Here is a 111,006-nt window from a genome sequence, read left to right on the forward strand (position 1 = left end):
GCTTCTTCTCAGACTGTACACTTGCACTCAGATATATTGCTGCTTACAGACTTCCTGTGTTCCAGTTTAAAACCTTCTCCTCGCACTCAGGCTGTTTCTGTGCGCTCATGAAATTTCTGCTCTCAGATTTATTCCCTTCCCTAACCCTTTCATTAGGCTAAACTAACCTGTAGCTGCTCCGTCCACACTCACAACAACGTCATACAGACATAAATAAAGCAGCGACTGTATTCGCCATGACATAGACAGTCTGTGGTTTGTACATGTTTAACTGTTGTCCAGTTTCTGAACAGATATGAGGAGCTGTGAGCTCTGTGTGTGTGCTAACGGGCCGATGAAGGCGTGGGCGACGTCCGAAGCTGTAGCCGAGGCGAGGGAATAGGCCAGACAGGGTCCCGAAGCGCGCCACCCATGGGCTGATGAAAGCATGAGCGACGTCCGAAACTGTCAAGGCGAGACGGGGTTCAGAAGTGCGCCAACCAGGCGCCGATGAAAACATCGGTGACGTCAGAAACCGCCATCGAGGTGGTGAAAAAGCGAGAGTGTCCACACAAGGTCGACCGTCTGATCGAACCTCCTCTCAGGCACCGGAAAAAGCTCAAAAGGGTCGTCTTGTCCACGATCAAAAACAGGTGGGCGAGATTATGAGAGGATCCACACGAGGTCAACCAGGCTTGGTCGAACCTCCTCTCCGGCACCACGAAAAAGGGTTAACAGTCAGATGTTAACATATGGAAGCAGTCAGCCGTTAACTGCTAGCCGTCAGTCGTCGTTAGCTGCTAGCCGTTAGCTGTCGTCGTTAGCCGTTAGCTGTTAGTCGTCGGTAGCTGCTAGCCGTTAGCTGTTGTCGTTAGTAGCTGCTAGCCGTTAGCTGTCGTCATTAGCTGTTAGCCGCTGTTAGCCGGTAGCTGTCGCTGTTAGCCGTTAGCTGTTATTGTTAGCCATTGATAACCGAAGTCTCTGCTAGGCGGCGTGCCTCTACCAGGGAAGGTGCCGCTGCGTGTAGGGGCCAGCGCCTCAGAGGTAAATCGCCGGGCGGCCAGGAAGAACCGGTCAGCTTCTTCGGCTAAAGCGCGGGGCTCCACACTAGCCATGTTTGCGAGCGCAGCCGCATGTCCCGACGAAACAGTTCCATGAAAAAGAAGTCGGGCTCTTCCGTACCTAGCAGGCCGTGTATCGTCTCCATGGAGTCGGAAAGCTTGCTGTCTCCCAGTGCCAAAACGATGCGGGAATGGCGAGCGACGTCCCTGGCCATTCCATGGAGGGCGCACCGAGCCTCAGTCCGTGTGCACGAGGCAGCCACGGACGTCTCCAAAAATCTCCGGCAGCTTGAGAAAAACGCTGTTTCTAGCCATGTTTGGTCCAGTCTCGGAAACTTCTGCGAGACTTATGTCAGGGTCACCAGTGTAGTGCCGAGAGAAGGGAGTCGGAGGCGGTGCATCGAAGGTGCAAAGTTGGTTTTATTGAGCAGCAAAAAACCACATGTTGCTGGCTTGAAGCCCGGGAAGCAAACAGGAAGAAGCAAGGAGGGCACACAATAAGTACAGTCAACAACATATATGTCCGTGCGGAAACAATACCCCCAACCTGTAGTTCCATGAGTGAATTAGTTAATTTGTGATCACTACTACACTATAACATTTAATTTCACTCATTGCGGCCATGCAGCGTGCCGCTTAATCATTTAAATAATATTTAAGCTTCTTATACGTGAACATGTTTAAGAGAGAATGGTTTAGAAAAAGTTTTTTTACTATAGGAAATATGCATTACAAAGTTGCCGACAATGATATGCAGGCATTCATTTTAATTGTATTTTTGTTAACGAGAAACATTTGAACAGGCCCCAGCCGAAATTACATTGGCCCACCCACAATTGAAATCCTGGCGCCGCAGCACATTAAAGCTTTATTTGAGTTCCTAAAAAATACTGGGTTGGTGAAGATAATTTTTATTTAATTTTGATTGCTTTTTTACGACGGAGTATTAGGGCCACACTTAGAAAAAGAAAACAGAGAGATTTCGAGAATAAAGTCGTAATAATACGAGAATAAAGTCATAGTTACGAGAATAAAGTCGTAATGTTACGAGAATAAAGTCATAATTACGTAATAAGTATTATAACTTTGAATAGGTTGGGCAATAAACTATGTCTATTATTTTCGAAGAAAGAACCAAACGGACTTGGAGGAGATTGTCTCCTTTCTGCAGGAGGAAATAGCTGGTTCTGGCCGACTACAAGGCTATCGTATGTTGGTTACATCTACGAGCTGTTCAAAGGGGATGTGTTGTTTCACAAGAAACGATGAGACTTGTAATCAAGGCTTTGGATCCAGAAGGAGTCGAACGATAGTGGAATCGGAATTAGCTCCCCATTGAAATCAGGACAGCAGAAAGCTACACATCTTCCGGCGCATACTGAAACCTGAAGGATGTAGGATTCTGTTTTCTTCAAGTTTGTATCTTGTTGGTCGAATACACTTATTGTAAGTCGCTTTGGATAAAAGCGTCAGCTAAATGCAATGTAATGTAGTCTGCCAGAACCAGCCATTTCCTCCTGCAGAAAGGAGACAATCTCCTCCAAGTCCGCTTCTCAAGTCACTTGTCAAGAAACTACGACTTTAATCTCGTAATTATGACTTTATTCTCGTAATTATGACTTTATTCTCGTAACTATGACTTTATTCTCGTATTATTACGACTTTATTCTCGAAATCTCTCTGTTTTTTTTCTTCTAAGTGGCCCTAATACTCCGTCGTACTTTTTGATTATTTAATGTACGAAAATACCCTCCCCTTCTTCCTTGTAGCTCGCTGGTTTCCCATGATTTGTGGGCCACACTGCAGCATAATAAGTGGCGGTAATGCACCTTAAACGTTAGGTGCCACCCGCCATTAAATAAAAAGAAGAAGAAGTTGCATTGTCGCACTCCAGCCAGCTGGGAGCAGTAGAGCACCACACATGTGTTCACAGACCGAGTAGCGCAGAGGGAAACAAGCGTGCGGAGCTGAGCTCATTCCTCCTTATCGTAGGCTTCAAGACACGCACTGTGTGTAAGGTGGAAGTAACTTTTATCCCCAGAGAAGAGTTATAAACAACCCGAAATATATATCTGGTTAAAAAGTCTCACGGCAAACGATAACCATGTCGGCCTCAACGGCGAAAGTCAACAGAAAGGAGAATTCAAATCACGACGGCGCGGAGGAGACCTCTGGTAACGTTAAGGAATGGCGGTTATCCTGTTCAACGCCATTTTCATTTGTTTATCGTCATTTTGTTATTTTCTGTGTTATGTTGTTTCGAATAATGCTTGTTTACAGAGAAAGAGCTTAACGTACCTTCTGTTGCATTTAACCTTACTCATTGGGGGCTAAATAGTGGCGTGCAGTAATGTAGCATGATAGCACACGCTAACTATTTAGCCAGCATGAGAGGTTAGCTAGCCATTAGCTTACATGGGCTACTTGTTCACACGAAGATGGTCCGTATTTGCATAGCTTTAAGCGTAATGTGCAGTAATTGTTAATATAGCTAGACTGTGTGCAGGTTTGTTGTAAGGAGATGACGTAACTGATGTAATCGTGTGCATCTGCGCGGCTCCTCTTAACGTTAAAGTTGTGATGCACGAGTGTTTCCCCACACTATTAGCAACTTCAACAATCTCCATACCGTTCCGTTATCACGTTTCCACTGGTCAAGAAAGGCCGAACACTGCCAGCGTTATGAGCTGTTCAGTTAACAGACCATGCTTGTGAGTCTGGCTTTGTGTGCACGAGTAGCTGTGCAAAATGTAAACAAGTGCGACGTTTTCCTTCACAAAGCTCAAACCTCTTTCTCTGTGGTCGAGACCCATCCTAACACGTGGAGAACTGTAGTAAATAAGTTTAGTGGACACTGCAGAATGATAACATCGGAGACATGAAGATAGCATTTTGCATCGAGACGTCGCTAAGCCGCTCATTCAAACCGGGCCGCCTTTAGAAGCAACAGGAAGCCACACACGCACACAACACGCCTGGCGTAATTCGGGCTCATTGAGTTACTAAAATCAACGAAATATACTTCGAAATGATATTCAGATATATTCTACGTAACACCGTAGAAATAACAAGTTATGCTTATCGTTGAGAAAAATGAAACGATAATGTCCAACATTCATTAATCAGAATGTTGGAAATTATAGTTTCATTTTTTTTTCATAATGGTTTTTAGCAGGATTGGATGTAGTTGTGTATGATGTGACACTACACATTTGAATCTTGTCGTCAGTTCTGGGCAACATTTTCTGTAAAATTAGGCTATTATAAAGTCGTGATTTCAATTAACCAGATTAAATAGCTAATGATTTGTGCTATGTGGGCAAGATGGTGAAGTATCTAATCCTTTTTTATTGAACAGACTAGTTTTTTATTTATCCCAAATAGGGACCATTTTTGTGTCCTTTTGTTTGCCAGAAAAGCGCATATCCAGAGTCGACCTAGATATTTGACGGTTGTAAAATCTGATATTGTTCCATTTTAACCTGTTCAACTTAACCTAAGTTTGTGACCAAGATATTTGCTGAGCAGGATATATTAAAATGTAAAATATTACTTTTATACAGTGTTATACCACAATGCGCTTGTTAATGATTTACTTAACCAAGGTGCACATTCATAATAACATTCTAAATGTATATATAGCTTTTCACAGTGCTCAGATGCTTGAAATGAACCTTTTCGTCAAAGTGGCCCTATCAAAGTCAAGTTCTAATTTTACCAGCCTTTTATTACCATTGGTTTTTCTTTTTGCAGTTTGTCATCTGCATATTTGCCGGGTAAATTGTGCTAATTTTAGAAGACATTCCTCACACTTGAAGTTTCAAATAATTTTTCTTTTCTTTTCAGAAAAAGAGCAACAGGAAGCAATTGAACACATTGACGAAGTACAGAATGAAATTGACAGGTGAGTTATACTTTAGTTTATTTGGAGGAAAGAAATATTGTTGCATGGAAAAGGATTTCTCACCGTTTTCTGTCTTTTTCTCAGACTGAATGAACAGGCAAGCGAAGACATATTAAAAGTCGAGCAGAAGTACAACAAATTACGCCAGCCGTTCTTTCAGAAGCGATCAGAACTCATAGCCAAAATCCCCAACTTCTGGGTCACAACATTCGTCAACCATCCACAAGGTAAACCATTTCTATTTGTCGTACATATTATTCTGTATGCGTGTATATGGTGTCTCTAACCTGAAGAGCTCATCATCAGTTTATCAAGTGGCCACTTGCTGTTAAATGTGTTTGTGATTAGCACACAAAGTGTTGTGGTCAGCAGCTCAGTGTCTGGTCTGTAGTTTCAGCTCTTCTGGGGGAAGAGGACGAGGAAGCGCTTCATTACTTGTCGAGGGTGGAGGTCACTGAGTTCGAGGATATCAAGTCTGGATATAGAATAGATTTTGTAAGTTTTCACCTCAACTTTTTGTTAGTGCATTTTAATTGTCATGCATCTCATGCTGATGGTAATGTTTTCTTTCCTGCAGTATTTTGATGAAAACCCATACTTTGAGAACAAAGCCCTCTCCAAAGAGTTTAATGTCAACGAGAGCGGGGATCCTGTTTCCAAATCAACGGAAATCAAATGGAAAGCTGGAAAGGTGGGTTTGCATTTTTCTTGAGATTGTATGTGATGTGAAAAATAATACAATGATCTGTCATCAACACTTATGGCGCATTTCCACTACACGGCCTCGCTCTGTATGGCTAGGCCTCGTTAGGCCTGGCTCACTTTATGGCGCACAGTTTAGGAACTGGGGCAGTATCTATAGTAACGCAGTGTAGGCGGAGCCGTGACGTCATCTTCGATGAGAACCCCAGAAAAACCACACAGCCGTTAGCGGTTAGCACTCAAGCTCACAGCTCCTCATATCTGTTCAGAAACTAAACAAAAATTAAACAAGTACAAACCACAGACTGCCTGTGTCATGGCGAATACAGTCGCTGGTTTATTTATGTCTGTATAGGCCGTTGTGAGTGTGGACGGTCGGAGCATATAACGTTAGCTTAGCCAAGCTCCATTTAGAAAACACGCATTTTAAAAGGTGTTTCTCTGCCGTCTGTCTGCAGACTTGTCAAAGCATTAATTCATGGTTTTTACTAACCGGTATCAGTATGTTGTTACTTCGGCATCATTTAGAAACGTGTATTACAATGAAATCACGGTCAAATATGTTCATCTTGTTGTAGTTGTAGCCCCCTTTCCAGCGATTCTCTCTAGTTTAGCATACTCAGCCCGACTCAGCCTGGTTGTTCCTGGCCCTAGAACCACGATTTTATGGGGCCAGAAAAACTGAATTAGGACCCGCTAGCCGGTACTAGGCCAAGTGGAAACGCAACCAAACACGGGCTCGGCTTGCTTAAAGCGAGCTCCGCGCTGCAGTGGAAACGCGCCATAATATCACTAACCAAGAAGGTGCAACTTTTAGTTAATTAGTGCTACACTTTACTATTCACCTTTATCTAGTCCTCCCAATGTTGGGCTTGCTTAATGTTTTTGGGTCTTTCACGTGTAACAATAGCTGCAATTATTATTCTTTCATGTAACCCTCTTGTCCAAACACGCTTCTTCCTCAGGACCTGACGAAGCGAAGCGGGCAGACGCCGAACAAAGCGGGGAAGAAGCGGCAGCACGAGGAGCCTGAGAGCTTCTTCACCTGGTTCACAGACCACTCAGACGCTGGTGCCGACGAGCTGGGAGAGGTGATCAAAGACGACATCTGGCCCAACCCGCTGCAGTACTACCTGGTAGGCTCACTCTCAGCTGCTGCTCCTGAGAAACTGTAGACGGGAAACAGCCCTGTGGTAGAAGAAGATTGGGGTCCAGATCTATAAACGTGAACGTCAGACGCCAAAAGGCTGTAGTGTTTATTTAATCTGAGTTGGTCAAAACTATTTAATCTCGTTTTGCTATGAATGAGATAAAAAGTAGAAATGCAATATTTATTTTACAGAATATATACCATTGGTTCTGTGCCATATTGAACTGTATGAAGTACTTGGGTTGGCTTCATTTGAGATCAATATTAGCCTGTTCAAAGATCAGAACTCATGTTCCATCTACAGTACATTTAAGTTGAGTATCTTTAAATGCTAGTGTTGGTTATTTTTAATTTATTTATTTGAGCGCCTGATTAACGTGATGTTACCGGCTCACAGATATATTTCTATACGGAAATTCTCCATTGACATCGTTTTTCCACCAGAGAGCACGGACATGTTTATTTTCCGACTGAAATGTCCTGCTTCACATTTTAAATACTGCTGGTAAAACGTTAGGTAACAATTAGAGCGCACTGTTTGTACTGGTCTGCAGAGTCAGTGAGGGCCAGGCTCCAAACGGCACTCATTAAGACTGAGGAATCCAGGTTTAATGGATCATTGTTCCCAAGGTCCCTGACATGGAGGATGAGGAAGGTGATGATGATGACGACGACGAGGAGGAGGGTCTAGAAGATATTGACGAGGGGGAAGAAGAGGAAGGTGAGGAGGAGGAGGAGGATGGAGAAGATGGCGAGGTAAGGATATTATAGATTATAGACAAATCTTAGTGTGATCCGTTACTGTAATGGCTGGCACTTCCTGTCCCCGACTGTTAAAAACGGAGATCTGAATTTTCTTTTCTTTCAGGATGAGGATGATTAAACCGTTCAGCGGACTCATTCCTCCCTCTGTGATCATCCTACAACCCACAGGAGTAATATAGGGGGGTTTGTAAAAATACAACACAAAAATCGTTTTTCCCTGCGTGTTGTCAGCCTCTCTTCCTCTGCAGCCTCAGCCTGTCCATAACGCATACACCGGGGGGGTCCTTCACTCCTCCAGTCTCCCCTTTGATTGTTTCTCTACATCACCCAAAGACATGCGAAAGGTTCAAACTTTTTTGTAACATTCTGCACGTCATCCTACGTAGACTTCAAATACGTACCATAGCAATTTCTATGTAAAATATGAAAATCAGTTTCTGTTGTGGGTTCAATAAAAAATAAGCCATGGTGCCGTGATAACTTGATAGCATCCTTTGCCACTTCTACATATCAATGTATATCCAGTGGTGGGGATACCAAGGCTTATTGGAAGTTGCATTTCCTTTGTGACTTATTGTTCTAATGGAACCGACTGAAAGCCCCTGCTCGTTCCTTAACAGCTGTTCTAAATGTTCTGAGACATCTGTGTATCTTGGTAAGACACTTGTTCAGTTTAATGGGGAGGTGTGTGTGGGGGAGGCAGCGAGGTTTTGACAACAAAGCTGGGCTTCTGTTGAATACAATTATCTTGTTTCAGACAACCGCAGATGGTTTGAAATATACTTTTCTTTCTTTTTTTTATAGAAACAACCTAAAGATCTAAGTTTTAGCGTGACCTGACATTTTGTGTTGGGAGAGGGAACGCGTTCTGTGGAATCCTCTAGGGAGCCTAAAGTGTTTCTTTTGTTCACATTAGATTAAGTTTAGTGGCTTTGTTACAATAAATAATTATACATGATTGGATTTGTCTTTATTGTTTATCTTTTGTTGTATATGACCGTTTGGCAAACTAAACAGTTTCTTGCCCCCGCAGTCTGCAGGGGGTCCAGCAGATGATGACTGTATTAAGATTTTGTGAATAAAAATGAACGGATGCTTCTGGCATGTATTGTGACCTTTGTTCTAAATATGTGGCAGTAGTTTGGCCTAAACATTTACATTACATTTAGCTGATGCTTTTATCCAAAGCGACTTACAATAAGTACATTCGACCAGGAAGACACAACCTTGAAGAAAACAGAATCATAAAGAACATCAGGTTTCATAGAGCCAAACATTTCAAGTGCTACTCAACTGGCTTTAGATAAGCCAGTCCTTTATTAGTATATAAGTGCTTTGTTAGTAATTCTATTGCTTGAGGTGGAGTCGAAAGATGAGTTTTCAGTCTGCGCCCGAAGATGTGCAGGCTTTCTGCTGTCCTGATGTCAATGGGATAAATAAAGGAGACATTAACAGAGCACAAGGCAGTGCTACAGTGTTTCCCACAGATCTGAAATATTCTTTTTTGGGGGGGGTGGGGTTGAAGTGCCGTGCCTTTGTGACGTACATTAACCTTTCAGTTGGTCGCTTGTTAGCAGACCCTTCACGCCATGGCAGAGCGATCGGGTACAGGCAGGGCTCATATAGTGATAGCCCTATAGTTTAAATCTACTACCCACAAATAAACATATGGACATGGGTTACTATTTAAAAACAATGGTAAATGTATTTAGGAACCTATTCATGTGATTTTAAGTGGGGATGGACCTCAAATCCTCTAGGGGGATCCGGGGGCATTTTTAAATAAAAGTTAAATGCATCAATCTGGTGCACTTTGAGGGGCAAATAAAGAGACTAGGGCTGCAGTCGAATAGTCCAAAAATAAGCTCCTAAATTCTAACCCTATCTCCTATTCCTTGACCTCTGAGTGAAACGTCACGGGGTTAAGGGATAGTGGATAGGAGAATTCAAAAGGATTTAGGAGAAGAGACTGAGGTACTTTAGAGAATCCGAATGCACTTTCACTATCCGACGTGTTTATAATGCGCCAGCGGACGTCATGAATGTGCGTCTGCTGCTGTGGGGAAACTGGAAACTACAGTTTTCTATACAGCGGACTACAACATGGATGTTCAATAAGAACGAGGGACTACTGTGAACTCATCTAGAGACTCTGCGCCGTGCTCTGATGCTGCTGCTTTGCTTGATGAACGTAGACAACAGAGAAACATTCTTCAGGACCAAAGCTGGAATTGAAATAAAAAAGGAAAGTGAAACTTATGCTCGTCGTCACCCTCTCCCTCCGGTCCACATTAATACCAATGATCCCAATATGTATGATTGTATGAACTAAAGATCTTAAAAGATACAAATGTATTTATAAACGTTAGTCCTTAACATCTATCACTGTGTATATCACCATTCAAACATCTTTTAAAAGTTGAACAAACTCCACACAGCTCAGTAAAGACTGAAATGTTGACTTTATTTGATCATTTCAGTAAAAACTAACGTTCATATTTCTCTTTTTGATTATAATACTGATGAACGTTCAAAACAAAGCACTTTGGCAACTTACCACCTATGTTTTAAAATGCTTAATAAGCACCGTAACTTTCATGATATCATTTCTCGGTCATAATCGGTTGTTTCCGTGAACGACCGACTGTTGTGTGACGGCAAATGCTGCGGCTGCAAGGCATTGTGGGGCAGCATTTTCGCTTCTCCTGTCGGTTAGGGAGGTCCAGTGGTTCCTAAGCTAAAGGACGTTATAAAGGAAGTTTGAAACCTCCTTTCCTATCATTCTAGAGAATTCGAACGGCACTTATCATGGCTGCCACTGAGGGACTTCCGGGTCATTTCACTCCTTTAGGAAGGTTCCTAAGCTAAATGGACTATTCGACTTCAGCCTAGATCTATGGGAACACCTATATGAAACAACTGTTTACATTTCAATAATCATAAAATCATGGCCATAACCAATAACATACCATATCAATATGAAAAGACACTGAAACTTATTTATTTATTTTTGGTTCATTTATAGTTGTGAGTGTGTCCGGGCTCCTGAATCAGCCTCTCCTGTCTCCCTCCTCTCCTCCTCTTTGAGGCAGCAGCAAAGACTAGTTTTAAAAGTTACCTTTTTTCACCTAGTTAACATTTTATTTTTATTATTCATGCATATTTTACTAATCACTGACTCCCCCCTCAAATGGAAATATGTGTTTACATAAATGGTGACCAAACCGTTTGACCCACTGAGATAACTTAGACTAAGTGAACTTTCTAAACACTCAGAGTCCTTTACCTCACCTGAGCTGAGGTTATCCCGAGCTTGAATGACACAAAGAGATCAATCAAGGGCTTTGATTTATGATCTGTATGACAGTGGCCATGTTGGCAGGCCACATCATGTAGACAGCCTGTCACCCTGTGTGAGGCAGGCCACTTAACAGGCCAGGCCATCGGGAAACCCCCCGGTCCTCCCGATGGCCAGTCCGGGGTTGCGTTCCAATAGTCCATTTAGCTTAGGAACCTTCCTAACCAAGTGAAATGACCCGGAAGTACGTCAGTGGCAGCCATGTTAAGTTCCAATTTTCCAAATTAAAGGAAAGGAGGTTTCAAACTTCCTTTATAACCTCCTTTAGCTTAGGAACCACTGGACCTCCCTTGACGAAAGGAGAGGAGAAAATGGTGCCCCACAATGCATTGCAGCCGCAGCATTTGCCGTCACTCAACAGTCGGCCGTTCACGGAAACAACCGATTATGACCGAGAAATTATATCATGAACTTTACGGTGCTTATTAAGCATTTTAAAACGTATGTGGTAAGTTGCCAAAGTGCTTTGTTCTGAACGTTCATCAGTATCCACAGAAACTGCTCTCATTGCTGTCAAAGCAGCATCCCTCTCCTCTGTCATCATCCTGTTGGACCTGTCTGCTGCATTCGACACGGTGAACCATCAGATCTTCCTTCGCACTCTCCAAGAACTTGGAGTTTCAGGCTCTGCACTTTCCCTCCTCACCTCATACCTCAAAGACCGTACCTACAGGGTAACTTGGAGAGGGTCCGAGTCCGACCCTTGTCAATTAACTAGTGGGGTCCCTCAGGGCTCGGTTCTTGGTCCCCTCCTCTTCTCCCTGTACACAAACTCGCTCGGATCAGTCATTAGCCCGCATGGTTTTTCATACCACTGCTACGCTGACGACACCCAATTAATTCTGTCCTTTCCCCGCTCAGAGACCCAGGTCGTCGCACGCATCTCTGCTTGTTTAGCTGACATCTCTCAGTGGATGTCCAAGCTCAACCTTGACAAAACTGAACTGCTTTTCCTTCCGGGAAAAGATTGTCCCACTCTTGACCTGACAATCAACATCGGCACCTCTGTTGTTTCCCCGACTCAGACTGCAAGGACTCTGGGTGTGATCCTAGATAACAACCTGTCCTTCACTGCAAACATCGCTGCTACAACCCGCTGCTGCAGATACACGCTCTACAACATCAGGAGGATACGTCCCCAGCTGACCCAGAAAGCGATGCAGGTTCTGGTCCAGGCTCTCGTCACCTCACGCCTAGACTACTGCAACTCCCTCCTGCTGCATGTGCCATCCGACCTCTGCAGCTCATTCAGAATGCAGCGGCTCGTCTGGTCTTCAACCTTCCTAAATTCTCCCACACCACGCCGCTCCTCCGCTCCCTCCACTGGCTTCCGGTAACTGCTAGAATCCACTTCAAGACACTGGTACTTGCGTACCATGCTGCGAATGGATCTGGCCCTTCCTACATCCAGGACATGGTTAAACTGTACACCCCAGCGCGTGCTCTACGCTCTGCATCAGCCAGACGACTCGCTGCACCCTCGCTGCGAAGGGGACCCAAGTTCCCATCAGCAGAAACACGTGGGTTTACTATCCTGGCTCCAAAATGGTGGAATGAGCTCCCTATTGTCATCAGGACGGCAGAAAGCTTACACACTTTCCGGCGCAGACTGAAAACTCATCTCTTTCGACTCCACCTCGAGCAATAGAATTACTAACAAAGAACTGCTAACAGAGCACTTATATACTAATAAAGGACTGGCTTATCTATAGCCAGTTGAGTAGCACTTGAAACGCTTGGCTCTATGAAACCTGATGTACTTATATGATTCTGTTTTCTTCAAGGTTGTGTCTTCCTGGTCGAATGTACTTATTGTAAGTCACTTTGGATAAAAGCGTCAGCTAAATGCAATGTAATGTAATGTATTATAATCAAAAAGAGAAATATGAACGTTAGTTTTTACTGAAATGATCAAATAAAGTCAACATTTCACAGTCTTTACTGAGCTGTGTGGGGTTTGTTCAACTTCTAAAAGATGTTTGAATGGTGACACAGTGATAGATGTTAAGGACTAACGTTTATAATAAATACATTTGTATTGATTTTAAGATATTTTCATAGTTCATACAATCATACGTATTGGGATCATTTGTATTAATGTGGACCGGAGGGAGAGGGTGACGAGCATAAATTTCACTTTCCTTTTTTATTTCAATTCCAACTTTGGTCATGAATATGTTTCTCTGTTGTCTACGTTCATAAAGCAAAGCAGCAGCATCAGAGCGCGGTGCAGAGTCTCTCGATGAGTTCACAGTAGTCCCTCCTTCTTATTAAACATCCATGTTGTAGTCCGCTGGATAGAAAACTGTAGTTTCCATAGTTTCCCCACACTAGCAGACGCACATTCATGACATCCGCTGGCGCATCATAAACACGTCGGATAGTGAAAGTGCATTCGGTACACTAGAGGTCTGGAATGCTGTAGTAGAAAAATACAAATTAAAGAGAGGGATACACACGCTGAGGTGGTTTGCATACGATTCCAATTTTAAACCAGGGGTGTACGACCCAACATTCAAAGAATGGATGCAAAAGGGCATAACAGCAATGTGTACAGTTACAGAAAAGGGTGAATTGATGGGTTTTCAGGAATTACAGGCAAAATATGGTATTACAGACAGGGATTATTTTAGATACATGCAGTTAAGACACTATTTTGTAAAAGAGATAAGGCTAAATGCAGATGAATCTTTAGATACTGTAACTGGGGTGATTGTGGATGCGTATCAGCAGAAGGGCTCTCGGATCATCTCTGCTTTCTACCAGGCTTTGGGGGGAAACAGGCGGGAATCGACTATCTACATAAAAGCAAAATGGGAAACGGAGTTAAAAATACAAATTTCAGAGGAAGAATGGTTTCAAATGTTCGAGACGCAATTTACATCCACAAACTCATTAGTATGGAGGGAATTCTGCTGGAAAAACCTGACTCGCTTTTTCATAACACCCAAAATAAAGAGCAGGCAACTTGGTGTACAGCAACAGTGTTGGAGGTTGTGTGGGAACATGGAGGCTGACCACTCGCACATTTTCTGGAACTGTACAAAGATAAGGTCATATTGGGAGAAGGTTAATGCAGTTGTCAAAATTATTTTAGGTTATGGAATCCCAAATACCTGCCCGGTGATGTATCTTGGGAACATTAAGGATGTTGTGATGGGAGGCGATCTATATTTGATTAAGGTTTTACTTGCAGCGAGTAAGAAAGCTATAACCAGAAATTGGCTTAATGTGAACGCTCCAACTCAGGAGCAGTGGCTGGAAATTGTTGAAGATATTTCTGTCATGGAAAAGTTGACATATGTTTTGAGAATCCAAGAGAACGCATTCAATAGGAAATGGGAAAAGTGGAATATTTACATGGTTGACACCAATGAGTAAGTGAATGACTAATTCAATCTTGTACGGTATGTGTGAATATTGAAGGTCTTCAGACAACTAGTATGTATTGTGTTTTATTTTACAACTGATTTGTGTGTATTATGTTTTGTTGTTCTGTTATTATTGTTGTGAAAACTCAATAAAAACATAAGTATAAAAAAAGAAAGTGCATTCGGATTCTCTAAAGTACCTCAGTCACTTCTCCTAAGTCCTTTTGAATTCTCCTATCCACTATCCCTTAACCCCGTGGCGTTTCACTCAGAGGTCAAGGAATAGAAGATAGGGTTAGAATTTAGGAGCTGATTTTTGGATTATCGGAACGCAACCCGGGACTGGTGTAGAGCGAGGGATCATTGTCCCCAAGTTAATCGATCGCAGATGGCTTCGTGATCACGGACGAATAAAATAAATTAAAGTAAAGTCTATGTGTGGGAAACCCTGATTTAACTGCTTAATTTATATTGACATCAGGCGTTATGTTGCTGTTATTTGGATGTTTAAAAATACAGCCACAGTAATATGAGAAAGATCTAACCACATGTTATTTACTCTGAGGTCCTTATTGTAAAGAACTGAACCTGTAAAATAGAACAGATTTAGGGGTGAATTACGCTGTTGGAGGATAGGAACAGGCTGTGGAGGTGAGTTTAACAGATATTACCTTACTGCACAACAGGACTACTGACCTTCCAAAAGAGTAGGTGGGAAAAGGAAATCTACAAAAAGAGGTTATCAAAAAAAGCAATAAGACTTTCACGAGTATTTACCTAAAATCACCTTATGTTCATCAGATAATTACTATAGCCTATATATCTATCATATTCTTGAAATACATGTCATAATTCTCATCCTCATGAGTGTGTAAGGGAACATGTTATGTTATAGACGTAGTTTACTAAAGTTTTACTTTGCGGACAGTAAATATGCAAATGTAGTACTTTTATTTAAACTAGGTTGGTAATATTTCATAATTAGAAAGACAGCCTTCGACAGATCCGTAGCTAAACTCGGCTTTCACATGTTGAAGTTGATTCATGAAGACTAATCAGGCGGGACTACCGGAAGTAGAGGCGTCCTAAAACCCGAAAGTAAGGCCCATTCCCAAACCGCCCCCTACACCCTACCCCTACACCCTACCCCTCCGATTGTGCGTTCACGCGGAGGGTCCGCCATATTGAGGGCTGTTCCAAAGCAACGAGTGTGGAGGGGGAGTGGGCTATCAAGCCCTCAAACAGCGAGTCTGCAGCGGTGCTGACTTGAGACCGGTGTCACTCCCCGATCCGTCACCCTGCCCGATCGGTTCTGCGCATGTGCGAGATGGTCCGGAAGTCCGGACGGCAACCCAAGATGGACACTTGACACCGTGGCTTTTAGCAAAGCTCAAAAAGAAAAACCGAGAGAGATGAGTTATTGTTATTACAACGTGACTTCACTATTATTTAACAACTCTTTTTATTGGGTTCTTTTATTTGGGGTTAAGTACATTGTCAGAATAAGTGAGGAATGAATTTAACTTCTGTTAGACAGCTATCATACTGAATAAATATTTACTGTGAATGTATGCAAAAATGTATGGCATATAGCTGTCTAACAGAAGTTAAATTCATTCCTCACTTATTCTGACAATGTACTGAACCCCAAATAAAAGAACCCAATAAAAAGAGTTGTTAAATAATAGTGAAGTCACGTTGTAATAACAATAACTCATCTCCCTCGAGTTTTCTTTTTGAGCTTTGCTAAAAGCCACTGTGTCAAGTGTCCATCTGGTGTTGCTGTCCGGAGTTGTCCAACATGGCGGACCCTCTCGCACATGCGCAGAACCGATCGGGCAGGGTGACGGATTGGGTAGTCACAACCGGGCCCTTTCTCATTTCTCGAACTCCCCTCCTCGACTCCCCTCCTCGACTCCTATCCTCGATACTTAGTCCCGCCCACAGGAGACTCGTGACACACGGCCGGACTTATCTCAGCCAATGACAGCTCTGCATGCATCCCCTGGATATTATTTTAGAAATTGCTCTCATCGCAACGCGATGTTTACAGTGAGAACAGCTGTGAGGTCCTGCAGAAAGCAGAGCAGTGTGTAAAATATATATCACTCAGTATAACAGGCCTACTCTCTTTATTTGCTTTAGTTAAGAGTCGATATTTTTCTAAAACCATTTAGTGCTTCACATAATAAAATACACAACGGCTGTAGCCTGATTATGCTTTAGGAGCTGTAGGTGTGTGTGGTACAGTGTGTAGGTGTGTGTGTGTGTGTGTGTGTGGTACAGTGTGTAGGTGTGTCCTGTACAGTGTGTAGGTGTGTGTGTGGTACAGTGTGTGCGCAGATGCGGCGGACAGACAGGTCTTAGTTGGTTTGGTGTCCTCTGCTTACTTTTAAATTGCAAATACAACTTTTGGCCCGTAATTTCAATTCCCCATTTCAGCGACCAGAGAGAGGGGGGGATATATCCAGTCTCTGATTGTGTTACGTTATTATGAGAGTGCTCTCATACTTTAAATTGCATATATTTATATAAATATATTTGTGTCTGTGTGTCCGCATCTGTAGCCTGTTATTGTCTCATTATACCGCACTCTCAATGAATTAAAAGTACATATGTGGGGGAACAATGTTCAGCTGATCTAACAGAGATTATAAAATATGACAAAACACTGACAGCTGATGCAGCTGTTGCCACGTAATCATGAACGGACGTCGCTTTAATATGACCTCTCAGAGGAGAGGAGTTCTCATTTCTTTAAACGTCTGCTGCTTCCCCTCCTCTCTCCTCGGTTCCCCTCCTCGGTCCTCCGCTCGCATCTCCTGTGGGCGGGTCTAAGTATCGAGGAGGGGAGTCGAGGAGGGGAGTCGAGGAGGGGAAATTTGAGTATTGAGAAGCCTCTCTGGGCTGCAGTCGGATAGTTTAAAAATCAGCTCCTAAGTTCTAACCCTATCGTCTATTCCTTGACCTCTGAGTGAAACGTCACGGGGTTAAGGGATAGTGGACAGGAGAATTCAAAAGGACTTAGGAGAAGAGACTGCGGTACTTTAGAGAATCCGAATGCACTTTCACTATCCGACGTGTTTATGATGCGCCAGCGGACGTCATTGTGTGCGTCTGCTGCTGTGGGGAAACTATGGAAACCACAATTTTCTATACAGCGGACGACAACATGGATGTTTAATAAGAACGAGGGACTGATGTAAACTCATCTAGAGACTCTGCACCGTGCTCTGATGCTGCTGCTTTGCTTTATGAACGTGGACAACAGAGAAACATATTCTTCAGGACCAAAGTTGGAATTGAAATAAAAAAGGAAAGTGAAACTGCTCGTCACCCTCTCCCTCCGGTCCACATTAATACAAATGATCCCAATACGTATGATTGTATGAACTAAAGATCTTAAAATCAATACAGATGTATTTATTATAAACGTTAGTCCTTAACATCTATCACTGTGTATATCACCATTCAAACATCTTTTAAAAGTTGAACAAACCCCACACAGCTCAGTAAAGACTGAAATGTTGACTTTATTTGATCATTTCAGTAAAAACTAACGTTCATATTTCTCTCTTTGATTATAATACTGATGAACGTCCAAAACAAAGCACTTTGGCAACTTACCACCTACGTTTTAAAAAGCTTAATAAGCACCGTAACTTTCATGATATAATTTCTCCGTCATAATCGTTTTTTTCCGTGAACGGCCGACTGTTGAGTGACGGCAAATGCTGCGGCTGCAAGGCATTGTGGGGCAGCATTTTCGCTTCTCCTGCCGGTTAGGGAAGTCCAGTGGTTCCTAAGCTAAAGGAGGTTATACAGGAAGTTTGAAACCTCCTTTCCTATCATTCTCATCATTCTAGAGTATTCGAACGGCACTTATCATGGCTGCCACTGAGGGACTTCCGGGTCATTTCACTCCTTTAGGAAGGTTCCTAAGCTAAATGGACTATTCGACTTCAGCCCTGAGAGGCTTCTCAATACTCAAATTTCCCCTCCTCAACTCCTCGACTCCTCGGTCCTCCGGTAGTGACCCGGAAATGAATTTCAGCGCGCCATTTTGAAGGACGTCTCATTTCTCTAAATGCACACCGAGGACCGAGGATCGAGCGTCGAGGAGGCTCTCTGGAGGAGCTATAACCGAGGATACACTGATGGTTCCTCCACGGCTCCTCCGCGGATGCATTTCCGGGAACGGTGGAGGGGTGACGCACGGCCGGACTTATCTCAGCCAATGACAGCTCTGCATGCAGCCCCTGGGTATTATTTTAGAAACTGCTCTCATCGCAACGCGATGTTTACAGTGAGAACAGCTGTGAGGCCCGTGCAGAAAGCAGAGCAGTGTGTAAAATATATATCACTCAGTATAACAGACCTACTCTCTTTATTTGCTTTAGTTTAGTAGATATCTACAAAGAGTTTTTCTAAGACCATTTAGTGCTTCACATAATAAAATACACAACGGCTGCCTGTAGCCTGATTATGCGTTAGGAGCTGTAGGTGCGTGTGGTACAGTGTGTAGGTGTGTGTTGTACAGTGCGCAGATGCGGCGGACAGACGGGTCTCAGTTGGTTTGGTGTCCTCTGCTTACTTTTAATACTTGCAAATACAACTTTTGGCCCGTAATTTCAATTCCCCATTTCAGCGACCAGAGAGAGGGGGGGATATATCCAGTCTCTGATTGTGTTACGTTATTATGAGAGTGCTCTCATACTTTAAATTGCATATATTTATATAAATATATTTGTGTGTGTGTGTCCGCATCTGTAGCCTGTTATTGTCTCATTATACCGCACTCTCAATGAATTAAAAGTACATATGTGGGGGAACAATGTTCAGCTGATCTAACAGAGATTATAAAATATGACAAAACACTCGACAGCTGATGCAGCTGTTGCCACGTAATAATGAACGGACGTCGCTTTAATATGACCGCTCAGAGGAGAGGAGTTCTCATTTCTTTAAACGTCTGCTGCTTCCCCTCCTCTCTCCTCGGTTCCCCTCCTCGGTCCTCCGCTCGCATCTCCTGTGGGCGGGTCTAAGTATCGAGGAGGGGAGTCGAGGAGGGGAGTCGAGGAGGGGAAATTTGAGTATTGAGAAGCCTCTCTGGTCTCTACCTGACCAGAGTCACGCTGTGTGTGTCCGTCAGGAAACACGCTGTTTACAAGTAGTTCCAGCAAACATCCACTGATAAATTGCGATGTTAACAACTTCATGATAACCTCATATGTTTTTAACTTAGGATCAAACCTGTGTTTAGTCTAGAAAAAGGTAAATGTGTGCATTTTATTATAAAGTTGTGTATATTTACAGACCGTTGCAAAAACTACGAAGCTTATAAACATCAGGTTTAAAACTAAAAGAGCTTTGAAACACAATGAAAGATGTTTGGAGTTTTATTTGAGTTATTAATTTAAACTTTTTGTGTCAGAGATGCTGATTTGAAACCGTTGTTACATACAGTAACATACGGCATTTCCTGTTTCTGCCGGAGAGAGGGGAGGCCTTCCCAAAGCTTGCTGCTGTATTTACTCCCTCCATCTGACAGGAGGGAGCATAGATATATATAAACACTAGATGGCTCATGGGAGATTTTCCAGCGTAGCTGACCGGCCGCCATCTTGCTACAGTCAACAGTTACTCTGATTCGCGTTATGGTAGCTGTTGTAAGGTGAGTGATCTGCACAAAAATACTCTTAACTCGCTGAAATCTTGACTGATTTACAAACGGTTTGGTTTATTATAAACATTATTAGCATGGCTATGATACAGGATGATTGGACATGTTGAAATTGCAGCTTTTCTTTGTGTATGTGGTTGTATTTATTAGCTGGCTAATAACAAGAGGCTGTGAGTGAGAACTAAGAGGCTTCTCAATACTCAAATTTCCCCTCCTCGACTCCCCTCCTCGAGACTTAGTCCCACCCACAGGAGATGCGAGCGGAGGACCGAGGAGGGGAACCGAGGAGAGAGGAGGGGAAGCAGCAGACGTTTAAAGAAATGAGAACTCCTCTCCTCTGAGCGGTCATATTAAAGCGACGTCCGTTCATTATTACGTGGCAACAGCTGCATCAGCTGTCGAGTGTTTTTGTCATATTTTATAATCTCTGTTAGATCATCTGAACATTGTTCCCCCACATATTTACCTTGAATTCATTGAGAGTGCGGTATAATGAGACAATAACAGGCTACAGATGCGGACACACACACACACACAAATATATTTATATAAATATATGCAATTTAAAGTATGAGAGCACTCTCATAATAACGTAACACAATCAGAGACTGGATATATCCCCCCCCCCACTCTCTCTGGTCGCTGAAATGGGGAATTGAAATTACGGGCCAAAAGTTGTATTTGCAAGTATTAAAAGTAAGCAGAGGACACCAAACCAACTAAGACCTGTCTGTCCGCCGCATCTGCGCACACACTGTACCACACGCACACCTACACACTGTACAGGACACACCTACACACTGTACCACACACACCTACAGCTCCTAAAGCATAATCAGGCTACAGCCGTTGTGTATTTTATTATGTGAAGCACTAAATGGTTTTAGAAAAATATCGACTCTTTGTTTGTATATATCTACTAAACTAAAGCAAATAAAGAGAATAATGTAGGCCTGTTATACTGAGTGATATATTTTACACACTGCTCTGCTTTCTGCAGGACCTCACAGCTGTTCTCACTGTAAACATCGCGTTGCGATGAGAGCAGTTTCTAAAATAATATCCAGGGGATGCATGCAGAGCTGTCATTGGCTGAGATAAGTCCGGCCGTGTGTCACGCCTCCACCGTTCCCGGAAATGCATCCGCGGAGGAGCCGTGGAGGAACCATCAGTGTATCCTCGGTTATAGCTCCTCCAGAGAGCCTCCTCGACGCTCGATCCTCGGTGTGCATTTAGAGAAATGAGACGTCCTTCAAAATGGCGCGCTGAAATTCATTTCCGGGTCACTACCGGAGGACCGAGGAGTCGAGGAGGGGAAATTTGAGTATTGAGAAGCCTCTCTCGTATTACAAAGTTCACCCAGCAACTTTACACCAGTGGGAGAGGCAGAACTGCTCTTTCTTTTCAACATAACTTAAGTTACACATGATTTATTCCAAGTGGTTTGGCTTGTTAAAAACATCTTGCATTATGATAGCCTTCAGGAATTTGCTGGCTTTGTGTTTACAGAAGTACCTGACTATGCCGGACTTTTGTGCAGCCTACGGATGTTCCAATCGCCGCTGTCTGCAAACAAGAACCCGTGGGATCACCACATATGTTTATGTTTGCTCAGTCTAATAAACCCATAACATGGTTGTGAAAGAATACCAAAGCTGAGGATGATTGATTGTTGGTGTGCCATGTGTCACCGTGTGTCTTATTGATTTTGTGTTATACTGTATTTTATTGTGTGCAGCTGGTCCTTATCTTCAAGACACATTTAAAACAAATAACCTTGAACCCCCATCTCTCCCCACCTGCTCCTGCTTCCTACATCCCCTCCACACCACACCAAGTTGTTCTTCTTAATAATAATAATACATTTATGTTGGGGGGCCGCCTTTCATAACACCCAAGGACACCTTACAGGGGCATAGGGGCAATATAGGGAACAATTTAAACAGTGGATTTTGTGATATATCAGCCGGGGTGAGACAAGACAAACCACAAATGGACTACAGAAGGACACAAAAGGACACATGGTACAGTTTATATTATTCTTGGTCTTTTTTCAATAACATATTTCAAAGGTTCTGGATTTGTTTACAAATCTAGAAACTAAATACAAAACTAGGATGATATGAAGATCTCATGTCAAAAATAATTGTGATAAATTAGACAGAACTGGCCTGTCTGTGAGCACATTTTATGATGGTTTGGTTCTTCTGATAAAGGTGTGAATATCTAAATAATATACCAACATATGCTATTGTCATTAGTTGTGTCCCTGTTCTTCAAGCTAAGGCATTGCTAAATTAACAACTCTTGGCTTACAGAGTGGTAACATGAGACCGATTTTTATATATAAAATATAAATGTATTTTAATTTTATAATTTATTTAGAATTTATTTTAAATATTAAAATAAATGGAAATATATACACCGGCAAATATTTAATATAAATACCTTGTGTGTGTGTGTGTGTGTATATTGCTATTGCTTTATCTGATTAATGTTATTTTCATATGAAAGTCCATGATTATAAGTATGCAGTATCATAACTACATCTTTGATGTTTATAAAAAACCAAACCGTTTGAAAATTGGTTGAAAATTGAGCAAGCTATGGTTATTTAAATAGTAAACCATAATGTTATGAATGAGAGCACTGCCTGTAGCAATATGGCGGCCAAGTGGCAACGTCGGTCTCCATTGGCCAGCAGCGCGGGTGAGTCATCTAGTGTTTATATATATCTATGGGAGCTCGTTGAGCTGCGAGTGTGGCTACAGACGGAGTTCACTCCATCACGGAGGGGTAGGGTCGAGGGAGTGGTTTGGGATTGGGCCTCAGTTAGCATTTGACCACTTCCGGTAATCATAAATCTAATCGATAGATTTATAATTCGAAAATTATAAAAGTAGGGTAGACATGTGGATATTATCCGGCTGAACTAAACGTGATCTGTCTCTTCAACGTGTGTCAACCACAGACCTCATTTCGAGCTATTTTCCAAAATCCTATGGAGAAATTGCATTGGTTTTTGTCGAAGGAACCGGAAAGAGTTTACTTCCGGGTTTTAGATCGCGTCACTGTGGGATTTCTCTCTTGACTCTCCGTATCCAAGGTAACGCTGGCTTTGTAGAATGACTCGAGCGCTAGCTTTTCAGATTGTAGGAAAAGCGCCTCACAGTTACTATTCTGTTTTACCGGCATGAATGCACTTCATACATATCAACATTAACTACCATATGTTAGTTAATGATTGAAATGCTCTTTAGCTGATCACTAGCATGTTTACTGACGAAGCCCTGGACTCAGTGAGTGTTCAGTCTCAGTGGAGGATATCCCAGCAGTCCGCGCAGGAGTCGGTATGTCTGATTGTCTGTTAGCATCACTCACACTGTTCGTCTGTTAGCATCACTCACACTGTTCGTCTGTTAGCATCACTCACACTGTTCGTCTGTTAGCATCACTCACACTGTTCGTCTGTTAGCATCACTCACACTGTTCGTCTGTTAGCATCACTCACACTGTGCGTCTGTTAGCATCACTCACACTGTTCGTCTGTTAGCATCACTCACACTGTGCGTCTGTTAGCATCACTCACACTGTTCGTCTGTTAGCATCACTCACACTGTTCGTCTGTTAGCATCACTCACACTGTTCGTCTGTTAGCATCACTCACACTGTGCGTCTGTTAGCATCACTCACACTGTGCGTCTGTTAGCATCACTCACACGGTGCGTCTGTTAGCATCACTCACACTGTGCGTCTGTTAGCATCACACACTGTGCGTTTGTTAGCATCACACACACACTTATCATGTATTCCAGAAATGTACAGATTGAACTCTCAGCGTTAGCGAGCTGACATGTTAGGTTCAGGTGTTGCTCGGTAATAGCCACAGGGGGAAGTAACTTCACACTCAGACCCAACATGAATGAGGTTTCCCCAAAATAACTTGTTGCTCTATGCCAGGGGCAATTGGAAATAAATAATCGATGACTTTTTATTTTGGGGTTTGAGATGATACTGCAAAAAATAGAATAAGCAACTTGTATGAACTGGCCCCTTTCCCTGGAGGCGACAATCCGGAGTTTCAGACCTTCAGCCTTGGAAAAAATAAATATGGATAAATCCAGTGATCCAGTTTAATTCTGCAGAGTATATAATCCTTTGCTTACTGCCAACAATGCTGTTTTACCTGTAGGTTCGATTTATTGTGAGATATTATCAAACCAGAACACTTTTTGAAAATCTTGAAAGAAATTCCAGAACAAAACACAGCATTGGCTGCTTCTTTTCTTATAACAGGTAAAAATAGCAATAGACTTTCAGCTTTTTTCTTAATTGTTGATCTTAAAGTACATAGATGCAATGCTAAACGCTATTTTCTTGTATATTTAGTGTAACTATGTATAACCATTGTTTAGCTGTCTGCGGCTCCAGACAAAATGTATTTGCTGGCAGAGGGGGCAAACCGGCTCTTCTTATAGTAAAGGTGTTTGGCCCCCGCTCTAGACACTCGATCGTTTGAATATGAGATGTTAAATGTATTTATCTGACTCCAATTAATTTCTATATCTAATTTAATTAATTGTGTGGCCAAAAGTTGCTATTGACATCACTCTATGATTAACATCCTATTTTGCTGGCATTTCAGAGAAGCTGTCAGACCCGCGCCGTGCACAGAGCTGAGGCCGAGGTGCAGGCGGGGTCCTCCTCCACCTGCTGCACCCAGACAGAGACCCAGCCTCAGGAGGAGCTGCTCCTCCAGGACGGGCTGGAGCTGCCCGGCCTGAGGGACTTCCTGCAGCGGGTGGAGGACCCTGTCATCAGAGAGCTGGTCAGAAATGCCAGGAGTCACGCCTTTGATGAGTTCCAGGTGAACTGGGAGGATCACAGGCAGCGAGTGAGTAGGACCCATGAGCAAACACCGTGTTTTCATTACAGAGGCAGGGGACGGCCCACCAGCCAAATGACTATGGGAAAGTGTGCAGTTGTTGCTGAGGACTTTACGTTTAAATATTTCCGAGCAAGTCTTTTGGACACAAGGTGGGTTAATCTTCTTTGTATGACATTGTTCTTCATGTTTGCAGGTTTCATGCCTTCATTTCCTTCAACATAGCAGCGCACAAGAGAGAGGTCTTCATGTAACCAGTGTTTCCTGGAACTGTACCGGTTCAGTTATTGCCTGTGCCTACGGTCGGTATGTTTGTGCTTCACCTAATAAATATAGTATACGCAAACATTTCCCAAATTGGGATCAATAAAGTGTGTGTGTGTGTGTGTGTGTGTGTGTGTGTGTGTGTGTGTGTGTGTGTGTGTGTGTGTGTGTGTGTGTGTGTGTGTGTGTGTGTGTGTGTGTGTGTGTGTGTCTACTGCATTTTTTTCCTTGTCCAGAAAACATGTTATTCTGGTTTTTGTTCAAATGTTTTTGAATGTTTATGTATAGATGTCGTAATTGTACAAAGCTTTGGCAATACTGTGTGTCATTATGGTCATGACGGTCTTGCAACTAGTGCTGTGTGGTCAGTTTGGTTGAAGTGTGTGTTTTTGTTGGTCAGGATTGACGATGGAGACTGGAGCACTGAGAGTTCGTGTGTGTGTACCTGGAACCTGGACCGCCGCAGCCTGAACCCCAAACAGGCCGACCTGGTGATTCATGTCCCCACTGCCGTCACCGCTCTGTGCTGCCACCCCGAGCAGCCTGCCCTCATCGCAGGTACACACACGCACGCACGCACGCACACACACACACACACACACACCAAACGCTTCATGGGACTCGGCAGAGAGAGCAGTCCTCCTCCAATCGAGAGTCGGTGGTCCGATCCCGGCCCCTGCTCCTAGTCATCAGTGTGAGAGTGTGTGAGAGAATGGTCATGGCTCCTGATGAGCAGCTGGCCCCCTGGTTGTTAGCCTCAGCCGGCACGTGCAGAGGATGTTGGAGGGGAAGGGGCTCCAATGCATCAAAGGTCACATTGGTGATATTTGTTAATAACAATATGCCTGGAATGCCTATTTTTTGTGACAGTGACATAAAGGAATATTGAAATGTTTGTATTTAAAACCAACCCATGACTAAGGTTTGTTCAAACACTGCTTCGTGACAGTTGTTTACAATTCAATGCAAAGAAATGAAGTATATTTTAGTAAATTCTCCTCACATGATAACTATCTCAACTTTGACTTAACCCTCTGGGCGACAGATGCACTTTCTGTTATCTATTTCTTTACTTGATTCACCAATTCGGGAGTCCTTCTGTGTCTATTTCCAGTTTCCAGTGAGCAGGCCTTCTCACACACACATCTACAACCTTAGAAGCAAGTTGCTGTTTTGATTTGAAAATATTATATTGAGGTATTCCGGATTTATCGGAGTTATATTTTTGCCGTTCAGCGGCAGATCTCGCCCTTCGCGGTCACCTCGCTTTTGAGGAGCGCGCCTCCGGTACTGGAGGATCTGCATTCTGATTGGCTAAAGCACTGTTAAAAACTCTGTGTAACGATTGGCTTGGGTTACAAAAAACCCATTATAAACTATATTTGACAAAAAGGGCCCTTCTTTTATAGTAGGCCGAAGGGCAGGTGCTCAAGCCCCCTTTGGGGTCTACATGGGCCTGAGCCTCAGTATACATATGTGTGAGTGCTGGCTTTAGTAGTGCTGTGGGAATGCAGTCTTGGTCATTTACCAAAAATGATTATTCCAATATGGTTAGCTTCATTGCTAGCCTTGCTATCCCATCAGATAACTATCCTTAAGAGCTTTTGTTGTGTAACATATTCAAAATGGTAAATTAACTGTTGTATTAACTTCCAATTAGAACTAAAGAAATACATAATTTTTGTTCATCATTTTGTTGGGTGCAAATATACTGTGTGTGTGTGTGTGTGTGTGTGTGTGTGTGTGTGTGTGTGTGTGTGTGTGTGTGTGTGTGTGTGTGTGTGTGTGTGTGTGTGTGTGTGTGTGTGTGTGTGTGTGTGTGTGTGTGTGTGTGTGTGTGTGTGTGTGTGTGTGTGTGTGTGTGTGTGTGTGTGTGTGTGTGTGTGTGTGTGAGAAAAAAAAGTTGGGGTAATTACAAGACACAGATGTAAAAACAACTGTTAGATATCCAAGCACCTTCTTCGGTTTTGGGGTCCAGCTAAAAACACAATGGCTCCTACATTTACCACAATGGAATTCAAAAGCATCTTTCAATAAGCCCTTCCTGCCTTGTGTGTAGGGGGGCTGTACAGTGGAGAGGTGCTGGTCTGGGACACCAGCCGGACTCAGGACCCGGTGCTGGTCCAAACTGGGATGTCAGCAGACAGCCACAGAGAGCCTGTGTATACAGTGAGTACACGTACACACACACACACACACACACACACACACACACACACACACACACACACACACACACACACACACACACACACACACACACACACACACACACACACACACACACACACACACACACACACACACACACACACACACACACACACACACACACACACACACACACACACAGTGTTAGTGTCCTGAGGCTTCAGCACAGTGACAACATGTGAGCCTCTGGAAGAGTCTATTGAGACCTCCATCAGTGCAAAGTGGTTCCTGCGCTCAGTGATTACGTGGCGCACCCTGATGAGTGACTGCTAAAGGAAGGACGTCACTGCGACACCTAAACTGGAGGCGCCATGTTCTCTTAAACATGGTCTGTGTGTGCAGGTAGCCTGGGTGCCCCTGCAAAAGAAAGGCGAGTTTGGGGTCCTCAGTGCGGGCTCAGCAGGACGGGTGCTGCTGTGGACGGTGGACTTGGAGGAGGCCCGGCTTGTTCTGAGCGCTGCCTACGCCTTGGTGCCACAGCAGCTCCCTCGCAGCAGCAGCTTCAAGGTGAGCCTCGGGTCACAAGAGAGGGACACTTCCAGAATACAAGCATTGCAATGTACGGGAACCGTGATGTCATTTATTTGAATAAATACAAGTCTTTGATTAATGCATCCTCAAAAGACGCGCTGCATGTTACACAGCAGCACAGACATGAAAGAACACTCTCACACCAGCGCAGAGACGTTGTTATTGTTACTGGGTTCTGCAGAGAGTAACGGGCTTGTTGTGTCCTCAGGCCCGGGGCAGCAGCACTGTGGGGGTCACCTCCCTGGCTCTGTCCCCCTGGGACCCCGACACCTTCCTGGTGGGCTCTGAGGGGGGTCTGCTGCTCAGATGCTCCTTCTCATCCCAGACGCCAGCCGCTGTGCCCCCCGAAGGCCAGAGTGTGACCCTGAGGGCCCCCGCTGTCTTCCTGTTCAAGCCCCGCAGCGGCCCCGTGCACTCCATCCACTGCTCCCCCTTCCACAGGTCCAAGCAACACCCCTTCAATATCTAACATACAATACTATGGGGATCAGTGCTGACCTGTGTGTGTCTGCAGGAACCTGTTTGTGAGTGCAGGGACTGATGGCCTGGCCCACCTGCACTCCCTGCTGCAGGCCCCCCCGCTGCTCTCTCTCAGGGTCTCACACTCCTACGTGTTCCAACTGCAGTGGTCTCCAAGCAGACCTCTGGTGTTTGCAGCAGCCACCGGACAAGGTACAGCACTTAACTCTAGCTTCAAAGCACTTTGGTCTATACTTAAGTAGAAGTACCAGGCAGTGTTTCTGCTGGGTAACCTCTGGTAGGGCTAACCCACACAGCGGGGGGGCTCAAGTCACTATTTGTAATGTAATTACATCCACGCTATGTCGCCCCCGTGACAGTGAAACGCCGCGCGTGAGGTTTAGATTATTTCCCCGTCTCAATCCAAATGGAACTGTATGAAATAAAAAGGAACATTTGTAAATAAATAAAAAGCGATCCCTGTGAACGTGACGTGTGACAGCACACGCTGAAGATCCAATAGGGATACTGAATGGCGGTTCTGACTGATCTCATCAGTAAGGCCTGACGCAGACCCAGCGTGTCGTTGCTCTGATTGGCTGCAGGTCTATTCAGAGGCATTTGATCTGACCGCGCTGATATTATAACGCCAGAGAATTTCCACACCTTTAGTGAATAAAACTCCCCCACTACTTAGACTATTCCTTGCACCCCTCTTCTAGCATAAGCCCGAATGGTCTCAACCATATTGCGTCAGTAACGTGCACTGTGTTACTAGTGATGGGAATTCCGGCTCTTCCTGGTGAGCCGGATCATTTGGCTCACCAAGAAGAGCCGGCTCTTTCGGCTCCCAAGGGCTCTTCAGTTTACCACATATTATACCTTTTAATTCAATCAAATGTAGCCCTGTTTTGACTAATGATTTATATGTGTACACAAATATCACTTAAATTATTCAAGACATCCTTTGTACTGAAGTATTCAAAAGTAAAAATGACATGATTGGCTGTGGCCGAATGTTTTCATTGCATTGACAGACCCTAACTCTCTGAATGCACTGACCTGCAGAACCACGCTACACACAGCAGATAGCAACACCTATACAAACTATTTAAAAAAAGGGGCTACTGTATCGACATTTTAAAATGATATTTAAAGAAAAGGCCCTGACAAAACAGCAGGGCTCTAATTCAGTAACTATTAGCTATAGAAAAAAAGACAGCAACAGCTGACATCAAATCTTTGCTGAGCCTAAAGATAATCATAAATAAATGTATTGCAATGCTCAAAGCAGCAGTATCCAACCGTCTCTAAGCCTTGGATATGACATGTCACTGCATGCACGCACGGAGCAGCTGGAGCGCAGAGATCATCACATCATTCTGTCTCGTATTACTTAACAACAAAACCAAACGGCTCGTTCGCGGTGCGAGCCGACTCATCACTAGTTGTTACATCAGGATCAGTTTGTGTGTTGTGGACACGACCCGTATATAAGCCGTGTTCTCAACATTTAGCATTTTGCTTATTATTTAATTTAATTTGCTTAATTTAACATCATTTTTCATGGAGGGGCTAAGGTGGGGCTAAGGCGGGGCTAAGCCATTTCTTGGTATGGCTGTAGCTACCCCAGCGCCGCCACTGCTACCAGGCTGTAGGAATTAAAGTAAAGTAAAGTGTTAAGTAAGTCCTGCATTCAAAATGTTCCTCAAGTAAAATTAGATATGAAATATAGTGAAAGTAGCGACAGTAAAAGTAGTCGTTGTGCAGATTGGTCCATGTCAGAATAATATATATATGTTTTATAATGATTGATCATGAAAGTGTTCTCAAAGCTGGTGAAGGTGCAGCTAGTCTGAAGTACTTTGTAGACTGCAGGGTAGCTGGTGGATTTACTCCAGGTGGAACTAAAGTCTGATTCAACACTTGATTATATTTCACATCATTCATCCACATCTGTGAAGTAACTAAAGGTATTAGATACATGTAGTGGAGTAGAAGTACACCATGTACCTCTGAACTGTAGTGGATTAGAAGTACACCATGTACTTCTGAACTATCGTGGATTAGAAGTACACCATGTACCTCTGAACTGCAGTGGATTAGAAGTACACCATGTACCTCTGAACTGTCGTGGATTAGAAGTACACCATGTACCTCTGAACTGCTGAACTGTAGTGGAGTAGAAGTACACCATGTACCTCTGAACTGTAGTGGAGTAGAAGTAAAAAGTACCTCAAAATGGTGCTTATTTAGAGTAAATCTACTTTTCGGACTATAAGCCCCCCATTTTTTCCCCCCAGCTAACGGCCACTAGGAACCTCCTAAATCTATGGATTTTACAGGTAAAATTAACCACCTCTAACGCTATGGGCTCTATGACCGGTCCGCGCCCGCCACCTTTAAGCGGCGGGCTCCAGCGGGAAAAGCTGGAGGCCGGAAAAGAGTGAGACAGGTAGCGCGCCAAAGTAAAAGTGGAACCGAGAGACAGAACGAGAGCAAGACAGACGGCTTATATACAGGTGCGCTTTATAGTCCGAAAAGTACGGTAGTTACTTTACACTATTCAAAACTGGATGTATTCATCAGATCAGGAAGCAGACTCCTGAGGAACCTTGCACCTGCCTGTTATCCATCACATAGTAAACATGGATTTGAATGGTCACTCAACATATCCTAAAGAAACCTGCTATTGCTCTGAGCTGTGTGACTAAATGTAGGATGCCATTTGTTCTTGTAATGAAACAGTTAATCAGAACCTGCCGTCTGTGCACGTCTCTCAGGTGAGGTGCAGATATTCGACCTGGGCCGCAGGTCCCTGAGGCCGGCAGCCACCATCGAGGGGGGGACAGACCAACCGGCAACCTGTCTGGCCTTCAACCATCGGAACCCCCACCTGCTGGCTGTGGGGAGGACAGACGGCAGCGTGGGCATCTGGCAGCTGAGCCACGATCTGACGGAGCAGGGCCCCCGAGAGAGCAGCCAGCTGGAGCAGATAGCCAATCAGGTGGCAGAATGACTCGCTGCAGAGGACTGATGTATATGAACTGTGTCTTCAAGACGGAAAATGAAATAAAAACAGGAGGCGATGATTCCAGTTCTAACCAGTAGCGTTTATTAAAGCACACTGCAGTTGTTGGTGTTCCTATCAACATTAGTTTGACTATTAGGTTCTTAAATTCATCGAAAGCACAAGCTAAATCAGCTAAAAACAATCACATTCAAATGTAGACGGATCCACTGAAGAGTTAAAGTAGAGCAGATAAATAGAGGACAGACGTTGTTATAGTGGGTATTCCTAGTGCCAGTCATGCAGTTTCAGCCGTGTGTTTGTGTTGAAGTGTGTGGGGGGGAAACGCGTCCCGATTGGTCCCTGGGGGGCAGGGATCAGTTGACAAAGAGCGAGCGGGTGAATTCAACGAAGTCGAAGGCTGAGGGCAGCTCGCGGCCCTTGCTGTCGAGGTAGGGCTTCATGTGCGACAGGCAGTAGTCCGCCTGCTCCTTGGTCAGGTTCTGGAACAGAGAGGGGCAGTTAGAGCACTGGTCCACACACACACACACACACACACACACACACACACACACACACACACACACACACACACACACACACACACACACACACACACACACACACACACACACACACACACACACACACACACACACCTGGAAGAGCTCCTCTTTAGTGACGTAGGGCTTGGCCTCTGTGCTGAGGGCCCGGAAGGCGCTCTCTATCTCCTCACTGGACTTAACGTTCTCGGTCTCTCGGCTGATCATGAAGGCCATGTACTCCTGCAGCGACACGTTGCCATCCCTGCACACACACATTCCTCTGTTAGCATTCCTTTAGTCATCCCACAGAGGGACATTGTTACAGCAAAAGTAAAGAGCCAGAAATAGCTACATATTAATGAAGAGGCATGCATACAATATTAAAGAGAAGAATAGTAATTACAATTTATAAAATAGACATAGTAAAAGCATTGTTTGTGTATGTATAAAGTAGTGGGATAGCAGCCAGTATTACAACCCGAAGTATATATGGCAATTATTTACAGACTGATTACAGATGTTGAGTTGCCTAACCAGGGGACAGCAGCCAGTAATACTAATGATAGTCTAGTAGCTCTAGTGGTCTACCAGGGGCCATATCAGCCAATACCACACAGTGCTGCACATTTCAGACCTGTTGGGATCCACAGTGTCGAGTATGGCCTCAAACTCGGGGTCAGGTTCCCCCTCCTCCACCATGGGCAGGTCGTAGCCCAGAGAGCGCAGACAGGACTTGAACTCCTGGTGGTTCAGACGGCCAGACTTCTCCTTGTCGAAATGCCTGCAGAGGAGCAGGAGAAGAGGAGGGTCAGATACCGACTGATGATGACATCATGACATAGTTTATCACAGGGTTCCTTCATCCAATGAACACTGGGCAGGTCACTTACTTGAACATCATGCTGAACTCCTTCAGAGCCTCCTCCGTCACTCCGGTGGTGTTCCTGAAACAAAGATGGAAGCAAATGAGCTCCAGCTGCATGATCCGTTTGATTACATTTGGTAACACAGCTAGGGATGGGTACCCCGGGGCCGAATGATTAAAGACCGTGGTACCGTTAAGCTCTGACGTTAGCGGTCTTTTTATCGGTACTGGAGACATCTAAAACATATGTCATCATGTTGCTACATAAACATTATATCGCAGTTTTAGTTTCACCAACTCAGTTTCTAACATGCAATAAGACAAAAAAAAATGCGTCTATGATGTATTTTCGATCTTTCCAATCCAGTCGAGAGATCTCTCTCTCCCCCGTCTGTGTGCGAGGGGGCGGGGCGCTTTATACACACACGGCGGAGATGGCGGAGAGAACTAAGCGCTCCGAGGTGGTTAAACTTTAGCCGTCTCGATGCTCGTTGCCTAAAGTGCAATAAGAGTTCAGCATGTGAGGGCGGTAACATGAGCAGTTAGTCTAAACATTTAGCAGAAGTGCTCCACGTCCAGACGGGGGATGCACCGGGTTCCTGTCTTTAGCAGCTCTGTAGCCCCGCCCACGTCAGGTGTCATGTGTCCTTAATCTTCCTCCAGAAGAACCGTTAGCAGCACACCTGAGTCGCTCTGCACTGCTGTACTTATGCAGTACATTTCTTTAGTTAGTTTACCTTCTCTTTTCTCTCAAAAGAACCGATAAGAGTACCGCTAAAGGACCGGATTGATAAGCCGTATGGATTAAAGTAGTAGTACCGTTAAAACCTGAACGACACCCATCCCTACCGACAGCAGAGCTGGCATAAGTACCCAGATCTTTTACTTAAGTAATTGTAGCAATACAACATTGTAAAAATACTCTGTTACAAGTATAGTCCTGCATTCAGACGTGTACTCAAGGAAAAGTACAAAAGTATTAGCATCAAATAATAGTACAAAAAGTAAATGTACTCATTTGCCAGATTTAAACAGATAACATGTTTGTGTTATAAGTATGAATGCCTTAATGTCTTGGGATTATTTAAAGGGCTATACTGTTGAGTAGCCTAACCCATAATAATACTTAATGATGTATATTCTGTATTGTAGATGCATACATGTAAACAAATGAGTTAAAAGTATAAAGTAGCACAACAGGAAAATACTCAAATGAGTACAGATTGGACTTACATGCAGTGCATGAGTGAGTGTGTGTGTACCTGGCCTGGATCTGCTGCTCCAGGTTGTGCTGCATCCTCATCCCCAGCTGGTCCAGCTGGTCCCACTGCTGGGCCAGCCCCACCGTGCTGTGCTCCGTGTACTTGTTGTCCAGGATCAGCGCTTCCTCCATCGCTGCTCCCAGGTCTTCTATCTTCTTCAGCTGGCTGCGCATGGCCCGGATCTCCTGGTGCTTACGCTGCGCACACACACACACACACACACACACACACACACACACACACACACACACACACACACACACACACACACACACACACACACACACACACACACACACACACACACACACACACACACACACACACACACACACACACACACACACACACACACACACACACACACACACACACACACACACACACACACACACACACACACACACACACACACACAGAGATTAAAGTCCAAAGGCTCGTCTCAATTGAATATCTCACCTCCTCCTTTTCCTCACTCGTGCCCCTTCCTTGCGTCTTAGCTCCGCCTCCGTAAGATGCGAGTGAGAGACACGAGGAGGTGACGCGAGGACAGAGGAGTCCTCAGGTATTCATTGGGATGTCCTCGTTCACTCAAACGTCACTCTTAAACACGCCTTAATGATGCCATGTGCAGCTGTACCCCCTCTCATCGGGCTGAACCCTTAGAACCGGCCCATTTGTGGTTCAATATTTACTTGAATGAATCTTTCTCTTGTTAGTCAAGGAATTCAATGTATGATGGTTGGTCCTGCTTTTGTGTTCCGTTGTGGTGTAAAATGTACATTTCAATAAAATGATAATTATAATAATGTGAAAGCCTTTGCTCCCCACTTTCACCACACTCAGGACTGTGAATTTAGTGAGGAGGGGAAGAGAGGAGTGGAGGAGGGGAAGAGAGGAGTGGGGAGGGGAAGAGAGGAGTGGGGAGGGGAAGAGAGGAGTGGAGGAGGGGAAGAGAGGAGGGGAAGAGAGGAGTGGAGGAGGGGAAGAGAGGAGGGGAAGAGAGGAGTGGAGGAGGGGAAGAGAGGAGGGGAAGAGAGGAGTGGAGGAGGGGAAGAGAGGAGTGAGGAGGGGAAGAGAGGAGTGGAGGAGGGGAAGAGAGGAGTGGAGGAGGGGAAGAGAGGAGTGGAGGAGGGCATCGAGACGAGCCTCAGGTCCCTGCAGCAGTGAGCGATGCTCACCTTGGTGGCCTCCAGCTGGGACTCCAGGGTTCCAGACTCTTCCACCATACACGACCTGCCGGCAACACAGCGTGACGTCAGAGAGGAAGCAGCCTTATAAAGTAGAACACTTCAACTCTTCACTAAAACCTTTATGCTACCATGATAGCAAGTCACTTCTGAAAATAAAATAAACTATTCTCGAGCGTCTCATTTGGCATTTGTTGTAATCCAACATGTAAATGTGTGCCGTGTATTCTGCCACGGAGCTGCATCCATGCTACAGTCGCCTGTGAGCGTGCAGCTGCCCTCAGTTCATGAACAGGAAGTCACTGCACATCTGCTTAGCACGCATACACAATGACCCCGTGGGCCAGATGCTGTTAGAAGTGCGTGTATGTACAGTGGAAGCAATATTAGTGTTTCCATCAGTGAAGTACACAGGGGGACGGCCTGCTGTGTGTGTGTGTGCGTGTGTGTGTGTGTGTGCGAGCTCAGTGAGCATCAGTACTACGTAAGCTCCAACAGGTCCAAAACTCAGCTGCCCGTATCATCACCAGAACTCCTTTCATTAATCATATCACTCCGGTTCTCCAACAACTCCATTGGCTCCCCGTTAAGCAGCGCATAGACTTCAAAGTGCTGCTCCTCACCTTCAAGGCCCTTCACACTCTCGCACCTCCATATCTCTCTGAGCTCCTTCACATCTACACTCCCTCTCGTACTCTCCGATCCTCCTCTGCCTTCCAACTCTCTGTACCTTCTGCCCGCCTGATCACCATGGGGTCACGAGCCTCCAGCCACTCTGCCCCCCGTCTCTGGAACTCTCTCCCACAAGACATCCGCAATATGGACTCACTCCCAACCTTCAAATCCAGCCTGAAAACACACCTTTTTAAACTGGCATATTCCATTTCTTAATCTCTGCTAAACTGATTGTTGTTTTTAATTTTTTAAGTCTTGTATTACTGTGTGCTCTTCTTTAATTATGCTCTGTAAGGTGTCCTTGAGAGTTTTGAAAGGCGCCCATAAATAAAATGCATTATTATTATTATTATTAGTACAGCAGGAAGTGCTGAGCCCCCAGAGTGGTGACGTCACAGCCCTGAGGCGTGGGTCAGGAACAGGAAACAGAGCTGGAGGTTGACCTTTCAGAAAGACCATCAGCAACCTGGTACTGAAGGACAGATAACCCGCCGATAGGCTATGCTACTCCGGGGGGGGGGGCAGAGATGAAATCTGACAAGTGATAGAGCCAAGTCACAGGGAGTATCAAGGAGAAGAAGAAGAAGAAGAGGGACATGTGTATTTAGATTGCACAAAAGATGTACTGTCCTCGTCAGATCACACAGCTTCCACTCAGAACTCAAACACATGACAAAGAGATAATTACCCGTCCAGAAGATAAGTCCTGAGGCGCAGCAATCAAGCGTAGGGAGGGAGGAGGCAAGAGGAGGGGACACGTTAACAAGAGGCAACAGCTGTTATAACGTATCACTCTGAGGGAGCGGCCCGTCGCCACGCAGACGCTCTCTGTACCTGGTCTCCTGCAGCCACTGGTGGAACGCGTTCGCGTGCTGAGCGAACTCTTGACGCAGCTTGTCGTTCTCCTCCTGCCTCCTCTGCTCCTTCTGCAGCTCCAGCTCTCGCTCCTACACACACACACACACACACACACACACACACACACACACACACACACACACACACACACACACACACACACACACACACACACACACACACACACACACACACACACACACACACACACACACACACACACACACACACACACACACACACACACACACACACACACACACACTGAGCATGGCTGTAGGCAGCAGTAAGGCAGGTGAGTGGCATTTGATGGAACAGCTTTGATACGTTTCCATTTGATATCATGTATTAGACCTTTTCAAAGGGGAAGAGGGACCAACAACATGAACACAGCTGTCTCTTGTATTTAGCTATTAAGTGAAGTTATACAGCTGTTCCCTCTTGAACTTCTGCACAGCCTTGTTATGTTATTATGATTGATGGCTAACTGAAGTCACGACCTGTGTAGACAGCTCCAGGCCAGCGTAACGTTAACTCAGAAGCTTTAATTATATGTTGAGCAAATGAGAAGATGGGCCTGATCAGTGATCAGACGGGGATGGACTCGGCAGAGAGCGGTTCAGATTAGCAGTTAGCAAACAGAGCTGTGGCATCAGAGGTGTTGGGACCTGAGGTTAAGACTCACACTGAGAGGGATCTGGAGAGAAGCCGCTGGCTTGCAGCACCTTTGCACTGCTGCAGCTCTCAGGTCAGCAGCAATGCTGTGTGAGTGTTATCATGATTAAGGGATGGTGTGCAGCACAGGTGTGTGGGAGTACTCTGGGTCTTAGGGGAGAAAGGGAATAGAAATAACGATGAACAATGTGAGAAGTGGAGACCTTGATGATCTTCTGCAGGTTCCTCCAGGTCTCCTCCAGGGCCTCCATGGTGAACCAGGTGTAGGGGTTGGACACCACCTGGTAGCTCTTGATCTGCTGGTCCAGCTCTGCCAGCTGGTTGAAGTCGGCCTGTGCGGAGCTCAGCGAGGAACGGAACGCTTCGTGGGCCTCGCGCAGCGCCCGGATCTCCTCCAGAGAGTTGCACCGGACCGGGTCCGTCAGATCCTCCTCAGCATTCTCAAACCAGCTGTTGAAGGCTGATGCCTTCTTGGCAAATGTCAGGAACAAGTCCTCAACCTGTGGAGAAGAAGTCAACCTTAAAGTCCAGTTTACCTCCATGACACCAGGAGTGGTCAGATGCTGTCCCTTGTATAGATTAGAGCAACACATCGGGGTACCTTTCCCTCCACGTCAGGCCCCGCCCCTTTTTGGGCTTATCTCCATAGAGCCCGCTTACAATGGACAGACAGGCAAATAGTGACACAATATGATTGAGGAAAAGGAGGCAGGGCCCTCATTTGGCTCGGAAGAGACGTAGCGCTGCTCTAATCCATTCAAGATTTTCTTTGGACAATATCGTTTTAGAGGTTTTAAGTATATTTGTGGAAGTGTTAACAATTCAGTAGCCGCCCTTGTTCTGGCCTCCCAACCTTTCTGAAGTGCTCTTGAGCCTCCAGAAGCTTCTTCTTGCGAGATGAGGAGTTGGACAGCAGCTGGTTCCAGCGCTTTATGAGGGCAGCGTGACGAGCTTCGATGGCTTTTGATTGGACATGTTTGGCAGCCAGCAGCTGGTCCTTGAGCGCTGTGATGTTGGTGATGCCCTCCTGCTGGAAGGCCTGCAGACCGGCATCAAAAGTCTCCTGCACACAGAAAGATGGTGTCAACACAAGAGGGGTACGGCACGGAGAAACCAAAGGTTCTTTGGGGAGATGCAGTACCTGCTTGGTGAGCAGGGTCTGCACAGAGGACAGGTCTCTGCCGTAGTCATCAGTCTTCAGGCTGTTCTCTTTCTCTCCTGAACACAAAGCACATCCACACGTTCAGAGCCGCCCACTCAACCCTCACAAACAGGACATTTCAAGATAAGCTATGCTTTTAAAGGACGTGGAACTATCTGACTAATGGATTCATTCCCCGCTATGTAGCGTCTATGCAGAGTTTGATCAGAGCACAGATGGAGGTCAGGTGTTCTGTGCAGGCTAAATGTGTCAGAGGCGTTCCAGCGAAGGAGACTGTGAAGACGAAGGAAGGTGTGGTCGTACCGATCCAGGACTCCACCACATCCGCCTTCCAGTTGAACTGCAGGAAGGCAGAGTTTTCGTCCAGCTTGGCCTTCCTCTGAGCGGCGGCCCTCTCCAGCTCCGACACTTTGCCTCTCAGTGCCGACATCTTGGCGCTGATGTTGTCCACATGATGGTTGTTCTGTTGGAAACACTCAATTATCATGGGAGACCTTTGTTTCCGTAGTCACCGTACAAATCTACATATGCTAATTCAATAAGTGTATTTCCTCTGGACGCAGTGTCGTCCCTACCTTCTTGATCAGCTCCTCTCCGTTAGTGCACACATCGCTGACTCTGTCCCTGTGCACGGTAAAGTCAGTCTCAAATGCTTCATGCTTCTTCAGCAAGCCCTGTGTGAAAGAGAGGATCCTCAGTAAGCTCATGACCAAGGTTAGACACATATCTACTGTGATGTACTTTGTGTTTTGCACACCTGCACAGCAGCCAGTGTATCTCCATAGTCCTCGCTCCCCACCAGATTCAACTTCTCATTAATCCAAGCTTCTTCCTCTTCCACGTTCGCCACAAACTGCTGGTACTCCAGCGACTCCTCCAGCCTCTGTCCCCTGGAGAAACACACATTCATACATTTACACCGGGCTTCCCGTTAGCCGGTAAATACCGTTTCTTAGCTGGTAAAATGTATTGAAAACCGGTAAGTTCAAAATGTCTGGTAATAATTAGGGATGCTCCGATCGCTCGGCCGATATTCACTCTTAACAGTTTGATGTGTGCTCTCTCTAAAGGCGACCAGGAGAGCTGGGTCTGATCCATATGGACAGGAACCGGACGAGAGAGAGAGAGAGATCAGCTGCTGAGTCAGAGGGGACCCCATGATCACCTGAAGCCCGCCTGCTGTTACCGAGCTTCACGAGATACAGACCGGCTTTCAGGAGGGAGGGAGGGAGGGAGAGGGAGGATCCGTTTCTCCCGTGTTATTATTCAAAGTTAATGTACATTTTTGAATAATGTACGTTATCTACTACAAGCAGTTTGATCTGTAACGATTATAAACTGAAGCAATATAAAAATGAGCCCCATGAACGGAGTTTTAAACATCAGCATATCCGCTCATAGTCCGGTGACTACCTGCTAACGGAAACTCTGCTACACAATTATTATTATTATTATTGAAACATGACCGCTAAGTTTCAAATTTGTCCGGTAAAATAAATTCTTTCCGGACATTGGAACGGCAATCCTAGCAGAAACCCTGATGAACACACACCTATTTCTACTGTGTGTGTTCAAGCTCAGCAGGAGCGTACCTGGCTCCAGACAAGTCTTTGAGTTCCTTCCAGTGGTCCACGAACTGGGCCAGCCTCTGCTGGATCTCCTCCTGCCCGATGGTGTTGTCATCAGACAGCTTCTTCCCAGTGTCCAGCACCGACTGCACACACACACACACACACACACACACACACACACACACACACACACACACACACACACACACACACACACACACACACACACACACACACACACACACACACACACACACACACACACACACACACACACACACACACACACACACACACACACACACACACACACACACACACACACACACACACACACACACACACACACACACACACACACACACACACACACACACACACACACACACACACACACACACACACACACACACACACACACACACACACACACACACACACACACACACACACACACACACACACACACACACAATGAAGTAACAACGTCATTGCCGACCAAGAAATCAAACATGTTAGTCGCTGAGATGCTTGGATCCAACTTCCAAACAGGTCGATCATTCCCAAACTGTTGCAACATTTTTTCAAAAGATATCAACTGGCTAAATATAGAATTAGTAAATGATGTTGTGGAACCTTTGGATCAATCACTGCACCAAGAATCCCCTGATGGGATCAGAATAAAAGGTGAGCCTCTCACCTGGATGGCCGGCTCGTGGGCTCCCAGCTCCGCCTCCAGCCTCTTGTGCTTCTTCCTCAGATTCTGTACTCCTGTCAAATCACGTCCGTAGTCCTCGGAGCTCACAAGCAGCTTCTTCTCTCTGTGGGGGGCGGAGGCAGACATGTGTTCATTAGCTTGAGGGCAGTTTGGCTCACTGCAGACTTTTAGGAAGTCCCATCGACCCTCTGCCTTTCCTCTCCTGTCCTTGTCTGGAGTTATTTCTACTTAGAATCTTATGTTACTCTTTACATCCCTTATAAACATCTTTAGGGTCAAGAAAATGTATAAAGAAGGAATGATGAGAGCGTGCGCAGACAACCTGATCCCCAGACTGTCGTGTTGACTTTGATTCTCCTGCTCCGCTCCACCACGGGCTACAGACACAGGGTCTACAGTGTACATGTTTTATCTTTGTATAATAATCGCCATGAATGGAATACACGAATACATATAAAAAATATCTAAATATTAATATGTCAGCGGTAACGTTAACAATGTTAACAATTCACCACCCTTATGAATCAAGATACATCGCAAGAGTCTACCTCTGCATGTCTATCGTATAAAGAATATAGTGAAGCCACAAGGAGAAGTGACGCTGTCTCCATCACGTTAAACACGCAACAACAACCACACATGTTCTGATCAGAGACGGATGTTAAAGAGCATCAGTCGATGTGGACACTCCCGGAGGTGGAGCTGATTCCTCAGGTCAGGGACAGATGTCAGATTCACAGGTTCGCCGCAGTGTGCTGTGAAGAATCTGCCCTGACTCCCTCTCAGATATCTACACGATCCAACTCTCTTACTTGATCCAAGACTCTTCATCATCCAGGTCCCTGAAGAACTGGTGCAGGCGGTGGGACTCGTTGAGCTTGCCCCGGCGCCCTGCAGCCATGCTCTTGATCTTGGCGAAGCGGCCGTTGACGGCATCGCGCTTGTCCTTCACCTGGGAGGTGTCGAAGGCCTGGCTGCCCATCAGGCTGTCCGCCTGGCAGTTCAGATCCTTCAGGCGATCCTGCAGGGGGGGGGGGGGTTAGAGGCTTCCATTGTAACGCAGGGTGATAATGCATTGTGTGGATTTATAATGATGAGGAGTGCAAGACTGGTGAATGCTCTAAAACAAAGGTGCCAAATCGAGCCAGTCAAATCACGTCATGTGACCTGCGAGGACCCCCTGAACCAACGACAGGCTGGCAGTAAGGGTCTGCGACAGGTGCTTTCAGAATCTCAAACTCTTCCAGACTATTAAAAAGTATCCCTGAATTCAGAGGAGAAATACTTGCATGCCTGATTTGTTAAAAACTAATTGTATTCTTCACTTCAAAATGTTGATGTTTGAGATATGACGAGTGTTACTTCATGGTCTATGTTGGACTAACACGGAGAAACATAGCGTTTGCTTGTCTAAGTGCACGCATAATATATTGATGCACAACAATGCGTTTTTGTTACCAAACTCATTTCTTAAATATATTGTATAACATTGTTGAATATTTGTTTGCAATTATTTCTCTGGACTTCCACTTTCAGAGGCAGCGATTCATTCAGTAATTACTGACACAAATATGATCCAACGCTGAGACAATTACTTCCGGCAGTATTCGTGGTGAAGTGGTTTGCGGCGGCCCGCCAGTAAGCCCAAAGCAGAAGAAGAAGAAGTGCCTAATCCTCCCCAGGGACTCATTCCGCTGTGAACCCATCTGCTCTCTAGTTCTGAGTACTGGGAGCTGACCGTCACTAACTTAATGACCAGGCTCTGGTCTGAAGTCTGAGGGGCTTTCCAGGCGCATGTCACAGCACGGATGGAGCTTCTCTTTTGAAACTAATCGACTCATGAAAAACTGCTCGATTAAGACTTCATTATTCGACCATTAGGGGGCAGCCCTACATATATGTACCGTATTTATTTAGTCTTAAAGTTACAACTGCCACTTTGAGGGCAACCGTAATGCTGATGTGGCCCGCAATGAAATTGTGTGTCTTGTGTGTTCCTCTAACACAGAGCCATGCTTTCCAATGACTCACCTCATGCGCAGAGACATCGGCCTCCAGCAGCTGGTGTTTCTTCAGCAGGTTGTTGACTGAGGCCAGATCTTTGCCGTAGTCTTCAGAGGCAAGGAGAGCGTCCACCTGAGGACAACAGAGCAGACGGTTGGACCCTCTTGTGGGTACTGGACAGCAGTCGCTGCACTGACTGACTGACTGACTGACTGACTGCAGGTACCTCAGAGAGCCAGAAGTCGAAGTCCTTGATGCCGGTGTTGAAGTTCTGCTGCTTGTTGGCCTCCTTCAGCTTCTGGCTCTTTTCCGCTGACTTGTTGACGAGGAACTGCCACTGCTCATCCAGAGCACTGAGGCGCGCCTGGGGACGGAGCAAGTCAGAGTGGACGTTCATTTCACTCCATGACATATTATGTTCTCATACAAGACATGTGGAGAGCGTCTTCTGCTCAGAGAAAGTCTTAAACATTCACTTGATACCGTTTGTTAAGAAACTCTTAATCACGCCAGGAAAAAAGGATATATCATGGCAAAAATAAACAGCTTTCCACTTCAGCTACAACTCTTTCTCAAGCTCTTACACGAGGATGCCTTTGTCTTCTAAATATGTGTACACATTGTTCTGCTGCTGAGTCACATTTCTGAATGGATACTAAGTGTTAAAGTGAATGGATACTAAGTGTTAAAGTGAATGGATACTAAGTGTGAAAGTGAATGGATACTAAGTGTTAAAGTGAATGGATACTAAGTGTGAAAGTAAATGGATACTAAGTGTTAAAGTGAATGGATACTAAGTGTGAAAGTGAATGCTTAGGGCCATAGGACTGCACCTTGACTGCGTCCTCGCTGCCGGCGCAGGCTCCTCTCTCGATCAGGGTGTTTCCCGTGTCGATGACCCCGCGGATCCGGTCTGCGTTGGCGTGCAGCTCGGCCTCGAACGCCTGATGTTTCTGATGCTTACTCTGACGGCACACAGGCGGGGGGACACGGACACAGCATGAGCATCACAAAGTGGACAAGCTCCCATTTCCCATTTACACGTAACACCTGGCATTGCTTTCATTCCTCTAAGTGATGAGCTACAGTCACTTTAACTAAGTGAAATGAATAAACCTTTATCAGGCTGACTTTACCTACAAGTTACATTGATGTTAACGTCAGTTTCATGTCATTTATACAATTGTGTTTGTAACAGAAAATGGAAGACTAGAGATTGAAAGAGCGCAGGGTAGAGTGTATAGAAATGAATTCAACACAGGACACTATCTGTCACAGACTATGTGTCGGACATCGACGGACACACAGGACACTATCTGTCACAGACTATGTGTCGGACATCGACGGACACAGAGGACACTATCTATCATAGACGATGTGTCGGACATCGACGGACACACGGGACAAACGGGGAAGAACACAGAACGGCAGTGTGGAGGACAACATCTGCAACAAAGAAACTACCAGAGGAGAGTCACTTCAAAGTTGCTTCATTCTTGTATCTTTCCACATTCCCGCTCCCTTCTCCACTTCGATAGCTGCTGTCTTTAAGAGTCACTAACACATCCACAGCTTTTTCATATGTGATGTGTCAGCTTGACAGCCTGCGGGGCTGCTGCTCCAGAAACACTATCTGAAGGTCCAATTGGATCACTATGGCTGTGGAACAAACATCTGAAGCAAGTTTAAAGAGAACCCTCTCAGGAATAGAACATTGAAATGGAAGCCACAACCAGCAACTAATAGCTTTTGATGGCAAATCAAACCTAGGATCAAATACAAAGTGAACACAGAATGAAGCCTTTTTGAAATTAACAAAATGAAAAACTAGCTGGAAAAGAAGCTGGCACTGAACGGGGCTGATGAGGGACAAACTGAAGATGGACGGGTGCTTGTTCTACTTTGTGTCTACACACACACACACACACAGCAAAGACGTGGACACATGACAACCTGCATGGTTGTTAGTCAGCTGACACACTACTCAAACTTACCAGCAGCTTGGACAGCTATAAAAAAACAAGACAGTGGGAGAGAAATTCAGTCTCACTTCAGACGTGACACAGGGAGGGATTTCACACGGTTAAAGAGCATCGTCAAGAAAACAAGACAAAATTGATTAGCAATTTTAATTTAGGGAAAGACGCTGGTCTCAATGACAATCAGTTACTATCTGTGGAAATCTATACAAATAGATTTAATTGTATGTGTTATCTTTTCTATTAACTTCATTAATTAAATTCATCTGCGGAGTTCCTCTGAAGGGAAACGGTGCACTGCTTCAGATCAGCAGCGTGCGGAGATCTCCTGGCAACAGGGCCTGTGCTGGCAGACGGGAGTGTGTACCTGGATGTTGGTGGGGTCTTTGTAGGATTCGTCTGTTGCAGTTTGCAGCTTCTCGCTGATCCAAGCCTCGATCTCGTCCACGTCCCGGCTGAACTGCTGCAGGGTCTGCGACTCACCCAGCTTGGAACGCTTTTCGATCATCTGAGCCTTCAGCCGGCGCCACCTTCAAATGTAAAAAACACAGGCGAGTTGAACAGATATTTATCAGAAGGAAGATATGGGAAGGGAACACATCTTTTCTCTTTCCTTCGAGACATAACAAAATAGTAATGAAAAGTCATTAACTTGCAGACGTCTTGGACATTCCCTGCTGTCGTAGTAGTTCTAGTGAATGGGTTTTGGTCGTGTGTGTGTTTGTGTCAGAACCATAGACTTCACATTAGGTCCATTTTATCTGTGTATAAAAAATGTCTATACATGAAATGCCAGCGTATTTAAAAAGCAGACTTATTTTGATCTGGATCTGATGAACCTGCATTACTGATCTCTGGGGAACATGTGAGTGTTAGATATAGTAAGCATGTAGGATTTAGGAAATGAGCCTTTGACACATTCATGTCAAATTGAAGTGAAGACGATACTCAGCCCTGTTTGGATTTGAGGAGGGTGAAGACAGACCGGTTGTAACGGAGCATTCCCTACCTGTCCAGGACCTCATTTCGGCGGTTAGAGATCTCAGGTCTGGCGTAATGGTCGGCTTCCACCAGCTGGTTAGCAAAGGACTGCAGAGCGGCGATCTTCTCCTCCTGTACAGCAGGGGAACATTTAGAGTGTTTATAGAATACAACTACCGATTGATTCCAACAACTTTCACCGAGCGGTAAAACTTATATTGACCTGCACGTTGATGGCCTTGTCAAAGTCTTCATGTTTCTTGATGAGGGCTTCCACACTGTCCAGGGAGTCACCCTTGTCATCACTAGCAAGGAAAGCTTCCCGAGCGGCCATCCAGTTCTCAGCCTGCTCACAGTCCCTGTTGAAGAGCTGCAGAGGAACAACAGTCAGTCAGAGACACACACACACACACACACCACTTTCCGCCTGCTGCTCATGCCTCAGCACACAGTACCTGCAGCTCCAGGCACTGGTCCAACATCATGCGGCGCTGCACCCAGGCCTTCTCCAGGTCAGCACGCTCATGGTCCAGAGCTTCTAGTTTCTGCTGGATCTCAGGACTGGCATAGTGGCCGCGCACCAGCAACTGCTGACCAAACTGTTCAAAGGCTTGGAAGGTTCCAGCACGAGCATCGATCTCTGTGCGGTGTTCCTGGAAGATGGAAAGGAAAGATCGATGGGCGGTGTTAGATGGCTTAAACACAGCGTCGCCTGCAATGAGGAGCATTAACAGAGGGAAGGGATCCAATACCTGGTGTCTCTCCAGAAGGGCCTCAGCTCCGGTTACATCTTTGGCCAGCTCCTCCGAGGACACCAGCCCCCGAATGCCATTGATCCAGGACATCAGGTCTCTGTGCACATCAACAATGAGAGCTATAAACACGACACACAATCTCTACATCTCTTCAATGTAGATCTATCTGCAAGATACCGCATTATTTACAATCCAGTTATTCGGCCCCCAACGCGCCCGTCTTTTTCACAACCCAGTTGAGATTTGACAACAAAAGCATCGCCACAGCGTCAGCCTTGGTGTTTTCATCACAACATATGAATTTGACAGAATAATAACAATAATAATAGATAACATTTGTATAGCGCCTTTCAAGGGACCCAAGGCTGCTTTACACGGTGAACATCGGCTACAGTTTGGGGTGAACTCGCGATGCATCGATTGTAGCGTCCTTGCATCGGTAAAAAACAAGGTAACACTTTATTTTGATAGTCCATAGTTAACATTCAACAAGTCATCAGTTGATATTCAACAACACTGTTTCAACAGACAAGTAACATGCATGTCACGAGCTGCCAGTAGAATAAGGTACATCTCAAGTGTTGATCTATAGATTTTACAAAGTGTCTGTTGACTGTCAACATGTTTTTTGCAACAGCTTATTAACCGATATTCAACCTTACTCTCCGTAGATTGTGAGTTCTTGTGAAAAACCTTTTTTTCTCAAGTGAATGCATTAGCCTTCTGCATTTATCTTAAATATTAGTAAAAATAAAACAGGAACAGGTGTTTCTAACTCAAACATTACATACATAATGAATAAATAAAGTTTTTGATTAGTTGTGCAAAACATTTGGCTTTATTCCCATGTCTGTAGCATATCATTGGTGGATGAATGTATGTGTTCTGTTGATAGGTGATAGACTTTCTTCTGTTCTCACCTGGTTGTCACTTTAATTGGACAGTCCTGACACCTGCCTACAGACGCTTAGTGGATAGTCCTAACACCTGCCTACAGACGCTTAGTGGATAGTCCTAACACATGCCTACAGACGCTTAGTGGATAGTCCTAACACATGCCTACAGACGCTTAGTGGATAGTCCTAACACCTGCCTACAGACGCTTAGTGGACAGTCCTGACACCTGCCTACAGACGCTTAGTGGATAGTCCTAACACCTGCCTACAGACGCTTAGTGGATAGTCCTAACACATGCCTACAGACGCTTAGTGGATAGTCCTAACACCTGCCTACAGACGCTTAGTGGATAGTCCTAACACCTGCCTACAGACGCTTAGTGGATAGTCCTAACACCTGCCTACAGACGCTTAGTGGATAGTCCTAACACATGCCTACAGACGCTTAGTGGATAGTCCTGACACATGCCTACAGACGCTTAGTGGATAGTCCTAACACATGCCTACAGACGCTTAGTGGATAGTCCTGACACCTGCCTACAGACGCTTAGTGGATAGTCCTAACACCTGCCTACAGACGCTTAGTGGATAGTCCTAACACATGCCTACAGACGCTTAGTGGATAGTCCTAACACATGCCTACAGACGCTTAGTGGACAGTCCTGACACATGCCTACAGACGCTTAGTGGATAGTCCTAACACATGCCTACAGACGCTTAGTGGACAGTCCTGACACATGCCTACAGACGCTTAGTGGACAGTCCTAACACCTGCCTACAGACGCTTAGTGGATAGTCCTGACACATGCCTACAGACGCTTAGTGGATAGTCCTAACACATGCCTACAGACGCTTAGTGGATAGTCCTAACACATGCCTACAGACGCTTAGTGGACAGTCCTGACACATGCCTACAGACGCTTAGTGGACAGTCCTAACACCTGCCTACAGACGCTTAGTGGATAGTCCTGACACATGCCTACAGACGCTTAGTGGATAGTCCTAACACATGCCTACAGACGCTTAGTGGACAGTCCTGACACATGCCTACAGACGCTTAGTGGACAGTCCTGACACATGCCTACAGACGCTTAGTGGACAGTCCTGACACATGCCTACAGACGCTTAGTGGATAGTCCTAACACCTGCCTACAGACGCTTAGTGGACAGTCCTAACACATGCCTACAGACGCTTAGTGGATAGTCCTAACACCTGCCTACAGACGCTTAGTGGATAGTCCTAACACCTGCCTACAGACGCTTAGTGGACAGTCCTAACACATGCCTACAGACGCTTAGTGGATAGTCCTAACACATGCCTACAGACGCTTAGTGGACAGTCCTAACACATGCCTACAGACGCTTAGTGGACAGTCCTAACACCTGCCTACAGACGCTTAGTGGATAGTCCTAACACATGCCTACAGACGCTTAGTGGATAGTCCTAACACATGCCTACAGACGCTTAGTGGACAGTCCTGACACATGCCTACAGACGCTTAGTGGACAGTCCTGACACCTGCCTACAGACGCTTAGTGGACAGTCCTGACACCTGCCTACAGACGCTTAGTGGACAGTCCTAACACCTGCCTACAGACGCTTAGTGGACAGTCCTAACACATGCCTACAGACGCTTAGTGGACAGTCCTGACACATGCCTACAGACGCTTAGTGGACAGTCCTGACACCTGCCTACAGACGCTTAGTGGACAGTCCTAACACCTGCCTACAGACGCTTAGTGGACAGTCCTAACACCTGCCTACAGACGCTTAGTGGACAGTCCTGACACCTGCCTACAGACGCTTAGTGGACAGTCCTAACACCTGCCTACAGACGCTTAGTGGATAGTCCTAACACATGCCTACAGACGCTTAGTGGACAGTCCTGACACATGCCTACAGACGCTTAGTGGACAGTCCTGACACATGCCTACAGACGCTTAGTGGATAGTCCTAACACCTGCCTACAGACGCTTAGTGGATAGTCCTAACACCTGCCTACAGACGCTTAGTGGATAGTCCTAACACATGCCTACAGACGCTTAGTGGATAGTCCTAACACATGCCTACAGACGCTTAGTGGACAGTCCTAACACATGCCTACAGACGCTTAGTGGACAGTCCTAACACCTGCCTACAGACGCTTAGTGGACAGTCCTAACACATGCCTACAGACGCTTAGTGGACAGTCCTAACACCTGCCTACAGACGCTTAGTGGACAGTCCTAACACATGCCTACAGACGCTTAGTGGACAGTCCTGACACATGCCTACAGACGCTTAGTGGACAGTCCTGACACATGCCTACAGACGCTTAGTGGACAGTCCTAACACCTGCCTACAGACGCTTAGTGGACAGTCCTAACACCTGCCTACAGACGCTTAGTGGACAGTCCTAACACATGCCTACAGACGCTTAGTGGACAGTCCTAACACCTGCCTACAGACGCTTAGTGGACAGTCCTAACACCTGCCTACAGACGCTTAGTGGACAGTCCTAACACATGCCTACAGACGCTTAGTGGACAGTCCTAACACCTGCCTACAGACGCTTAGTGGATAGTCCTAACACATGCCTACAGACGCTTAGTGGACAGTCCTAACACATGCCTACAGACGCTTAGTGGACAGTCCTAACACATGCCTACAGACGCTTAGTGGACAGTCCTAACACCTGCCTACAGACGCTTAGTGGACAGTCCTAACACATGCCTACAGACGCTTAGTGGACAGTCCTGACACATGCCTACAGACGCTTAGTGGACAGTCCTGACACATGCCTACAGACGCTTAGTGGACAGTCCTAACACCTGCCTACAGACGCTTAGTGGACAGTCCTAACACATGCCTACAGACGCTTAGTGGACAGTCCTAACACATGCCTACAGACGCTTAGTGGACAGTCCTAACACCTGCCTACAGACGCTTAGTGGACAGTCCTAACACATGCCTACAGACGCTTAGTGGACAGTCCTGACACATGCCTACAGACGCTTAGTGGACAGTCCTAACACATGCCTACAGACGCTTAGTGGACAGTCCTGACACATGCCTACAGACGCTTAGTGGACAGTCCTGACACATGCCTACAGACGCTTAGTGGATAGTCCTAACACCTGCCTACAGACGCTTAGTGGACAGTCCTAACACATGCCTACAGACGCTTAGTGGACAGTCCTAACACCTGCCTACAGACGCTTAGTGGACAGTCCTAACACATGCCTACAGACGCTTAGTGGACAGTCCTAACACCTGCCTACAGACGCTTAGTGGACAGTCCTAACACCTGCCTACAGACGCTTAGTGGACAGTCCTAACACATGCCTACAGACGCTTAGTGGACAGTCCTAACACATGCCTACAGACGCTTAGTGGACAGTCCTAACACCTGCCTACAGACGCTTAGTGGATAGTCCTAACACATGCCTACAGACGCTTAGTGGACAGTCCTAACACCTGCCTACAGACGCTTAGTGGACAGTCCTAACACCTGCCTACAGACGCTTAGTGGACAGTCCTAACACCTGCCTACAGACGCTTAGTGGATAGTCCTAACACATGCCTACAGACGCTTAGTGGACAGTCCTAACACCTGCCTACAGACGCTTAGTGGATAGTCCTAACACATGCCTACAGACGCTTAGTGGACAGTCCTAACACCTGCCTACAGACGCTTAGTGGACAGTCCTAACACCTGCCTACAGACGCTTAGTGGACAGTCCTAACACCTGCCTACAGACGCTTAGTGGACAGTCCTAACACCTGCCTACAGACGCTTAGTGGACAGTCCTAACACCTGCCTACAGACGCTTAGTGGATAGTCCTAACACCTGCCTACAGACGCTTAGTGGACAGTCCTAACACCTGCCTACAGACGCTTAGTGGACAGTCCTGACACATGCCTACAGGCGCTTAGTGGATAGTCCTAACACATGCCTACATACGCTTAGTGGACAGTCCTAACACATGCCTACAGACGCTTAGTGGACAGTCCTAACACATGCCTACAGACGCTTAGTGGACAGTCCTAACACATGCCTACAGACGCTTAGTGGACAGTCCTAACACATGCCTACAGACGCTTAGTGGACAGTCCTAACACATGCCTACAGACGCTTAGTGGAGAACCTACTCAAAGTATACTGATAGTCAACTCTAGATTAGCTGACGATCAACAGATAGTGAACTAAACTCTAAAGTTGCTTATCTGTTGATCATCAACTAAAGCTTACTGTAATCTTTAGTTGACATCTTGACTCAACAGATTATCAACAGATAGTCACATGACCCTGTTGACTTTCAACTGACAGATTGATTTTGAGTAGTTGATTGTCAATTTTGAAGATGTTGACACAATACACAGATGGTAAGGTTGAATATTGGTTAATACGCTGTTGACATGCTACTAAATGTCAACTGATGACTTGTAGAGTGTTGAATATGGACTATCAAAATAAAGTGTTACCAAAAACGATTCATTCATAGCATATCCCCTCATCCTGACAGCACTCTGCAGAGACGACCTTTGATCTTTGCTTCGCACTACGGAGGCCGAGAGTCTCAGTGATCAACACACATGGAAGTCGAGGAGAAAGAGAAACACTACGGAGGCCGAGAGTCTCAGTGATCAACACACATGGAAGTCGAGGAGAAAGAGAAACACAGCGCACCCAAAAATACCTACAAATCAAACGTTTGGCAACACTTCGGATTTTTCAAGAAAGACGGTCAACTTGAAAAATCGCTCGCAAATTGTAAACGATGCCGAGCCGCTTTAAAGTACACAAGTAGTACGAGGAAATTAGCGACGCACATAAAGAGGCGACATGGGGTCTGCGGCTGAAAAGAGAAACCTGGAAGTTAGACGTGAGTGAAATCACTCACTGAGGTGTTCTGTCAGAGAGAGGTGTTTAGTTTACAGCAGCCTGTGACGGCCAATCACAGTTTAATGTCTTCCTCACTGTAAGCAGTTATGAAAGAGCTGTTTGTGAAAGATGTTGTTTCTTTATTGTTCCTATAGAAACTACTGCTTCCTGCTCACTGGTGAGTCAGCCTCTGGATGAGTGTTCAGCACGTCAGGCAGCAGCAGTATGGGCGTTGCTCTGTGGTAATGCATCCTTACTTTGTTGAGCTGTGAGGTGTTATTCAGTATGTGAAGCACCTTTTTGTTCATTTATGATTTGCTGCATATAAGGAATAATATTGAATTGTATCATTATTTAGCATTGTGTTGAATCGTATCGAACTGTATCGCAACAGGGGTGAATCGTATCGCATCGGCCTCAGAGATGGAGATGCACATCCCAAGTGTATTAGCGTGGAGAAAGTCGATTTGGCTTTCTAGCACCTCAGATTAGTGTCAAGTAGATTGATGAAAACGGCACCTTTCTAATATGAAAGAAGATCACAGTTATGCATAGCGGTGTAATGTTAATTAAACTTGTTGTTAATTTTCACCAAGGATTTAGGAATAATAAACTAGAAACTAAAAGCTTATTTTTTGGTTTGTGTATATGTACTGTGTTACTTTCAAACACGTCAGAGGATAACAAATATTCCTCTTGTTAATTTGGGGATGGCACTTCCTTTTTATACGTCCAGTGCTAGGTTGATGTGAAAGTGGGCGTGGTTAAATCTCAACTGGGTTGGAGAAGGATAGACCAGCTGCTCTCTGCTCACCTGAAGTCGGACAGGAAGCGCTGCAGGTCGTGGGAGTTGCCCAGCTTGTCTTTGCGCTGGTCAGCTCTCCCCACCAGGCTGCTCCATGCGGTGTTCAGCTCCGTGCACTTCTCCTGGATGTCGTCCACGGCCTCAGGGTGGGACTGGATCAGACGCTCAGCTGTCTCCCCGAGAGAGTTCACCTGAGCAGGGGAGGAGGGACATGAGTAAAGCCTCCAGCGAAACATTACGGTTTGTAGAGAAGCTACATTTAAATGACAATCAGACCTTATCTCCCAGAGCTGCCAGGTCCCTCTCAAAGCCTTCGTGTTTGCGCTGCAGAGCTTGCACACTGGCCAGGTCATGGCCGTAGTTGTCTGTGTTGAGGGCCTGGTTCTTCTCCTCGATCCACTCTTTAGTTTCATCAGCATCCCTGAGGAGCCACAAGGGAAACTGTGTGAGCTCAAACATCTGGGCAGGCTATGGGATGTTGAGGGGGATCGCAAATACCCAATGTGTCTGCCAATAGTACGCTTTTTCTCTACCAATTCATTTAAATAATGATATTATCATGGAAAATCAAATCCTCTTTATTGTCACACACACAGAGCAATGTGTCTTAGAATCCAAATCCCTACAGACAGAGCGACAGCAGCCCAATAGTCAGTAGTACGGTATTAAATTAATATTTATATATTTTGCCCTGTTGGTTTGACGTCAACAGTTGAAAAAGCTTTGTTTTTAACATTGTAAGGAAATACAGACCTACTGTAACTGGTAGAAATGTTTTAAAACCCTTTCTGTCAGTAATGTGTATCATGAGCCAAGGGGAAAACTGAAGTGTGAACATTTAGTTCTCTTTGCAGTGAAAGTGAACACAGGCGTGGGAGAGGGGTGTGTGGCTCTGGGAGCCTCCAAAGACAAAGTGAGGAAATAAGAAAGTGCAGCTTCCAGAGAGCTCCAGCTGAGGCCACCGTGCTGCGTGTGTACCTGTGGAAGCGCTGCACCTCGTGGGCGCTGCCCAGCATGTTGCTCCTTTCTTCAGCCAGCTGCTGCAGGGACCGCCAGCGATTGTTCAGCTCCTACAAAGAAAGTAATCTCAATGAAGCAGCACGCTACTCCCTTCAGTGCATGCTCAGCCCTCCTGCAGATGCTTGCTTCTGATGTTTGTCTTCAAGTTGTTTGATTTGCAGTACGAAAACACAACATACCCTCATTTACAGAGGGAAACATTGAGTGGTAAGACATGGCAATAAAGAGCATCATCAGAGAAACTTGAGATCTTGATTGGATGGAGGTGAAACTTCCGTCTATCTGGAACACACTGGCAGAAACCTGCAGGGCCGCTGCGACTCGTACTACTCTTAAAGCCAGCAAGAGGACTTTTATATCTCCACTGCTCTGTAACTTGTATTCATGCCCGTGTTATTCTATATTAGTATATTTTTAATGAATGTCTTCAAATGCCATTTTATAATGTGTTTCGCTGCACTATTTCTTAATGCTCTTAATCTTTTGAATAAAGCACTTTGAATGGCCTTGTGTTGAAAGGGGCTGTGCCTCAGTATGTGTGCATGTGGCTTAGAAGTGTGTGATGTGCCTCGTGTCTGCTGGGCAGGCGGGGATGGACTAACGGGCGCATGGAGGACTGTTTGAAGCGTACAGGACTGCAGTGTATGTAACATGCACACATGACGACAAAGAAAAGTACAAAAAGACTGCATCTACAAAACGATGCTAAAGACATCAACTTAGCATGCCAACATTCCGTCACGACAGGCAACATGGCTGATAACAGGGTGAACACATGGGAAACAGGATGCACACAAACACAAATGGAGTCAGTTCCAGAGAACAGGAAGAGACACATCATGTGACCCTTAAAGCACACATGATGATGGGTTAGTTCACTGGTCAGGATGCAGGACAGGAGAGCTAAGGGAGGGAGGACTCACGATGAGGTCGGGTGGACTAGTTAATCTTACCTTGATAGTATTAAAGTTAGCCGTTGTTTGAACAGCCACGCGTATATTCTATATTCGAAGGTAGATAAACATGGCAGAAAGAAGGGAAAGGAAGAGGTAAGAGACTGATGGAAACATCCAGGTCTTTCCTCTGCAAAGAGCAACCAAGACCAATCAGGACGTACCCACACACTGAATTATGAATAACCACACTGAATACACACATATGACAACAGCATTTAAATTACGACAAAAAGGTAGTAGTTCCAAGGCTCTTCGGTTGTCTCATTGATGTTGCATCATATCCCACGAGGACCAATGTCTCTCGGCATGATCTCAGAGGTCCCAGACACGCCAGGACCACACATCAGCCCAATGCTGAACACTCATGCGCAGTTTCAGCATCAGATCAAGATTGACAGGCGGTCAAATCTTTGCAGCTGATGCTTTTAAAAAGACATAAAACAAGTGACTGTCCGGAGGCTCATTCCACCAAGCTTACCTTCCATGGAGATGCAGTCTTGGAATCAGCTTCATCCTGTTCAAGAAAAAGCTGGTTTTATTTCCATAGTCATGCCTTACTTTGTATGTGATATGTAAAAGGTGTGTTTACAAGCAACCCCATGGCCGCAGCAGAGAAATGATACCGACCTTGCCGGGAGCAGAGCCGAGCATCTCTTGCTGCTGCTATAGATGGGAACATGATCTCAGTTTGATTACAGGTCACACATAGAAGACAGCTCATGAAGTTATCAGTGGAAGCAGAACTTACCTGAGCCTGGACCATAGGGGCCTCCTCCGCCATGAGGCCCTCAGACTCCAGCTCAGACGCCACTTTGTTGATGTCCCTCAGCCGAGACTCGTTGGCCTTCAGGTCCTGGAACCAACAAAAGAGCATCATCATACATTTCTTGTGACATGGGCGTAGGAAGCACGTGGGTGGGACAATTTGACAGGGGTGTGGCAGGGGAGATTTTATTTGAAATGTCGAAGCTCAAAGCACCTGGTGCACTTTGAGAGCAACACGAGGGACTACGCCTATGGATACATCTCTCAACTCACCCATGTGAAACAGAACTGTAAACAGACTTACTTTTTCTTTATGCATATTTTACAAATCACTCCCCTTTTAAACTGTATTTGTGTTACTGTCCTATAGTATGAGTTGGAATGATTTCATACCTGTTATTCTTTTGTTTTTTATAACTATAATGATCATATAAAGGAGTGCCCTGGAAATACTTATTTACATAAATGATTACCAAACCGTTTGAGACCCACTACGTAGACTAAAGTGAACTATCTAAACCCTCAGAGTCCTTCGCCTCCCTGAGCTGTAGTCATCAGCCTCTCAGTCTGACAGGAGAGGACTCTCCCTCCACCTCCTTGATAACAGCGCCTTATATCCGGGTGCTAGTGGAGCACGCTCGTAGTTAGCGCCGGGGCCTCGCAGCGGGGAAACTGTGGCGCGCATCATTTTACAACTAAAGACACGGCTACACAAAACACGCAGCATGTGCACGCCTCATGTGCACGGCTCATGTGCACGGCTCATGTGCACGGCTCATGTGCACGCCTCATGTGCACGCCTCATGTGCACGGCTCATGTGCACGCCTCATGTGCACGCCTCATGTGCACGGCTCTGAGAATCTGCCTTGGTACAAAGTAGCAGTGAAAACATGGAACGGAGTTTCATTGATTTGGGCTTTCTCTCAATCAGCAAGTGGAATGGATTTGATAGTGAAGCTCTGACTCAGCGCTCTACAGAGAGCGGTGTGTGGAGAGACCGTGGGGGGGTCCAAACTAATCGTTTGAAAAGGTGGGGGGGGACTTGTCCCACCCCCATATAATGGCCATGCTTCCCCTACTACCCTGTCTCCTGCAGCAAACGGCCTTGGAGCTTTAACATTCTTTCCCCACAGCTGTTTATTGGAATGACCCTTATAGTGGATTTGGCTTCATTCAGCGCGCCACAAATATTCATAAACAATCTCCTCTTCAGAACATAACGGGACAAAGCTGAAGCTCAGGGTCAGAGAGCACTCAGGAAGTCCGGAGTCCATCTCATCAGGTGAGAGCTCCCTGGAGCCAATCACATCGCTAGGATGTTATCACATGTTGGTTATTCTCTTAGAGCTGTCTAACTACTTGGGACCGGGTCAGAGAGCTGTCTAACTACTAGGGACCGGGTCAGAGAACTGTCTGACTACTCGGGACCGGGTCAGAGAGCTGTCTAACTACTAGGGACCGGGTCAGAGAACTGTCTGACTACTCGGGACCGGGTCAGAGAGCTGTCTAACTACTAGGGACCGGGTCAGAGAACTGTCTGACTACTCGGGACCGGGTCAGAGAGCTGTCTAACTACTAGGGACCGGGTCAGAGAACTGTCTGACTACTCGGGACCGGGTCAGAGAGCTGTCTAACTACTAGGGACCGGGTCAGAGAGCTGTCTAACTACTAGGGACCGGGTCAGAGAACTGTCTGACTACTCGGGACCGGGTCAGAGAGCTGTCTAACTACTAGGGACCGGGTCAGAGAGCTATCTAACTACTTGGGACCGGGTCAGAGAGCTATCTAACTACTTGGGACCGGGTCAGAGAGCTGTCTAACTACTAGGGACCGGGTCAGAGAGCTGTCTGACTACTAGGGACCGGGTCAGAGAGCTATCTAACTACTTGGGACCGGGTCAGAGAGCTATCTAACTACTTGGGACCGGGTCAGAGAGCTGTCTGACTACTAGGGACCGGGTCAGAGAGCTATCTAACTACTAGGGACCGGGTCAGAGAGCTATCTAACTACTAGGGACCGGGTCAGAGAGCTGTCTAACTACTAGGGACCGGGTCAGAGAACTATCTCACTACTAGGGACCGGGTCAGAGAGCTATCTAACTACTAGGGACCGGGTCAGAGAGCTGTCTAACTACTAGGGACCGGGTCAGAGAGCTGTCTAACTACTAGGGACCGGGTCAGAGAACTATCTAACTACTAGGGACTGGGTCAGAGAGCTATCTAACTACTTGGGACCGGGTCAGAGAGCTATCTAACTACTAGGGACCGGGTCAGAGAGCTATCTAACTACTAGGGACCGGGTCAGAGAGCTGTCTAACTACTAGGGACCGGGTCAGAGAGCTGTCTGACTACTTGGGACCGGGTCAGAGAACTATCTCACTACTAGGGACCGGGTCAGAGAACTATCTCACTACTAGGGACCGGGTCAGAGAGCTATCTAACTACTAGGGACCGGATCAGAGAGCTATCTAACTACTTGGGACCGGGTCAGAGAGCTGTCTGACTACTAGGGACCGGATCAGAGAGCTATCTAACTACTTGGGACCGGGTCAGAGAGCTGTCTAACTACTCGGGACCGGGTCAGAGAGCTATCTAACTACTTGGGACCGGGTCAGAGAGCTATCTAACTACTAGGGACCGGGTCAGAGAACTATCTCACTACTAGGGACCGGGTCAGAGAGCTGTCTAACTACTAGGGACCGGGTCAGAGAGCTGTCTGACTACTTGGGACCGGGTCAGAGAACTATCTCACTACTAGGGACCGGGTCAGAGAGCTTTCTAACTACTTGGGACCGGGTCAGAGAACTATCTCACTACTAGGGACCGGGTCAGAGAGCTTTCTAACTACTTGGGACCGGGTCAGAGAGCTGTCTGACTACTAGGGACCGGGTCAGAGAGCTGTCTAACTACTAGGGACCGGGTCAGAGAGCTGTCTAACTACTTGGGACCGGATCAGAGAGCTGTCTGACTACTTGGGACCGGGTCAGAGAGCTGTCTCACTACTTGAGACCGGGTCAGAGAGCTGTCCTCACTACTTGAGACCGGGTCAGAGAGCTGTCTCACTACTTGAGACCGGGTCAGAGAGCTGTCTAACTACTCGGGACCGGGTCAGAGAGCTGTCTCACTACTTGAGACCGGGTCAGAGAGCTGTCTCACTACTTGAGACCGGGTCAGAGAGCTGTCTCACTACTCGGGACCGGGTGAGAGAGCTGTCTAACTACTCGGGACCGGGTCAGAGAGCTGTCTAACTACTCGGGACCGGGTGAGAGAGCTGTCTAACTACTCGGGACCGGGTGAGAGAGCTATCTAACTATTCGGGACCGGGTCAGAGAACTGTCTAACTACTTGGGACCGGGTCAGAGAGCTGTCTGACTACTTGGGACCGGGTCAGAGAGCTGTCTAACTACTTGGGACCGGGTCAGAGAACTATCTAACTACTTGGGACCGGGTCAGAGAGCTGTCTCACTACTTGGGACCGGGTCAGAGAGCTATCTAACTACTTGAGACCGGGTCAGAGAGCTGTCTAACTACTAGGGACCGGGTCAGAGAGCTGTCTCACTACTTGGGACCGGGTCAGAGAGCTGTCTAACTACTAGGGACCGGGTCAGAGAGCTGTCTAACTACTTGGGACCGGGTCAGAGAGCTGTCTGACTACTAGGGACCGGGTCAGAGAGCTGTCTGACTACTAGGGACCGGGTCAGAGAGCTATCTGACTACTTGGGACCGGGTCAGAGAGCTGTCTAACTACTTGGGACCGGGTCAGAGAGCTGTCTGACTACTTGGGACCGGGTCAGAGAGCTGTCTAACTACTTGGGACCGGGTCAGAGAGCTGTCTGACTACTTGGGACCGGGTCAGAGAGCTATCTGACTACTTGGGACCGGGTGAGAGAGCTGTCTCACTACTTGAGACCGGGTCAGAGAGCTGTCCAACTACTAGGGACCGGGTCAGAGAGCTATCTAACTACTTGAGACCGGGTCAGAGAGCTGTCTCACTACTTGAGACCGGGTCAGAGAGCTGTCCAACTACTAGGGACCGGGTCAGAGAGCTGTCTAACTACTTGGGACCGGGTGAGAGAGCTGTCTAACTACTTGGGACCGGGTCAGAGAGCTGTCTAACTACTTGGGACCGGGTCAGAGAGCTGTCTGACTACTTGGGACCGGGTCAGAGAGCTATCTGACTACTTGGGACCGGGTGAGAGAGCTATCTAACTACTTGAGACCGGGTCAGAGAGCTGTCTCACTACTTGAGACCGGGTCAGAGAGCTATCTGACTACTTGGGACCGGGTGAGAGAGCTATCTAACTACTTGGGACCGGGTCAGAGAGCTGTCTAACTACTTGGGACCGGGTCAGAGAGCTGTCTAACTACTTGGGACCGGGTCAGAGAGCTGTCTCACTACTTGAGAGCGGGTCAGAGAGCTGTCTCACTACTTGAGACCGGGTGAGAGAGCTGTCTAACTACTCGGGACCGGGTCAGAGAGCTGTCTAACTACTAGGGACCGGGTCAGAGAGCTGTCTAACTACTCGGGACCGGGTGAGAGAGCTATCTAACTACTCGGGACCGGGTCAGAGAGCTGTCTAACTACTCGGGACCGGGTCAGAGAGCTGTCTAACTACTCGGGACCGGGTCAGAGAGCTGTCTAACTACTTGGGACCGGGTCAGAGAGCTGTCTAACTACTCGGGACCGGGTCAGAGAGCTATCTAACTACTCGGGACCGGGTCAGAGAGCTGTCTAACTACTTGGGACCGGGTCAGAGAACTGTCTAACTACTCGGGACCGGGTCAGAGAGCTATCTTGTATAATGTCTTTGTCAGTTCTCTGGCTGTAGCTTCTAATACATCTTCAGTGTCTGACATCATTCGAGCTCTCCAGTGATCTACTTTTGTTCCGAGTCTCTGCTCCAGTGAAACCAGAACCTCCAGAAGCATAATAATTACAAATGAATCTATTAAAGAAATGATTAATGAGAGCTTACAGAAGCTAGCGTAAAAGAAGCTAACCTGGATGTGACGTCATGACTTTTCTGTCGAAGAAACAGTTTGCAAAAGTTAGCAGACATTACCTTCTGGAAGTCGTCAAACTTCTTCTGCAGGACCTCCACCTGCTCCAGGTCAGAGCCCATCTCCTCGTTGGTGAGGGCGCCCTCCTTCTCGTTGATCCACTGCTGCAGCTCGTTGGCCTCGCGGAACAACATGAACTTCTTGCAGCTCTTCTCCAGCATGTCCTTGCGTTTCTCTCCCAGCTCCAACAGAGTACCATACCTTCAAAAGTTGCAACCACAGATCAAAATCATTAATGCGTCTTGAAAAACACATCATCCCTTTTCTACCGTGGCTTTTAAACGATGTCCCTATTTATTTGGATTGCTGTATTGTCTCTGACTTGATGATCACTACTTCTCTAGTGGTTTCCATAACTCACTCCTGTGGTACTGAAACTACCAGTCCATTCATGTATCTTTGGTAGCTCATTGGTAAAGATGCTGCTTCCAGCTGTTCTGGTTGCTTCTGAGAGGACATCTTTGGACTGTTGCTGACACAGGCACGTGGAAGAGGTTGGGTTCTGGCTGGGCGCTTCTCTGACATGCTCAAAAAGGCTTAATTGATAATGAAAACACATTTTGCTTGCAGCTTTTCCTGTCACTAAATCAAGAAATACAAATAAGATTACAAGTAGTAGATACGAGCAACATGAAAAACAAGCTGTGCTTTTCACAATTTATTAGTGAGGCGACTAAACTGTGTCCACATCCGCTCAGCAGGTAATTAACTGATTGCTTTGCTACGATGTATCCAAACTGCCACTTTTGCCAAGTCAGGTCCAAAGAAACCTTCAGAGATTTCACAGGTTAGAAAACACCCTGAAGACAAGGCAGGCACTACGCTGGCATTTCTTTTGTATTCACCTGATAGACACGTCTTTCCCAATAGATTAAGCATGTAGTTCCAGTTTAAAGATCTTAATAACCCGAGAGGTTTGCTTTTATTATGGACTGGGTCCGTCACTTTTATTATGTACTCTTCATCTTTATTTATCAATCTATAAATTATGTTCTACTCCATGTAATCACTTTTGTGACCGCACATGATTTGAAGCAAGTGTCGATAAAGACTTGGAGCAGCTAGACGTGAATGAAGGATCTCGGAGCCACGAGGATCAGCAGACCTTCTGACTAGCATTATGAAGGATCCAATAGTGAGTGAAAGCCAGATGAGAGCACAACAGAACAGCTTATGACATGACAGAAATGAAACACCAACATCCAGAGACAAGCCTGGGACGAGGAGGATGGTAGAGGTGTGCATGAACGCTTCTTCTATCCCGGCACTGAATAGAAGAGGAGCGTGGAGTACACGGTGTCACAAGAGGAGGGGTTCTGGGGGGGGGGGGGGATGTAAAACTGCGATGGTATTTAGCGGTATCACGATCACAAGAACACGCAGGTTCCTACTCACAGCTCTTCCACCTGCTTCATGCGCACAGACACGCTGCAGGCCTCCTTGGTGACAAGCCTGCTCAGAGGCGAGGCCAGTGCACACCACATTATTAAGGTGTTAAACAAAGCGAGGAGACAGCAGAGGAGACAAGAGAGAGAGGCCAGGGGCAAGGTCATTAGTGTTAGAGAACTGAGCAGAACATATGAGCGTAAAGAAAGGTTCAAGGGCAGAGAAGAGCCTGAACACTTGAGAGGAATAGTTAACAAATCCAGAGGACACTTAGCGTTAGTTAGTGCACGGCACTCGGCTGCTCTCTTACTGATTGTCTGCCTGGTCTTGGCGCAGGGCGATGCTGCCGTGTTCATCCAGCAGGTTCTCCCTTGAAGCGGACTGGGTGGGGTCCAGCTTCTTCACGTAGGCAGCAGGGACGAAGCCCTGGCGATCGTTCACCTCCACCTTCCACCAATCCTGCAACAGCAAAGGATGCTTAGAGATCTCTTCTGATCACAGTAAACACTGCATGCTAACGGATGAGGCAGTGCAGCATATTGACCGCTGAGTGGGGTCTGCATGCATGTTCTCTTCGCTCCACATGGTGGAGTGCACTGAGGAAGGCCTCTCTGGATGAATGATCTGCTGATGATGTAATAGAGGTGTACATGGGGGTGGGCCCGTGGGGGCGTGGAGTTCAGGGATTGTACTGGACAGGTAACCAAATACACAACAAGACCACCAGCACTAGTGTGAGGAAGCCTCCTTGCTCAGTCTAATTCAATCACATTCAGTAAAACATATGAAAATAATTCATATTTTACTTTAATCTCTTAACCTTTAAATGGTGTCTGTATTTTATGGGCGATAGTCATTTGACATGCTGTGTCCATTTGTACCATGTGCGTAATAAGCGTGTATTATTGTTGGTACATGGGGGTAATGTGGGTCTAAAAACACTTTATTAAGAGTTTTATATATGATTGCCTATTTAAGGGTTGAATGGCTTTTTGCTGAATGTTTGAAAATTGATGATTTATTAATCACTAATGATTAAATAAGGGACTTAAAATGTTAATCTTGAATATGAATGTTTTCTAAACACTGAATGACTAAAAGGGCATTGTTTTAAGTTGGTCCTGAGGTTTGAGGTGTACCTTGTTGGTGCTGTTGAGCAGGGTGAGGATGTCCCCCTTCTTCATGGTGACTTCACGGGGGCTCTTCTCCTGGTAGTCGTACAGGGCCAGCACCAGCTCCTTCCCGGTCTCATCATCAGTCGGGGCCACTTGTTGCTGCTCAGTGAAACAAACATTCAGAGTCACTGATGATCTCAGTTTAAGACTGAGGAAGTCTTATCATCCAAACGGTCTAGCGATCAGAGGACTCACTGTTCCATCGCTTCTTAAGTTTCTCCTTTTCTACGACCCACAACTATTTGCAAATAGCTACTTTGTACAATTGTAATGTGTATGTAAAACCATTTTTCTAAATGTTCCTGTTTATTTCTGTTGCCTAGGGAAATTGTATATTGTATTCATTCTTTTTTTTATTGTGATACTCTAGTGATGTATGTCTTTTCTATTGTAATGTTGTATATATTTGCTATTCACTTTTATCTTGAACTTTGTTATATTTGTATCTTATTCTATCTTTTCAATATTTTTAACACATTTTTACTGCTTGAAAACACGACTCCTGTGACATAAATAATTTGGGACGAACAAAGTATCCATCTTCATTGCAGGTTCAAAGCTCTCGTATGAAACGGAGCATGTGCAGGGCTGAGGTGTGAACAAGGGGTCTCACCCTGCAGGACTGGGCCTGCTCCTTCAGAGCATGAATGCTGCTGCCGTAAGCACTCAGGTCCGACATCAGGGCCTCGTGCTTCTTCAGCAGCGCCTGTGGAACACAAACTGTTTAGCACAACTGCATTTGTCTCAATGGATATAAAGGCAGGGAGACGAAAGGGTCAGCATATGATAAACGTTATACTTGAATAGTAGTTGAAAATGTGATATTGATACACTGATATTTTGTTTAAACCCCTGGTTTCAGGTACCTCAGCAGAGTCCTCGTCTTTGCCGTAGTCTGGGCTCCCCACGATGGGCTCCTTCTCCCTCATCCAGGACTCAGCCTCGTTGGCATCAGCAAAGTACTGCTGGGCCTGCAGAGAGTCCTCCAGGTCCTGTCTCCTCTGGGAAGCCTTGGCCTTCAGCGTGTCCCAGCGTCCATGCAGCTCACCCAGCTTCACCTTCACCTCCTCCCCGGCAAAGTGTCCTGGATCCGCCCCACACATGAGTGATTAGCGTTTTGAATGGTAGCACAATACTTTACTAGCTTAAGTCACATTTAACTGATAGAAGACATCAAACCAAGCTTGGCTCTAAATGGTTACCTTCCTCCACCATGGCCTCTCCTTTCTGGGAGACAGCCTTAATGCGAGGCTCATGGCCGGTGATCTCCGCCTGCAGGGCCTGGTGCTTCTTCAGCAGGTTCTGGACACCAATCAGGTCTTTGCCTGAGGAAAACACAGAGTTTAAAGGGGGAGCTTTTATTTTGTAGTACTTGCAAATGTTTGGGACGTCATGATTCAAATCCAAAAATGTTGGAATGTAACATACTAAGGCTATAGGATTAACTTCATTTATTTATGAAATGTAATTACACATTGAATAAAAACGGAGCTTTAATTGTAACACAATAAAAAAACATTTGAATCAAATAAATGCAGTAACAATAACACCAGGGAAAAAAGCTCTAGCCAAAAGAAAGAGCCACTTATGGCGCATTTCAACTGCAGCGCAGTTTAAGCGCGCCATGCCAAACCCGGCCCGTTTTTTGTTGCGTTTCCACTAGGGGTAGTTCCGGCTAACGGTACTGTTTCACAGTTTTTCTGGCTCTCCAAAATCCAGGTTCTTTCCGGGCCAACAACCGGGCTGAGCATGCTAAACTAGAGAGAGAATCGCTGGCCAGGGGGCGACAACTACAACAAGATGAACACATTTGACCGTGATTTCATTGTAATACACGTTTCTAAATGATGCCGAAGTAACAACATACTGATACCGGTTATTAGAAACCATGAATTAATGCTTTGACAAGTCTGCAGACAGACGGCAGAGAAACACCTTTTAAAATGCGTGTTGTCTAAATCAGGGGTTCCCAACCCCCCGGTCAGCCTAAGGTCTCAGCCTCTCGTGCGCACGAGAAAGTCACCGGTGCGCCAAGTAGGAAGTGGAGCACGCAGGAGACAACCGTTTAATTGCAGACTGTTATGTTAATGTGGGGAAATGGCAGTGCATACATTATTAGAGACATATTTCAAACTCGGACTTCATTTTAAAGTGTCGGCCAGGGGTGTAGATCTATTTGTTTAGGCACCGGATTGTCAAAACAGGAGAGTAAACCAGTCTGCCTTGATCTATGAATTCATGTCCGGGACCTCACGGTATCTGCTGTTTTATAGAAGGAAAGCCTCCTTCACTTCATGAAATGGCTGCAGCATCAGGAGGCAGCGGGACGTGTAACTCCGCCTCTGAGAAGTGCAGCACCAGCGGGTAAAGATGTGCCTTTTTACGCACCGCCTTCACTGTGTTTATCTTCATCAGAACAGCTTAGAGTGACTGCAGACTGCTACGTGTTAACCACCCACGCCGAATAACGTGGGTGTTTTGGTTTTCCATTTTTCCGAAAAACCAAAAAAACAACACCGGTTCTTTTTTTAAACGTTGTTAATATGTTTTGGATGCTTATTGTTCTAGTATTTGTTCAGGCTGTTACATACAATTAGCCTCTGTTGCTGCTGGTGAGTAAATATTAAAATCAGTTGTCAAAATTGACAATTTACATTTGTAATGTATCTGCCGGACCTTGGCACAATAAAGGTTGGGAACCCCTGGGGCCTATACTACGAACCTGGTTCAACCTAACCTGGATATGTTTGAGTTAGCCGGTTGGCCTAATCCAAAACATACGCGCTCTCGCTAAACTGTACTACGACGCTGGTTATCAAGTGGATCTCTCAAGCCAGCCGTGTCCTATCTAGTTAGGTGCGCGTTCACATGAAAGGGGTGGTATCTGGAGCATTCGACCAATCACAAACATGGAGAAGCGCACTGACAGCGCAGCGTCATACTTCCTGAATGAAAAGTGAACTTTAATACTAGTCAAATATGAAGAAGTTAAACTTTAAACATCCATGACTTAAACACTTGATCAGGATCAAAGCCACAGAGCTGCAGCTGCAAGGTGAACACAGCTGGAACAGAACACGTGTTTGAATGCGTACATTAACAGGTTTATGATATCACTGCCCGTCTAAAACACGATCTGACTTCAATTACATTTGTCTCGAGTGTTTCGTCAACTTATGTGTTGCTTAAAATAATACTTCTGCATACAGTATGTGACACTGTGAGTGTTGCACGGCCAGATACGGCTCAGCTGACTCAGATAAGGAGATATGTGATACATTATGAAGTGATATGCCGCGGACTGTACTTAATGTACTCTGATCCGGTTACTTATGTTGTGGCCGATATTTAAGTAAGCTTTCTTAACGCTAATGTTATAATAGTCAGATTGCTCTGAAGATGGAGGTGATATTCTATTCATGTTCACGTTCACACAGTCGGGGATTTCTGCCGGCCGTCTTTCCTGCGACGGCAGTTTTTCTGTATTTCCTTTCTCCTGTAATATGACTTGATCGCTTTAAACTCCGCACACTGAGCTCTGATTGGTCAGCAGGCGGTGCTTTCACTGAGTTGAGCTCTTAGCCTGCAACCTAACCTGGTCCCGACCAGGTTAGCTGCTTAGCATATATTACCATGGAGATCTAGCCTGCTAAAAAGAGAACCAGCTTCGGAGGACCGGAAAGCCGGAGTTTTCCCTGAATTTAGCCGGCTAAGCGAAAATCCTGCTTCGCAGTATACCCCCCTGGTCTGAATGGAGATCGGCTAAGCTAACGTTATATATGCTCAGACCGTCCACCCTCACAGCAACGGCCTACAGACAGAAATAAAGCAGCGACTGTATTCTCCATGACACAGGCAGTCTGTGGTTTGTACTGGTTTCACTTGTGTCTAGTTTCTGAACAGATATGAGGAGCTGTGAGCTCTGAGTGCTAAGAGCTAACGGCTGTGGTGTTTTTCTGGGGCGCTCATTGAAGATGACGTCACGGCTCCGCCTACACTGCGTTACTATAGTAACTAACCCAGTTCCTAAACTGTAATGGAAGTGCAGCATTAAAGTGAGCCGGGCCTCACAAGGCCTAGCTATACCGTGCTAAGCCGTGCGAGGCCCTGCAGTGGAAATGCGCCATTAAAGGCAGAGGCGCAGTGAGCGCCAGTAAGCTATGCTGTAAAGCACGGTGTTGTCCTTTAGCTGCAAGTTGCTACAGACAGAATCACTGATCTACTTATGACTCTGGGGATTGAAATAACATTTTCATTTCTCTTCGATTGTTATCAAAACGAGGACACAGAAGCAAACAAAGAGAATACAAAAGGCCTCAAAACCCATCTGTTCAATAGAGCCTTTTCCTAGACCTTTTATTTGATTTACTACCCTTTTATTTATTTGTTATCGTTTGTTTTTACTGCTTGTTATTTAATTCTCCCGTGTTGTGCACTGTTTTATATTGTTCCATGCTCACTGCTTGTAGCACTTGGGGATTTGAACTCAATATGAAGTGCGTTATAAATGAAACCCATCAATGTCTCACCTCTGTTAGTCGAGGCAGCAATGGGCTCTTTCTCACGGATCCAAGTCTCCTCATCCTCCACATCTCTGAACAGCTGCTGCAGCCGCAGAGAGTCGGACAGCTTCTGCTTGCGTGCAGCCATGGGCTCGCGCAGACCTTCATACCGCGACATTAAAGCCTCCTGTTTCTTGCGGATGTTGTCTGCATCAAAGTGTCCAGCTTCTTGGAACTGGCGAGCCTGGATAGTTATGCCATCAATGCGATCCTGAGGGATAATAATTCATACATTTGCCATTCAATCACTGTGTACCGAAAAAGGATGAAACGGCATCATTGGTGTCATGTAGGCCTCCGTGACGAGCGTCTTGGGTACCTGGTGGGCTGCCACGTCGGCCTCCAGCAGTGCATGCTTCTTCTGCAGGTTCTGGACACTGGTCAGGTCTTTCCCGTAATCGTCTGAAGCTAGGTGTCCCTCCACCTCATACAGCCACAGCTCGATGTCCTCCACGTTTCTGTTGAACTGCTGCTGCTGGTTGGCCTCACGGAGCTTGATACCTTAAGTACCACGAGAAATCATATTGAAGAAATGAAATTAACATTCACAATAACGACAATGAGGTGCGGTAAGATTCTATTCTTGATCCATGGCTGGTTACATTATACATTACTACAGAAATGCCCAATCAGTGCAACTTTACTATGTGTTTATGCAGATGATACCATTTGATGTCGCTAGTTCCACTCTGACCATCCTCTCCTTGGTCTTCCATTCAATATGAATATTTATATCAAAGAATAGAAAATAAACAGTCCATGTGTATTAAGGGTTAACCAAGTGAATAGGCTTTCCTCTCGCAGTACCTTTGAGCTCGGTGGCCTCCAGAAGTTTCTTCCACTGGGAGCCGACCTCCTCCATGCGGTCGGCCACCTCAGTGGAGGCGTAATGCTTTCCGTCAAGCAGCTCCTGGCCAGACTTCTGCAGGGCATCGATGCGGCTCTGATTGGCTGAAAGCTCAGCTTCAAAGGCCTGGTGCTTCTGCACCTTGCCCTGGAGGTTGGAGGGGTCCTGTTGACAAGAGAGCAGAAGCACAGAGGTTGGGAAATAGTAAGGCAGGAAACGGTGTAAGAAACCGCTCTGCACTACTCTTTGATGAAATACCTTGTAAGCCTCATCTGTGGCGGTCTTCATCTTCTCGTTGATCCAGCTCTTGAGCTCATCAGAGTCCCTGAAGAACTGCTGCAGGTGGAAGGAGTCCTCCAGAGCAGCACGGCGAGACTGAGCGCGTTCATGCAAGGCGTTGCGGCGGCTGAGCAACTGCACATGTGGAAAGGAAGAGAAGACGCACACACATTGAGAAAATGAGATGACAATGCCGGCTGCGTTCAGTTGTTTGTTCCCTTGAGCGAGAGGAAGTAGATGACGCTTCAGTGGTACTTACAGCATCTCTGCGAGTAGCAACGTCCTCTTTGGCATAGTGGTTGTTCTGGATCAGTTTGGTAGCAAACTCATCCAGGGCCTGGAGATGTACAAGAAAAAGATATTTAAAGTGTATTATATTTCATGCAGAGAAAACTGTGTAAAAGATGTTGTTGATTCTACAACTTCCATGTAGAAGTAATGATATTCTTGCTGAGAGACTGGAAGCTGCAAGGTGAATTGTGTAATGGACAAGCTGGATTCACTTACGGTGATCTTTTCTTCCTGGGCACTGAGTGACTTCTCAAAGTCCTCGTGTTTCTTCAGCAGGGCCTCCACACTGTCCAGGGAGTCCCCCAGGTCTTCATTGAGGAGGAAAGCCTACACAATACACACACATCCTTAACAAGTATCCTCCACAGCAGCTAGGAAATACACACAGGTGAAATCCTTTCTTGAAAAGGGTTTTGGTTCCAGTCGGCGTGTCCGGTACCTCTTGTTTGCTCATCCAGTTGTCAACCTGCTCAGTGTCCCTGTAGAAGAGCTGCAGGTCCATGCACTGCTCGTACTGCTGCCTGCGGACCTCCCACAGCTCCAGCAGGGACTCCCTCTCCGAGGAAAGGATGCCCAGCTGCGCAAAGCACACCATAGTTAAGTGCCGGTATAGATAGTAATAATGGCAAACATTTAAATCATAATAGTTGTACCTTTTCCTTGACCTCCTCAGAGGCATAGTGCCCTGTGTCGAGCAATGCTTGGCCCGCTTCATCAGTGGATCTGAAACTGTCTTCGTGGGCATCGATCTCTCCCTGGTAGACGCAGAAGAGACATGAACAAAATGAAAATACTGTTGCATGGTGTTTTGTCTTCAGCTTTAAAAAGTGAACTGTGATAGAACACCGAGATGAGGTGTACTATCAGAAATGTTACCTTATGCTCCTGGTGGCGGTCGAGCAGAGCCTCAGCTCCAGCCACGTCATTGGCCAGCTCGTCAGCATTGATCAGAGCTTTCATCTCCGTCACCCAGCTGGTCAGATCCCTGAAGTCAGCAGTGAAGCGCTGCAGCCTGGTGAGGGAAGGTCACAGAGGGAGATGTTGAACAGGGCTGCACTCTGTACACCGATTACGTATCTGCCTATGTACAAAGCAGCAGTTTTAGTTTTATGATTAAATGCAGCATATGCAGCAGATGTGGTGTCTGTCATAACAGCGCTGTGTGTGCGCAGACAGCGCTGGGTGGTGTGCTACCGGTAGGAGTCGTTGAGGCGGGTGTGGCGCTCCGCGGCCAGAGTGCGGATCTGCTCCCAGTTGGTGATGAGTTCGTCCTTCTTCAGGTGGATCTGGGAGGCGTTGTGGGGGTGTGTCTGCTGCAGGCGCTCTGCATCTCCACCCAGTGTGTTGACCTGAGGAAGGAGAAGACAAAGGGGACATGGTTGGACGAGGTTCGTCACTTCATGGCTGTGCTGTATGGGTGCTGCCATTAGTAAAGCATCCTCCTGCCTTATCCTCCAGAGCAGCCAGGTCTCTCTCCAGACCCTCGTGTTTGCGAAGCAGAGCCTGCACACTGGCCAGGTCACGACCAAAGTCATCAGAGGCCATCAGCTGCTCCTTCTCCTTGATCCAGCTGATGGTCTCATCCACATCCCTGTTGATACAATACGCAGGTTAGTGGAAACAGATGCCATGTAACAGAGTGTGAGCATCACCAAAGACAGTAAGGGCCGTGTGCATAGAAACAGCCACCTCCAGAAAAAAAGGCAGCTCCCAGCTGTTTTTTTCTATGTGCAGCCGCTACGAATAAAACATAATAAAACCTTTGAAAAGCACCGGTGACTTCTCTGTAAACATGACATAGAAAGCTTGTATTTGGCCGCGTTGGTCCGAAGAACACCGTCGTAACAAATACAGAAAAGGCTGTTCTTAGAGGATTTCTGCCGGAGGACATCTAAATGTTGTTGCCGGTGAGTGTTTGACTTGTACTGTCCTCCGCCCTCGCTATATGGCTGGCAGACTGAGCGGTGACAAGCTCATTCATACACAATGTGAGAGCAAGTGGAGCTCATAGTACAATCAAATGTATAGTAGCACAAACATATAATGACTCCATGCTAGTTTGTCGTGCTTCGTCGGTGATAAGTTGTTAACATATCGTTGTCATAGAAATAGTGAAAGAGCGCTGAGAAGGTTTTTTTAATGAAAAGCTGGGAGCGGGCGTTCCCCAGCGCCGTGCCAGCGCCTTCCTGCCAGAAAGCACGGGCCCTCAGTGTCCACATTGGATCAGGCCCATATCGCTCACCTGTTGAAGCGCTGCACCTCAGCCGCCCCGAACAGCCGGCCCTGCCTCTGCTGGGCCAGGCCCTTCAGGCGCTGCCAGGCGGCGTTCACCTCGTCCTGCTTGCGGACGATGAGCTCCGCCTCAGGATGGGCCTCCTGTATCAGCTTGGCTGCCAGCTGGTTCACCTCGTTCACACGCTCCTCGTGCGCAGCCAGGTCGGTCTGAAACTCCTCAAACTTCTTCTGCAAGAGTTCCACATGCTCCAGGTCCTGGCCCAGCTCCTCCGAGGTGGCCATGGTCTCCTACAGGTGGAAGAGGAAGAGCTTTCTTCTAATACATGTAATTAAGTTTTACAAATAAAGATCATTAAAAGGTTCTTAGCATTCAGGCCTTTTCTTTCAGTTAAAGATACCATACATTTTAGGACTTTCAGCAGCAACCCTGTTTTTAAATCATTACTTATTACATGGTTTAGTTGAATAGTCGATTCTGATTGGTCAATTCAGAACACATGACACGTTGTTAACCCAGAACAGACAGACCGCTGTCAAGCACTTATTGACCGTTGTTAAGGACGCTCACATCTGCACAAAGAAGTCTGTTCGATTTAACTGTTTACAGTCAGGTAGAAAAGCAAACTGCATGCAGTTTGCTTTTCTACCTGACAAGACAAGAGCGACAAGAAAACAGTGGAGAAGTAACGGGGCAGAAACCCTCCTTTTTACGCAGCGGTCCAGACAGAGACATCAGACGGCGACACACATTCAGTGTGCAGTTCCTTTGGCATCAGGGCAGGGATATCTAGATACTCTCCAAGGTCTGACATCATGAAGTGTGCTACTTTTAAAGCAAGCAGCGATGTTTTCAAATCTGTAATCAAAGAGGTCCGCAAAAACGCTATCGAAGCAGTTCCTGCTATTTTTCTTAGCGGATGCATGTACATTTAAATCAATACAACTATTTTTTAAATCAATAAAATCATTTTCTAAATCCATAAAAGCATTTAAATTAATGTTGGGAGTCATGTCGTTACTTTGTTGAGGATGTGGCCGTGTGTGATAAGCGGGATAATGTGCTCATTGCACAATGTGCCTTCATGCCGATCTAGATCCCTCCGCTTGGCGTCGGGCTCCTGATCAGCTGTCGGTGTTCTTTACCCCTTAATGACCGCGCCGCTGCACATTATCCCTTACATATTATCCCATACATGTTATCCCTTACATATTATTTACAAGGAAAGTAAAGGTTGTTTCAAATCCGAAAGGAGCCACATAGCGAACATTTCTGACAGAATGTAAAAGGCCTTCACTGGATGATCTCCTCGTCATTGCTCTCGCATTCAAAAGACGTGAGCAAACTTTTCTTTACTATTCAATGGTCATTCCAAAGTTCCCTCTTGTTGCCAAACAAAACAGTTTTCCACTAAACAGGACAATGAGGTGGTCCCATTATTCTCAACTCATAATACCAGGCCCCAACCACGTTTCATTGAAGTGGCTCAACAGTGTTTCTGAGCGGAGAAAAGGTTGCTTGGTCTCCTGACCAACATATTGTAATGTTTGTTAGTTTGACTGTTAAAAGCTAAACGTGCTGGGTTGACCCTCACTAGGTAGATGTGCACCCCTTTACCATTCATGAACATGAACATTCAATGAGGATAATGAAAAGGGGAGGTTTTCCATTCATACGGCTCCCTTCTTTTCAAACCTTTATTACATCCTGTAACTGCAAGTCTATTTCATTGTAACTGGTGAAATTGTCTAAACTATCTTCTAAATAAAGAATTGCTAAAAAGTGTTTATTTTATTCCACGAGAAAGCTAGAGAAGAATACTGAAAGACTTGAATTGAAAATGTGTAAGAATGCCCCGAAACAAGGACATGTATGAAAGATGTGTACATTCTAGTCGTGGTGAAAAAAGGTTTCCATTGACAATCTGACCTTGTCACTGATCCAGTCCAGGGCGTCCTCACACTCACGCAGGTACTGGACCAGCTTCTGGGCCTGCAGGAGGCGCGTGCCCTTCTCCTTGGTCCTCATCAGCAGGAGGTCCCAGAGGCGATGCAGCTCCTCCAGGCGAGTCTAGTGACCAGGAGGGAAGGGAAGAGGTTTTCAAAAAGTATTTGCAAAGGGGAAATATGAAATGTGAAAATAAGTAGAAAAAGCACCAATATGAAACACAGTACATGCAATACAATGTAAAAGTCCATTTCCTAACAACAGAGGACAGGAAGGGAAAGCTTTCAGCAAGAGCTGGAAGAGTTTTCACAGCACTCAAGAGTCACGCCGGGTCCACACAGCTCAACACCTACTTGTATATACTCTCCCATAACCACACTTGTAACTATGGGCCTCTGTTGTGTCCGGTAAGGCGTGTAGGACTACATCAGATGGAGCAGGTTACAGTGGGCAGCGTGTTCAGAAAACATGCATGAGATTTAGGCTCGCCGACGCAGCCAGTGTTGTTGTTGACAATAAGGTCAATAAACCATTAAGATTCAAACTAAGGACAACAAGAACAGTGCTGACATATTTACTTCAAACAAGCAAGCAGTTAATGCTGCTGCATAAGTGCAACTCTTTGTTTTTTAACAGTTTCACTTGTGCAGTCATTTTCTTTATCATATTAAATATAAATGTAATAGCATCACATTTCCATCCAACTGTTTAGTTTATGCATTTTTTTATGCATTTATAAAAACATGTTCAATTAAGATGAACAGAGTCTGCACGCCCACTTTTCATGTCAACATAAACACGTAGATATAGCTCCAGCCTATGGTCAACACAGGGAGCAGGTGATGGGTGATGTTCCCGCTGCAGGGACACGGAGGACAATATCAAACACTGCTGCGATTGGGCACAAACAGTTAAATATGCACTACTAGATTTAAAAGTTAGTGTTTGAGTGTTTGCCTCGGACAGACTGCTTCTCTGTGCCATGTTCATGTTGTTCTGACACTCTGCTGACACTAGAGTGAACACATGGCGGTCAGTGTGTGCCTTACTCGGATGGTCTCAGAGGAGAAGTGGCCCTCTGTGATCATCAGGTTCCCAGTGTCGTCCAGTTTGATGATGGCCCCCGCGTTCGCCTGGACTTCAGCCTCAAAGGCCTGATGTTTCTGCAGCTTACCCTGTGAAACAGAAAATACATTTCGATATGAAACACAAAGGCTAACCTTTACTGTGATTGAAGCATTCTGGGACGGATCCAACGGCAAGTAAACATCTACGGTTTAGAAAGTGTCTACAGAGGAAGCAGTCGGCTCACCTGCAGGTTGGAGGGGTCCTTGTAGTTCTCATCAGAGGCGATCTGCAGCTTCTCTTGGATCCACTTCTCCAGCTCATCGGCGTCGCGGCGGAAGAACTGGAAGCGGTAAGAGTCCTCCAGCTTGGTGCGCCGCATGATGGACAGCTCTTTGAAGCGGCGGTAGCGGTCCAGCACCTGCTGCCGGCGCTCCTGGATGTCATCGGCTGTCTCCAGCACTTTGGCCCCTGCGGTGTCCATTTTCTGGAAACACAACATAAAAGCACTCATTAGTCATGCAAAATAAAATAAACATGTAAAGTATAAAGGTATAAGCTGCACATTAGTCTTGCAACATTCTCTTGCACTATTTTATTTCTACCCTTTTTATTGTTTTTTTATTTCCTTTATTGTGTTATGTCATGTATTCATGTTGCATTGCCATTACTACACTGGAGCTACTGTGATTATGACAATAAAGCCTTTGAATCTTTGAATCTTGAATCTATAAAGATGAACACATCAGCCCCGTTGAACAGCCTATCATGCAGCCTATACAACACATGAGGGGCAGAGCTTTACTCTGTGTGTTGCAACTTGCAATGCATATATATTTATTGCACTTGACGCACACACATGACGTAATTTCCACTGGGGACATGTCCCCCGCTCTTTTCGATACCCCGTTTGTGTGTCCCCACTTTACAAATATGTTTATTATTTTTTTTTACCGCAAGCCGTCATCGCCACGGAGGAGCACAGCCTCTGTGAGCGAGCGAGACAGACAGACAGACAGAGAGAGAGCACACCTTTATCTATTGAATATAGATAAAGTAAGAAGTCATTCCAATGTGTACAATAGTACAGTAAAAAAACAGTTTAAAAGGGGAGTGATTAGTAAAATATGCATAAAGAAAAAGAAAGAATGCTAACTAGGTAACATAAGATAAGAATAAACCAGTTTAAATGAGTTGTTATTGGTTGTGATCATATTCTAAAGATGTTTGGATTATTGAAAAGTGTACAGCTCCCTTTCATCTGAGTGTTGAGAGCTGTATCCATACATTCATTGTGTACTCAAAGTGCACCAGATTGATGCATTTCACTTCAACATTTAAAAACACATCTTCCCGGGGGAGCATGCCCCCGGACCCCCCTAGAGGAGGTGAGGCCCACCCCCAAATAAAGCAAGTTAAAATAATTAAATTGCATTGCAAAACATGTTCTTTTAGTAAACACTGAAAACGGGTCCCACAGACCCAAACAGCACACAAAGGTTAAAGGTCAGCATATAATAATGTTAAAATGTGCTAAATATATACACTGCAAAAAACAAAAAAAAAGAGGAGTAAAAGTAGCTCACGACTTGTTTTATTTTGTGAAAGTAGCCCTCACCCTAAAAAAGGTTGGTGACCCCTGACTTAGACTAAAGTGAACTATCTAAACACTGAGAGAGTTCTTTAGTTCACTGAGTCTCTCAGTCTGACAGGAGAGGACTCCACTTTGTTGTTGAAAAAACTCCTTATATCCTTTAGCGTAGCTCGCTAGCACCAGAAGCTAACAACTACGATCTCCGGTACCGGTGCGCGCTCTCTCTCTCACACAAAATGGCCACACACACACACACACACACACACACACACACACACACACACACACACACACACACACACACACACACACACACACACACACACACACACACACACACACACACACACACACACACCCACACACACACACACACACACACACACACACACACACACACACACACACACACACACCACACACACACACACACACACACACACACACACACACACACACACACACACACACACACACACACACACACCTTTAATGAAACACAGAGACCCAGACGTAATAGTACTGTATCATATTATTTTCGAATCAATCATTTTTCAAATTATGATTTTCTTTTTTTTTTTAATAACCATTTTTCCTCCTGGTGTCTCGCGTCCTTCCTGTCATGCCTCTGCGTCGCCCAGGGGGGGCGCACCCCCCACTTTGAGAACCACTGCTATACAGTAATATGGCACTTCTTTGTGGTGCTAAATTGAAAAAAGTGAATGCATTATTTATGATATAAATGTCTAAGAAATGTGGGCTTCCCTTGAAGAAACTCAATTCTCACTTTTACCAGTTTTACAGTTCACACTTGTTTTTAAATATCATACCATCATAGATGCTACCCAGCTGAAGACAATCTTGCACAATAACGCTCATTAAACCCCACAAAAATCAATATACAATGGGACAGGAACTTGGCTTGGAAATATACGGCAGGATATAAAGACTATTTGCCAAAACAAAAATCCCTCATCCTGTCTCAAGCTGAGCGACCAAACAGCACAAACAGTCAAATGTCAAAGAGGGATGGGGTGGAATTCCACATGCATGCGGACAGTTTCTAGGCTACACTACACAATGGGATCGCTGCAGTCAGCTTCTCTGTCCACTGTGCCTGTGGCCCCATGGTCAGTAGGACTGTGGCTCATTTGAGCTTGCAACCTTGTTAAAACATGACAAATGAGATTTAACACGGGCATTCAAACCAGCTTCATTTCCTAGAATGGTGGAATTCATTATTTGTTTCTGTGCCAGACCGCACCCTCCGAAAGACAGACACAAAGAGGAAACTAGAGAGATATTGATCTGTCTATCCAAACCAAGGTCAACCGGACCAGAGAACAATAGTTGATGTCCAAGCTGAGTGCAGGGTGGCCTAAATGTAAATGAATGTGGGTTTTTGTCGATGTTGCAGATTAGACAAAAAGCAAAGGATGGATGATAGTGTCCTGGTCCATGTTTACACTCAATGGGACGATTAGTGCTGTCAGCAGTGCAGTTGCTTTTTTAACTAGAGGCACCATTAGCTTCCTGACAACACACACAGAAAGACACAAAATAGCACCACTGAATACACTGTAAGCCGATGAGTGGCATCAACCCACTGCCCGAAAAACTGACAGTCCAGAATTTTAGACAGCACCCCTCCCCCAACTCCTGACTTGCCCCAGTTCACAGAGAGCTTAAATGTTCAGAGTGATTTAACTGACCTCAACCTTATTCTGCAAAGTGATGTCACCTAAAGGGGACACACAAATGCTACAGACCACCTCCAACTTAAACATCAAAAGGTTTCGCATCCTTGTAAGATTTCACTGGTGTGATCTCTCCCACCTTCTAACTCCTGCAAAATGACCCATTTGATGTTTACTACCAAGTTGAAACAAGAAGCATATAAGTAGCAACGGTAACAACAAACAAAACTCTCAAAAACAAAGGAAGAAGACCTGGCCTTGGCCTGACTGACACAATCAGCGAAAAGACAAGAATATTAAGCAACTTCCATAAAGGTGAGACTGTGGGTGTTTCTCAATGTCGAGTAAGGCTGCTCCAGAGCCACTATTTCAAGCATACTACGTCATCGAGTGCCGCCGGCCGAAGTACTGTTCCAATGTCCTACCAATCCTACCGAGCCCGGCGTACTTCGTTTGGAGAACTTTCGAGGCTGCACATGTGTAGACTCCACGGTCTTAAAATCCCCACAATGCTTTGCGCACGGACCAATTTCCCAAAATCTGTAGCGGGAAAATGTAAGGTGGGGCCTCTCATATGACGCACACCTGCACACTTGCTCGCCTGTTCCACTCTTCGTTTTCCGAAATGTACATAATATAAATAATAAAAAAAATCCAATAAATACATGTGCGGAGGCGATTCACAATCAGACCAGCTGTAGAGGAGACCCTCTCAGCAAAACACACCTTTAGCACACACACGTAGCGATGGCACTGTCGTATACATTGAATTATTCCATTTGATCATATGTAATTAACTTAGGCACCCCTCCCAACAAAAAGGAAATAACAATACAAATATTCATAACTCATATTCTCATACCTGAGTAATTTTGAATATTCTATTAATCGTTCCCATCCCTAATTTCAACACTTACTTATATTATCAGATGAACAAATCATTATGCTTTACCTTTAAAATGATTTAAAGCTGAAATAAATGTGTTACAATGAACTTTCCAGAGAAACCTATTTGTGTGGTTGGACGGTGACTGACGCACCTAACATGGTTTGGTTTTTCATGTTCTGCCATTTATTTGCTTTGTGTGTTTAAATGATGGTTCTGTTGGAACTGCCTAGAAGGTCCTTTCAAAGCAGAACTTACACAAACAGTGTAGCATTAACAGAAGTTATTGAGAAGTGACTCTCACATTACAACATTTTAGACAAATATAAATGAAGTTCAATTAAGTCAGAGAGTAATCGAAATTAACTTTAATGACCTAAATTAAAATATTTAAAATATTCTAGCATGAGAACCGCTCTCTGACAGCTCTATAAAGAGCGCTGTAACTGCTGATAACGCCTCCTCACATGTTGTATGAATAGATAACAGCGTTCCCCCTTCACCTCACTGCTCCACTGCGGGGGTTTCTACTCTCTTGAGAAAACACCCACACACACACCATCATATCAATATCAGCCAGCAGTCCTGATGGTTTCTATCCCATTAATGGAGGTAGTAGTCATATAAAGCTACTTCCCTTTCTCCAATCTCTTATGAATAAAACATATGGCATATTTGGAATGTAAAGCTGGGTTGTAACTTGCTCAGCAAAGCAGCATGTGACTTTCATCACCACCCTGACAAAGTCCAATTTGAAAAAGGCAGCCAGCACAAACTGGTTGCAGCTTCAACCACCTCTCCGTTAGGGAATTCATATGAGGGAGAAAAAGCAGACCTTTAATGAAAGAATATCCTATGTTGTATGCAGATCTATATCAGTACTCCTTCAACTCACTTGGTAACCAGAGCTGTAGCTGAAACAATAACGTAAGGAATTCGAGCAACTGGATATAACTGGATAGAAGTCTTGTATTACTGTGTGCTCTTCTTTAATTATGCTCTGTAAGGTGTCCTTGAGTTTTGAAAGGCGCCCATAAATAAAATGCATTATTATTATTATTATAACTGCTCCGCCTGCCTAGCCACATTAAAGCATTAACAACATGGGCCTGCAAGGATCGTAAATGAAGGGTAATGGTTGATCAATTAAAGGTGGGGTAGGTCATTTTGGAGAAACCAGCTCGAGTGCGCTAGAATTTGAAAATACACACACGAACGCGCACGTGACCAATGAGGGCACGAGATAAGTTTGTGCACAGATGGAAGGCTGACAGGCAGGTAGGCCATCCAGTTACTTTAGCCGGGCCGGCTCAGATGATTGGTCGTGCTTTTTACAGTACCACGGCTTCCACAGATGACGTGTTTTTATGGATTTATTGTCAAAGCACTTCAGATATTCATTGCTATCGGGATGTTAAGAGCATTCCATGGAATATAACAAGCGTTTCTGAAGTGAATGACCTCCCCTACCTTTAACTCCATAAAAATGACTGTCCAAAACATATTATAGGAAGCCTTTAACAAGGGCTATGTGCTTTCCTTCCTGGACTAAACAAAAATCTGAACCCTTACAACGTATATACAGCAAATTGCTAATGATGCAAAACACGCATTAGGATTATTATCGACGGTAGAATTCAAAGGGTTGACCCGAAATAGATTTGAGCTGAACTCCAGTTCGAATACATTTTTACTTCAGAAATAAAAAGGAGCTTGTGAGCCGAGTACAGAATGTGTGAAGTAATCTTGAGCGTTATTGCATGAAGAAGGCTACACCCCGCCGTTAGACCCTGTCTCTGATAACACTGCAACCTTTCCAGCAGACTAATTCATGGCTTTGGCTCATTATATTATCATTAACAAGAGGTCCACAGAGGAGCGATGAAGTCATTCACTTCAACTCCCAGTTACCATGGTGAACCATCTGCGTAGTCCAGGTCATACTGACGTCAGGCTGGGAGGATGGAAGCTAAAGGAATTTGCAGGAAATGGGAGAGTCTCATGAGAGCCGGCAAGCTCATTTCCTTTACTGTGGAGCAGAGGTGGAAGGATGAAGACGATGACATGACAGCAACAATACGGCCTTTCCTTTTCAAACCAACTGCAAGTGTTAACGCCCCATCTGAAATTCACTTCATATGGAATATACCGTAAAAAGCTTATATAAAACAACACTGTTAAGACCAATTCTGAGCTTCTATCCTGTCAGTCAGTCAGTCAAACTCATCTTTCAATAATACTCCTGATGGGCTGATAACTAGCAGGTCGTTTTGAAATGCATGAAGTCAAATGACCCTTTCATTTTCATGTAAAATATCACACAACAAGACATACAGTAACAACATACTTAGGTCTATGGAATAGAGTGTATGATGTTGGAGTTATTCAGCAACACTTCAGGATAGTCCTGGCTCATTATTATTTAAGGCCAAATGACGAATACATGTACAATTCCGATCAACAGCCACTTACTAACACCTCATGACATTCAAATGAATTTAAATAGGCCGTACTAACAAATCAGCATTGATAGTTTGACAGGATGAAAACAAGAAACCAAATCATACCCACATCAGAACGGCTGGTGAGGATCCTCAGGTTTTCTTGTATCTGGGCTGATCAGAAGGCTACATCTGTGACGGAGTCTGCAGCAATGTGAACCTCTGCTGTAGCTCCATAACAGAGTGATGATGACCAAAAGGCAGACTCATCCACTCCGCAGCAGACAGACGCAATGCACCTGCAGTGACTATGCTGTACTGAAGAGCACGCCGAGATGCAGCCCAGCCCATGCGCATCTCTCTGCTCTGTACCCTGCCCCCCCCTCCAGCTCTCTCCCATCACTTGACTCAGCAAAACAGCATGACCACTGCCCAACACGGTTTAACTTAGAAAAGACACACAGGCCCACACAGGCCCACAAAACACTGCGTGAGACGAATATGGATGATCCCTTGAGTTAAGGTAAAGGTTGGTGTTGATGATCTATGGAAGGCTACACTGTGTAGGGCAGAGGTTGCGCTAGACTTTTTCGCTGTCCGGACAGGATTGTAACATTTCCGTCAAAATCCATTATTACCCGTCAGCCTGTACACAACTCTGCTGGGGGGGGAGGGGGAGCACGCTTATGAACTGTCAACGGGGGACTGTTAGCGCCGTGATATGTATGCCCATTGTACCTCGCGGGATCGCGCACAGCGTAAAGCAAATACTCACAGTTCTGTTTGGCAAAGTTAGGTTTGGAAACTGTATAATTTCCTTTTGGGCGGGCGGGCATAACACCGGAAAAAAAAATCCGTCATAGATGGAAAATATTCGGTTAACGCGGCCTCTGGTGTAGGGTCTAACATTGATTGCACAATCAGTACAAAGCTATCAGCAGTAAGTAGTCAGAGTAGGAAGATGCTTTTACAGGAAGCATTATGTTTGAAGTTCATCGTGATAATGTTTCGGAAGTCAATACAATCAATGAGAACTGTACATTTGAGAAAGAAAACAACCAGACCCTCCCATACAAGCAGAGTCTCCAAATGTCTGGACAGGAGTTAGCAGCAGCACTAGAATACCAGGGGTTAGCAGCAGCACTAGAATACCAGGAGTTAGCAGCAGCACTAGAATACCAGGAGTTAGCAACAAAACAGACAGCCAGAGGGAGAGGGCTATTTTTCATTTGGGTCATGGTCACCATGGAGTTATAATGAAAAACGATGTACTGGTTGAGTTTGGTGAGGAGAAATATGTAGGTTTTGATTCTCTGTAGCACAGCCCATGGCATATAGCAACATCTACTTAGCTGGGTTCAAATGCTGCACGTTATCAATATTACTCAGAATGTCGAAGGTGGGTGACAAATGACTGCAGAGCTGACCATGCAGAAACAACTGAGCCAATCCTCCTCAAATGGATTCCTAACATTATTACATTCAATACTAAAGGTCGACTTTGCATCGCATGCAACCCCAGATCACCGTTTTCATTTCCTGTTGCCCAAGTCCAGTTTTTAGGCCAAAAATGAAAAATAAGACAATAATGTAAAAGGAAACAAAGCCCCATTATGAGTCGCAGCTGTACAATGAAGAATTATTTTTTCATGACATGTAATCAACTATATTACAATCTTGCATTACTTGTATTACAATCTTGTATTACAATCCAATTAAAATGGGGCAGTGTAGCATCAGTTGCCCTGGGGATATCTGGGAAGTATTTTAGGTGGTGCTGTCCTATTTTACCTCCACGTTTCTGTATCACAGCATCATTAGGGCAGGCTCCAGCGCCTAGGCCTATTTATAGTCTGATAAGAGAATTTAAGCCGGGAAAAAACAGCTCATTAATGAATAGCTAGATCAGTCCTGTTATCTGTACTTGTTGTCATTTAACATTTCTCTGCCATTGGGCTTCCTGGATTAGAATGTGATGTAACAGCCAAATAACATGTAGGCTAAGTCATGAAGCAGTGCGGTGACTACAGTCATCACTGAATGGACAACAACAAGCTGTAATCACAAAGCAACTCTCTGAGCCAAGGACATGGCCTAGGCCCACAGAATATACCTCACTCAACTATTAAAACACAACTTTTCAATGTATTTTTTGTGAACAACATTTTATGAACACTGTTAGAAATGCCACATTTCTAGACAATAACATTGAACCCATTTACATTATTTGAATATGTATATGAAATAGCACACGCATAAGCTTGGGAACTCAAAAACAATGTTTACATAGTATAATTAGATTCAAAACAATGTGATTCCGTTCAGTCCCACGCTGCTTAATCCTTATCTTGAATACTGCTGCTTCCAATCTGAATTCTATTTCCAAGTGGAGGCCAGTTGGTATGTGAAGCATGTGGCACCACCCTGACAGAGCCAGTTGTCTGGACAGTCAGCTGCAGAGGTTTGAAAAGGCTTCTCCACTTGATCACAAGCCGGCACACAACCGTATATATGCAAACTAATCATCTTTATGTAAAGTGCATTTTGAAATACCAGTGTTTCCATAGGCACGGTCAACTCCATAAACACTGCCAGCTACTGAAAGTGGTGGAAAGTAACTCAGTACATGTACTCATATATTCTACTTAAGTACTTTTCTGACATATTTTACATTTAAAAAAGGTACTTCAGACTTCCAAACCACTATATTTTAGAGCCGTTTTGTCTACTTGTATTCCACTACATGTATTCTATACTCACAGTTACTAGCTACTTTGTACTCACATGATATGATGATGGTATAATGAAGTACTGTGCTATTCATCTACATAGTGACTGATACATCATCTGAGTAGTTCTTTCAACACAGGTTACTGACAATGCACAATCAAAGTGTCTCATAAACGGTTGATGCATTAGATAATATGCTCCAACCAATGTGTGTGTTATTACCATAGTGTCAATATAAAGGGTATTACAGTGTGACAGCTGGGCCGTGTCCGAAACTCTTTGCTCTGGGCGGCTCCCTTCAGACATGGCCGACAAGCTAATGCAGCAACCTACATAACTTCGCCATTTGTAATCCAATTGTATTTCATTCATTCATCCATCCATCCATTCAAACCCCACAATCAACAGACTGGGATTGAACACCTATTACATGAGTATTGTTTTATAAATGTTGGTTAGTGAAAATGTCACAAACGTCATCAGACTATCTAACGGTAGCTGATAAAGCCAGCAGCTCCTGACAAACCCTCGGGTTATGTCCGCTGAGGTGAACATTTGTAATGCCTGATGCCATATACCAGCCTTTTCCTATTTTTAAAAGGACATTTTCAAAACGGAAAATAGCCTTCTAATTGTGCAGGCTGTCTTTAAACACGTAGCCCTATTCAACGCAGTATGTTAGATTCCAATGCAGGCAATATCGTTTATTATAATGGCTAACATAAACATTAAGATAGCTAATCTTAAACTCAGACAGCATTAGAGACAGCCTTAGAAGGTCGTATATCGCAATTTTACCTACCTTACTGTAATAAACATTCAACAATAGAAATGCTTGCAGCTAGCTAAACTTAGCCACCGAGCTAACGAACCCGTAGCAGCCAGAGAACACAAATTCGATTAACAAAACAGGGTAACGGTCCTTAGAAAAGCACACTCTCAAATGTACAATGAGTCTGATTCTAAATGACTAATTTCAAGAGCATGCAAACATATTTCATACCTCGGTTTGTTCGAAAGAGCTTTCGAAGTGGTTGTCCGGGCGGAACGACGAAGAAGATGCGAGACTGCTCTCCGGGATGGGTGTTTTTTCTCAACCAAACGTGACGTAATTCTCTGCAGCTGTACGGAAACAAACGAAAAATACCGAACGCAAGCTCTCAGACCCGAACATGCTCAACGCGTAGAATCTGTTGTTACTGCATTTGCTTCAAATAAACCAAACATTTCTTAGTGCTACGAAAATAAGTATAACAAAAAATTATTATTATAATTATTTTTTCTTTAAATGTTCAGCAAGTATGGGGGATTTGAAACAAATCAGTGATTGTTGAATGTTCAGAACGTTAAGCTGTAGGGTTGGTTTACATTTTTAGACCATATAGAATACATTATTAATTACTAGACATACTTATTTCAAAACTGAACAGAAATATATTTGTAAGAAAACATTAGATAAGGCACGACATATTATTGGAGAGAGACCTGAGTGTTCATTTAATTCTGAAACATTGTGTTTTTATTCCTTACGCCTCAGCTATTTCCTTAAGGCAGAATGCACTAACATAACGCTTTCTTTCTGCAGCCATCTGTGAGGGAATCAGCTGACTACCACCAGGCTTTATCAGACAGACAATACACCATCAGTTCATATTGGTTGATACATTGTTTTGGATAGTTCATTCCCATTTCCAACTCTAATGTTAAGTTAAACAAATATGTCTTACATGCTATTTATTTTAATTGACTTTTACTTTGTGAATTTAAACAAGTCTTTTTAAGCTTTAGTCAACGTTGACACACTGTTGTGATGAGGCTGCCAATAGTAAATATTGGAGCAGCTGCTATAGGACACTATAACAGCTTATTTGACCGGCCGACCCACAGACGAGTGAGCTAATGGGCCCATTTGTATCCTCTTTGTAACCTTATCAGAAACATACAAAATAGGATGTGATAAAAGCGCTTCAGTCAGATTGACTCGGGTATAAAAACATGTTTTATTGACGTTACCTGTGAAAATACTGTACATTTTTCAGTTGATAAATAGCAGACAACAACTATTGAGTTCACTATAATATTGTTTTCAAACACGGTCTTGTCTTGTGCCAAAGGACAGCAGTAGCACCAATGTGTTCAGCTCCATTTGATCACAGAGCATCGATACACTTAATATAAGCAGATCATGCTATGGGTGGCTTGGCTGCTGAGTTGTATAAATGTAAAACACGGATCATAGTTTTAGTATAAAGCAGTCCAAATACAGTATGTAGTCTGGTCATTCTAGCAATAGACATATTACAGACAACATTTCTAGCTGAGGTTGAAAATAAAAAGATGCTGTGAAGACTTGATAAAGAAATGACCGTTTCCAATTGTTTTTGGCATTTCAAATACTATCCGATCCAAACATTCAGTCTGCACGCTTCAAGGCACATAGGGGAAAACTGTTGGAAATATAGGTTGAAAAAAAGGCCAAAACAATGTCTTCAAAATGACATCAGATAAGCTCTCTCTCTGAGCTTCTCCAGCTTCTATTCAGTATGTCACTACTCGTTTGGCAGAGCAGCGGAGTAAACACTGCAAGGCTCCATTAGTTCCTCAGTGAGATCAGAACCTGATGCTGGTGGATCAGATGTTCAGCAGCAGAGCTGTCAGCTGCACTTTGAGTGCACCTTCAAACCCCGAGCATGTCAGAGTTTATCATTTTCTTTCCACGCTGTGCTTTTGTAAACCCACATTAACCTGCATTACTATTCTCTCTGATCACAGTTGTTCGCATGTCCTGGTATCGCAACATTTGAATACAGGGACACAAGTTTGACTTTATTTCTCCCTTTAAAAAGCAACGTTTTAGTGATGCCAACAGGTATCCAGTCAGACTGTAGCCAAATGACTTTCTACACCACAGACCGGGCACACGGGCCGCAGTATTTCAGTATGAAGATGGGAGGGGAGATGATAGTTCCCTCTGCTGCCGTGTTTTGCATTGTACCTGATACATCGAGAAGCCCCCGTCTCCTTTCTGCAGTTTTCACAATCGTTTTTTTTAATTAGTCAAAGGTGTTGGAAATGAATTTAGTGGATTTAAGCTTCTGGTAAAATAAGCAAGCATGAGTAGAGTTAAAGCTGTTAGAGGTGAGTATAATTCTAGTCTTCAACAGTTGCCCTATCTCTGTGTATGTTGGGGTACAACTAGAAGTCACATTTTCAAATCATACATCTAAGGGCTTTGATATTACAAAATATCTATTTTTCTGATTTCTTTGACACAATTGTATTGTCTAAAAATTCATTTCTAAATACATTTTAACATAGGTAAGTCTTACATTCTAAGAGCCCTACTAGATAACAGCCAATATATACTCTTGCTCCTCCCTGGTTTGAACCAAGTAACCAGGCAACAGACCAAGCATCTTAATGGCCTTCAGCTCTTGTGATCAAATCTAAATGTAAGAGGTTCAAACCCCCGTACGGTTTTGGACCGTGTGCACAATACTCTGACAGATAGTCTAGCTGCCAGCTCATAGAGTCCTATTGTTAACCCAGAAATGTTGAGCACCCCAAAGTTTTATGTTAGAAATGTATAGTACAGGCACATAGAAACGGCCAGATGCTAACCTGCATATGGTGGGTACTTTTGGAGGGGTTTGGGGGGTTATTGAGGAGCCCATTTCTGACATTTTTACAGGATAACAAATGGCTTTTTTAACCAGGAAAAGCCAATAGTTGTCCTCTCTGTGGGCTGGTTTTGATGCATTTTGGGTTGATTTGGAAGATTTAAGGGACTCTGGATCATTTGGATATATTTGATTTGAAAATAGAAAATATGTCAGCCATTTTTTTTACTATTGACTGCATGCTAATTAATGCAACTTATACTAATTATGCAAATTGCCCAACATATGCAGGTTAGCATCCGGCAGGTTCTATGTGCTGGGGACCCTAATATACATTTCCAACATAAAACGTTGGGGTACTCAACATGTCCGGTTTCACAATGCTGGCAGCCACACTAAGAGGGGCTGTCAGATGGGTGAGGGGGACCGCAGAGAGCCGCCCAGGGCCAGGTCTCCGAACACGTTGGTGTAGGAGGCTTTGAGGAACTGGACGTAGTTCTGTAGGCTGCGGTTTGTGGTGTCTGACTGCTCCAGGCGATCTTTCACATCCTGCAGTCGGCTCTGGTACCGCCGCTCCACCTGAGCATGACAAATACACTTTACAGACCTGCTGACACAGCTGATGCATACACATTTTAAATCAACTATTAATGGCTGCCTCTACCTCCTCTTTGCTGCGCCGCAGTTGGTTGATTTCGGAGGTAGTCCTGCTAAGGTGAGTCTCTAGGTCGATGATTCTGGACTGGGTGGAGCGTTCTTTCGTGGCAGCAAGTCCTCTAGTTTCTGAAATCTGGAAAAGATATGAGACATAAGTTGGACTTAACAGAGGTGGGAAGTTACTAAGTACATTTACTCAAGCACTATACTTTGAGAGACTTGTACTTTACTTGAGTATTTCATTTTTTTTGTGAGCTGCACCTTTACCAGCTTTGATAGCTATTGAATGCATCAATAATTATAATCAAAACATATTATAAATAATAAGTACTTTGGTACTTCAAGTATATTTTGATGCTAATACTTTTACTTTTACTTGAGTAACATTTTGATTGCAGGACTTGTAACAGAGTACCATCTGGTAGAGTACTTCTCCACCTCTGGGACTGTATGACTCAGCAGAGGGTATGCTACATTACACTACATCCCATTACATCACATTACATCACACGTCACTTGTTGGAGGCTTTTACCCACAGCGACTTACACACTCCGTGCTGTGTGCAATCCCCACAGGAGCAATGTGGGTGAAGTGTCAGGGGACACAGCGGGATTGAACCTGTGCGCCCCTGACCTGAAGATCAGCGCTCTAACGCACTGAGCCACACCTTCCCTATATACATCGGACAAACCTAATGTATCCCTATATGTGATGTCCCTAACAATATGCACTTACAGACATACAGGCCCACTGATCAGCCCCACATTCCCAAGCTGCAGAACCCCTGCTGCTGAGTGCTCAGTTCTTCCTTTTTTTGCTGCACAACCCTGTTATGTTTTGCTGAAGAACCGCTCTGTCTACACCGCTTTTGTGTCAAAGCAAAAGTCTGAAACGATTGAGAAGGCTACGAGCTACTTCTGATATCTCCTGCTGTATTCTTTAATCCCACACTGCTTGACCAGTGTTCAGCCACAGACCTGTTGGCGAGCGTCACCCAGAGCCTCCTCCAGCTTCCGGCTCAGCACGGAACATTCCCGGCTCTTCTCTTCCAGGCGGAGCTGATTGCTGTGGATGGAGTCTTCCCGTTTGGAAATGACCGCCAGCAGCTCGCAGTTCTGACTGGCAGCCTCCTCCAGGTTTCTGCAAGATCAACAACAATCAGTTACATGTGCAGTTATATTGTAGAATAAACAGCTAACCTGGCCATATCATTAAGATGTTTTTTGGGTTTTAGGATCGTCCTACAAATGCCCAACATGCAACACATAGAAACCAAACTTAACCTCATCTGCTAAGAATATCACTGATACATTGATCATAATAATTCATAGTAAAACATTTCTCGATATCCTAAAGGCCACTGACCTCTCCCCTGTCTCCAGTTTGTGCTGCAGCTGTCTGTTCTCGCCCAGCAGCAGCTGGTTCTTCTGTCTCAGGAGCTCCACCTGGCTGCCCTGCGTCTCCACCTAACACAACACAGCCTTCATCACATGACCTGGACTCAGTATCCAAGCATTTGTCTTCCTCGAGTTCTTCCGAAAACTGCATGTGTGTGGTCTAGCAAGATTGATGTGGAAAAATGTACAAACATTTCTAATGCTGAAATAATGAACAATCAACAATACATGTGTGGACATTAATAGTGACCTCTAATACACTGAACAAAAATATAAATGCAACACTTTTGTTTTTGCTCCCATTTTTCATGAGATGAACTCAAAGATCTAAAACATTTTCTTTATACACAAAATAACCATTTCTCTCAAATATTGTTCACAAATCTGAAACAATCTGTGATAGTGAGCACTTCTCCTTTGCCAAGATAATCCATCCCACCTCACAGGTGTGGCATATCAAGATGCTGATTAGACAGCATGATTATTGCACAGGTGTGCCTTAGGCTGGCCACAATAAAAGGCCACTCTGAAACGTGCAGTTTTCCTGGTCTGGGGGGGTCTGGGGGGGTCCGAAAACCAGTCAGTATCTGGTGTGACCACCATTTGCCTCACGCAGTGCAACACATCTCCTTCGCATAGAGTTCATCAGGTTGTTGATTGTGGCCTGTGGAATGTTGGTCCACTCCTCTTCAATGGCTGTGCCAAGTTGCTGGATATTGGCAGGAACTGGAACACGCTGTCGTATACGCCGATCCAGAGCATCCCAAACATGCTCAATGGGTGACATGTCCGGTCAGTATGCTGGCCATGCAAGAACTGGGATGTTTTCAGCCTCCAGGAATTGTGTACAGATCCTTGCAACATGGGGCCGTGCATTATCATGCTGCAACATGAGGTGATGGTCGTGGATGAATGGCACAACAATGGGCCTCAGGATCTCGTCACGGTATCTCTGTGCATTCACAATGCCATCAATAAAATGCACCTGTGTTCGTCGTCCATAACATACGCCTGCCCATACCATAACCCCACTACCACCATGGGCCACTCGATTCACAACATTGACATCAGAAAACCGCTCACCCACACAACGCCACACACGCTGTCTGCCATCTGCCCTGAACAGTGAAAACCGGGATTCATCCGTGAAGAGAACACCTCTCCAACGTGCCAGACGCCATCGAATGTGAGCATTTGCCCACTCAAGTCGGTTACGACGACGAACCGGAGTCAGGTGGAGACCCCGATGAGGACGACGAGCATGCAGATGAGCTTCCCTGAGACGGTTTCTGACAGTTTGTGCAGAAATCCTTTGGTTATGCAAACCCATTGTTGCAGCAGCTGTCGGAGTGGCTGGTCTCAGACGATCTTGGAGATGAACATGCTGGATGTGGAGGTCCTGGGCTGGTGTGGTTACACGTGGTCTGCGGTTGTGAGGCCGGTTGGATGTACTGCCAAATTCTCTGAAACGCCTTTGGAGACGGCTTATGGTAGAGAAATGAAAATTCAATTCACGGGCAACAGCTCTGGACATTCCTGCTGTCAGCATGCCAATTGCACGCTCCCTCAAAACTTGCGACATCTGTGGCATTGTGCCGTGTGATAAAACTGAACATTTTAGAGTGGCCTTTTATTGTGGCCAGCCTAAGGCACACCTGTGCAATAATCATGCTGTCTAATCAGCATCTTGATATGCCACACCTGTGAGGTGGGATAGATTATCTCGGCAAAGGAGAAGTGCTCACTATCACACATTTTTTCAGATTTGTGAACAATATTTGAGAGAAATGTTTTAGATCTTTGAGTTCATCTCATGAAAAATGGGAGCAAAAACAAAAGTGTTGCGTTTATATTTTTGTTTAGTGTACATACCAACGAATACCGGATTCATTTTCAAATGAGCACTTTAAAGTTGTATTTAAATCATGATTTTGTGATGCTAACTTGAGCTTGCATTTATTGTATATATACATATAACAAATCAAATCAAACTTTATATACACTCCTGAACAAATCTTAAGACCGGGGGGAAAATTACAAGAATTCCCATTTCCCACTGGTGGATTGTAACCAGGTTGGAAGAAGAAACAGAGCAAGAGATCAAAAATAAAGAGTAGGCTGACCATAAGCTGATCAAAAGTGTAAGACCATTGCTGTAAAAAAAACAAGCAAAACTGAAAGTTAAAAAAATGAACTCAGTAGTGAGTAGCCCCACACAAAAATGTGTTTAGGCATGCTTGATGTGAGTGTTTCCATGAGGCTGGTGGGAACGTTGCTCCATGTGGTGAGGATGGCTCCACGAAGGGCATCACGGTCTGGAACTGACGTTTGTTATTGTAAACTTCCCCTGCCATCCATCCCCAAACGTTCCCAATGGGATTTAGATCAGGGGAACAGGCTGGATGGTCCAAAAGAGCGACGTTATTCCCCAGGAAGAAGTCCTGTTGAAAGACCCAGCATCACCACACAGACGAGCCCTCAGTCAAGAGGAATGCCCGCTGCCACATCTCCACAGAGCCAGAGCTGTTTGACGCCCCTGCACAACCTGAAGCTCCATTGAGCCTTGAAGGAAGAAGCACCCCAGATCATGATGGAGCCTCCTCCACTGTGCCGCGTAGAAGACCTCTCCAGTGGGAGCTCCTTGTCATGCCAGGAACGTTGGAAGCCATCAGGAGCATCCAGGTTCAATGTTTTCTGCTCAGAGAATAACACTTTCTTCCACCTTTCAATGTCCCATGCTTTGTGCTCCCTTGCAAAGTCCAGACGGGCAAGGTGGCATTGGAGGAGACATGTCCTTCAAAGACTTTTATGTTCTCGAGGCCCTTCTCTCGCAGATGCCATTTTTGTGGTTATTGGGCTGCAGTCAGCATCTGTAACGGCCTTCATTAGGGTCGAAGATTGGCCTGTGTCTTTCCGCACAGCTCGTAGGGTCCTCCGGCGCAGGGGACATTTGATTGGGTCTACCACTTTACTTTTTTGTCCAGTAACCCTCGGGATCTTTTAAGAAATGTAAAATGAGCGTCTTACTGCGTCCAGCCTCAGCAGCGATGGCGCGCCTTGTGCAGCTCAAGCATCCTGCCGCGTTCAAAGACAGAAAGCCTTTCTTTGTTGCCATCAGGAGGTCGTGACAGTGTGAATGCCTGAGGAACAGCCTGTTCGAGTTGAAATGCCGTTTCCAATAAATGGCCTGTTTGGTCTCTTGCTCCTGTTTCTTCTTTTTGCATTTTGAAGCTCTCCTAACGATCCACCAGTGCAAATGACAATTCTTGTAATTTCCCCCCCAGTCTTAATATTTGCTCTGGAGTGTATATACCATTGTTCTCTCACAAAGGTCACTCAAAGTGCTTCACAAACCAAACACATCATTTACAACAAATAAGCACAATACTATCTCCCCCTTCCCAATAATAAGCAACACAAAGCTTTGTGATTAAATAGAACACTTAATACCAACACAGGACTGAATAAAACAGGAGTCAAATAATAAAAACAAATATTATAATACAAAATAAAGATAATCTAAATATATATGTGAGTTCTGACCTTCATGCGGAGGTCGGTCAGGGTGGTGCTGAGCTCCATGCTGCGTCTCTCCTGGCTGCGCTCCCTGTCCTGGGTCTCCTGCAGCTGGAGTTCGGAGCGTCGTACGACTTCAGGAAGAGGCTCCAGCTCCGCCAGGCGCTCCAGCAGCTCCCTGCGCACCTCCTCCAGCTCCTGCTCCAGCCCCCCTCGCACCGCCTGGGCCTGCCGCTCCGCCTGAGCCAGCCGAGCACGGTACTCATCGGCTTCGCCACGGGTTTTCCCAACCTGTGCAGCGTGTTTAGCAGAAAGGAAATGGCTATAGACTGCTGTGCTATCACAATCTCACACTGCTGCGCACCGGAATGAGACAGTTGTACCCCCACAGGCCATCAGCATGCTGAACCCCTGAATCTATTATTACAATAAGCAGTATTTTATTTCACTATACGGCATTTCATTTTACATTCCATTTGTTTAGCTCGTCTTATTCTATTTGACCTGCGTATAGTTAGCTTCTCCTGCATTACTTGCATATAAGTCTTGTAACATTCTCTTGAACTATTTGATTGTTTTGTTGTAACATACATTGTTCTAAATGTCCCATCCTTTTTATAATGTCTCAACACCTAATTTAGTGGGAATGCTGATACAGCGTTCCCACTACTGTTCTTCTACGGACAAATTCTCTATTATTATTCCGCCGGGTTATTTTGCTGCTCTTCTGCTGCACATCGCAGAAACATCAAAACGTTCAGCTCGGTCGGGAATCCATTGCTATTACTTTTCTCATTCATAACTTTCATAATTCCAGGGATACATCCCATAATACATCACATTTTTAACATTGAAGTCAATGGAAAAACATGATGTTGTAATTCCTATGCAAATGGTCAAAACAGCAGCAGACATATAGGTTGTCATCATATGCCGTTTCCATGGAAACCCCTCGCCATAAAACACGATGTTGCCGTAACTCATATGAAAATGGTCAAAACAGCACCAGACTTCAGATGATGGCTAATGGTCCAGCCTTCAACATGTCTATGTGCCATTAGTGAGTTTTCCTCAAAAGCTGTTGCCATGGCAACCCCTCGCTGTAAAACACGATATTGCTATAACTCCTATGAAAATCGTCAAAAAGTGCTGAAACTTCACGTGTGCTAACAGTCCAGCCGTGAAGACATCTACGGGACAGTTTTGAGATTTCTTCAAATGTCGTTGCCATGGTAACACAAGGCTCGCCATGACACACGGTTTTCTCATAACTTCAGTAAAAATGCTCCAAACAGCCCAAAAATTCACAGGTTTGGTAACGATGCAGCCATCAACTCATCTAAGCGTATTCACAGGCATTCACACTGTCATGACCCTCAAATACCGTTGCCATGGCGACAGATCATTCGCCATCAAGTTAGTTCAAAAGTTTGCAGTTCAAATATTCTGCTGCTTTTCCAAGCCTTTTTACTTTCTTTTCTTCTTTCATCACACATTCAAGCCCCCAGTGTTCATGCATCATTTCAATCTAAATTCTTCACTTTCTTCTTACACATTACATTTCAGCATAGCAATTCAGCATCAGCTTTTCAGCATAAAGCATCCCCACTAGCAATTTCTTCAGGAATTGCATTCTCTCGTATGTTACTAATGTCACTTAGTTCTTAAAATTGCTCCTCTTAATTTTTAGCCAAGAATGTGTACTTATTTGTCTTTATTTTTATTATATGAGGAATGTCTTGTATATATTTATGTTGCATTGTGAGAGGAGCCTGGGGCTTAAGATCTACATTGCCACAACTACACTGTGGCTCTGCAAATGAAAAAAAGCCTCTGAACTTTGAACCTAGTAGTACAATGTGCTCCACACACCTGGATCTTGTAGCTGTCCAGCAGGCTCTCATACTGCAGGATGGATGCTTTGACCTGCTGGAGCTCTGACTGAGACAAGGCCAGCTTCTCCTCCACTGCAGAGGCTGTAGCCTGACAGGAACACAGAAGCTGTCATCAGTTATCAAACACACCAACAGATATTGCTCCTAATACAAGTATACGGGAATCTTTTGAAATAAAAAATGGGAGTAGGGAGGCTATTGTCCACGACATAAAAGCGACACAACAGATGTGTAGAAATGTGATCAGTATATGGTCAGTTTGCCATTCAATAAATGTGTCTTCACTGAATAATAATTAGTGACAGCTTTGTTGTGCTGTTGGAGTTTCACCTTAAGGGCCTGGGTCTCCAGTTTGGTCCCGGTGCTCTGTGAGGTCAGTGCATGCAGCCTCTCCAGCAGGGCCTCTCTCTCTGATCGGCCTTTATCCCCCGCACTCTGCAGCTCCTCCGTCAGCTCTGCTGCTCGGCTGCATCACATAACACAACACTCATCAAATATTCATTTGTATAACCAAAATGGTGGAGTTCTGAACCAGAAGTAGCTGTTCACCGATTCAACTGTTTTACTTTGAAATTTAAATTTAAATGTTTTAATTTAAATACAAAAATTAAATAAAAGATGTAGGCGCAAATTTAATTCACAACTGGTCCAGGCGTGTTGTCTGATGGTGTCAACAGGGTAACAATACTAGTTTGACACGATAACTGTGTTACACACGGCATCTATTGCAGTCTGTCCGTCCTGGGAGAGGGATCCCTCCTCTGCTACTCTCCCTGAGGTTTCTCCCATGTTCCCTTTAAACTGTGGGTTTTCTCTGGAAGTGTTTCCTTGTACGATGTGAGGGTCTAAGGACAGAGGGTCTAAGGACAGAGGGTCTAAGGACAGAGGGTGTCGTATTGTCATACTGATATTCTGTACACACTGTGAAGACCACTGAGACAAATGTAACATTTGTGATATTGGGCTATATAAATAAACATTGATTGATTGATTGATTGTTACTGAAATAACTATTAGTACAAAATAAATCACTTTTCTATGATTCAACTAGCATTTTTCGGCGCAGCGACTACAATTCTGAAAATATCTCACTCCAACAGTTGCCTCTGTACCGGACATGACTGCATATCTCCAACCTTCAGTGTGAAAGGTTAAGGTACGTTTATTGCTACAGCACATTTTCCGACACAGAGGCAATTCAAAGTGCTTTACATCAACATAACAAACAAAAGTTAAGAAAGAAGACAAAAGAAAGAACACAACACATAAACCCAATGGAATAACAGATTCATAAAAGAGATAATAAGCAGTTTGAATCTACATTGTAAACACAGATGATGCTGCAAGAGGTGTAATAATCAAACTAAGTTAAATGACTTCTGGGTAAGCAGCAGCACAAAGAAATGTTATTAACCACGACTTCAAAGAACTCAGGGTTGGTGAGGACCTCAGGTTTTCTGGGAGTTTTTTCCAGATGTGCAGCGCGTCAAAACTAAAAGCTACAACATGTTTGAATGAAAACAATGAACCCTGTCTGTGGTTACCTGTTCAACAGAGACAGCTCTACCTCCAGTTTACTCGTGTCCTTCTCTTCCTGGGCATGGCGACTCTGCCAGGCCTCAGCTGCAGACAGTGCCTCCAGTAGCTGCTTCTCCTGTGGGAGACAGAAAAGTATTAGCATCAAAATATCCTTAAGTACCAAAAGTCAAAGTAGTCGTTGTGCAGATTGGTCCATTTCAGAATAATATATATGATATGTTTTATAATGATTGGTCATGAAAGTGTTCTCAAAGCTGGTGAAGGTGCAGCTAGTTTGAATGGCTTTGTAGACTGCAGGGTAGCTGGTGGATTTACTCCAGGTGGAACTAAAGTCTGATTTAACACTTGATTATATTTCACATCATTCATCCAGATCTGTGAAGTAACTAAAGGTATTAGATACATGTAGTGGAGGAAAAGTACACCATGTACCTCTGAATTATAGTGGAGTAGAAGTAGCAAAAAATTGAAATACTCAAGTTAAGTAAGTACCTCAGAATTAGAGTAAATGTACTAAGTTACTTTCCAGCACTGCTTTAACTTGATTCTGTTACAGACAGCAGTGCAACCAAGAGATGGAGCTTGAAGCTGGCTTTAAAGCTGAACTCATAGGAACAATCAATAGAATGAATAAGTGTATCCAATGTGTTGCGACTGCTGTAACAGAAGTTCTTCAGAGCAGCGCACCATGTCCAGCAGCTGGACACCCAGCCGGCCCGCCGTGTCCTCGCTGCGCTCTGCCCGCTGTTTCTGCGCTCGCGTGGCGCGTTTCAGAGCCTCTCGATCTGCACCGGCCTGCCGCCGCAGCCCCCCCAGCTGCTCCGCCAGGCGCTCCATCTCCACCTTCTGCTGGCTGGCTGCTCGCTCCAGGTTCTGCACCAATGGAAACGATTAAACCAAGAATTAAACCTACAATTAAACTACAAACAAGACCTCAAACATAACGTACCAGCTGAATCATTTTAATAGCGATGGCCCAGGCCAGGACAGACCTTTATCTGCACGGTCAGCCTGTTGCTCTCAGCCTCTTTGCTCCGCAGCTGTCCTTGTAAATGAGCTCTGGTCGACTCCAGACTCTTGGACAGCTCAGATGAGCTCTTGGCATTGTCCTGCACCCCCATAACACAGGAGAATGCACATTAGGGAAAGTGGTCTTCTGCTTTGGTCTACAAGCTGTTAGACAAGCCTGAAATGCCTCGGTGAGATACTGCTCTGTCCACGGTACCTTCTCACTGTCCAGCAGTCTGCAGAGTGCATTCGCTTCTCTGTCCTTCTCTTGAAGTGTCACCACAAGCTGCTGTAAGGTAAGCAAGGCAAACTTGATTTATAAAGCACATTTTACATACAGGCAAAGAGTTGAATGTAGGTAACAGAGATACAACAAATGGTGTCTACATATATGCCCACATATATGATAGATGCCTAATGCAAGGCTAGTTCAGTGAACGAGTAGATCCACTGGGCGTCTCCCACACTCACAGCGCTGTGTGCCTCTGTGTCGGCCAGTCTCTTCAGAAAGGCGTCTTTCTGCTCGGACACTCGCTCTGACTCCATCTGCTCGCACACACATGGAACCACTGCTTTAGAAACACGTGCAGTAAACTGCTGCTGAAAGGCACATCAGACACATATTCATGCGCCTGAAGCAAAATGGCAACATTATCTTGATATGTATTTGTATGCATTAGTCAACTGTCAGAAGCATTTATCTACCACATGGTTTCTGTTAACATCTCCGGCTGCATTGTGTAAAGTTCACCTGTAACTCATTGAAGTGAATGTAACCTTGTTGTTCGGAGTTTGAATCTCTATGGCCTTTGCACTTATTGTAAGTCACTTTGGATATAAGCCTCAGCTAAATGTAACATGACGTAATGTATTGCAGTCAATGTGCTTCAATATTTATGGAAACATTTGATAAAATCCAATGTTGCTTTTTTATATTCATATTTTTGACATTATAAAAAGTGTCTGGTTTGAATTTCCCTTCAGGCGGTTGTTCCTCGAGGTACAGTGTTGAACATAGAAATGGAATAGTAAATACATCATGAGCATCACAGAACTAACGTGTATCCGTCATGGGACACCCTGTGATCAGCAGAAGACCCCAGACCCCCCCCATACCTGGGCCCTGTGCTGCTCTCTGAGGAGGAGCCGCAGAGTCCTGTTTGTGGACTCAAAGGTGTCCAGCTTCTGTAGCAGCAGCTCCTTCTGCTGGGCCAGGCCTGCAGCCTCTGAGCCGGACAGCCTCTGCAGCACACAGGAGGGAACTCTTCTGACACATCACAGGATATAACTGAAACATTCGGAGAAATGTTGTCTGTGTGACTGAAACTTGGCTGAGCATCCCGATGCTAACATTCCTCCCGCTGAGTAAGTATAATTAATAGCATTAGTTGTATTGTTAAGGCACAACAAAGAATATCCAGAAATGTTAGCTCACTTTTAGCTGACTATTTGAACTGTTTATCTATGACATTTTTGGATTCTTGCACCACATTCCTGCATCGTTTCTGAACATCTTTCATTACCACTGGGTGTAGTTAACGACCGACAGGTGTGTTCAAAGATCAAAGCGTTTTCCCGCAGCTCCTCTCCCCTCTAGCCGTGATGTCAGCCACTCTAAGTCTTAACCAGCTCTCCCATTCATTCCTATGGGGCAAATGATCGCAGTTTTCTGTGATTTGCTTGAAAACGGCAAGGCGAATCTCTTAGGAAAGACCTAGCAACCCGATCCCGGTCATTCCGCACGATTTGATGTGTTTTTTGTGTGTTTTGTGTCAACGCTGCCGGACGAGTAGCGTGACAACATTTGTGGCGGAAGAAGGAGAATAAGATGAGATTAGAAGATGCGTGTGAATGCTGTAAACTGTGAACATCTGTGGCTGAATTTAGCTGAACATGCAGAAAAAGCTGAATGTGTTATGAGCTGAGTGGTAGCTGCTCTTAGCTACAGAGAACAAGGCAGTGTGTTGCTGAACTTAGCGGAGAAATGCAGAAAAGTGAAATGATTTGAATCAAATTGTTACAGCTCAAATGCATTGCAATGACTTTGTTGGAAACTTGAAAGTGAAATGTTAAACTGGAAGAGTAGGAAAAATAGTGAAGAAGCTTAATATTGAAAAGAAAAGGTTTAAAAAAGGTATAAACAACAACATGTATAGCCTTGATGTCCTGAAATAGCTGAATAATGTAATAGTTGAATGGGTTCTGCAGCTGAAAATAGGCTGAAGGAGTTAAATATCAGATGTAAGTAGTAGTGAATGAATTTGTATTAAGATGAGAAAAGAAAAAGGCTTGGGAAAGCAGCAGAATATTTTGACTGCAAACTTTTCGACTAAAACCATACGTCACCAATAATGTATAAAACATGTGGAACCTATTGAAGTCAGTATGAAGTCTCCATCAGACAGAAAAGAATAGGCTGAGACAGTCTGTTAAAGTCCAGTCTGTCAGTGTTTGTTTCTATTCCTAAGCACCTACTCATAACACATAATCATAACACCTGTGTGTGTCCAGAGATCAAAGGTTTCCATGGTGATGTGCAGTGATCTGTGAGAGGAGAGCCTTTCCATTGGTCTGAATGAGAGATAAACCTCTTACATTTGAACGTTTTGTGGAAGAACCGTAGCAGATATCGGTGAAATGTCAACGCGTGAAGCGTCTCAGGACCCTGACGAGCGTCTGAAGTGTGCTTTTTTTGTACTTTTGGGTCAATAATGTGGCCTTTTTGTCAGATTAACTAAAGGCGTGCGGCTGCTGCTGTGAAGAAAGAGCAGGCTGTATTTACAATAGGCCTTAATGGAGACATGTTGAAAGTTGTTGTCACTTGCCCTCAAGAGGCATTTTGTTTAATTATTTTGCTTAATTATTTTTTATTTTCCAATCTAGGAGAGGTTTTCTTACGTTTTTCATGAAAGATTATGTCCAAGGAGTGTAGGGTTTGGGAATTATGGCAGTTTAAAAAAAAAAATGGGGCAAATTTCAAGCTGTGCTCCACTCTGTTTTGAGATCAAAGCACTCTAGACTTAACGAGCTGTGCAATACACACTAATGTTAACATCTGAAGAAGGCCTCTTTAACAAGCTCCAAACTAAGTTAAATATCTCAAAAAGTGTAAAAGATATCAAAAATCTGAAGAATAAGTTTCATAGCTGAAGGTTTTGTGATCATTTTAAAGTTGGAATGAAGACTCTAGCTGAAAGTATGTGGAAGGAGTAGCATTTGGCGCAAGGTGTAGGTAAAAGAAGATTTGAAGGTTCCTCCCATTGAGTTACTGTACATGTTAAAAAAATAGTTTAAAAAGCTGAATATTTCAAAAAGTATAAATGTCGTAAACAAGAAAAGTCATAGCACACATGTCCTGAAGGAGCTGAACATTTTAATATTTGAATGGTTTCTGTAGATGAAAGTACGTGGAAGGAGCAGAATTTTGCGCACGGTGTAGGTAAAAGAGGATTTTACAGTTTCTCCCATGTTAAAAAAAGAGCTTAAAAGGCTGAATATTTCAAAAAGTATAAAATATTTTGAAAAAGGTGAACGTTTCCCATCATGTGCTGAAAAGGCTGAATATTTTGATATTTCAATGGTTCCTGTAGCTGAAAGTATGCTGAAGTTATTGAGAGCCAAACTATATAAGATTCGAAGAACTATAGTGGAATGCTGTGGCAAAGCATTCGCACTAATAAGTATGTTGAATACTAGACTGTGTGTGGCTTCGCCAGTCACACAGAATGATTATTATTATTATTACAAAGCTTTATTTGGATAGCACTTTCCATACACCAGGTGCAGCTCAAAGTGCTTTCACAATATGGCATACATCACAAATTAAAACAAAGAAGAAGAAATTCACTTCAGGTCAAACATTAAAACCTCTTTGCACGCATGCATAACATCATCATTTAGTGACACAAGGACGTAAAAGGTTTGATAATACAAATTAAAATAAATAGCCATCCGTCTCGGTAAGATAAAGGAAGACATAAGTCAAAATGAATCAATACAATAAAATAATAAAACCTATAAAATAAATTGTACAGAATATGAATAAGACACCCTCTGTCCTTAGACCCTCACAGCGGACAAGGGAAAACTTCCAAAGGACCCCCCAGTTGTAAATGCTTAAATATAGTGCTCCCCCTACTTCCAATAAGTCATCAATTTGTCATGAGGCTATACAAAATAATAAAACAATCTAAAAATAAAACATCAATATAATATCAACATTTATGAAAGCTAAATGTGGAGCTCTAGAGAAAGTCAGAAGCACTGACTGAGAGAGATACTCACAGTGCCAGCAGCAGAGCACAGTTTGGAAACAGAGTCTCTCAGGGCGGAGAGCTGCTGGGCCGCTGCTGCCCCCCCCCCCTCAGCCTCCATCAGCGTCCTGAGCAGAGCTGCTCTGTCTTGTTGCAGACTGCCCCCGTCCCCTCTGCAGGGGAAAGACAGGAGCAGATCCAGACTCAGACTCCTCACCGGAACCAGAAGCCTTCCAACACCAAGCGTGACATCAGAGACCAGCGAGGTCCCCCCTCACACTGCCCTCAGGACATCAGGACATTTCCCCACAGCAAAGCTGGATGATTGCATTGTTTACATGTTTTCAAATAACTGCACTGATATCTGAGCAACCTACCCAATAACCTCCAAGAAGAACAACAACAGTCATTCCTGCCATCTGCAATAACAGTGTCCAAGTGTCTTCACACTTTACCTTGTACATTTATATTTAATATAATAATAAAACTCAATGTAAATAATATGGTACTTCTGCATGTTGTTAGCTGTAATTGGCCCTTGGTAGTGTTTATTTGACAGGTAAGGGCTGCTGTGCTTACCTGTTGTAGTCGCTCTCCTCCAGCATCTTCTCCATGGACAGGCGCAGTCGTGAGTTCTGTCTCTCAGTGTGCTGCAGCTCCTTGCTCACCTCCTCCAGCTGCTCCTCCTGCTCCTCCATCACCCGCTGGGAGACACCCAGCTGCTCCTCCTGCTCCTCCATCACCCGCTGGGAGACACTCAGCTGCTCCGACTGACGCTCCAGCAGCTGCTCCTTCTTCCGCAGCTCCACCTGCACACACAAGCATGTACTTCATTGAACTCTGTCTAATTCATAAAACTGCATGTGTGTGAACGTCCACTCAGTCATCATTTAGTATGCACAGCTTCTTAACCCTTAAATGTGCAATCACATATAAATATCATGTAACATATATTGATTGGTTTTATCCATATAACACCCATATTACACATTACAACATCGCCATCACAGCCCTATTACATTGTTCTTACACCTGTATCACTCCCGTGTTACACTGTTTTTACACATAAATATACCTCATAATTACACTGTATTACGCCTATATTACTCGGTTATTGCACCCATGTTACATCATGGTTACACCAATGTTATACCCATAATGCACTGTTATTAGACGTATACTATGCCCATGTAAAACCAAATGACACATGGACACAGCCTGTCAAACGACTACAGAAGCCACTTAAGGGCTGACTCCACACCATCAACACAATGACATTTGATAAAGGAGGGACCTCAGCAGCCTCCTCTGGTCTTATGCAAGTATCACACTTCATTTACTTCTTGCACACTTTATTTGTATATAAATGCAATGTAATTAAAGTAGCATCACACATTAAATATTGTTGTGTTTCAGGTGCACCATAGTTTTAAAACAACAACACAGAGACTCAGAGGTAAATGGTCCACCAATTTGTGTGCAAAATAAAATAGTTTCAGCTCGAGGCCATGACAAAGAATATTTGCATTTTCTTACAGGGCCCAAATGACATGATTTTTGATTTAAATTGTCATAATTTACGCAGCAGAAGTTGAGTGAACATTACCCATAATGCAACTGGATATGATCTTCCATGAGACCCTACCTGTAAATGCACCAACTTTCAAACTCTATGTGCCAAGCTTGTAAGACAGCTTTCATCATACACATGTCGCCATGGGGTCACTGACTTCCCTTCACATGACGAGTAACCGCATCACCGTAGAGAACATCAGTGGAGGGTCCGTTAGCATTCACTATTGGGAACACTGCTATCACAAAGCTGAAGCAAGTTGTAACTTTAGAATGATAATTGGAATATAACGACATCTAATAACTGATTTGAAACAATCAATGAAGCATATATCAATGTCCGAAATGCAATTAAAAAAACTAATATGAGGCCAAGAAAATGCAAACTCTGTTCTCGATGTGAAGCCTGGTGTGTGATGCCGAGCTGCTCAGAGTGACACAGGGACACTACCTCGTGCTTCAGAGAGCTGACCTCAGTCAGTAAGCTCTCCATCTTCCTCTCATACTGGCTGATCCGCCCGTGCAGCCCCTCCTCTTCCTCTGATGTGAGGTCAGCAAGTCGCAGCGCAGACTGGGAGTGTTCAGGCTCTTCATGGAGTGGGGGGGTGATCTCAAGGCGGTGCGTTGGACCCTTAGTGCATATTACACTGTCAGTAACACAACATCTTTAACTGCAGGAGCAATATTTAGGAGTCTTTTGAGTGTAGGATGTGTTATACCTCCCACTTGTATGACGCGTCCCGTATGGAAGCCTTTCCCGGTGGTATCCATGGAACTCGAGTTTTGACCTTGGCTGTAGGACGGAGGTTTCCCCTGTCCACGTTGGTCTTCTCCTTTAACACAGAGCGCAGAGAGAGCAGCAGCATGTCACATCAGCCCTCTACACGGCATACACACTAAATTGCATGAGAACAAATAAAATATATATGATCATTTAACTGATCACCGTTTTCCTTGTTTTTGAGATATCTTGTTTTAACAGTTACTTATATCATTTTATTGTAATTGCATTATCCTTGTGTGAACTCTTGTCTGTACCGTCCTGTATTTCACTCGCACTCTGCTGCTGCTACAACACCTGCATTGCCCATACAGGGGACCACCTTGTCTTATGTTATCTTACTACAGAATGTTGAGTTTCACACAATATCTTAACTTTTGATCAGATAATAAGAATAAAGAAAAAGATCCAGGGTACATGTCCTCAAAAGATGCACATTTACAATATGAAATTAAAGTAAATACAATAAAGACATGCCAGCATCAGTGGGTGTGTGACCTGAGGCTTGCTGGCAGGACTCCTCTGGCTCTTCACGTGCACGTGGACCGGGGTAGAGTCGCTGATGTGAAGATGGATTGGAGGAGAACTTGACCGAGTTCTCATTGCTTTCCTCTGTGAAACCATTCCAAACTATTACATTAGAGAAGGGTGATAACATGAGTTTTTAGGGGTTCCAGGTATTATTATTAATAATGCACAATTACAAAATATGATAGACATTCTCTGTTGAAATACATATTTATAATGCTCCTAATGTTGCTTGTGTAAATGCTAGCATGTCAAACAGGGATGGAGAGATTGTATCTTAATCTTAGAGGCAAAATCAACAGAATGACAAAAAGTGGAGATTATGAAGTGTATTTTGCATTCTCTAAGGCGACTTTTGACATACGTGATGGAACAGAGTAGAATATTGTTCAATACATTAATGAAAAAACATTTAAAAAAGTTGCAGATTCATCATCAAGGCAGTCAAAGCTATCAAAATCAAAATTATAACAAATGCACTGACAATATTCTAAGTTACATTAGACATTCAGCAATTTATGTGGATAATTATGTATGGTGTAACAGTCTTAAAGATACAAGGTAAAGTAGTTTAGCCAGAAGTAGCTTACTGTACACAATACATTAGCCTGGCATCGGCTTTAGCTTATTAGCTACACACAGCCCACTAGCGTCTGTGCAATTGACAAACAAATTCTCCGTCTTACCATATGAGAAACCAAATTATATTCTTCAGGACTTGAACATAAATGTCATAGGCAGAGCATCGTTTTTAGTTTAGGAGGCAAAATGAACAAGTTGACATAAACATAACATGACAAAGTCTGTTGTAGTGAAGTCTTCGATAGACTTCAACAGGTAGTGACGTTAGAGTCTCTCTGGTTGGTCAGTTTAAAGCAGGTGACATCTTTCTGCAACAGTGATTGGACCAGAAAGGACATTGTGACGTTCCTTAGCAACACACAGCTCAACAAGCGTTGGTAGTATCAAAGATATGCAATGTGTCAAGATGAATCCCACCCCATGTATGCACATCGCATCAAAAGCTACACGAAAACGCGCAAAAAGTAAAATAATAGCCCTCTTACCAGGTGAAAGGAACTGATAACAGAATGTTTTCTAAATAACTGTAACTTTGTTTGCGGAACTAACTTCCAGAATGCACAATCAACAGAAACCCTACTCATGATGTAAAAGTAAGCCAACGAGTAATGTGTGTGTGAACGGTATTTCTGAATAATGGCCCTAATGGCCCCTCATACGTATCCATCAGTCCCACATCCTCTCTATCCCTTCCCTGGAGGCACTTGTGCAGCAGCAGCATGCCCGTGGTTACACATTAGAGGCTTCTCAATACTCAAATTTCCCCTCCTCGACTCCCCTCCTCGAGACTTAGACCCGCCCACAGGAGATGCGAGCGGAGGACCGAGGAGGGGAACCGAGGAGAGAGGAGGGGAAGCAGCAGACGTTTAAAGAAATGAGAACTCCTCTCCTCTGAGCGGTCATATTAAAGCGACGTCCGTTCATTATGACGTGGTAACAGCTGCATCAGCTGTCGAGTGTTTTGTCATATTTTATAATCTCTGTTAGATCAGCTAGATCAACATTGTTCCCCCACATATTTACTTTGAATTCATTGAGAGTGCGGTGTAATGAGACAATAACAGGCTACAGATGCGGACACACACACACAAATATATTTATATAAATATATACAATTTAAAGTATGAGAGCACTCTCATAATAACGTAACACAATCAGAGACTGGATATATCCCCCCCCCCTCTCTCTCTGGTCGCTGAAATGGGGAATTGAAATTACGGGCCAAAAGTTGTATTTGCAAGTATTAAAAGTAAGGACATCAAACCAACTGAGACCCGTCTGTCCGCGGCATCTGCGCACTGTACAACACACACCTACACACTGTACAACACACACACCTACACGCTGTACAACACGCACCTACACACTGTACAACACACACCTACATACTGTACCACACACACCTACAGCTGCTAAAGCATAATCAGGCTACAGCCGTTGTGTATTTTATTGTGAAGCACTAAATGGTCTTAGAAAAATATCGACTCTTTGTAGATATCTACTAAACTAAAGCAAATAAAGAGAGTAGGCCTGTTATACTGAGTGATATATATTCTACACACTGCTCTGCTTTCTGCAGGACCTCACAGCTGTTCTCACTGTAAACATCGCGTTGCGATGAGAGCAGGTTCTCAAATAATATCCAGGGGATGCATGCAGAGCTGTCATTGGCTGAGATAAGTCCGGCCGTGCGTCACGCCTCCACCGTTCCCGGAAATGCATCCGCGGAGGAGCCGTGGAGGAACCATCAGTGTATCCTCGGTTATAGCTCCTCCAGAGAGCCTCCTCGATGCTCGATCCTCGGTCCTCGGTGTGCATTTAGAGAAATGAGACGTCCTTCAAAATGGCGTGCTGAAATTCATTTCCGGGTCACTACCGGAGGACCGAGGAGTCGAGGAGTCGAGGAGGGGAAATTTGAGTATTGAGAAGCCTCTTCTATCCCTTCCCTGGAGGCACTTGTGCAGCAGCAGCATGCCCGTGGTTACACATTAGAGCAGGGCTATTCAATTACACATTCAGTTGGGCCAGATTTGATAACTACAAAATTCAGCTGGGCCAGACATTCAGCGGCCTGTAAAAAGCAGGTAATGACACATTTTAAACCAACACATATTACTGCGATGAAAAACATGCAATTTTTATTCATTGTTCATCTAACAAAGGTACATCAAATAGTGCATAAAAACACAACAAATTAGCATTAATTTAACAGAGTCTGAAAAAAAGTGCACAGTTGTAGCATGAGATTTGTTTGCTTTAGAAGTCAAATATTCAGGTTTTTTTTTTTTAACCAGGCACATCACAAAGTTCATTTAACTGAATACAATAATAGCAGTCTTAACATACAAATGTAAAATTGGATACATATGACACATGCACATCAAAAAGTGCATTAACAAACAGTTAAAGAGCTCCAATGTAACAAAAAGAGGTAGTACTATAATTTTTTCACTTTTCAAGTAATAACAAAAAAAATCATACGTTTTGGTCACAATTGACCCAAACAGGGGCGGACTGGGGGGAAAAAGTGGCCTGGGGATTAATTGACAGACAGGCCCACTTAATGCGCGGCACGTATCGGCCGGCCGGCAACGAAAGTATGTTACTTAACAAAAAACCCTATGCCTTTAATGTTATTTTGGACAATTATTCATATAGTAATCACATTACCTGAGCCCTTGAGTTGCCTAGACCAAAAATAGTTACGGCATATATTTAGTGATTTTAATGTTAACAGATCATTGATGCAATAACATTTTGACCCAATTTGCCTGACTTGACACATGGAATAAAACATGGGCGAAGTACGAAGCATCCTCAATGTGGGTGAGACAATTTAACAGGGGGTGTGGGCAGGTGATGAACCTCACCTCCTCTAGGGGGGTCCGGGGGCAAGGTCCCCCGGGCAGATTTTTTTTTAAATGTCGAAGTTAAATGCATCAATCTGGTCCATTTTGAGAGCAAAATTAGGGACTAAATCTATGGCAGTCAGTAGGGGCTTGGACCCGTAGGGTCGCCGGTTCAAGTCCCCGACCAGACCTATTTGGAGTGTGGACTTCTACTTGGAGAGGTCCCAGTTCACCTCCTGCCCTGCCGTGGTGCCCTTGAGCAAGAAACCAGACAAGGCTGTACCTTTTAGTAATGAATATTACATGTTGTGAGGAAATCTTTCCACCAATAATTCCAATAAGTAATCCAAAATGTATTCACTTCAGGTTTACGAAAGTAACTGTAATCAGATTACTCGTTTTTCAAATGTAACGCGAGCTGAATACAGTTACTTGATTTTTGTATTCTGATTACGTAACGCCGTTACATGTATTCCGTTACAACCCAACCCTGGCCACACCCCACTGGGCTGGGCTGGGCTGGAACACTTACAAATGTGGGCCGGTAGGATTTAGGCAAAAAATATATATATATTTTATTTTTTTGAAACTTTTTTTTTTTTGTTGGCCCTCAGGCCCACACACAGCACCGGCCCACCGGGGAAACTCCCGGTATTCCCGATGGCCAGTTCATTTAAATGAATACAAAAATAACTGTCAAACCCTGCACAAACCCATAACAAGGGACAAGGGTAAATAACATGAATGAATACTACACTACACGTCTACTATAGTAAACTAGGTGCTTACTATCACCTCATTTGTGATTTGTCATCGCTGACTTTTTTTTTTTTAACAAGAGCAGTGATTTTTGGCTCATAGGATGTCAATGCAATCCTAAGACAGTGGTGAAGAGTGGTCAGGGAGCAGCGAGTGCTACTTTTTATTGAGTTCATGTGTGAAAAGCTTGATTCACATTTGTATGTTGATCCAAACATACTGAGCAGTGTCTCTGCTTCCAATAATATAATTGAACCAGGCGACGTCCGAGCCAGTATGACTCACGTGTTTCCGATTTCACTCATTTTATACTGTATATATAAAGACCCAGTGACCATGTACATGGATACATATTAATACAGTTAAGCCTTAACTGTATTAATTCGTTATCATAAGAATATAGTATTTTCCAGTGTTTCAGAGCACCAATGCACCCTGCTCTCTGCTTCCACCCAACAATAAACTAATTTGTATTCTTGTTTTGTCAAGTTTGTAAGATAGCCACCAATGTAAGAAATACATCTGTTTATATTATGCAGTGTTTCCCTCTCTCCCTGCTTTAACGTGTCAACTCCCTGTGGCACTGATCAGGTGTTCATTCAGGTGAGGAGAGGGGGGCCCTGGGGAACACAGCACAGGGAGAGGGGATTATTTGCTGGGGGAATCTTTGGTTTGGTATGAGCGGAGGGAGAGGAGGCCTGGCAGCTTGCTGGAGGGAACTGCTTAGATTTAAGTGTTTAGCTCTAAGTGATATTTCAGGCTGCTAAAGGAACATTTAAACCGGAGCAGCAGCCAAAGTATCTCTTCTATTCCCTTCTGGACTGGTGAGTGCATTCCTTTTTGGATATTTGTCTTCTTTTTGCAAGGCCTCCACCTGGATTATACTTTTTTGTTGAGTGACATTGGATTATTCATCTGATTCAACCCTCCTGTCGTGTTCCCTTCTCCCCCCTTACTTTGGTGTTCCTGGTCAAATTCCACTGGTCTGTTTAAGTGCTCTCACATTAACACAACACCAATGAACACCTTTTAAGCTGTAAACAATGTCTCAGATACTGGTTTACATGAATAACTGCAGTGAAAATACAAAGAATAGACACTGAAAATATATTCCTAGATTAGCATCTTTGATGAATTAGTTGTGTACTCTGATGGATGAACATAATGTAGGGTCACCCATTCATTTCCTGTGGCGGACATCTTTGACCGGGAACCCCATAGAGGTGTTACAAATGTTACTTTCAAAATTCAATGAAAGTGGTGATCAGCAAATGTATATGTTCACATTCTTACTGTGGAGCATATCATGAAGCTATCACATGTAAAACACAATATTTATCATTGGTGGAACAGTATAGTAAAACGGTCAGATTTGACCCGAACACGCAGGCCCGCCTTAACCTGCCATCAGGCCCTGGGGCTGGGTTTTGTAGGCCCCCTATTTAAACAACAAATCAAAGTCATTTATAGCCTCGGCAGGCTCTGTAATCGCACTTCTCCACTCTGCTCTACGCGCGCCTGGTCCTCTCCTCCAGATGAGTGACGTATCGGGCCTCCCTCATGTATCTGTCCGGTTGCCGTTGGCTCCCCTCCACGTAGCAAGTCCTCGTCGTCCTCTCCATCTCCTCCAACAGATAATGTCCCTCCTGTCTGTTTTTCCTCTCCCGCTACTCCATCGCTATCAGAACCAGACGGCCTACTTGGCTCCGAGGCCGGCACCGCTGCCGCTCGGTACAGAACTCGTCTGTTCTCCCTCCTCATCCCGGCCTACAGGTTTAGAATAACCTGGAAGCTTCGGCATGTTTTGTAATAGCTGCTTGTCTCCAAACTCCTTTTCCCTCAACAACTTCCTTTCCCGAGCGCCACTCTCAAACTTTTTCTTCTCTGACTTTTTCTCCTAAACAACCTTCATCCGTCACTCAATCACTCGCAATTTGAATAAGTCACATGTGAAACATGTTCTCATTCTGATTG

General features: G+C 44.7%; 4 protein-coding genes across 9 annotated transcripts; 2 read left to right on the top strand and 2 right to left on the bottom strand.

Moving 5' to 3' along the window:
• The first annotated feature begins 2,944 nt into the window (after positions 1 to 2,944).
• On the top strand, positions 2,945 to 8,659 carry LOC117456354 (protein SET-like). Its single transcript, XM_034096204.2, has 8 exons — positions 2,945 to 3,214; positions 4,887 to 4,944; positions 5,029 to 5,171; positions 5,336 to 5,439; positions 5,522 to 5,635; positions 6,612 to 6,782; positions 7,427 to 7,552; positions 7,665 to 8,659. Exons 1-8 carry the CDS (start codon positions 3,145 to 3,147, stop codon positions 7,677 to 7,679), a joined length of 801 nt encoding a protein of 266 aa, XP_033952095.1. The 5' UTR covers positions 2,945 to 3,144; the 3' UTR covers positions 7,680 to 8,659.
• A 14,426-nt stretch (positions 8,660 to 23,085) lies between these two features.
• dync2i2 (dynein 2 intermediate chain 2) lies at positions 23,086 to 31,427 on the top strand. Its single transcript, XM_034095550.1, has 9 exons — positions 23,086 to 23,323; positions 24,619 to 24,867; positions 25,055 to 25,164; positions 25,523 to 25,680; positions 27,182 to 27,291; positions 27,676 to 27,840; positions 28,073 to 28,305; positions 28,379 to 28,536; positions 31,107 to 31,427. Exons 1-9 carry the CDS (start codon positions 23,246 to 23,248, stop codon positions 31,340 to 31,342), a joined length of 1,497 nt encoding a protein of 498 aa, XP_033951441.1. The 5' UTR covers positions 23,086 to 23,245; the 3' UTR covers positions 31,343 to 31,427.
• On the bottom strand, positions 31,416 to 85,178 carry sptan1 (spectrin alpha, non-erythrocytic 1). Of its 6 annotated transcripts, none has more exons than XM_034095544.2 (56): positions 85,079 to 85,178; positions 74,975 to 75,214; positions 74,712 to 74,837; positions 73,645 to 73,785; positions 71,725 to 72,005; positions 70,929 to 71,073; positions 70,677 to 70,831; positions 70,359 to 70,494; positions 70,136 to 70,237; positions 69,922 to 70,059; positions 69,699 to 69,809; positions 69,451 to 69,528; positions 69,171 to 69,326; positions 68,873 to 69,077; positions 68,385 to 68,566; positions 68,033 to 68,276; positions 64,706 to 64,828; positions 64,370 to 64,587; positions 64,117 to 64,209; positions 63,468 to 63,602; positions 62,639 to 62,787; positions 62,338 to 62,394; positions 60,945 to 61,143; positions 55,865 to 55,969; positions 55,744 to 55,779; positions 55,595 to 55,630; positions 55,114 to 55,161; positions 54,119 to 54,210; positions 53,417 to 53,561; positions 53,150 to 53,331; positions 46,571 to 46,670; positions 46,274 to 46,471; positions 46,042 to 46,188; positions 45,847 to 45,950; positions 45,205 to 45,367; positions 44,853 to 44,867; positions 43,692 to 43,823; positions 43,085 to 43,222; positions 42,886 to 42,990; positions 41,667 to 41,875; positions 40,837 to 40,957; positions 40,158 to 40,279; positions 39,323 to 39,455; positions 39,141 to 39,239; positions 38,869 to 39,028; positions 38,545 to 38,621; positions 38,257 to 38,466; positions 37,607 to 37,903; positions 36,705 to 36,817; positions 36,559 to 36,576; positions 35,187 to 35,241; positions 34,006 to 34,202; positions 32,769 to 32,822; positions 32,513 to 32,659; positions 31,993 to 32,140; positions 31,416 to 31,836 (listed from the first exon to the last, which is right to left on the bottom strand). In XM_034095544.2, exons 2-56 carry the CDS (start codon positions 75,209 to 75,211, stop codon positions 31,711 to 31,713), a joined length of 7,443 nt encoding a protein of 2,480 aa, XP_033951435.1. In that variant the 5' UTR covers positions 75,212 to 75,214; positions 85,079 to 85,178; the 3' UTR covers positions 31,416 to 31,710. The 6 variants fall into 6 exon arrangements, with proteins under 6 accessions (XP_033951435.1, XP_033951436.1, XP_033951439.1 ...); XM_034095545.2 differs by lacking the exon at positions 85,079 to 85,178 and adding an exon at positions 81,476 to 81,623; XM_034095548.2 differs by lacking the exon at positions 62,338 to 62,394.
• Positions 85,179 to 86,062: 884 nt separating this feature from the next.
• odf2a (outer dense fiber of sperm tails 2a) lies at positions 86,063 to 105,666 on the bottom strand. The gene is made up of 19 exons (XM_034096382.2): positions 105,529 to 105,666; positions 104,813 to 104,926; positions 104,253 to 104,366; positions 103,985 to 104,164; positions 102,541 to 102,770; positions 101,993 to 102,134; positions 98,825 to 98,950; positions 98,180 to 98,308; positions 97,926 to 97,997; positions 97,693 to 97,809; positions 97,388 to 97,573; positions 96,706 to 96,815; positions 95,492 to 95,627; positions 95,139 to 95,249; positions 93,294 to 93,557; positions 89,719 to 89,819; positions 89,331 to 89,493; positions 88,360 to 88,485; positions 86,063 to 88,274 (listed from the first exon to the last, which is right to left on the bottom strand). Exons 1-19 carry the CDS (start codon positions 105,529 to 105,531, stop codon positions 88,104 to 88,106), a joined length of 2,595 nt encoding a protein of 864 aa, XP_033952273.1. The 5' UTR covers positions 105,532 to 105,666; the 3' UTR covers positions 86,063 to 88,103.
• Positions 105,667 to 111,006: the final 5,340 nt, after the last annotated feature.

Source organism: Pseudochaenichthys georgianus, chromosome 12 (assembly GCF_902827115.2).
Source record: "Pseudochaenichthys georgianus chromosome 12, fPseGeo1.2, whole genome shotgun sequence".
NCBI lineage: Eukaryota > Metazoa > Chordata > Actinopteri > Perciformes > Channichthyidae > Pseudochaenichthys > Pseudochaenichthys georgianus.

Coding starts and splice junctions, on each gene's coding strand:
- dync2i2 (XM_034095550.1), top strand. CDS start 23,246: ATGTTTACTGACGAAGCCCTGGACTCAGTGAGTGTTCAGTCTCAGTGG. Junction 28,306..28,378: donor CACTGCTCCCCCTTCCACAG/GTCCAAGCAACA, acceptor GTGTGTCTGCAG/GAACCTGTTTGTGAGTGCAG. Junction 28,537..31,106: donor TGCAGCAGCCACCGGACAAG/GTACAGCACTTA, acceptor CACGTCTCTCAG/GTGAGGTGCAGATATTCGAC.
- LOC117456354 (XM_034096204.2), top strand. CDS start 3,145: ATGTCGGCCTCAACGGCGAAAGTCAACAGAAAGGAGAATTCAAATCAC. Junction 4,945..5,028: donor GTACAGAATGAAATTGACAG/GTGAGTTATACT, acceptor TCTTTTTCTCAG/ACTGAATGAACAGGCAAGCG. Junction 5,636..6,611: donor TCAAATGGAAAGCTGGAAAG/GTGGGTTTGCAT, acceptor CTTCTTCCTCAG/GACCTGACGAAGCGAAGCGG.
- odf2a (XM_034096382.2), bottom strand. Junction 95,628..96,705: donor GAGCTGTCTCTGTTGAACAG/GTAACCACAGAC, acceptor TATGTGATGCAG/CCGAGCAGCAGAGCTGACGG. Junction 93,558..95,138: donor TGGACAGCTACAAGATCCAG/GTGTGTGGAGCA, acceptor CACGCTGCACAG/GTTGGGAAAACCCGTGGCGA.
- sptan1 (XM_034095544.2), bottom strand. CDS start 75,211: ATGGACACCGCAGGGGCCAAAGTGCTGGAGACAGCCGATGACATCCAG. Junction 41,876..42,885: donor CCGATGTCTCTGCGCATGAG/GTGAGTCATTGG, acceptor CCCCCCCTGCAG/GATCGCCTGAAGGATCTGAA. Junction 37,904..38,256: donor CTCAAGAGCACTTCAGAAAG/GTTGGGAGGCCA, acceptor TCTTCTCCACAG/GTTGAGGACTTGTTCCTGAC.